Genomic DNA, 128,278 nt, shown 5'->3' with positions numbered 1-128,278 from the left:
ATAATAATAATAATATAAACCTCTACTTTAGTAAAGAAAACAATAATGACAGGTGTGTTGTAATAAAAACAAGTGTGTGTCCACTGACTAAATACAGTTTTTCTGGAAACCCCAGATATTCACAAAGTTTGTGATGAATGACAGGTTGTTTATTCATTCAAAATAGATTTGGACTTTATTGCTTTATTTGAGTGGTTCAGTGAATGCGGGTAATTTTTGACCCTTGGAACAAGGGAGGAAACAGAATGTTAAGAATACACAATGGTTAAGTCAGTATTTACAAGGTGTCTAGTCATTTCTTGTCATTAAGTCTAATTGACCACACATTAGTGCAAGAAGAAGTGCAGTCAATGCTACACAGGTGTGTGTAGTCTAGGTGCTCGTTATAAGTGCTGAAATCATAGATTGACTCCTTTGTGTTCTAGAGCATAAAGACTGTGATCGATCAAGGGTGAACTGTGAGTGAATTACTGAGCTACAAATAATATTAAGTAGTTATTTATAAATCAAGGTTAATCTAATCAGTCTCCATTTGCCTTAAAAATCATCTGCAATCTGGAACGTGACTCCAACAATTCATTGACACCGTTGGATGGTAAGATTTATTTGTTATAGCATTACATTTTACACATGACATGCCAAAAATCTGTAAATATAATTTTAACATACACATGCCACTAATTGAAGTGAAAGGATGTGACTTCCAATCTAAAATGTAAGACTTTTCTTCACATTTCAAAAGTATGTAATGAAAACCTTTCACCAAATTATATTCAGTGTCATTCCCTAATTTTGCAGTGTCATCCATGCTATATGAAATGATAGGGTGATGAACACCATATGGGTGGAGGTCATCTGGATTTTAGAATGATCAATGGGTCAACGGTCCAATTTCTTATCTTTAGGCCCAGAATGTAACACATGCAGGTGAAATACCCTTTAATTTACCAGAATGACTGAATGCTTTATCAGACAAACATGCATGAATTACCCTAATAATCTTTTGCTGTACAGTTATGGAAATGTACATTTTGGTGGTCTGCAGCACCACTAAGGACAATTCTCCTTTGATGTAGGATACCTATAGAAAACATAGTAATTTTTAGCTTTTATACAAAAAACAAACCTTTCTTTTCTCCTTTTTGTTGAAAGTGGCCCATTAGCTAACCACAACTTTCCTGTCCAAAGACATTGTCTTTGATGTGTGCATTTTGAAGTAGCCCTTAACAATTATTCTCTGTCTGTCTGGTAGAGTAGTGGTTATGGTGTTTGCTCCCCAAACCAGAGATTGAGAGTTCAAATCTGAGGAGAGCAATTTTTAGAGAGACATTTCTGATGTTGCCTTTTGTTGGCATGAAAGAGCTAACTTGAGGTGTGTAGGGGGGTAGGGGCTATTTCCCATCAAATAGAAGGACTGAAGTGACACCTTGTATAGAATGTCCTTTTAATAGAGTTGTGATAACATACTATGTCGTGGAGTTACAATGTCTGCAAAAAGCCAACTTTGACCTGGGGGCATGCTTTGTAGACCATTCAAAAGCGTTCCGATACCTTGTCCCCAAGAAAAAACCCACATGTCATGATAGCTTATAGACAGTAGTAGGCAAATGAAGTGACAAAGTTCCAATATTAAGATTTTTAAATAACATTTCTAGGGTTTATTTGCTGGTAATTGGAAACACGTCCCTTTTGAATTTCGTCCCCCGTTCCTAAACACATCCATCCTATAGTGTAGGTTTTGAAGATTCATAATCTATGTTTGGAGTCATCAGAAGAAGATTGAGGAACGGTTGGTGGACCCAAGAAGTACAAGCCCCCACGCCATTCTCCAACCTCTGAAATGTTGTCTTTGATGTGTGCATTTTGAAGTAGACCTTAACAATTATTCTCTGTCTGTCTGGTAGAGTAGTGGTTATGGTGTTTGCTCCCCATACCAGAGATTGAGAGTTCAAATCTGAGGAGAGCAATTTTTAGAGAGACATTTCTGATGTTGCCTTTTGTTGGCATGAAAGAGCTAACTTGAGGTGTGTAGGGGGGTAGGGGCTATTTCCCATCAAATAGAAGGACTGAAGTGACACCTTGTATAGAATGTCCTTTTAATAGAGTTGTGATAACATACTATGTCGTGGAGTAACAATGTCTGCAAAAAGCCAACTTTGACCTGGGGGCATGCTTTGTAGACCATTCAAAAGCGTTCCGATACCTTGTCCCCAAGAAAAAACCCACATGTCATGATAGCTTATAGACAGTAGTAGGCAAATGAAGTGACAAAGTTCCAATATTAAGATTTTTAAATAACATTTCTAGGGTTTATTTGCTGGTAATTGGAAACACGTCCCTTTTGAATTTCGTCCCCCGTTCCTAAACACATCCATCCTATAGTGTAGGTTTTGAAGATTCATAATCTATGTTTGTAATCATCAGAAGAAGATTGAGGAACGGTTGGTGGACCCAAGAAGTACAAGCCCCCACGCCATTCTCCAACCTCTGAAATGTTGTCTTTGATGTGTGCATTTTGAAGTAGCCCTTAACAATTATTCTCTGTCTGTCTGGTAGAGTAGTGGTTATGGTGTTTGCTCCCCAAACCAGAGATTGAGAGTTCAAATCTGAGGAGAGCAATTTTTAGAGAGACATTTCTGATGTTGCCTTTTGTTGGCATGAAAGAGCTAACTTGAGGTGTGTAGGGGGGTAGGGGCTATTTCCCATCAAATAGAAGGACTGAAGTGACACCTTGTATAGAATGTCCTTTTAATAGAGTTGTGATAACATACTATGTCGTGGAGTAACAATGTCTGCAAAAAGCCAACTTTGACCTGGGGGCATGCTTTGTAGACCATTCAAAAGCGTTCCGATACCTTGTCCCCAAGAAAAAACCCACATGTCATGATAGCTTATAGACAGTAGTAGGCAAATGAAGGGACAAAGTTCCAATATTAAGATTTTGGAATAACATTTCTAGGGTCTATTTGCTGGTAATTGGAAATACGTCCCTTTTGAATTTCGTCCCCCGTTCCTAAACACATCCATCCTATAGTGTAGGTTTTGAAGATTCGTAATCTATGTTTGTAATCATCAGAAGAAGATTGAGGAACGGTTGGTGGACCCAAGAAGTACAAGCCCCCACGCCATTCTCCAACCTCTGAAATGTTGTCTTTGATGTGTGCATTTTGAAGTAGCCCTTAACAATTATTCTCTGTCTGTCTGGTAGAGTAGTGGTTATGGTGTTTGCTCCCCAAACCAGAGATTGAGAGTTCAAATCTGAGGAGAGCAATTTTTAGAGAGACATTTCTGATGTTGCCTTTTGTTGGCATGAAAGAGCTAACTTGAGGTGTGTAGGGGGGTAGGGGCTATTTCCCATCAAATAGAAGGACTGAAGTGACACCTTGTATAGAATGTCCTTTTAATAGAGTTGTGATAACATACTATGTCGTGGAGTAACAATGTCTGCAAAAAGCCAACTTTGACCTGGGGGCATGCTTTGTAGACCATTCAAAAGCGTTCCGATACCTTGTCCCCAAGAAAAAACCCACATGTCATGATAGCTTATAGACAGTAGTAGGCAAATGAAGGGACAAAGTTCCAATATTAAGATTTTGGAATAACATTTCTAGGGTCTATTTGCTGGTAATTGGAAATACGTCCCTTTTGAATTTCGTCCCCCGTTCCTAAACACATCCATCCTATAGTGTAGGTTTTGAAGATTCGTAATCTATGTTTGTAATCATCAGAAGAAGATTGAGGAACGGTTGGTGGACCCAAGAAGTACAAGCCCCCACGCCATTCTCCAACCTCTGAAATGTTGTCTTTGATGTGTGCATTTTCATGTACCCCTTAATATTTAGTCTATGTCTGTCTGCTAGAGTAGTGGTTATGACGTCTGCTTCCCGAACCATGGTGGATGCTCCCCAAGCCAGAGTTTGAGAGTTCAAATCCCAGAGAAACAGTTAATGTAGCAACTTCTTTCGTGTTGCCTTTGTGGGCCTGAAAGAGCAAACAAGAGGTATGTAGGGGAAAAGGGGCTAGTTCCCATCAAATAGCAAGAATGAAGTGACACCTTGTTTCAAATGTAATTTCAATAGAGTTGTGATAACATACTATGCTGTGGAGTAACAATACAACCATACTCTGCAAAAGCCAACTTTTACCTGGGGCCATTCTTTGTAGACCATTCAAAGGTGTTCCTAGTCTTGGTCCCCCTGAAGAAAGCCACATGTTAAGATAGTTTAAAAATAGTTGTAGTAGTAGTTATGGTGGTGAATTCCCAAAGGAGAGGTTGTGAGTTAAATTCCTTTCAAGAGCATGCCAACTTGCTTTTGTTGCCTTGACAGAACAATGTTGAGGTGGGGTTCCGGAAGGACATAGACAGCAAGGGAAATTGGATTATAAAATGTTAGGGTACAGCAACTGGTGTTGAGTAGGAGTGCTGATCTATGATCAAACCCACCCCTGTCCATATAATCTCATTCCAGAGACAACTGAGTCAGAATGATCTAGGCAAAGCTGATTGTAAAAAAGTGCTCCTCTGTACGCATTTATGAAATGTCTCAGGCTAAGAGTGCTGAACTGGAATCACTACCCCCCTCCCCCCGTCAAAGTAATGTTATTCATTCTACTCACAAATGCTAAACAGATCCTAGTTCAGCACTCCTACTTCAAGCCACCAAGTGAATGTTGGATATTGGGTGCTAAACGTCTTGAACAGTGGTTGAAAAAGTACCCAATTGTCATACTTGAGTAAAAGTAAAGATATGTTAATAGAAAATGTCTCAAGTAAAAGTCACCCAGTAAAATACTAAGTAAATGTCATTGCTAAAAGATACTTAAGTATCAGTGGTAAAAGTATAAATGATTTGACCTTCCATATATTAAGCCAACCAGACAGCACAATTCTCTTGTATTTTTATTTAAGAAATAGCCATGGGAACACTCATAATTTACAAACGAAGCATGTGTTTAGTGAGTCTGCTAGATCAGAGGCAGTAGGGATGTTCTCTTGATAAGTGTGTGAATTGGACCATTTTCCTGTCCGGCTTAGCATTCAAAATGCAAAAAGTACTTTTGGGTGCCAGGGAAACTGTATGGAGTAAAAAAAATATTATTTTCTTTAGAAATGTGGTGAAGTAAAATATAATGTTCTAAAGAAACAGAAAGAGTAAAAGTACAGATACAAAAAAAAAAAGATATAAACGGAATGTAGTGGAGTAGTTTAAATACATTTTTGTTAAGTAATTTACACCACTGGACTTGAAAGGAACACCTCAATTACCTCGACTAACAGGTGCCCCGACACATTGACTCTGTACCGGTACCCCATGTATATAGGCTCGCTGTTTTTATTTTACTGCTGATCTTTAATTATTTGTTACTTTTATTTCTTATTTTTCTTACAACTAAATTGTTGGTTAAGGGCTTAATTTCAGCATTTCACTGCAAGGTCTACACATGTAGTATTCGGCGCATGTGACAAATACAATTTGATTTGTGACACATGAAAACATGTTGTGAACCTGGTGTGACATTATTGAAGCCGTGCTGACACCTAGTGGACATCAAGAGGACCTACACTACACACACATATACACACACACTATAACCTTAAAACAGATAGGATGTTTTACATACGTTGCTCTTTTTTATTAGACACTAATATATATGTCCAATAAACAGACGTTCAAAAGTCGCAATGTAAAGCAAAAACGACTGGAAAGTTCTTCAAAAGCAGCTGTAGTGAATCAAGCATCTTGGGGTTACCTGAAATAGGTCAAAGTATATATTTTAAATGTTCTAATTTATTTAATCTTTATTTAACTAGGCAAGATGAACTCAACAACATCGACAGACACAAGTTACCTGCTATATTTGGGAAACAGGATTAACACAGAGAGAACTTGGCAAAATGCATGTTTCTGTAGTAAGAGTAGGTATATACAGTATCATCGGTAACAATTGTGTACAAGCCACCTAGCTACAAAAATACTGGGACTAGCGGTCATTAGTTACATTTCAACCACAGCGATTCCCTAATTGAGGCGCAACAGAGTTCACCGGCAAATGCAGGAACACCGGAAATAATAACTAAACCAACGAACGAGAAATGGTGGAGGCTAGCAGAACGAAGAGACATTTTTCCGAATAAACGTGGTGAGTGAAAAACGTAATTACATAGCTCACTCCCTACCCGGTATGTCATTCTACTGTTATACGACTGTATGCGTTTTTTGTTGGCAACCTTGATATTTACGGAGTTTTTGGAACGGATTCCTGTTGGAACGTTCCACAAATTATACCCACCCTATGTGGCCCACTTGATTTGTTTTTTCCCTCCCCCCATTGCTGAACACGTTTTTCAAACGCAGACAATAGTCTTACTGTCAAGTGCGATACGCTTTTTTGATGCTTATAGTCAGATTTTTTGTGAGTGACATTAACAGAGGAGGAATTGATGACACATACCTGGACACCGCTGTTGTACTCCGAGGATATTGCACGGTACAAGCCAGGAGCACCACCAGAGTCACTGGAAATTCGACACAATTCAAGTGCAAGTTCAAGTTTTTGGTTGTTTCGCTCAAAATGTGGAGAGCTGTGTTGTAGGAGTGCCTCACGACAGAAAAAGAACAAGAAAGGGATATGAATCCGAGAAGGTGATGATGATGCTGGATACACAGGTAACAAAATAATTATAGTTTGCATTAAGTTATTGATGACAAAGGGGATTGTGTTTTCATCTGTAGATCTAGGCTACCTGGGCAGACATTAAAGAGAAAATAACATTTGTCACCAGAACACATAAATGTATGGTCCGATTTGCTATTTAATCACTATTCATTTACTTTATCACGGTGAATGCGAAAACAGCATTCGGAGTACAAACGAATATAAACAACATGGATGTAGTTGCTAGAATGTTTTGGAATAGATTATCATAATAATTCACTATTCAAATAACTGGCCCAGGCAGGGGGATGATCTTTGTATGGTCTTTACAAAAGAGATTAGGGCCTGTAACAAGGCAGATTATGGCCAGTCATGGCCAGTATGGGGGATATCACAAAACTATGATTCCTAAAAAGATGTGTCCAGAGATTTGGTAAACTCCGGCAGGGTCAGCTATACCATAAGGACCATCTGTTCATGTCCTTATTGCATGTAGTGCAACAAGACCAGGGGTTGGAACCAAAATATAATTTTCACTGGAAAGCAACTTTCACTGGAGACATTTCCCCCCCCACCCCCACACAAGTTTTATCATTGCAATATGATACAAAGAGCGGGTGTAGACCTTACAGTGAAATGCTTACTTACAAGCCCTTAACCAACAATGGTTTTAAGAAGTGTTAAGTAAAAAATTGAAAATAAAAGTAACAAATAATTCAACGGCAGCAGTAAAATAACAATAGCGAGGCTATATACAGGTGGTACCGGTACAGAGTCAATGTGCGGTAATTGAGGTAATATGTACATGTAGGTAGAGTTAAAGTGACTATGCATAGATAATAAACAGAGAGTAGCAGCAGCAAAAAAGAGGGGTCTGGGTAGGCCTTTGATTAGCTCTTCAGGAGTCTTATGGCTTGGGGGTAGAAGCTGTTAAGAAGCATTTTGGACCTAGACTTGACGCTCCGGTACCGCTTGCCGTGCGGTAGCAGAGAGAACATTCTATGACTAGGGTGGCTGGAGTCTTTGATAATTTTCAGGGTCTTCCTCTGACACCGCCTGGTATAGAAGTCCTGGATGGCAGGAAGCTTGGCCCCAGTGATGTACTGGGCCGTACGCACTACCCTCTGTAGCGCCTTCCGGTCAGTTGCCATACCAGTTAGTGATGCAACCAGTCAGGATGCTCTCGATGGTGCAGCTGTAGAACCTTTTGAGGATCTGAGGACCAATGCCAAATCTTTTCAGTCTCCTGAGGGGGAATAGGTTTTGTCGTGCCCTCTTCACGACTGTCTTGGTGTGCTTGGACCATGTTAGCTTGTTGGTGATGTGGACACCAAGGAACTTGAAGCTTTCAACCTGCTCCACTACAACCCTGTTGATAAGAATGGGGGCGTGCTCGGTCCTCCTTTTCCTGTAGTCCACAATCATCTGCTTTGTCTTGATCACGTTGAGGAAGAGGTTGTTGTCCTGGCACCACACGGCCAGGTCTCTGACCTCCTCTCTATATGCTGTCTCATCGTTGTCGGTGATCAGGCCTACCACTGTTGTGTCATCAGCAAACTTAATGATTGTGTTGGAGTCGTGCCTGGCCATGCAGTCATGAGTGAACAGGGAGTACAGGAGGGGACTGAGCACGCACTCCTGAGGGGCCCCCATGTTGAGGATCAGTGTGGTGGATGTGTTGTTGCCTACCCTTACCATCTGGGGGCGGCCCGTCAGGAGTCCAGGATCCAGTTGCAGAGGGAGGTGTTTAGTCCCAGGGTCCTTAGCTTAGTGATTAGCTTTGAGGGCACTATGGTGTTGAACGCTGAGCTGTCGTCAATGAATTACATTCTCACGTAGGTGTTTCTTTTGTCCAGGTGGGAAAGGGCAGTGTGGAGTGAGTGTGGAGTTGCATCATCTGTGGATCTGTTTGGGCGGTATGCAAATTGGAGTGGGTCTAGGGTTTCTTGGATAATGGTGTTGATGTGAGCCATGACCAGCCTTTCAAAGCATTTCATGGCTACAGACGTGAGTGCTACGGGTCAGTAGTCATTTACCTTAGTGTTCTTGGGCACAGGGACTATGGTGGTCTGCTTGAAACATGTTGGTATTAGTAAGTTAATATAAGTATTATAAGTTAACTGCCACTTGATTCTCCATCCATGTATGCAGCCTACTCTATTTCAATGAGACCACACATGCTAGGCAAGCCTGAACCCTCACGCCCAACTAGGAGAGGTAGGCTACTGAAGTTGAAGCAGCAAAGTGTGTGAATAATGCGAGAAATATGTGCTTTTAATACAGTAGGTAGGTTTACCCATACAAAGCAGAAAGAGGACCGTTTCCAAATAATCTGTGGGACAACAAAAATATTTTAATCCCAAAGTTGTCGGTCTGACCGTCCGCAGCATGAAAAATGCCGACCGAGCCGCAATGATCTCTGTCGGGACCCGCAGGTGTCCCGAAGGAATGCAGCCCTCTAGTGCAGTCAGTACACAACACTACGCTCATCATGTCTTAGCAAGATAAGATGGTGACAGGGGTCCCAGCAGGATCAGACAGCCAGCGAAGACCAGTCTACAGAGCTCAGGTGAATTTTGCTGTATATTAACAATACCAGTGAATGATACAAAGTTCCATCTTGACTTGATGAGTAGAGCTACAGTAGCTACAGGAAAGCAGCTTAAAGCTACAGTCTGGGATCTGGGAATGATGGTCATTTCAATTATTCAACCACTGCTTATATTTTTGGATAATATAATGTATTAATGTACACCAAGGTAATTCTTTGTCATGACTCATTTCAGGAGGATTAGGAGCTGTAAAACACAAAAGGAGACATATTTGCATATGTTATTGTCTTGTGAAGGCTGGCTGAATTCTGGTGAAGAGTATGTTTTTTTATCTCAGCATGTCTACAGATTCTCCCTTCTCCCTGTTTTTGTTTGCTTGGAAATGTTGATACTGGAGACTGTTATCTGAAGAAACTGTGTAACCAAGCATTTATAGTGGCTAAGAAATGCATTACCATTCATTGGAAGGTTGGTTATCCTCCCACAATGCCAAGTTATGTATCACTAGATTTGATTCATTACAAGGTTAAGGGTATACAGGGCGACTTTCATAAAGTCTGGATGCCTTACATGGAATACAGTACGACTAAAGGAGTCTGTATTGAAAACATGCCCACGTCAGGGGAGATACCTATTTAGGCTATCTCTAGCTGCTGAGCTGCTCAGTCCTGGCCCTGGGGGTCTGTCATCCTGTGGGTTGTCACTCTGGCCTTGGCCTAACACACCGAAAACCAATAATGAATGTTTCACTAAGATCCTAAAGCTGAGTGGGATGTGTTGGGTTGGGGCGCTGCAGGGTGGTGGACCACTAGGGAGAGGACAGGGTGACCCAGCTATATTGTGTGCAAGTTAAAAGAGCTCTACAGTACTATTAGGCCTATGAGATTAATTATATGGAGGATTTGCTGTTTCTGTGTATTAATGTATATTTGAGGTGTATGTCTTTCTTGTTGTTGTTTCCATACCTTTCCCTTGGAAAAAAATAATAATTAAAAGTGTGAACTGGGAAGGAAATTGTGTTGGGAGAGAGTTTAGTTATTGACTAGACTGGTGTGCGTCGGGCGTGCAGGCGGCTCGAGCTGACTGGTCGGTCTGGCTGAAATTTTTGATAGATGATGTCTTAATAAAGACAATCAAAAGTCTGTTTTCTTCTAAGAGTTGTTCATTTCTTAGGCTATTGATTAAAGGTGCAACTCAAATTGTATTATTTAAATCCCTTTATCTAGTTCAGTCTTATTAATCAAATCAAGTCAAATGTATTTATAAAGCCCTTCTTACATCAGCTGATATCTCAAAGTGCTGTACAGAAACCCAGCCTAAAACCCCAAACAGCAAGCAATGCAGGTGTAGAAGCACGGTGGCTAGGAAAAACTCCCTAGAAAGGCCAAAACCTAGGAAGAAACCTAGAGAGGAACCAGGCTATGAGGGGTGGCCAGTCCTCTTCTGGCTGTGCCGGGTGGAGATTATAACAGAACATGGCCAAGATGTTCAAATGTTCATAGATGACCAGCAGGGTCAAATAATAATAATCACTGTGGTTGTCGAGAGTGCATTCTAAAATGGATTTAAAATATATATATATTTCCTCATCAATCTACACACAATACCAAAGAGCAAAAAAGTGAAAACAGGTTTTTAGAATTTTTTGCAAATGTATAAAACATTTTCTTTTAAATGTTTAACTTAAGTATTCAGACCCTTTGAAATGAGACAAAAACTGAGCTCAGGTGCATCCTATTGTCATTGATCATCCTTGAGATGTTTCTACAACTTGATTAGAGTCCACCTGTGGTAAATTCAATTGATTGGACATGATTTGGAAAGGCACACACCTGTCTATATAAGGTCACACAGTTGACACTGCATGTCAGAGCAAAAACCAAGCCATGAGGTCAAAGGAATTGTCCGAGACAGGATTGTGTCGAGGCACAGATCTGGGGAAGGGTACCAAAAAGCATTGACGATCCCCAAGAACACAGTGGCCTCCATCATTCTTAAATGGAGCCTCCGTTTGTTGCATGTGTTTGAGGACCGAAGGGGTGAGCACTGGGGGGCCGTGGGGGACAGTCGTTGTTGATTTGTTGGTTTGTTTGTTCGACTCTGGTGGTTACAGAAGGAGTGGCTGGTTGTGCTGTTCCCCTGGGCCTTGCCTCTACTGCAGAGTTCTCCAACTCCAGTCCTGAAAGGCTATTGCCAGTCCTGGAGAGCTACTACCACACCAGTTTGACCAGCATGGTGATATGCAACTGTAACAACATGTACCTACAATGTAGTTGCACTACTAACCTATGTAATTACAGTATTATCAAGTAAATACAAGGTATTGGTCCATAATATAAAGTAAAATCCATATATCCATCTCTTCATAAGACATTTTGTTCCTGTGAGATTGTCAGCATATTCAACATTTTTTGTTACTGCTGGTAGAAGACTTTGGACTAATTGAACTCTCCCAGATCTCACTCACTCACTCGCTCCCTCTCTCTCTGTTTTGCCTAGTTACAGTGTATCCCTCCTTTGACTTATTTACTATTCTTAATGCATTAAACATTCGTCCGATTACTTTGGAGATCCTCAAATGCATTTTGCTCCGAGCTTCCTTTCACTTTTATCTGCAGGACTTGTAGTTTATAGCCACAAGACATTAGCGGGTGCAGCACTGTGACATTGCATATACTGAGGCCTCAGTCAGTATGGTCAAGTGCATGTGTCTCCATAGCTAGACCCTTCACTTTAGCTTGTGGTGCTAATGCTATGCTAAACTAGTGTGGGAACTGGGAAGTGATTTCAGTTTAGGTCTCTTTCTCTGGCAGTTTGAATCAGAGTGAATGGGCTGGAGAGAGTTTGCAGTTGTGAAGTTTTACTGGGCTTGACCCAGGTCAATAAATAATAGACAAGAGAGTAGAGAGACAGATGCCGGGTTGGAATGTATCCGGGAGAGATCGATAGACAGACACTTTATACATTTTTTAAAAACTTTATGTCCTCGATTAGCTACACTTCCAATCTCTGTTTCTCACTGTTCTTTTGGTCTTTAAAGCCACACTCTGCAAGTCTCTTGTGACAAGAAAAACATAAATGCAGTAATACTGTAGGTCCTTCGTTTTTTGAATTTGATACAATAAGACAGCTACACTACTCAGATTATTAAGGTATTTAGAAGTGATATTTTTCCAAATGAAGGGGTGTATTTCTTCAGATGAAATGAGTGGAAACCTTACAGACTTTAGCTCTTCTTGTTTATCTCCCCTTTAATATGATTTGTCTGATTGGAGATCAGTCTTATTGTGCGACCAAGCAGGCCCATCTGCCGAGGACAGATCAGTCTCTGTGCAGCCAAAGTATTGTTGTGTGTGTGTGTATGTGTGTGTGTGTGTGTGTGTTACGGGAAGCACAGCAGGACCACCACTTATAATGTGCTTCTAATTCGACACAAGAAGTGGAGATGACCTTGATGTTTGTGACCCTTTGTAAACTTTTGGTCATGAGAATTGTTCTCACAAATAGATACAGGTATGTATGTTTTGTATTTGCGAGTTTTTTTCTTTCTGATGATGTATATGTGGTTCTATTACTAAAAGAACGCGCAGCAACATTTCGGAATGGCAGCCTATATACCCTAGAGTGTGACCATAAACTTTAGAGTAGCCACAATGAAACGGATCATACTCGTCCGTCTGTCCTCTTTGGCCCCCTTTGCGAGAGCGTTGCTATGCTAATAGGTTCGAGACAGCCAAGCCTGTGGACCTAAGCCTCCATTGGCAAACAGCCCAGCTCGGACCACTGTGGGAAAATGGGGAGTCCTCCAATTCACTTAGCTAGAAGTCTACTCTCTGCCGCTGCACTGCCCATATTAGTGCTTTCAGGTCGGAGAAGACCTGAATTGAGAGCAAAAACCGTCCCCAACTGCTGTAGGGTGGCAGGTAGCCTCAAAAGGCTGTGCAGAGTTGCTGGATATTGGCGGGAACTGGAACACGCTGTCGTACACAATGATCCAGTGGATCCAAAACATGCTCAATGGGTGGCGTGTCTGGTGACTATGCAGGCCTTGGATGAACTGGGATATTTTTAGCTTCCAGGATTTGTGTACAGATCCTTGTGACACGGGGCTGTGCATTATCATGCTGAAACATGAGGTGATGGCGGTGGATGAATGGCACGACAACGGGCCTCAGGATCTCGTCACATTATCTCTGTGCATTCAAATGCCATCGATTAAAATACAATTGTGTTAGTTGTCCGTAGCTTATGCCTGCCCCATACCATAACCCCACCGCCACCATGGGGCACTCTGTTCACAACGTTGACATCAGCAAACTGGTCGCCCACACGACACCATACACGTGGTATGGGGTTGTGAGGCCGGTTAAGCGTACTGCCAAATTCTCTAAAACAATGTTGGAGGCGGCTTATGGTAGAGACATTAACATTAAATTATCTGGCAACAGCTCTGGTGGACATTCCTGCAGTCAGCATGCCGATTGCACACTCTCTCAACTTGAGCCATCTGTGGCATTGTGTTGTATGACAAAACTGCACATTTTAGAGTGGCCTTTTATTGTCCCCAGCACAAGGTGAACCTATGTAATGAGCATGCTGTTTAATCAGGTTCTTGATATGCCACACCTGTCAGGTGGATGGATTATCTTGGCAAAGGTGAAATTCTCACTAACAGGGATGTAAACACATTTGTGAACAAAAGAGAAAGAAGCTTTTTGTGCTTATGGAACATTTCTGTGATCTTTTATTTCAGCTCATGAAACATGGGACCAACACTTTACATGTTGAGTTTATATTTTTGTTCAGTATAACATATTGTGTTTTTATATAGCATTCTTATGCATTCTTAGGGTTTCACAAATGTCGTTTTTAGTTTGTAGTTTATAGATAGGTCCTAAGCATAATTTCTAGGAGTTAACCATCTCCATCATTTCTATTGTGTTGGTATACATGAGGAAGAAGATGCTTCAGGTTTTGGTGTGAGTTGGACAATGCATTGGAACCAGCTGTGATAGAGAGCTGTGTTACCCAACGTGTCCAGTAGGTGTCTCTGTCACTCCTGTGAATTGTTGGCCTGCCCAGCTGTTCACAGTGCAAGCTGGTCTTTCCCAGATGTTTTTGCTCTGCGCCGTGCCTTGTATTCAGGGAGTTCTGTTGAACGCACAGGAAAGGAAAGTTACAGATGTATGATCTTATTTGGATCACCCTGTTGCAGGAGAACTTTCGTGCAATGTAGGACATTTCAAACTTGTAGTGTATTTGAGGTTTGTAATTTCCATTTAGAAATTTCAGACTTGATTATCATTTACGAAAGATATATCAACCCCTACAAAAAATATCCATTAGTTATAATCCACATAATATTTCACATTTCCTTTTGCTGCGGGATAATTTTCCTGCTGTACCTGACTCAAATTAAGGTCCCACATCTGTACATAAAGGCTGAAAAAAAGTTGAATTCCTGTTTTTGTGCAAGGCCATGTGTTCACAGGCCATGACACCTTTGTGAAATAAAAGCAGAAATACATGACTAATTGTAAGATAATCATGAGGAATATGTTGAATGAACATCCGTGCTTTTCCCTGTATTGTGGTGGTTTAGTAAAAACAATGTTATAGTGATTCATTATAATTTGTACATTTTGTACATTTCTGCATTCCCTCTCAATGGCCACAGAGAACACACCACATTTTCAATTCTAACGCATAGAAAGCAGCTTATTTATCAATGTGCACCCAATTGTGATGAGCATCAATTAACCAAACAGTCCAAAGTGAACAGCCAATATGGCCGCCAAACCACCAGCCCACAAATCACATGACATGGATTTGAATTGGAATATCCTAGTCTTTACTCATTGTAATTCTATAGCGTCAGCTCCACTGGGAATAGTGCCTGACAATCAGCTGTGCTTTATGGGAAATCACATGACACACTGCCCTCATCAATCAGATCATCAACTCCCCCAACCAACCATTACAGGGGATGATGTCACAAAGAGCCAGTCACCCACCTTCCCATAATTCCCCTCGTCTCTCTCTCATAATAATGAACAACAATGTGAATATGATCTAATTACCAATGTAGCTGATGAGCAACCACAAATCACGAGCAACACTTGCAGTTCAATGGCCAATGGCCTCCCACAATGTTGTCATTCCGTCCGTTACAATCGGCTGTAAATGTGGTTTCTCGTAGCCACTCATGGTCAACTTGTTGAGACCTTTGCTCATGTTTTTTTTCCACCTCCATTACGCTCATCGGCAAACAAAGGAGTGTAATCACATAGAACGCGAGGGCAGGTAAATGCCACTTGCTTTGGCAAGGGGACAATACGAGGGGTTGAATGGAGTCTCTCTCTCTCAGTTTGGGTCTGGCCTCTGGTCACCAGCCTAAGGTCACTCTGTCATAATGTGAGGGCACACTAGGCTTTGTTTGTGCCTGGGTGTTGTGCCTGGTGTGTGAGGGGAAGAATGTGTTGTGTCATCACCGTATAGGCTTGAAGCGAGAGTGGCCTAAAGCTGAAATGGCTTCTTGTTTTGTAGCCCTCCATAGAGGTAAGGCTAGTTTTGGCCTAGTCAATAATGGGCTTAATGGGCTAATGAACAAATGCAAACAAATACACTATAGTACACAATGTCTCAGAGACTAAGAACATGTGCATCAAGTTCATTGAAACACGTCCAGCCATACAGATTCGTCCTGATAGATATATCAGAAAAATGCACCGGAGATCAGTGAGACTGTGCCAGACCTGGCAATAAGGCTCAAGTCTTTGAGCACGAACCAGAGTCAAGAATCAATCAATCAATCAAATGTATTTATAAAGCCCTTTTTACATCAGCCGATGTCACAAAGTGCTGTACAGAAACCCAGCCTAAAACCCCAAACAGCAAGTAATGTAGATGTAGAAGCACGGTGGCTAGGGAAAAAACCCTAGAAAGGCCAGAACCTAGGAAGAAACCTAGAGTGGAACCAGGCTATGAGGGGTGGCCAGTCCTCTTCTGGCTGTGCTGGGTGGAGATTGGCTGTGCTGGGTGGAGATTATAACAGTACATGTACAAGATGTTCAAACGTTCATAGATGACCAGCAGGGTCAGATGGTTGTAGAGGGTGCAACAGGTCAGCACCTCAGGAGGAAATGTCAGTTGGCTTTTCATAGCCGATCATTCAGAGTATCTCCACCTCTCCTGCTGTCTCTAGAGAGTTGAAAACAGCAGGTCTGGGACAAGGTAGCAAGTCCGGTGAACAGGTCAGGGTTCCATAGCCGCAGGCAGAACAGTTGAAACTGGAGCAGCAGCATGACCAGGTGGACTAGGGACATCAAGGAGTCATCAGGCCAGGTAGTCCTGAGGCATGGTCCTATGGCTCAGGTCCTCAGAGAGAGAGAAAGAGAGAGAGAAAGAGAGAGAGAGAGAGTGAGAGAGAGAGAGAATTAGAGGAAGCATACTTAAATTCACACAATACACCGGATAAGACAGGAGAAATACTCCAGATATAATAGACTGACCCTAGCCCCCCGACACATAAACTATTTCAGAATAAATACTGGAGGCTGAGACAGGAGGGGTTGGGAGACTGTGGCCCGGACAGGGCCAAACAGGCAGGATATAACCCCACCCACTTTGCCAAGGCACAGCCCCCACACCACTAGAGGGATATCTTCAACCATCAACCTACTACCCTGAGACAAGGCCGAGTATAGCCCACCAAGTTCTCCCCCACAGCACGAACCCGAGGGGGGCACCAACCCGGACAGGAAGATCACGTCAGTGACTCAACCCACTCAAGTGACGCACCTCTCCTAGGGACGGCATGGAAGAGCACCAGTAAGCCAGTGACTCAGCCCCCGTAATATGGTTAGAGGCAAAGAATCCCAGTGGAGAGAGGGGAACCAGACAGGCAGAGACAGCAAGGGCGTTTCGTCGCTCCAGTGCTTTTCCGTTCATCTTCACACCACTGGGCCAGACTACACTCAATCATAGGACCTACTAAAGAGATGAGTCTTCAATAAAGACTTAAAGGTCGAGACCGAGTCTGCGTCTCTCACATGGATAGGCAGACCAATCCATAAAAATGGAGCTCTATAGGAGAAAGCCCTGCTTCCAGCTGTTTGCTTAGAAATTCTAGGGACAGTAAGGAGGCCTGCGTCTTGTGACCGTAGCGTACGTGTAGGTATGTATGGCAGGACCAAATCGGAAAGATAGGTAGGAGGAAGCCCATGTAATGCTTTGTAGGTTAGCAGTAAAACCTTGAATCAGCCCTAGCCTTAACAGGAAGCAAGTGTAGAGAGGCTAGCACTGGAGTAATATGATCAAATTGTTGGGTTCTTGTCAAGGTTCTAGCAGCCGTGTTTAGCACTAACTGAAGTATATTTAGGGCTTCATCCGGGTAGCCGGAAAGTAGAGCATTGCAGTAGTCTAATCTAGTGACAAAAGCATGGATTAATTTTTCTGCATCATTTTTGGACAGAAAGTTTCTGATTTTTGCAATGTTATGAAGATGGAAAAAAGCTGTCCTTGAAATATTCTTGATATGTTCGTCAAAAGAGAGATCAGGGTCCAGAGTAACGTCGAGGTCCTTCACAGTTTTATTTGAGATGACTGTACAACCATCAAGATTAATTGTCAGATCCAACAGAAGATCTCTTTGTTTCTTGGGACCTAGAACTAGCATCTCTGTTTTGTCTGAGTTTAAAAGTAAAACATCTGCCGCCATCCGCTTCCTTATGTCTAAAACACAGGGTTCCAGGGAGGGCAATTGTGGGGCTTCACCATGTTTCATTGAAATGTACAGCTGTGTATCGTCTGCATAGCAGTGAAAGTTAACATTATGTTTCCGAATGACATCACCAAGAGGTAAAATATATAGTGAAAACAATAGTGGTCCTAAAACGGAACCTTGAGGAACACTGAAATTTACAGTTGATTTGTCAGAAGACAAACCATCCACAGAGATAAACTGATATCTTTCCGACAGATAGGATCTAAACCAGGCCAGAACTTGTCCATGTAGACCAATTTGGGTTTCCAATCTCTCCAAAAGAATGTGGTGATCGATGGTATCAAAAGCAGCACTAAGGTCTAGGAGCACGAGGATAGATGCAGAGCCTTGGTCTGACGCCATTAAAAGGTCATTTAGCACCTTCACGAGTGCAGTCTCAGTGCTATGGTGGGTTCTAAAACCAGACTGAAGCGTTTCGTATACATTGTTTGTCTTCAGGAAGGCAGTGAGTTGCGGTGCAACAGCTTTTTGAGTAGGCTGCATAGATTTCATGACTAGAAGCTCAATAGACGAAAACAGCCATTTTTTTTTGTAAATTGAAATTTGCTATCGTAAATGTTAGTATCAAGCTTTTGAAGATGAGTCAGAGTCAAGTCTGCTGCTCGTTATTGACGTACCGCTCGTTATTGTCGAAAGCCTCTCAACGGGGGTGAGATTTTGTGCTTAGGCGGCTGGTAGAATGGCCGAGTTGTCTTCCCTGAGACAAAACACATGAATGCGTGTAAAGTGTAAAGAGTTCAGTATAGCATCACGTCTAGTTTTTTTGACCAAGTGAAAGGGCACTTCCTTTTTTTTCCGGAGGGGAGACCTAATTGGTCACTGTGTTGCCATGGCATACTGTCCCTATGTAAACAAAGGAGGTCCTCCACACTTCCTGTCGCATGACATGGGAGCCCAAACACATTGGTCTTTCTGGCCCTTGGTACTCATGTTTTACTGTCGACTTACATTATATGCCAGAATGTTTGTTGTGCTACAGGTTATAGAGGCTAAAAAACTGTTCTCAACATTTGTTTTTGGTTCCCTTGACTCTCCAGGAGCATTTGCTTTTGGTCCAGTGAGCGTCCCCTCCTTGTCAGGCTCAAAATGTTCAAGACAAGAGGGGTGGCTACCTGCCTGAAAAGTTTTGGACTTTGACCAACATGTTTTAAATCATAATTAGACATTTACCGCTTTGAACGTGTCCTTCTTGGATGAGTGCCTTGGTGTCTTGACCAGCTGACAAAACTCACACGGGCAGGAGTGGTAGTGCGCAGGAGTGCTTGGTTGTCTCCATAGCAACAGAAGCTCCACAGCATCGGCTGAGTTTGGCTTCTGCAACTTAATATGGGTTCTTCTTGTACTTTTTCTTTTACATTGTAGAATAATAGTGAAGATATCAAAACTATGAAATAACACATATGGAATCATGTAGTAACCAAAAAAGTATATGTAATATATTGAGATTCTTCAAAGTAGCCAGCCTTTGCCTTGATGACAGCTTTGCAAAGTTTTGACTGGTACTGTACATCTCCCCTTCCTATCTCTCTTCTGTCCACCCATGACTATTTCTCCCCATAAACTCTCAATATACTGTATTCACTTAATTCTTTGACCTTTTCACCTTAACTATCAATTGAATTCATTCTCACCATCATAATTGCCGTCTGTCCCTTGACCCCATGCTCCTTGGCACCGACTCTCTGATGTAAAACCTTGTTTCGCTTCGTACTACCACCTCTGATGAAAGGTAATAAGCACAATCCTGACAACCAGCTTTTCCATTGGACTTGATAGTTATCATCCAGTGAGTGAATTTGACATTTGTTGCGTGACGAGAAAGCGCGTGTGGCCTCTGTGTGATACCGCAGACATCTTAATACTGTCATTTCCCCCAGAAGCGGGATAACAGACTGATAATTATTAGAAGTGTCTGGCAGAGGCACGTTTTCAAAAGAGCAAAGCGTTTAGACTGAGCTTCCTTTATTACAGTCATTTACCGGGTTCCGTGGTAAATCTGTGAGACATAGGTTGAATAGCACAATGTGGAGCTCGTTGCTCATATTATATTTTGTTCCGTCCTAGATGAGCCCCCATATTTGACAAAATCTCTCATTGTTGTGGCTGTGCTTTTGTACCACTAAAAATCATCAAAGCATATACACTTTTTTTTAATAGCTGGTGAAATGTGTATCCATGTACTTATTTGGGAATTTCCGAGGAATTTTGTCTTGTGTTATTATCTATATGACAGCGCCATTTTGATTGCAAACAGTGACTTCCAAATTCAGTAGGTGTGTGGTTTTATGGTTCAGGCATGCCATCGGGCAATTAAATTTGAACTTTAAACGTGAGAGAGATGCATGAGATCGGAAAAACAGCAAAAGAATTGTGTTCAGCCGTGTTAGAGTGTTAATTTTTGTGCTATGTGCATGAGCAGTGGAATGCATACATTGAGTAATCCAGTGCTCTTGAACTGGTCAGCCATGGCCCTCAGCACTGTAAATAGACACAAACACACAATTGCTGCCCTATGTACAAAGTCATGAAACACTGGTCACTTTAATAATGAAACACTGGTCACTTGAAATAATGTTTACATACTGTTTTACCCACTTCATATGTATATACTGTATTCTAGTCAAGGTCTAACCTATTTAACTATTGCTGTACATGTACTATTCTTCAGAAATACTACATACAGTATTTTATCCATATACTATCCATGTTGTCTATACATCCCATCACATACAGTGCCCTTGGAAAGTATTCAGACCCCTTGACTTTTTCCACATTTTGTTACGTTACAGCCTTATTCTAAAATAGATTTCCCCCCCTCATCAATCTACACACAACACAGAAACAGTTTTTTGAACATTTTTGCAAATGTAATTACAAATAAAAAACTGAAATACCACATCTACATAAGTATTCACACCCTTTACTCAGTACTTTGTTGAAGCACCTTTGGCAGCGATTACAGCCTTGAGTCTTCTTGGGTATTCTTGGGTCATTGATTTTGTTGGAAAGGGGAGAAATTGTGCTTGGGGGCGCTAAAATAAGGTAAATTGTACGGACCAGCACAATGTACAAAAGTGAGTTAGTTCACGTTAGCTAACACAAATAATATGCCTTGCTATTTGAGTCAGGTTGTTGAGTAGGCTAAATTAGCTGCATTAGCTAGCTAAGTAAGTGAAAGGTAAACTAAGAAGAAAAATAAATAAATGAAATATAGCTAGCTCCTCTCTTGCTTCTTCTAAATTTTTAAAGAAATTAATTTGTTCAAAACTGTTCAACTATTGTTTTTCTCTTTGAGTCAACTACTCACCTCTCTTTATGCACTGCAGTGCTAGCTAGCTGTAGCTTATGCTTTTAGTACTACATTAATTCTCTGATCCTTTGATTGGATGGACAACATGTCAGTTCATGCTGCAAGAGCTCTGATAGGTTGGAGGACATCCTCCGGAAGTCTAAATAATTGCTGTGTAAGTCTTCATAATTGCTGTGTAAGTCTTCATAATTGCTGTGTAAGTCTATGGAAGGGGGTGAGAACCATGTAGCCTCGTGGTTAGAGTGTTGGGCCAGTAACTGAAAGGTTGCTGGATCGAATCCCTGAGCTGATAAGGTAAAAATCTGTTGTTCTGAGCAAGACAGTTAACCCCCTGTTCCCCGGGTGCTGAAGACGTGGCTGTCGATTAAGGCAGCCCCCGGCACCTCTCTGATTCACAGGGGTTGGGTTAAATGCGGAAGACACATTTCAGTTGAAGGCATTCAGTTGTACAACTGACTAGGTATCCCCCTTTCCCTTTGTATTGAAGTCAATGTACACAGAGGAGGACGGAAAAAAGCACATAGAAGCTTGATCAGCCATATCTCTTTGGTACTCAATCATTAATAGTGCTCTCTCTCGCTCCTGGCTCATACATACAGTACATACCGACATATGTTCATACGTACACAAACACACATGCTAACCAGCCACACTCCATAGCCTTTTAGCAGCAGCTGTTCAAAGAGGAGAGAAGAGTGAGGGAGTAGTGAGTACCTGCTTGCTGATTCGGCTCCCACACCCCAGGATTCCTTATAGGTTTACAATGTGTGTGTGTCACAAAGTAGTAGACAACATGTAGCAGCATGCCATAAGGATCTTATAGCAACTTTGAGACTATTTAAAAAAAGGGGGGGAAACATAGAAGGAGAAAAGGAGAAGAAGAGAGACAGACAAAGAAGTGGAAAAATGGAGTCTCTAGGAAGAAGAGGTGACTTCTTAGTCTACTTATGATACTTATTTTCCCCTTTGTTCATTTTGGAAAGCAACAAGTGAGGAAGAGAGGAGGAAAAGAGATAAAGGAAAGCGCAGCAGAGGACTTGTGAAGAGAGATCCCTTTGGTTCAGCTTCAGCTCTCTCCACTGAGCTCTTGTCCAGCCGATGATGATGTGTATGCTGGATGTCCCTCTCATACTGGACCAGCTGGACCAGCTGGTTGATGTCTGAATGTGTGTGGAAAGGGGATCACAAAATGCAATACTAGGACAGTGGTAGTGTGGATATCAGTTGTGACTGTATATGCTCATGTAGTATGCTCCAGTTCACCTTTGAATCTTTCTGGATTGAACGCAGATTCAAACTGATATTTGTTCTTACAATAGGTACTTTACAGTGTGTATGTTACCTGGACACTGGCATGAAGATTTTTCGTTCATGTACTGAACTCAGCAAAAAAATCTACTTTCTTTCAAAGATAATTCGTAGAAATCCAAATAACTTCATAGATCTTCATTATAAAGGGTTTAAACACTGTTCCCCATGCTTGTTCAATGAACCATAAACAATTCATGAACATGCACCTGTGGAACGGTTGTTAAGACACTAACAGCTTACATACGGTATGCAATTAAGGTCACAGTTATGAAAACTTAGGACACTACAGAGGCCTTTCTACTGAACTATCAATTCAAACCCTAGTCCTACCTACAGGTTATGGAAAATTTGCTCTTTTAGTATTTCCCCAGTAGGTTTCCTCAAGGAGAAAGCCTCCACTTCAACTTAAACACTATAGTAAATACTACAGCAATGGCCGCAAAAACACTACAGTAAATACTACAGTATACCACAATCTGCAAAAACACTACATTAATTACTATAGTATATGCAACAGTTTTATTTTACTACAGTATTTATACTATAGTTAACTGTAAATACTACAGTATACTACAGTAAATACTAAATAATACTGTTGTCCGCTAAATAAATACTACAGAAAAGAGCAAAAACACTACAGAGAACCATTTATACCATAATATGCTATACTATTTTTTCATGTGGTTAGTGTCACTTTATATAATGAAGCACTACCACACTGAAAGTTATTGTCGCAACGTTTGAAGTACATTCAGAGGTGTCTGCAGTGTTTGGTAACTTCTGGTCGTGTGAATCTCTCACGGTCAACTTCAGACATGTTTTTTGTGTGCTGGCATGTCATGTGTCTCTGTTTTCATAGCACAGGTCAGGGGTCATGGTATGATTCATGTAAGGGAGTTCTAGACAGGGAAGGTGCTATCGGTTGATACGTTTATGTGCTTGAAAGTGTCATAACACTAAATAGGCAAATGAGAACAATTTCCCGTCTTTCCACAGACACCAGCCAACCAACTTTGATTGAATTTGTTTCTCCTTTTGCCGTGTAAGTGGACCTATCGCATTATAATCTCTATGGATGTACCCTGTGACCTCTTTAGCAAAATCATCGTTGGTGTATTTTAGAACATCCTTTGAATTGGTTTGGGTGCAATACAAAATGGTCTTGGTTGTTCTCTGATCTCCTGTGTTCATATTTAACCCAACCCCACCTGGACTGTCCCATTAATCTGGGAATGGCGTGTGGTCTGTGTGGGGGATACCTTTAGATGGTTCAGCCCATTTATTGACCCTCGGGGAACTGGAAGAAAGGAAATACTTTTTAAAGTTTTAATGTATTTTTTTTAGCAGCAGAGGTCAGAACACAGACGCATTTTGGCGGCAGCCGTCATCAGCTGGTCCACGTGTGTTTCTTGATCTTAAAGATGTCCATGGCCCTAGAAGGACTTCCTACAGGAAAGCAAACCAATTAAACTATCACATTTGAGGTAAGACCCAGATGCAGACAATGTCAAATTAACAACAGGTTATTAATCCAACAGGGGCAGGCAAAGACAGGTCAAGGGCAGGCAGGGGTCAATAATCTAGATAGGTGGGGCAAAGGTACAGGACAGCAGGCAGGGTCATGGGAGGCAGAGGCCAGTAATCCAGATAGGTGGGGCAAAGATACAGGACGGCAGGCAGGGTCATGGGAGGCAGAGGTCAGTAATCCAGATAGGTGGGGCAAAGATACAGGACAGCAGGCAGGCTCAGGGTCAGGGCAGGCAGAAAAGGTCAAACTGGGAAAACTAGAAAACAGGAACAATCGAGAGACAGGAACAGAGTGTAAAACGCTAATAGGCTTGACGAAACAAAGCAAACTGGCAACAAACAAACAGAGAACAAGGGTATAAATACACAGTGGATAATGGGGAAGATGGGCGACATCTGGAGGGGGGTGGAGACAATCACAAAGACGGGTGAAACAGATCAGGGTGTGACATAAACCCAGATCGTATCAGAAACACCTGGCTTATGTAAATGACTGACTTATAGTTGGGAGTGTCTCGCTCAGACTCCAGGTGTTTCAAGCTCCTTGGCTTCTTCTCTATTTATTACACCAAGACTGATTCCATGAGACAGCTGGTTCCCTGTAACATCTTGTTTCCCCCTTAGATCTGATCACCCATGGACAAGAAGTGGATTTGGATGGAGGAGGGTGCTTTTTTTATACAGCTGCCTTTGATTTGTTAAATTGTATTTGATGAGAGTGGTTTCTAAAACCCAATTTTAGCTCCATTACGATGAAGGACTGCTGAAAATAACACAGTCTGAAGGGGGTGCTTTCCCTCCCTCCCTCCACCATTGCATAAGAGAGGGGTAATGGGAAATGAAATTGGACTCAAATGAATTGGAGAGAGGGTTCAATTTGGGTTTGGGGACAAGGTGAGGGCTGTCGAGCATGCACACACACACAACCTAGAAATAGCAGCCTCGTGTGCAAGGCCCTCTGCATTTTTTGCACTGGTATCACAACAGTCAGGTAAGAGGGGCCGCTGGTGTATAGGGAATATGGTATAGTGTGGCATGTACAGTGCATTCGGAAAGTATTCAGACCCCTTGACTTTTTCCACATTTTGTTACGTTACAGCCTTATTCTAAAATTGATTTAAAAAATGTAAATCCTCATCGATCTACACACAAAAACCGATCAAGACGAAGCAAAAACAGGTTTTTAGATAGTTTTTCAAATTTATAAAACAGAAAAACAGAAAAAACGTATTTACATAAGTATTCAGACCCTTTGCTATGCGACTCGAAATTTGATCTCTGATGCATCCTGTTTCCATTGGTCATCCTTGAGATGTTTCTACAACTTCAATGGAGTCGACCTGTGGTAAATTCAAATGATTGGACATGATTTGAAAAAGCACACACCTGTCTATATAAGGTCCCACAGTTGACAGTGCATGTCAGAGCAAAAACCAAGCCATGAGGTTGAAGGAATTGTCCGTAGAGCTCCGAGACAGGATTGTGTCGAGGCACAGATCTGGGGAAGGGTACCAATTTTTCTTTGCAGCATTGAATGTCCCCAATTACACAGTGACCTCTATCATTCTTAAATGGAAGACGTTTTGAACCACCAAGACTCTTCCTAGATCTGTCCGCCCGGCCAAACTGAGCAATCGGGGGAGGTGACCAAGAACCTAATGGTCACTCTGACAGAGCTCTAGAGTTCCTCTGTGGAGAAGGGAGAACCTTTCAGAAGGACAACCATCTTTGCAGAACTCCACCAAGCATGCCTTTACGGTAGAGTGGCCAGACGGAAGCCATTCCTCAGTAAAATGAACATGATAGCCCACTTGGAGTTTTCCAAAAGGCTTCTAAAGGATGAAACCAAGATTGAACTCTTTGGCCTGAATGCCAAGTGTCATGTCTGTAGGAAACCTGGCACCATCCCTACGGTGAAGCATGGTGGTGGCAGCATTATGCTGTGGGGATGTTTTTCAGCAGCAGGGACTGGGAGACTTGTCAGGATCGAGGGAAAGATGAACGGAGCAAAGTACAGAGAGATTCATGATTAAAACCTACTCCAGATTACTCATGAACTCAGACTGGGGCGAAGGTTCTCCGTCCAACAGGACAATGACCCTAAGCATGAAGCCAAGCCAAATCAGGAGTGGCTTCGGGACAAGTCTGAGTGTCCCAGACAGAGTCCGGACTTGAACCCTGATTGAACATCTCTGGAGAGACCTGAAAATAGCTGTGCAGCGACCATCCGACCTGACAGAGCTTGAGAGGATCTTCAGAGAAGAATGGGAGAAACTACCCAAATACATGTGTGCCAAGCTTGTAGCGTCATACCCAAGAAGACTGGAGGCTGTAATCGCTGCCAAAGGTGTTTCAACAAAGTACTGAGTAAAGGGTCTGAATACTTATGTAAATGTGATATTTCCGTTTTGTTTATTTGTTTATTTATACATTTGCAAAAAAATAATAATCTTGTTTGTCATTATGGGGTATTAAAACAATTGAATCAATTTTAGAATAATTTTATAACGTAACAAAATGTGGAAAATGTGTGGTGAAGTCTGAATACTTTCATATATTCATATATTTATCATTATTGTATATTTTATTTTAGTCATTTTTATTAGAAGTACGAGGTGTCCTCATGTGTAGGTATTGGTAAGGGAGACATTTCTCTTTTGTATGTGTGTGCGTGACCCCGTATGGCTTTCTGTAATAGAACGTACCGTGTTATGGTCAGCCACCCCCTTCACACACACACACACTCATACACATACACTCACACACACTGCGCAGTGACCTGGTCTATCATAACATGACTAAGTCATCATTGGGTATCCTAGAAGTCACATGACTTTCTAGCAACGACTTCATATGCTCTTCCGCATATCATGGGATGTGTGTGTGCATGTGTGCCCAAGTCCTACTACTATGCTGGCATATACAGCAATAACCTGTATACCCCAGTGCTGTCAACATGGGTAATAACAGCGTGCGGGCCATCTTGTTCTATAATAGTATTCTTTATTAGCCCAGGACCTATGTTTTTAAGGATGTGCGTATGACCACAAACTTCTCTAATACAGCAATGTGTCAATGATTGAGTGTCTTTTTAGAGGCAGATCAAGAAATCTGTCCATCTTTTTCCACTTTCACGTTCACTCTTAACTTGGTATTTCTGATTTGACGCAACTATAACATTTTTGGGAAATCCCATCTTATTTTGGCATATTTTCCAGTAGTTACTTACACTTTCATTTTCTCAGAAAAAAAAACGATTTCCAGAATTCCTCTGCATTTCCTAGTCCAAAAGCCCATCTGGCTCAGCTATAGTACCAGCCATAGCTATAGTTCATGGATGTGGTGTCCCAGAGATAAGAGGAGGGAGTGGTGGTCTGGATTGTTGTCCTCCCGGTGTTGAGTCCTTATCAGCTTCAGTGTCATTACTCTGAAGTCTCTGTAGTCTATCTCCATCTCTATCTGTGTGTGTGTGTGTGTGTGTGAGAGAGAGAAATAGAGGGAAATAGAGGGAAATAGAGGGAAATAGAAAGAGTGGGATATCTGTATTGGATTCACCTTATTTTACAGTGTTGAACTTGAGTTCAAAAGATCATAAGTTTTTGTGTATGTGAATGAGGATGTTATAATGAATGTGTATGTGATCATGTGTGTGGGACTGAGAATGTATCTTTGTCCTCACATGGAGAGATATAACCTACATCATATATACTGTACTTTGGCATACAATTACGCTAAAAACAGAACTCTCAAGACACCCCAATAATTTAAGTCCAGAGTGCAGAGCCACATTTCTGTCATGACTGGCATTCGGCTAATTTCAATCCTATTACCTATTAGCAACTCCATTTTATGTTATACAACAGTGAAGAATGTTACTGTTCCTCTGTCCCTATGCTTCAAAGTGTAGCCTAGATATAATTTGATAATTACAGAGGCAATGCACCTGATTGTATCTAGAAAGGGACTGGTGAATATGAGGGTCGCCTGGTTAATTGGCTGTCCTGTATGACCTTGTTTGGTATTTATATGAGTTATTATCATTCATCCTATTAAGAGAGAGAGACAGAGAGAGAGAGAGATTGAGAGAGAGAGATAGATGGCAGTTAGACATGGGTGGTTTGGGTCACCTACATACTTAGAAAAAAGGGGTTATTTGGCTGTTTCAATAGGAGAACCCTTTTTAGTTCCAGGGAGAACCATTTTTGGATCCACCTGAAACCAAAAAGGGTTCTTCAAAGGGTTATCCTATTGGAACAGCCGAAGAACTCTTTGAGGTTGTAAATATCACCTTTTTTTTCTAAGAGTGTACAATAGTGGGTAAGGGAACAGTTTAGGCCAGGGCATGAAGCAGGATAGATGTGACTGTGTGTACTTTACACCACTGCTTTCCTCCCCTCATTTGCATCTCTCTGTCTGGCCTCTCTCTTCCTCTCCTAGTTTCCGGTCCGTTTGACCAAAAAACAAGTCATATACTGTACACTGCATTTCAAAGCTGGTGAGCTATGCCTGGATTCCATTCGATTTGAGTAGCTGTGTCGTAATTAGAAAAGAGAGGTGACACGGGGAGAAATGCTCTTCCATTGCCATTTCCTACACTGTACAACTATGTCTGTACTCTTTGGAAAGGTTTCCTGGATGAAAATTAAGAATCTCCATTGAAAGTGGTTTTTAGTCCAGGAATTAATCTGTCTTAATCTGCGTTTGGGAATCTGGCTTTTTGTGTATGCGTGCTATTTTCAAATACATTTCAAATACAATACAAGAGGAAATCTCTGCAGTGCTTCGTCCATCGGTGATGGCTAAGGTTGATAGCCACGGCCCACACTATTATGTAACGTGCTTGAGAATCTTTGGTTAAAAGCTACCCTCAAGTAGTACACAAGCTATTTCTGCTCCAATGATCATTTTATATTCTGGGATCACAAAAAAGCCAGACCAACTAAAAAAATGGCATCCCATAATTTGTTTCTGAACCTTACCTGCAGGTTACAGTCGAAAATGCCGAAGAGTCAAAATATAGGCAATAATAAGCCTCCACAGAGCAGTGGTGGAAAAAGTACCCAAATCTCATACTTGAGTAAAAGTAAAGATACCTTAATAATAGAAAACGACTCAAGTAAAAGTGAAAGTCACCCAGTAAAATACTACTTGAGTAAAAGTCTAAAAGTATTTGGTTTTAAATATACTTAAGTATCAAATGTGAAAGTATAAATCATTTCACATTCCTTAGATTAAGCAAACCAGATAGCACCATTTTCTTTATTTTCTTTTATTTACGGATAGCCAGGGGCACACTCCAACACTCACACATAATTTACAAACAAAGCATGTGTTCAGTGAATCCGCCAGATCAAGTTCTCTTGATAAGTGTGTGAATTTATTTATTTTCTGTCCTGCTAAGCATTCAAAATGTAACGAGTACTTTTGGGTGTCAGGTAAAATGTATGGAGTAAAAAGTACATCATTTTCTTTAGGAATGTAGTGAAGTAAAAGTTGTCAAAAAATATGAACAGTAAAGTACAGATACCCCAAAAATGTCTTAATAAGTAGTACTTTAAAGTATTTTTTACTTAAGATCGGATCCTTTTTTTACATTTTCATCGAAAATGACACCCATATCTAAGTACTTTAAACCACTGCTTCCCTCCCCTCATTTTCATCTCTCTGTCTGGCCTCTCTCTTCCTCTCCTAGTTTCCGGTCTGTTTGACCAAAAAACAAGGAAGTCATATACTGTACACTGGGTTGTCACTTAGTGCAGTGGCTGAGTTGACATGACTTGAGTGATCGCAAGGGCAGTGTGCCATCGTACCACTTATCTCTCATGTAAGGGTGCAGGGGGCTGTGGACTACTCACCCGTGATTTGATGTTATTGAAGTCATCCCCCTGCCAATAGTAAACTTAAATCTGCTGCAAAAATGTTCTACAGCGATTGCCTATTGGAACAAGCAGGGAAAGTCAAAAGGAGTATAAACGCTTTTTCTCAGGTGTGTGTGCGCACACACATACACACTCACAGACGCACAATAAATACATACAGTGCATCGGAAGTATTCAGACGCCTTGACTTTTCCCACATTTTGTTACGTTACACCAGGGGCGCAACTTTGTTTTAGAAGTGGGGGGGGGATTATTATAATTTTTTCATATTTTCTTTATTCAGTTGGATAAACACTCCATTAATCACATTCCAATGATAAAACGGGGGGGGACAAAAATGCAATTTTACAATTTAGGGGGTCATGTCCCCCACGTCCCCAGTGAAAGTTGTGCCCCTGCTTTACAGCCTTTTTATAAAATGGATGAAATAGTTTTTTTCTCCCCTCATCAATCTACATACAATACCCCATAATGACAAACCAAAAACAGGTTTTAGAAATTGTTGCAAAAAACGTAAATATCACATTTACGTAAGTATTCAGACCCTTTGCTATGAGACTTGAAATTGAGCTTATGTGTATCCTGTTTCCATTGATCATCCTTGAGATGTTTCTACAACTTGATTGGAGTCCACCTCTGCTAAATTCAATTGATTGAACATGATTTGGAAAGGCACACCTTTCTATAGAAGGTCCCACAGTTGACAGTGCATGTCAGAGCAAAAACCAAGCCATGAGGTCGAAGGAATTGTCCGTGGAGCTCCGAGACAGCGTTGTGTCTCTGAGTACTTTCTGAAAACACTGTCTATTACATGTTTCATTACAATAAGACATTCACATTTCTGCAAAAGTACAATCTCATACTCACTTACTCACCCAGGACCTCAGTTTTTCACTGTAGACAGCAGGACCCTAACGTCCTCCGTCACCAAACCCCCTTTCCCCCTCCTCTCCTCTCCCTTCTCTTTCGTCACATTCCTCAGCCTCTCTACATTTATTTTCAGCAGTGTTGGAAGCTACTCTGAAAAGATAGTTGACCAAGCTACGAATTTCTTCACACTGAAAGTAGCTCAACTTTAGCTACCCCTATGAAAAATATAGTTCACTTAACTTAAAGTTACTTTGAAAAAGTAGTTCACGACAAAATTGTCATAAGTCAATCTGAAATGTCATAGACAACAAATTGCAAGAACAGATCACTTTGGTGTAAAATTAACAGAATTTGTCATTTAGTCTATTAAACACAAAATATATTTAAAGTGAAATTAGGCAGATCTGATTCCGAAATAGAAAATAAATTATTACGTACTTCATCCATATTTTATTTTTGCAAAAACAAAGTAGTGTGTACTTCCAGTAATTATGCACACCGCTTACATGGCAAAAACAACTACTGAAAACACTGCCTAGATTTGAATTTAGTTCAATCACCACCAAGGTTCTGCAAAATGTTGTTAAATTACTAGTTGGAACTACATATAAATTCAGCAAAAAAAGAAACGTCCCTTTTTCAGGACCCTGTCTTTCAAAGATAATTCATAAAAATCCAAATAACTAAACAGATCTTTATTGTAAAGGGTTTAAACACTGTTTCCCATGCTTGTTCAATGAACCATAAACAATTCATGAACATGCACCTGTGGAACAGTCGTTAAGACACTAGCAGCTTACAGACGGTAGGCAATTAAGGTGTCAGTTATGAAAACTTAGGACTCTAAAGAGGCCTTTCTACTGACTCTGAAAAACACCAAAAGAAAGATGCCCAGGGTTCCTGCTCATCTGTGTAAACGTGCCTTAGGCATGCTGCAAGGAGACATGAGTACTGTAGATGTGGCCAAGGCAATAAATTGCAATGTCCGTACTGTGAGACGCCTAAGACAGCGCTACAGGGAGAAAGGACAGACAGCTGATCGTCCTCACAGTGGCAGACCACGTGTAACACCACCTGCACAGGATCGGTACATCCGAACATCACACCTGCGGGACAGGTACAGGATGGCAACAACAACTGCCCGAGTTACACCAGGAACGCACAATCCCTCCATCAGTGCTCAGACTGTCCGCAATAGGCTGAGAGAGGCTGGACTGAGGGCTTGTAGGCCTGTTGTAAGGCAGGTCCTCACCAGACATCACCAGACAACAACGCTGCCTATGGGCACAAACCCACCGTCTCTGGACCAGACAGGACTGGCAAAAAGTTCTCTACACTGACGAGTCACGGTTTTGTCTCACCAGGGGTGATGGTCGGATTCGCGTTTATCATCGAAGGAATGAGCGTTACACCGAGGCCTGTACTCTGAAGCTGGATTGAAGTGGAGGTGGAGAGTCCGTCATGGTCTGGGGCAGTGTGTCACAGCATCATCGGACTGAGCTTGTTGTCATTGCAGGCAATCTCAACGCTGTGCATTACAGGGAAGACACCCTCCTCCCTCATGTGGTACCCTTCCTGCAGGCTCATCCTGACATGACCCTTCAGCATAACAATGCCACCAGCCATACTGCTCGTTCTGTGCGTGATTTCCTGCAAGACAGGAATGTCAGTGTTCTGCCATGGCCAGTGAAGAGCACAGATCTCAATCCCATTGAGCACGCCTGGGACCTGTTGGATCGGAGGGTGAGGGCTTGGGCCATTTCCCCCAGAAATGTCCAGGAACTTGCAGGTGCCTTGGTGGAAGAGTGGGGTGACATTTCACAGTAAGAACTGGCAAATCAGGTGCAGTTCATGAGGAAGAGATGCACTGCAGTACTTAATGCAGCTGGTGGCCACACCAGTTACTGACTGTTACTTTTGATTGTGACCCCCCCTTTGTTCAGGGACACATTTTTCCATTTCTGTTAGTCACATGTCTGTGGAACTTGTTCAGTTTATGTCCCAGTTGTTGAATCTTGTTATGTTCATACAAATATTTACACATGTTAAGTTTGCTGAAAATAAACACAGTTGACAGTGAGAGGACGTTTCTTTTTTTGCTGAGTTTAGTTCACTACTACTCAACCCTGGTTTTCAGCCTGTGCTTACTGGCAGTGAGTCGGCCTGCTCAGTCCACGCATAGCGCAAAACAGATGTAGAAAGTGGAGCAGCCAAGATGTTGCTATGGATATGTGTGGGGGCATTTCAAGACACAAATGAGTTTGTTTCTTTCTCTGTTTTGTATTTCACTTTCACAGTGTAATTTTACACTGTGAAAGACGGTTTTTCAAACATTGCCTTTAAGCAGGCCCAGAGTAAATATGCTTCAATGCTATGCTTGCGCAACTGTGGGGCAAAACAGCCGGGGTTGGATTGTTTGTTGATAACGTGTAAACTATATTTGGTCTCCAATATTTATTGAAAACAAATAGTTGCACAATGAACACTTGTCTCAAATACATTGTTACAATTGTTGGTTAGCAAGTTCTCTTGCAAATATTTGTAATATTAGCATAGACGTGACATCAGTCAAAACAACTCAAAGCAAGACATGCTGTCAAGAACGAGCCGCTTACAATTCCACATGGCGGTTTCTTGTCATTGTTGCTAGCTATCTGGCCACCCAGAATCATAACAACAGACGGCTTTCTACCCCTTTGAAGCGTGCACATCGTGTTCGTGACGTTGTCAGCTAACCCGTCTATAGTGTAATACAATATTATGTCCATTTTTTTTATATCACTTTAAGGTGGTAGACAGTGAAAATGTAGGCTTGAATGTAGGCTTAATAGATTTGTTAGAAATGTTTAACAAATGGTTTTGGGAAGAGCACCACCCTTACATATCCCAATTTATGCTCCGGCATGCATACTGCACAGTAGAGCTATAGACACTATTATAAACTGGGTGGTTCGAGCCCTGAATGCTGATTGGCTGACAGCCGTGATATATCAGTCCATATACCACTGCTCTAATAACATTGGTAAACAGTTTATAATAGCAATAATGCACCTCAGGTGTTTATGGTAAATGGCCAATACACTGTACCTTGGCTACGGGCTGTATCCAGTTGCGTCATGACTAAGAACAGCCCTTAGCCGTGGTATATTGCCCATAGTGGCAAAAGAGCTTAATATTGCTCTCATGGAATGGATGTCATTTCTCGATAGAAGGATACAGATCTATCATAGAAATCAAGGGCTATTTGCAAGTGAAAACTGAAAAGGTCATGAGACATTTTGCCCAGTTGTTTAAATTTATTTTGGTGGCCACCTTATGCCTATGCCCTTATACTCCCGAGTGGCGCAGCGGTCTAAAGCACTGCATCTCAGTGCAAGAGGCATCACTACAGTCCCTGGTTCGAATCCAGGCTGTATCATATCCGGCCGTGATTGGGAGTCCCATAGGGCAGAGCACAATTGGCCCAGGTTTGGCCTGGGTAGGACAACATTGTAAATAAGAATTTGTTCTTAACAATTTTTTTTTTTTAAATCAAAGTTACATTTAGAAACGTTAACATGAGGGTGTGAAAGGTGGTAAGAGCAATAAAGTTTACTACCTATGTCCTACAAAACGACTTTCTACCCTCATCACTTTGCTGCGAAAATGACATCAGCTTCTCAAGAGGGGGCAGGCTTCCTGCGCCGGGGGAGGATCTGTGGAGGACCTTTCCAAGCTAACCCTGTCCTCGCTTCCCGCAGCAGACATACTGTACACACACACACAAATCGGTTTGTAGCCTACATTCACCCGGGTATTCTGCTTGCCTTTAACCGTATGACATGATGGAAGACTACCGCGGTGTGGGCTTCGTAACAATGTTGCCGTTGTAGCAATACAGACGGACGACACCAATGGTTTATCTAACGGTAGCTCAGTGCGAGGGGCGCATAATCAAGCTGGGTTCCCCTGATGTGATGTTCGATGCCAGCACCTGGAGGATTCGCAACATCTGGGACGGCGTGAAACTAGAGGTCTCCGGGAATGTGAGCCCGGTTGTCCTGCATAGCTTCACCCAATTGGACCCCGACCTTCCGCTGTTGGAGGTAAGGAAATCACCCGTAATTTGTTCACTGCGCGCTGGGCGCACTGTACATTTGTGTGGTTCATTCATGCGTCTAGTGACAGGTCTGCTGTCGAATCTGCGACATCTGATCGATAAGCAAGAATGGCCTTAGTGTCAATGACACAGTTACTCAAATTCAATACATTTAAGTGCTCATGTCCTTTTGATATTCCGAAACATCGTTTTAGTAGCCCATTTCTTTCCAAAATGTTTCAAGGCACGTTGTGAAATATACATGCTTTATTGATGAAGAATAAACATGAAACCAGTTTCATAATATAGGCAGTTTTTATAATTTGTATTTGACTTTTGCAAACAACATGCTGTACAAGTAATGTTTTAGTACAAGTCATGTGATGAAACTACAATAGTCTATAATGTATAGACACTCAACTAGAACTGTTATGATCTCTGCAAATTACCTAACATTACTAAAATAATGCTATGATTAATAAATTGCATTAATCAGTCATATTAATCATCCATGATTGGAGGACAAGGTGACATGCGTTTGAGCCATCATCAATTTGATTTGAATAAAACAATTATTTTTATATGGAACAAACACCAGTCACTAGTTATTTTCCCATCCAAATGGCACGAGGCAGCTTTTAAAACTGTGCCAGTGAACCAGTAGAAGTAATTGATTAAATTGGATTCCAATTGGTCACGTGTCGATTGCTGTCCAAGCAGTGTGTGTTCTACTTACCAAATAACACACTACCTCATTGGAGATGCCATAGGTTATAGGCTATGTCATAAGGTCTCTTTGGTCCTGAGATTCTGTCTGTCTCTGTTTGTGAAGGTGACAAGGGTTTATTCTGTCTCGTCTGGTACAGCTAGTAGACACAAGCTTTTTTTTCAGGTTGGCTTTTACATTTGGGTCAGTATCAACTCATCTTTATTTATATTTGTTGCTGCCATGTGTGGGCATAATCGTTTTAGTGTGTGACACATTTTGTGTGAGTTTAAGTGTGTTAGGCTTGTGTGTATTGTAGTGTGCATGTGAACGTTTGTGAATGCCATGGGTAACCACATTAAAAAATACTATAGTAAGCTATGGGCCAAGGCCATCAGACTGTTAAACAGCCATCACTAACATTGAGTGGCTGCTGCCATCATACTGACTAATCTCTAGCCACTTTAATAATTAAAATGTTGATGTAATAAATGTATCACTAGTCACTTCAAACAATGCCAATTTATATAATGTTTAGATACCCTACATTACTCATATTATATGTATATACTGTACTCTATACCATCTACTGCATCTTGCCTATGCCGTTCGGCCATCACTCATTCATATATTTTTATGTACATATTTGTATTCATTCCTTTACACTTGTGTGTATAAGGTAGTTGTCGTGAAATTGTTAGATTACTTGTTAGATATTACTGCACGGTCGGAACTAGAAGCACAAGCATTTTGCTACACTCGCATTAACATCTGCTAACCATGTGTATGTGACCAATAACATTTGATTTGATTTGATATGGTATGGTATAAATACTGTAGTATTACTATATTTCTATATTATAGTATTCACTGTAGTATTGTTGTGGTCATGACTGTAACATACTGTAGTATTTATTGTAGTGTTGTAGCGAACATTATTGTAGTATACTGTAGTATTTAGTGTAGTGTTGTAGCGAACATTATTGTAGTATACTGTAGTATTTATTGTAGTGTTATAGTGAACATTATTGTAGTATACTGTAGTATTTATTGTAGTGTTGTAGCGAACATTATTGTAGTATACTGTAGTATTTATCGTAGTGCTGTAGCGGACATTATTGTAGCATACTGTAGAATTTATTGTAGTGTTATGCCGCTCATTATTGTAGTATACTGTAGTATTTATTGTAGTGTTGTAGCGAACATTATTGTAGTATACTGTAGTATTTAGTGTAGTGTTGTAGCGAACATTATTATAGTATACTGTAGTATTTATTGTAGTGTTATAGTGAACATTATTGTAGTATACTGTAGTATTTATTGTAGTGTTGTAGCGAACATTATTGTAGTATACTGTAGTATTTATTGTAGTGTTGTAGCGAACATTATTGTAGTATACTGTAGTATTTATTGTAGTGTTATAGCGAACAGTATTGTAGTATACTGTAGTATTTTTTGTGGTGTTATAGTGAACATTATTGTAGTATGCTGTAGTGTTGTAGCGAACATTATTGTAGTATACTGTAGTATTTACTGTAGTGTTTTTTCAGAAATTACTGTAGCATTTACTATAGTGTTTTTGTTTTATTATCTTTGACATAGAAGTGGGGGTTTTCTCCTTCAGGAAACCTACTGAAGAAATATTAAAATAGCAAATGTTCTGTAAACTGTAAGTGGGTAGGACTGGGGTATGAACGGGTATCAGAGCTCCTCCCCTTTTCGATATACTGTAGTAAGTGAAGTAACAGAGATAACCTGTAGGGTACACAATACTTTATATGTTCTATACTTGTCATTTCTGCTTTTCACTCATGGGTGCCACCTCTGGTCTCTTGGCCCTCCCACCCCTACAGGAGGGCAGTTCCCACTCAGCCCAGTCAAAGCTCTTCTCTGTCCTGGCAACCCAATGGTGGAACCAGCTTCCCCCTGAACCCTGAAGCTAGGACAAAGAGTATCTTAAAATAATCTCACAGCACCCCACCTCACAGCCCCTGATGTATCATGGTGGAAAGTTTGAAATCATTCCATGATTAAGATCATTTTATATATGGAATAAATCAGGGGCAGGGCAGGCAGAGGTCAGTAATCCAGGGTGGTGTGACAAGGTACAGAACGACAGGCAGGCTCCGGGTCAGGGCAGGCAGAACGGTCAAAACCGGGAAAACTAGAAAACAGGAACTAGAGAAAGACAGAAGCACAGGAAAAACTCTGGTAGGCTTGACGAAACAAAAAGAACTGGCAACAAACAGAGAACAGGTATAAATACACTGGGGATAATGGGGAAGATGGGCGACACCTGGAGGGGGGTGGAGACAAGCACAAAGACAGGTGAAACAGATCAGGGTGTGACAGTGATAATATGGTCCCACCTAGCTATATTAAGATGAATGCACTAACTGTAAGTCGCTCTGGTTAAGAGTGTCGGCTAAATGACTCAAATGTAAATGTAATGATTTATTCCATATATAAAATGATCTTATTCATGGCATGTTTTCAAACTTTCCACCATGAAACATCAGATTTTTTCAATGGCTACATATTTACAGTACAACATATTAATTATGTACATGATTAAAAACATTTTTTTTAATAATTAAATTTTATTTCACCTTTATTTAACCAGGTAGGCTAGTTGAGAACAAGTTCTCATTTACAACTGCGAACTGGCCAAGAAAAAGCAAAGCAGTGCAACGCAAACAACAACAAAGAGTTAGACATGGAATAAACAAACATGCAGTCAATAATACAATAGAAAAGGTCAATATACAGTGTGTGCAAATGAGGTAGGATAAGGGAGGTAAGGCAATAAATAGGCCATAGTGGCGAGATAATTACAATATAGCAATTAAACACTGGATTGATAGATGTGCAGAAGATGAGTGTGCAAGTAGAGATACTGGGGTGCAAAGGAGCAAAATAAATAACAGTATGGGGGATGAGGTAGTTGGATGGGCTATTTACAGATGGGCTATGTACAGGTGCAGTGATCTGTGAGCTGCTCTGACAGCTGGTGCTTAAAGTTAGTGAGGGAGATATGAGTCTCCAGCTTCAGTGATTTTTGCAGTTTGTTCCAGTCATTGGCAGCAGAGAACTGGAAGGAAAGGCAGCCAAAGGAGGAATTGGCTTTGAGGGTGACCAGTGAGATATACCTGCTGGAGCGAGTGCTACGGGTGGGTGCTGCTATGGTGACCAGTGAGCTGAGATAAGGCGGGGCTTTACCTAGCAAAGACTTATAGATGACCTGGAGCCAGTTGGTTTGGCAACGAATATGAAGCGAGGGCCAGCCAACGAGAGCATACAGGTCACAGTGGTGGGTAGTATATGGGGCTTTGGTGACAAAACGGAGGGCACTGTGATAGACTGCATCCAATTTGCTGAGGAGAGTGTTGGAGGCTATTTTGTAAATTACATCACCGTCGAGGATCGGTAGGATAGTCAGTTTTACAAGGGTATGTTTGGCAGCATGAGTGAAGGATGCTTTGTTGCGAAATAGTAAGCCGATTCTAGATTTAATTTTGGATTGGAGAGGCTTAATGTGAGTCTGGAGGGAGAGTTTATAGTCTAACCAGACTTCTAGGTATTTGTAGTTGTCCACATATTCTAAGTCACGACCGCCCAGAGTAGTGATGCTAGACGGGCGGGCAGGTGTGGGCAGCGATCAGTTGAAGAGCATGCATTTAGTTTTACTTGCATTTAAGAGCAGTTGGAGGCCACGGAAGGAGAGTTGTAATGGCATTGAAGCTCGTCTGGAGGATTGTTAACACAGTGTCCAAAGAAGGGCCAGAAGTATACAAAATGGTGTCGTCTGCGTAGAGGTGGATCATTGATGTATACAGAGAAAAGAGTCGGCCCGAGAATTGAACCCTGTGGCACCCCCATAGAGACTGCCAGAGGTCCAGACCCTCCGATTTGACACACTGACCTCTGTCTGAGAAGTAGTTGGTGAACCAGGCGAGGCAGTCATTTGAGAATCCAAGGCTGTTGAGTCTACCTGTAATGGCTGTCAATGTCGTTCTCCTCCTCAGACGAGGAGGAGCATGGATCGGACCAAGATGCGGAGTAGTAGGAATTCATGTTTTAATGGCAAACCAACAAACACTACAAATTAACAAAAACAACAAACGTGACTAACCTGCAACAGTCCTGTGTGGCCCAAACGCTGACACAGGAACAAACACCCACAAACCACCAGTGAAACCCTGGCTGCCTTAGTATGACTCTCAATCAGAGACAAACGATACACACCTGTCTCTGATTGAGAATCATACCAGGCCGAACACAAAACCCCACATAGAAATAGAAACCTAGATCAACCCACCCAATTCACGCCCTGACCAACTAAAACAAATACATAACAAAGGAAAACAGGTCAGGAACGTGACACTACCGGTAAGAATGTGGTGATTGACAGAGTCGAAAGCCTTTGCCAGGTCGATGAATACAGCTGCACAGTATTGTCTCTTATCGATGGCGGTTATGATATCGATTAGGACCTTGAGCGTGGCTGAGGTGCACCCATGACCAGCTCAGAAACCAGATTGCATAGCGGAGAAGGTACGGTGGGATCGGAAATGGTCAGTGATATGTTTGTAACTTGGCTTTCGAAGACCTTAGAAAGGCGAGGCAGGATAGATATAGGCCTATAGCAGTTTGGGTCTAGAGTGTCTCCCCCTTTGAAGAGGTCTTTGGGGATCTCAGACGATACGAAAAAGAGGTTGAACAAGCTAGTAATACGGGTTGCAACAATTTCGGCAGATATTTTTAGAAAGAGAAGGTCCAGATTATCTAGCCCGGCTGATTTGTAGGGGTCCAGATTTTGCAGCTCTTTCAGAACATCAGCTCGGCAGGGCTGTTGACCAGAGTAGGGGTAGCCAGGTGGAAAGCAAGGCCAGCCGTAGAAAAATACTTATTGAAATGATCAATAATCAATTTTTTTCAATTTATCGGTGGTGACAGTGTTTCCTAGCCTCAGTGCAGTGGGCAGCTGGGAGGAGGTGCTCTTATTCTCCATGGACTTTACAGTGTCCCAGAGTTTGTGCTACAGGATGCAAATTTCTGTTTGAAAAAGCTAGCCTTTGCTTTCTTAAATGCCTGTGTATATTGGTTCCTAACTTCCCTGAAAAGTTGTATATCGCGGGGGCTATTCGATGCTAATGCAGTATGCCACAGGATGTTTTTGTGCTGGTCAAGGGCAGTCAGGTCTGGAGTGAACCAAGGGCTATATCTGTTCCTGGTTCAAAATTCTTTGAATGGGGCATGCTTATTTAAGATGGTGAGGAAATTACTTTTGAAGAATAACCAGGCATCCTCTACTGTCGGAATGAGGTCAATATCCTTTCAGGATACCCGGGCCGGGTCGATTAGAAAGGCCTGCTAGCTGAAGTGTTTTAGGGAGCGTTTGACAGTGATGAGGTGTGGTCGTTTGACCGCTGACCCATTACGGACGCAGGCAATGAGGCAGTGATCGCTGAGATCCTGGTTGAAGACAGCAGAGGTGTATTTGGAGGGCAGGTTGGTTAGGATGATATCTATGAGGGTGCCTGTGTTTACGGATTTGGGGTTGTACCTGGTAGGTTCATTGATAATTTGTGTGAGATTGAGGGCATCAAGCTTAGATTGTAGGATGGCCGGGGTGTTAAGCATGTCCCAGTTTAGGTCACCTAACAGCACAAGCTCTGAAGATGGATGGGGGGCAATTAATTCACATGTGGTGTCCAGGGCACAGCTGGGGGCAGAAGGTGGTCTATAGCAAGCGGCAACGGTGAGAGACTTGTTTCTGGAAAGGTGGATTTTTAAAAGTAGAACTCAAATTGTTTGGGCACAGACCTGGATAGTTTACATACACAAAGTTCACTGTGCCTTTAAACAGCTTGGAAAATTCCATAAAATGATTTCATGGCTTTAGAAGCTTTTGATAGGCTAATTGACATCATTTGAGTCAATTGGAGGTGTACCTGTGGATGTATTTCAAGGCTTACCTTCAAAACTCAGTGCTTCTTTACTTGACGTCATGGGAAAATAAAAATAAATCAGGCAAGACCTCAGAAAAAGAATTGTAGACCTCCACAAGTCTGGTTCATCCTTGGGAGCAGTTTCCAAACGCCCGAAGGTACCATGTTCATTTGTACAAACAATAGTACGCAAGTATAAACACCATGGGACCACGCAGCCGTCATACCGCTCAGCAAGGAGACGTGTTCTGTCTCCTAGAGATGAACGTACTTTGGTGCGAAAAGTGCAAATCAATCCCAGAACAACAGCAAAGGACCTTGTGAAGATGCTGGAGGAAACAGGTACAAAACTATCTATATCCAGAGTAAAAAGAGTCCTATGTCGACATAACCTGAAAGGCCGCTCAGCAAGGAAGAAGCCATTGCTCCAAAACCGCCATAAATAGCCAGACTACGGTTTGCAACTGCACATGGGGACAAAGATCGTACTTTTTGGCGAAATGTCCTCTGGTCTGATGAAACAAAAATAGAACTGTTTGGCCATAATGACCATCGTTATGTTTGGAGGAAAAAGGGGAGGCTTACAAGCCAAAGAACACCATCCCAACCGTGAAGCACGGGGGTGGCAGCATCATGTTGTGGGGGTGCTTTGCTGCAGGAGGAACTGTTGCACTTCACAAAATAGATAGCATCATGAGGATGGAAAATTATGTGGATATATTGAAGCAACATCTCAAGACGTCAGTCACGAAGTTAAAGTTTGGTCGCAAATGGGTCTTCCAAATGGACAATGACCCCAAGCATACTTCCAAAGTTGTGGCAAAATGGCTTAAGGACAACAAAGTCAAGGTATTGGAGTGGCCATCACACAGCCCTGACCTCAATCCTATAGAAAATGTATTGGCAGAACTGAATAAGCGTGTGCGAGCATGGAGGCCTACAAACCTGACTCAGTAACACCAGCTTTGTCAGGAGGAATGGGCCAAAATTCACCCAACTTATTGTGGGAAGCTTGTGGAAGGCTACTGGAAACATTTGACCCAAGTTAAACAATTTAAAGGCAATGCTACCAAATACTAATTGAGTGTATGTAAACTTCTGACCAACTGGGAATGTGATGAAAGAAATAAAAGCTGAAATAAATCATTCTCTCTACTGTTATTCTGACATTTCACATTCTTAAAATAAAGTGGTGATCTTAACTGACCTAAAACAGGGAATTTTTACAAGGATTATATGTCAGGAATTGTGAAACATTTAAACTCAGTTTATTTGGCTAAGGTGTATGTAAACTTCCGACTTCAACTGTACATTGTTTGCCACTGCCTATCAAGTACATTTTACTAGTGCATGGAAAAGAAAGTGTTGACGCACATCCAGTGTTGCACAAACAACAACATGCATGTCTGTCAGGTGCTAGCTGTATACCATTATAGGACTCAATATCCATTCAACACCAGTCAGTTGAAGACAGAAATCCAATTTGTCAGTTGAAGACTGTTCATTTTGCTATGAGGATTGGCTAGTAAATTGAATTGACTCCAACTCAACTTCCAACAGACTCAGCCAACCTGACACCAAGGCGGTAACATCTGACCAACACACAGTCCTCCCTTTGTGTATCTCGGGACAAGCTTGGGTCAACAATAGCTATTTATTGCCCATCCAATAAAGAGGGATTTGCAGAAAACCCTATTTAGCCCGGTTCTGAAGCATGGAAATCTGCTCTGATCAGGTGGATCCATACTGTGAAGGCTGCTTCCCGTTTTTTCCCAGCAGCATCATAGAAGATCGTCTGCCAATTTTTTTAGAAGTACATGGGAAGGATGGGGACTGAACTGCTCCTGCATTCGGCCCTTTGGCCAAAACAGGGGAGCGATTGATCTCCCCTGCGGATTATCAGATAGTTAAAGATGCATGTTGCCAGAATTTGACAAGATACCTCTTGTTGGCCATGTTCCTGTTACTCATTAATCAGTAGAGGCACCTCAGAGGAGGAAGGGGTGGACCATCCTCCTCAGTGATTATCAGAAAATAAATTGTAAAACATTTCAAAAGTTATCCTTTTTAGGTAAAACTATACTAAATATAATCACGTCACCAAATAATTGATTAAAACATACTATTTTGCAATGAAGGTCTACAGTAGCTTCAATAGCACTCTGTAGGGTAGCACCATGGTGTAGCCGGAGGCCAGCTAGCTTCCGTCCTCCTCTTGGTACATTGACTTCAATACAAAACCTAGGAGGCTCATGGTTCTCACCCCCTTCCATAGACTCATGCTGCAAGACTATCAGAGCTTGTGCAGCATGAACTGACATGCTGTGGTGAGTAGTTGACTCAGAGAACGCCAATAGTTGAACAATTAAAAAAATAAAAATTCTTCCAAATGAGGGAGAGGCAAGAGATAGATATCATATTTTTTCAGTTATACTTACTTAGCTAGCAAATGCAGCTAGCTTGTTTAGCCTTCTGAAACACCCTGCTCAAACAGAAGGATGCTATGTTAGCTAGCTGGCTATGACTTTCCAACACAACACTGGAACTCTTCCAAGTCAATGTAAGCTTTTGGTGATACTAATTTATTACCACCAGGGCCTGCCGGTCTGACTGCTTACTGACTATACACTGTAACTTTACTGCATGATTGTAGCGGGTTTACTAATGCATAAGGTCTATTAGCTATGTTGACTAGGACGTTACTTTAGCTAACATGGGGACAACGATGTCGACTGTGTGTAGCGGTTTGGCTTGGAAAGTTTTTTTTGCCTGGTCACATAGAGCTGATGTGGTTTGGATTGACGTCCACAAGCGAGGAAGGGAAATGCATAGATGCGTGAAAGACTACAACGTGGCTGTTATGAAAGTGAACTGTGTTTACATGTGAATGTAGTCATTCCGCTGCTTCTGTTGAAAAATGTTTCTTAAACATAACAAAACGAGGATAAACATACCTGAATGTGTCCAATAAAAAATAGTTTGCAACTGTTGGACTAATGATTACACCCTAATTCTTCTCTCGACCTGTGTGCACCTACATTGTAAACTTTTATTCATAGGCTAGGTTGTCGCAACCTCATGACGGATATAGGGAAAATTTGAGTATCATGTAGTAGCCTAAACCTATCGATGTTACATTGAACTGGGTGAATGGAATATGAATGACAGTCATCCAGTATGGTGTAATAGAAATAAGGCCACGCTTATGAAAAAAAAAATTGTCCTCATCTTAAACAACACTGACCGCCCCTGTCATTAACTGAGCACTGCTGCTGCAGGATGCTGGTTTCACTGGAGTCCTTGCATAAGACCATGTAACAGCTAATTATGTGTCATGTGGCAACTTGCCTGACTTGTTTTGAACACGCAAGTCATAATGTTCAAATTATTTGAGGGTCACTTCGTATAGGGACTGCCCATTGTCAACTGTATCACACATAGAAGAGGTCCTTGAGCCCTTGATGTCTCGATAACCATCAGTATTCAATAGGCCTACGTTATTTTGAGAATATATAATATAATTTTAGCCATCGCTTTGTTCCTGAAATACCCGCCTTACAGTAAACATACTGTGCCTTTGGGAAAGTATTCAGACCCCTTGACTTTTTTCACATTTTATTACGTTACATCCTTATTCTAAAATTGATTAAATAAAACAATTCCTCAGCAATCCACACACAATACCCCATTAATGACAAAGCGAAAACAGTTTTTCAATTTTTTTGCACATTTATTACAAATAAAAAAAAAGAAATACCTTATTAACTTAAGTATTCAGACCTTTTGCTATGAGACTCGAAATTGAGCTCAGGTGCATCCTGTTTCCATTGACCATCCTTGGGATGTTTTACAGCTTGATTGGAGTCGACCTGTGGTAAATTCAATTGATTGGACATGACTTGGAAAGACACACACCTGTTTATATAAGGTCCCACAGTTGACAGTGCATTTCAGAGCAAAAACCAAGCCATGAGGTCGAAGGAATTATCTGTAGTGCTCCGAGACAGGATTGTGTTGAGGCACAGGTCTGGGGAAGGGTACCAAAACATTTCTGCAGCATTGAAGGTCCCCAAGAACATAGTGACCTCCATCATTCTTAAATGGAAGAACTTTGGAACCACCAAGACCCTTCCTAGAGCTGTCCACCCAGCCAAACTGAGCAATTGGAGGAGAAGGGCCTTGGACATGGAGGTGACCAAGAACCCGATGGTCACTCTGACAGAGCTCCAGAGTTCCTTTGTGGAGATGTGAGAACCTTCCAGAAGGACAACCATTTCCGCAGCACTCCACCAATCTGACCATTTTGGTAGAGTGGCCAGACTGAAGCCACTCCTCAGTAAAGGTCACATGACAGCCTGCTTGGAGTTTGCCAAAAGGCCCCCTAAAGACTCTCAGACCATGAGAAACAAGATTCTCTGGTCTGATGAAACCAAGATTGAACTCTTTGGCCTGAATGCCAAGCATCACGTCTGGAGGAAACCCGGCACCATCCCTACGGTGAAGTATGGGGGTGGCAGCATCATGCTGTGGGGATGTTTTTCAGCGGCAGGGACTGGGAGACTAGTCAGGATCGATGCAAAGATGAACGGTGTAAAGTACAGAGAGATCCTTGATTAAAACCTGCTCCAGAGCGCTCAGGACATCAGACTGGGGGCGAAGGTTCACCTTCCAACAGGACAACGACCCTAAGCACACAGCCAAAACAACGCAGGAGTGGCTTCGGGACAAGTCTCTGAATGTCTTTGAGTGGGCCAGCTAGAGCCTGGACTTGAACCCAATAAAACATCTCTGGAGAGACCTGAAAATAGCTGTGAAGCAACGCTCCCCATCCAACCTGACAGAGCTTGAGAGGATTTGCAGAGAAGAATGTGAGAAACTCCCTAAATACATGTGTGCCAAGCTTGTAGCGTCATACCCAAGAAGACTCAAGGCTGTAATGGCTGCCAAAGGTGCTTCAACCAAGTAATGTGTGAAGGGTCTGAATATTTATGTAAATGTGATATTTCAGTTGTTTTATTTTAAATACATTTGGAAAAAATTCTAGTTTTTCCTTTGTCATTATGGGGTATTGTGTGTAGATTGATGAGGGGGGAAAACAATTTAATCAATTTTAGAATAAGGCTGTAACGTAACAACAAAAAAAAGTCAAGATGTCTGTATACTTTCTGAATACACTTTACATATTCATATAAATTCGCTGGATGCCACAAGGCTATTGAACAAGCATTGCTTTTGTCTCATGGTTCCAGTTGATCACAGCACGGAGTGGCATATTTTCCCCAAAAAGCTCAATTTTGTGAATCTACGTGTGTATCGCCAATGCTGCTCACGAGCATAGAGAGTGGCGGTTCTGTGTCTTCATCTAATCCTCACACTTAATCCTGTTAGTTGATTAGGCTAATCGGTCTTCTCACTCCAGGGCTCTCGCCGCATACACACACCCTTGCAAACCAACTCCATCAGTAACCATTAAGAGAGCCAGGTTCTTCTGGGTGGCATTTTGATGTTTGTATTTTATTACATTTTTTGGTCATGTGAATTGACTGTGAGCTTGAGGCCAGAATTGCAGGCAGTTTATCTAATTTCTGTAAAATAGAGCAGACATTTAAAAAAAAAAATGTTTTCCTTAACGCATGCCTGTTTTATGTTTCACTCTCTCTCTATGCCTATCCTGAGGCCATAGAAGCAGATGGTGTTTAAATTCGGACCCAGTTGTTCCCCTGGAGACGTATTGATCCTCGACTCTGTATCCAGTGTCTCCTGGAAACTCAATACCTGGCTTCTCCCATCTGATAGTGTGTGGGGGGGTTGTGTAATGGTTGGATATCGAGCTGGTCTGGCTTTGAAAGAGGCTCCCCCAACATCCTGTAAACACACTGTCTCCATGAGGCAGTTTTGTTCTTACAACATTCACCTTCTATCCCTGTTCTTTCTCTTCTTCCCTCTCTTTCCCCTTCTCCCTCCCTCTCTCTGCCCTTATTTAGCTTTCCACTATGAAATTTAATGAAATGCTTCCAGTGAAGGCTGTCATATCAATTCCACTTGTTTACAGTTGATGATGTCATGCATCCAGCACTACCTGTTAATATATCCTGCACTACCTCTTAATGCATCCAGCACTACCTGTTAATGTATCCTGCACTACCTCTTAATGCATCTAGCACTACCTGTTAATGTATCCTGCACTACCTCTTAATGCATCTAGCACTACCTTTTGTTTTCCTCTGGCCATAAACAGTAACGTCATCTTCTTCTAGGTCAAAGCTCTAAGAGAAACGTATTTACGCTATTAGACGCCAAAGAGTCCAGGTCGTTAACAGGCTCAGGGAATGCATTAGCCGAACTTAAAGGGATACTTTGTGATTTTGACAAGGGACACTTTTCACACCGCTTCGCCCGCTGGGCGAAGATTTCGGTGTGGAATCTATTTTCAACACACTGCCTAACTACAGTACGGGTGTTACTGTTTCATCAGGGAGTAACAAAGAGGAAGTGATGTCATCCCTGAACTCACATTATGTTTGCTATTTAATGCAGCCACAGAATAGAAAGAAGCTAAATAAATGATTTTGTATTCGAATTTCGCATTGATTAAGTTCAGAGATATCATTCACACAAAGTAATTAGACTGTAAGTATGCCTCCAGGATAATATGGTAAAGTTGGTCTCATGTATAGGCCCTCGAACAAATAAGTGAAGCTAGTTAAGGCTGACACTAAATTCATTTTTTGAAAGAAAAAAGTTACCACATTGGGAGAGCGAGAGAGAGCGCGAGAGAGATGCTCACACACATACAGCTTAATGTAGCTAGATTTTCTGTGAAACTGACACCGTATAATACACATCGTAGATTGCTTCAGCTGGATAAAAGTACGTCTTTGGTAGTTGAAGAAGTCTACATATTGTGAAGTATAGGGTTGGAAGAGAGATGCTCACACATACGGTTTATGCAGCTAGGTCTACTACTGTACAACACATCTCATGCATATCAATATATTTAGGCATGATCATTGATTATACTGATCGGAAGTATTTGTTAGCATTTTTTTTTGTTCTTCACAGCACTGTCACTGAAAAGACAGAGGGAAAGGGTAGGCTAGGCTGAGTTCATTTAATATTGTTCATCTATACCCTACGTGTCAAACTCATTCAAACTCATTCAAACTCATTCCAACGCGAGTGTCTGCGGGTTTCCGCGCCTCCCTTTTACTTGATTGGTCACTAATTAGTAAGGAACTCCCCTCACCTGGTTGTCTAGGGCTTCATTTAAAGGAAGAAACAAAAACCCGCAGACACTCTGTCGTCCGTGTAATGAGTTGGACACCCTTGATCTAAACGCAGATCATTCATCTCAGTGATAGGCAGTATACAGATATTATTGCATGTTGACTAACCAATCTCAGTGATAGGCAGTATACAGGTATTATTGCATGTTGACTAACCAATCTCAGTGAAATTTGATTCAACCTTGTCATGATCAGTTTCATATATTTCATTCAGGTAAGTTTCGTAGATTGGCTTAATAGCGGCATTGACGTTGTTGGTTGGCTAGCAAGCAAAAACTTGACATTACACATCGTTCACTTTTGGTGAAACTGGTTCAGCCACTTGGTAGCTAGCTGTAATTAGTTCAAATAAATAAAAATGATGTACTACTATGAAAATGCAATTGTAAACTATAAAGTATAAACCCACCATAGTGATGTTGATGAAGAAGTGGTGAATGAGGGTTCTCGGTTGAATGTGGATGCGCACCGGACAGCCATTGTACTCACGCCCGTCATGACGAATAGAAATAGCGTGAAACGAGCGTGTCCAATTTTGTCAATGAAACCCTGTATCTACTTCCCCAGAGTCAGATGAACTAATGGATATCATTTTTATGTTCTGCATCCAGTATGAAGGAAGTTAGAGGTAGTTTCGCAAGCCAATGCTAGGATTAGCACAATGACTGGAAGTCTATGGTAGCAGCAAAGCATTTGTGCTAACACTACTTAGCAACTTCCTTCAAACTGCACCCAGAGACATTAAAATGGTATCAACGAGTTCATCTGACTCTGGGGAAGTAGATAAAGGGCTTCATTGCCAAAATACCGAAGTATCCCCTTTAACTGTTCAAAATAAACACAGGTTGAGATTAGTCTGCTGTTGGGTTAGAACGGTTCAAAAAGGTTTTGAATACCTCAAAGTAGTTTAGGATAAGGCTTTAGCTTCAGAAATATTCAAATCGTTTTTGAATGGCTTTCAAGGTTCTGCTTTCGATTGACATAGCATTTTTTATGGTCAGGTCTGCTTGTTGTCACTTCTGTCTTGTTTTGGTCTTTTTAATTAGCTCTTGCAGATTTGTTAAATAACACTGTTGTTATCCTGTTCTAGTATGTTCTATAGGTCATGCTACAATATAAGAACCCAAACAGCTGAATGTAGTTGACACCTTATACTTATGCCTTAAATAGCCCATCACTGTAGGCTGTTATTGTAAATAAGAATTTGTTCTTAACTGACTTAGTTAAAAAAAAAAAAAAAAGTTAAATCAAAAATAAATAAATAACAAAATATGTTGACAGGATTACATCTTGTTCTAGGTCATATAAAGGAAGGAAAACAGAGAGGGATGTCTAATTTCTACCTAACATTTCTCCAAGGCTGACTTTTTATTTTTTTCTTCTTCCTATCTTTCTCCGTTACAAAATGGTGGGCTCATCTCTGGCTCAGTAATTTGTCTTTGTGTGTATTCATTGTTGAACTCTCCGGTCAGAAGCCAAGAGTTCAGCCATGCTAAACCAAAGCAAAGGCACAGAGGCAGATAGAGACAGAGCTCCTTTTGTTGTCCTCACATCCATTGTTGTTATTGTCGATTGAGAGAACACTGAACAGCAGAGGATGACAAAAGTGGGTGGACAATAGAAGGGACAATGATTTGGAGGTGAGGAGGGGGCGGATTGATCTAGGGCAGTGAAAAGGAGAGCTGTGGTAGAAGAGAAGAGATAAGAGAGAGGAGGCTTGAAAGAGGCATAGAATAGCCAAGCGGTGGATAGAGGCCATATTGTGGTGACATTCCTCTCTAATGGAAGACTGGGGCCTGAGCAGTACAGTACTACAGCTACACACCTGGACCCCATCAAGCCTAGCTCTTTATCTTCCCTATTTCAAACCTCTTCCCCGCAAAGCTCTGGCAGCCAGAGCTACGTATTGATATACGGCCACTGAGAGAAGATAATCATTTTAAAAACGAGTTTACCTTACGTTTGATCTGATTATCGGACGGCAAAAGATTACAGTTAAGTCCGGGGGGGGGGGGGGGAATTCACAGAACAGGGACGAGCAATTTGCTAGCAATATGAACATTCAAATAAAGATTGGTCTCTGAATTCACCCATGTGGTCAAATCAAATCAGTTGCTTCCCAGTCCTCATGTCTCTCCTCCATGTTTTCATAGCAAATCGCGAGGGTGTTATTCTTTCGGATTCCTGCACACAGGAGGCAGATTGAGAGAAACAGACCAGGAATTAACAAGTAAGAGAAGCATGAAAGCAGCCCCTCCCCTCTCCCCCTTGCTGTGTGTGACCCAAAACAACACTGACGCAGGCCAGTGTTGTCACCAGTGTTATCCTATTATCTTACACGTTCCGAGTCATAGCCACAGCAATGAAAGATCTTGACCTTCTTCACTACAACCAAACAATGGAGGGTGTAACACAAAGACCCAGCTTGCTCCGGTTAGATATTCTATGACCAATCCGTGTTGCTTCGTAGGGAGTTCACTACTGGTGATAGCATTACTGCTCTATGCTTACACGGGGTTAATAAACTGTCTTTCAGACAGACTCACTTCTTTGGTCAGCAACAGATTGTAACGTCAGGAGAATGATGGGTGTGGAGTCAGGCGCAGAGAGCAGAAGTTTCACGGGATAAAAACGCTTTAATGTCCACAGTAAACAGGAACAGGTACAAAAATGGGTGAAGCCAAAACACAGGCGCAAACACAACCCAAAGACCACTGTTACATAAACCGGACAGCGAAAACCCAAAATCAACAATACACCTCCTACGTCCAATAACAACAAGCCCGCACAAACACAAGCGGGCTAAACAAACTTAAATAGTACCCACCCCAAAAACCCAACAAGGAACAGGTGAAACCAATTAGACAAAAACAAACAAAAAGGAAAAAGGGATTGGTGGCAGCTAGTAGACCGGTGACGACGACCGCCGAGCGCCACCCGAACAGGAAGGGGAGCCACCTTCGGTGATATTCGTGACACAGATTGACAGTGTCGATCCTTTTAGTCCTAACTCCCACCTCTAGAAGACTGATACTGCCTTATGGCATGAAATAAATATCGAGAGGATATTTTCAGACAGCCCAACTTTTCATTGCTCTGTAAGCACATGGGCACCTAACACCCTCTTTCGTTTAGATAGCCAAAGTGTTGATTTGGAGTATTGGGCGCCAAATCATTTTAAGTAGCCTACACCTCCACCCAGCTGGACATAAATGAAGGCAACACAAGAGTTGTCATAATAACACTCAAACTGAAGAAGCCCAGGTCAGTCCCCCCCCCCCCCCACACACACACACACACAATCTTGGTTTGCGTAAGTGTCCGCCTGATGTTCCATGTGCTGACTCTCGCTACTCTGTTAAAACCAGCAGCACGGTGCCAGAACAGACAAGGCCAAATATCCTGCTCCAACCCAGACCAAAGCACACATTTATTTAATCAGAGGGTATTCATTTCTAAAGGAGATGAAGGGCTAGTGTGTGAGATGGAAAATGAAAAGAAAGTTCAACCTTGTGATCCTTTGTTTACCGTAACACAGGGGCTCAGTATGTTCTCTCACAAAATAACAATTTATAATTGTGTTAGGGGAAGTAGAAAGCTTACAGGACAGGAGGCTTGATATGGTATTGAAGGACAAAAGGAAATGGGATTTGGTGATCTTTCGTTTCAAAAGGATACACCAGGATGTGCATGTGTGTGTCTCATTTGGATGTATGTGTGTGTGTGTGCACGCGTGTGTGTATATTTGAAAGCTAAATCAATCCATAACACTCCATGGAACACTCCATTGTGAAACTGATCCAGCTGCTTAGCTGGGGGCACCAGGCGGCCTTCTTCTCTCTCCCCTCGGCCCCAGACTGTTATGCTTGTCCCTGGGGACAGCCCCGAGAGGGCAGTGGGACTTCTGTCAGCCAGTAGCAGCCTGCCTTGGTGGTTGTGGCACAGTGGGACCAGTGAGTATGCACACGGAGCCTGCCGGGGATCGATGACTGACTCACTTGCCCGCGAGGGAGTACAGGAGGGGGGCTATTAGAAAAGCTATTAGCCTAGCGTCCTCACAGCAGTTCAGACCACTTTAGAGAATATCACAGTAGACGTCACCAGCATTAGCCCTTTGCCAAAGAACTTCCCCTCCCTTTGTCTTTACTCTCTCTCTCTCTCTCTGGGCTTCTCCTCCAATTTCTCTGTATGTTTATCCTCTGTAGCTTACTCTAAAACCAATAATGTATTGGTTTTAGAGATTCTCTGATACTGTTGTATACTTTTTAGCCAGTAGTTCTGAAAGTAGTGCTCACGAGCCAAAAGTGGTCCCCAAAAATTGTGCACTATGTCACAGATGTGCAGATATTGGCACCATGTCATTGCTGTCTCTCTCGCTCTGCTGTGTGTGCATGAATTAACTACACATTTACACATTCAGCCCAAAACAGGAGGTCTTTAATGATACTTTGCGCACACAATACTGTACATGCTACACCTACCTGGATGGATAGTGCAAGGAGTTTCCTTATTATAGACACATATTATAGCAACCATCCGGCTGCCCTGCGGCGTTGTGAAAAAAATGCTTACTTACAATGCAGAGAGAAATAAAATAGAGAAATAATCAAAAAATAAAAGCAATAATAAATGCACAACAATAACTTGGCTATATACACGATGTACCAGTACCGAGTCGATGTACAGGGGTACAAGGCAACAGGATAAATAATAAAGAGTACCAGCAGCACATGTGATTAGTCAACAAAGTTAGAGCAAAAAAGGTCAGTGCAGATAGCCCGAGTAACTATTTAGCAGTCTTATGGCTTGGGGGTAGAAGCTGTTGAGAGTCCTGTTGGTTCCAGACTTGGTGCATTGGTACTGCTTGCCGTTAGCAGAGAGAACAGTCTATGACTTGGGTGGCTGGAGTCTTTGACAATTTTTAGGGCCTTTCTTTGACACCGCTTGGTATAGAGGTCCTGGATGGCAGGGAGCTTGGCACCAGTGATGTACTGGGCCATACGCACTACCCTCTAGCGTCTTGTGGTCGGATGCCAAGAAGTTGCCATACCAAGCGGTGATGCAGCCAGTCAAGATGCTCTCAATGGTGTAGCTGTAGACCTTTTTGAAGATCTGAGGGCCTATACCAAATCTTTTCAGCCTCTTAAGGGGGAAGAGCCATTGTCATGCCCTTGTCTACTTGAAACTGGGTCAGGGACTGGGTCAGGGAAAGGTTGAAAATATCAGTGAAGATACTTGTCGGCTGGTTAGCGAATGCTCTGAGTATGCGTCCCGGTAATCCGGCTGCTCTGCGGCCTTGTGCATTTGAACCTGTTTAAAGGTCTTACTCACGTCAGCTACGGAGAGCGTGATCACATAGTTGTCCGGAATAGCTGGTGCTTTCATGCATGGTTCAGTGTTGCTTGCCTCAAAGTGAGCATAGAAGGCATTTAGCTTGTCTGGTATGCTCGCGTCACTGGGAAGCTCGCAGCTGGTTTCTCTTTGTAATCCATGATAGTTAGCAAGCGAGAGAAGGAAGGCGTGAGAAAATGCCAAAGATGTTAAGAGCGAGAGAGGTGGAGAGAAGTTCACTAGTTCATTCTTAACTTCGCCACTGTCACTTGCTTGCCCTTGTAGAGTAGTGTGTCCAGTTATTACTATACATTGTTAAATCAGGGCACCAGTCCATATTGGACAAAACTGGTCTTATAAGAAGACCTGATTTATGAGTTATTATAACAATAACTACATTACAGACGGGTTAGCTGACAACGTCACGAAAATTATGAATGCGCTTCAAATGGGCAGTTGTTATGGTTTTGGATGGCCAGATAGCTAACAACAATGACAAGAAACTGCCATGTGGTGAATTGTAAGTGGCTGTTTTCAGCTCGTTTGATCTTGTTCTTGATGCCATGTCTTGTTTTCAGGCGTTTTGACATCAATGCTAATATAGCTCAAATTTGCTAGCTAGCTAGCTAACCAACAACTGTAACAATGTATTTTAGTGACAAGTACTTATTGTGCACGTTTATTTATGTTTTCAATAAACATTGGAGATGAAATATAGTTGACATGCTATCAACAATCTAAGCCAACCCTGTCTATTTTGCCCTATATTTGCGCATGCATCTGTTTTAATGCTAAACATCCAACCCGTCTATATGACAAAAATGAGAACAATAGTAATTGTTTTTTCTGAAGGTATGAATTCTTGAAGAATCAATTGGAGCTCTTTACCAGAATAACAAGACAACACAATTATTTTATACAATCAACATTTAATGACACTAATCAAAATATGTACAAACATAATGAGAATGATGGTGGACAAACGTAGGGAATAGAGTGAAAGATAAGAAGTAAAGACCTCGAGAAGAATATTAAAGATGTTATACTCAGTCTGTGAGCAAATTCTGTTGTGGCCTCTTTGTTGTTAAGGCCATCTGTTGTCTCTTTTCTTGAGTTGCAGAGCCTATGCTCTGAAGTGTTTTCTTCTTAGCTTAAGTGTACTGTTCAGGCTACACTAGCTAGTCTTTCATTTTCACGGAGACTGCTTGGAGTATGGGCTATCCAGTCCCAATTCCTTTACTAAGAAGGTACTCTTTCCCTAAAACGTACTTTCACCCCTGGGTACTATTCCCTATAAGGTAATTTCCCTAATTTATCACTTACCAGTTCATGCCATTAAAGGCAAAGGCCCCTTCGTAGGCCTGCTAAAATAGAGGTTATTTCACCCTTTGAGGAGCAGCTGAAGCTGCTGAGCCCAGAGCAGAAGGTCCAGAAGGAAGAGAGGCCCACCCTGGACTTGAACAATCTTTACGACCAGGTCCACCTCTACAAGGCAGCAATCCCAACTTTTGCCAAAACCCTGAAGGACGTCACCCTCAACCACAGCCCCAGCACCTCACACGAGACCCCTTCTTCAAAGGACTTGCATCGAGAGAACCCACACCAAGAGGACCTACACCTAGACCACAACATCACTAGCCACATCCCCACCCAACCAGCTGAGACCCCCCCAAACACCCTATATAGGCCTCCCCAGATCATACCTATGCCCTTTCTCCCCCCCATGCCCCCCCCCCCCCCTGCAGCAAAGACCTCAATATGCCCAGGTTGTGAGCAGAGCAACAGGCCTAACCCCCTCTAATACACCCGCCCAAGCCCCATCCTGCAACCTAAGAGGTATGTATCAGATGCTCAACATGCTCTGCTCACACCTACTGTAATAGTCCGAGCCTAAACCACACAAAAACAACACTAGACACTATGGAACACAAATTGAAAAAGAAATTGGAAATACAGACATTGTCATCCTACAAGAGATGGTATAGAGGAGACGGACCCACTGGTTGCTCTCTAGGTTACAGGGAGCTGGTAGTCCCATCCACCAACCTACCAGGTGGGAAACAGGGAAGAGACAGGGGGTATGCTAATTTGTTATAGAGCAGACCTAGCCCACTCTTTAAATGAGTCAAAACAGGAACATTTTACATCGGGCTAGAAATGAATAAGGAAATTATCTCAACAGATAAAAATGTCCTCATGTGTGCTACCTAGAGTGACAAGAAAAAGTATGTGTACCCTTTGTAATTATCTGGATTTCTTCATAAATTGGTCATACAATTAGATCTGATCTTCATCTAAGTCACAACAACAGACAAACACAGTCTGCTTAAACTAATAACACATCAATTATTGTATTTTTCTTGTCTATATTGAATACATAATTTAAACATTCACAGTGTAGGTTGGAAAAAGTATGTGAACCCCTAGGCTAATGACTTCTCCAAAAGCTAATTTGAGTCAGGAGTCAGCTAACCTGGAGTACAATCATTGAGACGAGATTGGAGATGTTGGTTATAGCTGCCCTGCCCTATTAAAAGCACTCACAAAATTTGAGTTCGCTATTCACAATAAGCATTGCCTGATGTGAACCATGCCTTGAAAAAAAGAGATCTCAGAAGACCCAAGATTAAGAATTGTTGACTTGCATAAAGCTGGAAAGGGTTAAAAAAGTATCTCTAAAAGCCTTGATGTTCATCAGTCCACGGTAAGACAAATTGTCTATAAATGGAGAAAGTTCAGCACTGTTGCTACTCTCCCTAGGAGTGGCCATCCTGCAAAGATGACTGCAAGTGCACAGCGCAGAATGCTCAATGAGGTTAAGAAGAATCCTAGAGTGTCAGCTAAAGACTTACAGAAATCTCTGGAACATGCAACAAACATCTCTGTTGACGAGTCTACTATAAGTTAAACACTAAACGAGAATGGTGTTCATTGGAAGACAACACGGAAGAAGCCACTGCTGTCCAAAAAAAACATTGTTGCACATCTGAAGTTCGCAAAAGAGCATTTGGTTGTTCCACAGCACTACTGGCAAAATATTCTGTGGACAGATGAAACTAAAGTTGAGTTGTTTGGAAGGAACACACACCAATATGTGTGGAGAGAGAAAGGCTCAGCACACCAACATCTAAACCTCATCCCAACTGTAAAGTATGGTGAAGGGAGCATCATGGTTTGGAGCTGCTTTGCTGCCTCAGGGCCTGGGCAGCTTGCTATCATCGATGGAAAAATGAACTCTCAAGTTTATCAAGATATTTTGCAGGAGAATGTTAGGCTATCTGTCTGCCAATTGAAGCTCAACAGAAGTTGGGTGATGCAACAGGACAACAACCCAAAACACAGAAGTAAATAAACAACCCGAATGTCTTCAACAGAAAAAAATACGCCTTCTGGAGTGGCCCAGTCAGAATCCCAACCTCAACCCGATTGAGATGTTGTGGCATGACCTCAAGAGAGCAGTTCACACCAGACATCCCAAGAATATGTATGAATTAAAACAGTTTTGTAAAGAGGAATGGTCCAAAATTCCTCCTGACTATTGTGCAGGTCTGATCCGCAACTACAGAAAAGATTTGGTTGAGATTATTAAATCCGTTTTAGTAACCAAATTTCTATCAGCATGTTAAATGTGCAACCAGAGGGGGGGGAAACTCCACACCACCTTTACTCCACACACAGAGACGCATATAAAGCTCTCCCTCGCCCTCCATTGTGAAAATCTGACCATAGTTCTGTCCTCCTGATTCCTGCTTACAAGCAAAAATTATAGCAGGAAGCACCAGTGACTAGATCAATAAAAAAGTGGTCAGATGAAGCAGATGCTAAGCTACAGGACTGTTTTTCTAGGACAAACTGGAATATGTTCCGGCATTCCTCCGATGGCATTGAGGAGTACACCACATCTTTCATTGGCTCCATCAATAAGTGCATCGATGACGTCGTCCCCACAGTGACTGTACGTACAGTTGAAGTCGGAAGTTTACATACACCTTAGCCAAATACATTTAAACTCCGTTTTTCACAATTCCTGACATTTAATCCTAGTAAAAATTTCCCTGTTTTAGGTCAGTTAGGATCACCACTTTATTTTAAGAATGTGAAATGTCAGAATAATAGTAGAGAGAATGAATTATTTCAGCTTTTTTTTCTGTCATCCCATTCCCAGTAGGTCAGAAGTTTACATACACTCAATTAGTATTTGGTAGCATTGCCTTTAAATTGTTTAACTTGGGTCAAACGTTTCGGGTAGCCTTCCACAAGCTTCCCACAATAAAGTGAAGTACACCAGTCCCTTCTGCAGCAAAGCAGCCCCACAAAATGATACTGCCACCCCTGTGCTTCACGGTTGGGATGGTGTTCTTTGGCTAGCAATCCTCCCTCTTTTTCCTCCAAACATAACGATGGTCATTATGGCCAAACAGTTCTATTTTTGTTTCATCAGACCAGAGGACATTTCTCCAAAAAGTACGATCAATCAAATTGAGATTCTGCATGCAGTCTTTGTTCAATAATACAGTTTAGGTAGCCGCCGAAGATGAGGCAGTGGGTGTCAAGATTAGGTAGAGAGGCTAGAAGAGATAAAATCTAGTGTCATAAATCTAGTGTCATCCCAGTTAGGGGCATAAACATTTGCAAGTACTACAGGGGTCTGGAAGAGGTTTCCACTAACTATTGTATAACGTCCTCCAGGATCTGAAATGATCTGTCAGGGTGAAAACCATACTAGTTTGTGAATCACTATTGATGTTCCGCTTTGCCGTTAAAATTAGAATGAAAAACCTGTCCAACCCATGCTTTACGCAATCTAGTATGGTCGTTAACACGTACAGTACCAGTCAAAAGTTTGAACACACCTACTCATTAAAGGGTTTTTCTTCATTTTACTATTTTCTACATTGTAGAATAACCCTTGAATGAGTAGGTGTGTACACACTTTTGACTGGTACTGTATGTATTATGTCATTTTTCATATGGTCCCCAGGAAGATTAGCTGATCCTTTTACAGTGGCTTATGGGGATCCTAATAAATACCAAATAGTATTCACATGGCCTATTAGGCCACCAGTGCAGTCACATTTGTTGCTCAATGTTTTATGTATACTTTGGGAAGTTTATGGGGGTTTTCTTTCCAGTGCATGCTGTTTGACAGACTGTTTCCCAATGTAGTCTTATCAAGAGTCGGATAAACGAACAGAGTGTTGAATGCTCTCGGTGTGTGCGTGGTGTGTGTGTGGGGGGGGGGGGGGGGGGGTCTGAGTGTGTGTGTGTGTGTGTGTGTGTGTGTGTGTGTGTGTGTGTGTGTGTGTGTGTGTGTGTGTGTGTGTGTGTGTGTGTGTGTGTGTGTGTGTGTGAATTTGTGCCACAGTGCCTGTGTGTAGAAAACTGGTACTTGAGCTGATACACACTCTTGAGAAACACACAAACATTTGCACACACACACATACACACAGATAGACACACACACACTTTTAGACTAATGAGGATTTCACTCAGTCTTTGTGTGTGTGTGTGTGTGTGTGTGTGTGTGTGTGTGTGTGTGTGTTATGTGTGCATACGTGTGTGTTCTGTTTGTGTTCATGTTACGTGCACGAGTCCCATTGTGGTTATGCTTCCAAATTACAATGAGGGAAAGGAACCAGGTCAAGCTTGGAGTGAATAGAAGACTTGAAAGAGAGGGAGGTAGAGAAAGAGAGAGAGAGGGGTAGAGAGAGACTATTTTAAAATGTGTCATGCAGAGGGAGAGAAGAAATTAGTAGGGAGGGGAAGAGAAGGGTAGGAGAAAAGAGAGAGGGAGGGAGGGAGTGTGCTTGGTGGTCAAAACACAGCAGTCTGGCCTTCTAGACTTACAGCAGGGGTGGGCAATTCCAGTCCTCCAGGGCTTGATTGGTGTCACAATTTTGCCCCAGCCCCAGCTAACACACCTGACTCCAATAATCACCTAATCATGATCTTCAGTTTAGAATGCAATTTGATTAATCAGCTGTGTTTGTTAGGGATGGAGAAAAAGTGTGACACCAATCAGGCCCTCGAGAACTGGAGTTGCCCACCCCTGAATTACAGGAACTGCAACAAGGCAAATCCTTATAGAAACACTTCCTTACAGGAACGGTGTGACAACAAAGCAAGTCCTTATACCATTCTTAATACAGTAATACTCCGACAGCATTTCCTTATTTACTTTCTGTGGATTGTATCGCAGTCTAAAACTCGACAAAACATACAGTCGTGGTTTGTATTGGCAGTTGAACAAAGTTTGCTTTATTTCAACATGGGCTGATTTCACCCAGTTGCATATGACCCCCATTCTAATCCCTATACCATGGCCTCAGGTCTGTGATCTATGTGTGTCACTCCTCTAAAACCGGATAACTAGCTAGCTAACAAACAGAGCGCAGATAATATCTTCAAATTCATTATTTTACACAATACCTTATCACAGCACTGGCAAACCATGGTTGACCAACTGCCTGACCAAAATGGGTGACCTTCATCCCATCATAAGGTTCATGGTTCATGTCCATTCTAGTATTCTAAAGGTCGTTATCAATAAAAGACCCCATAGAAAAAAACAAATGTCCAATTATTTCACATTCTATCATAAGAGTTTACACAGCAAGTAACTGCATGCTTTTGTAACATATATGCTGGGCGTCAGGTAGAGAAGGTGAGTTTAATAAAGAACTGATACAGCCACATACTGAACGTACAAGAAACCAATACATCCTAATGACTGATGTCAACTGAGGGCTAAATAAAGGGGAAGTAATCAAGGAGAAAATTATGACCATGTGTGCGTAATGATGGAACAGGTGTGCGTAATATAGTTGCCAGGGCCGGTGGTTAATATACTGTCAATGTCGAGTGCCAGAGGGAGTGAGCAGGAGTGACAGCTTTTCATGATCATGAAACATCAATTGATCATGTAATTTCAGATACTTGAGGGTACCCTATCCATTTGGCATGTATCTAGCTAGGTAAGAAAACAACTTGTAATTTAGCTTGCTTCATCAGAGATTAGCCTTTTGGAAAGAGCTTGACATTGGCAAGTCCTCGTCCTGGTAAAGTTGTCAGTCACCACTACTATAGATGGCCATATATTTGGATATAGCCATCTAGTTTATCCCCTGAAAGTTAGCTTACCATATTGAGGTGATCTATTATTAGCTAGCAAATTTGAAGTGGTCCATCAATCAATGTAGCCTGTCATATCTGTCAGCAGCAATCGGGATTAAACACTTCAAATCAATGTTTTAAAGGGGATGTTAGCTAAATTCGCTAGGCAGGCCTGCATTGGTTAAAGAAAAAAAGTACATTATGTCTACAAACCACTGTGCAAAATTTCTACCGTTAGCTTGCAAAGTAAATATTACCAGCTACTCTACATCGACAAATGCGCCCTTATGCTGCTTGAGGCAGAGCCCACAAAGGATAAGAAATGAACCTACACCACTCTTAATTGTCAGGTATAGTGCTGTTTTATTTTTATATCACTCCAGTGGTGATTTTAGGATGTAAATCTTGGTGGGGCAAAACAATATACACTACTGGTCAAAAGTTTGAGGTCACTTAGAAATGTCCTCGTTTTTGAAAGAAAAGCTATTTTTTTTGTCCATTAAAATATCAGTTAACATTTATTTAACAATGCCTTGAAAATGTCCTGGTTTCCATGTGTTTGATGCCATTCCATTCACTTCATTCCAGCCTTTTACGAGCCGTCCTCCCCTCAGCAGCCCCTACTGGGCTGCTCGGCCATGAAAACCCATTTCATGAAACTCCCGACAAAAACAGTGCTAATGTTGCTTCCATAGGCAGTTTGGAACTCGGTAGTGATTGTTGCAACCGAGGACAGATGATTTCAGCACTCGGCGGTCCCATTCTGTGAGCTTGTGTGGCCTACCACTTCGCAGCTGATCTGTTGTTGCTCCTAGACGTTTCCACTTCACAACAAGAGCACTTACAGTTGACCGGGGCAGCTTTAGCAGGACAGAAATTTAATGAACTGACTTGTTGAAAAGGTGGCATCCTATGACGGTGCCACATTGAAAGTCACTGAGCTTTTCAGTACGGGCCATTCTACTGCCAATGTTTGTCTATGGAGATTGCAAGGCTGTTTGATTTTATACACCTGTCAGCAACCGGTGTGGCTGAAATAGCCAAATCCACTAATTTGAAGGGGTGTCCACATACTTATGTATATATAATTTAGCTCACAGAGTACAAAGGTTTGCTTATGTGAGTGAGCTTGCTCATTCCGTAGCACATTGTGGCACTACTTAGCATCAACGTAATCACCTCTTTGTAAATAATAGTGCACACATAGATATGGGAAATTGGCTTAGACCGCAGGTCCATCAACCCATCCATGACCCCAGAGGAAGGATATCATTTCTCTTGTCCTAGTACAGGGGACACACCCACACAGAGTTGTCTAGGATGTGTCTGTCAGGATGTACTTTTCCCTTTAAAATCTTTTCCCCCCCAGGAAGAACTAGTAGTTAGTTCAATGTCCCCCACACACACGCACAAACCCACCACGTGTATGTCAGACAAAGTAGACAAATGCAGGCAAACATAAGTGCTCCTCATAACTAGAGCCAGGAGTGTATGTGTGAGGTCCCTTCTTGTCTTCCCACTCTCCACAGAGAGCAGAGAAGTGCCCAAACTTCAAGGCTCCCCTTGTAAACCCCCTCTGAAGTCTATGACTAGGCATCCGTGTGCTGTCTGTGTGAAACTTTCCCAGAATAGGCTGCCATGTTTTTTTATTTGACCTTTAACTAGGCAAGTCAGTTAAGAACAAATACTTATTTACAATGACAGCCGACCCCAGCTAAACCGGGACACCCCAAGACACTCTCTCTGAGCCACAACCAATACTTGACATACCCAGAAGCTCTCTCCACCTAACAAAGGAAGACTGGCTTTTAAAGCTGCAGAAGGAGTCGGTAATTGAAAACAGCTGTATCTCCTGGCGAGAGGGCGCGGTCAGAGCTCCAATCATCAATGTGGCCGACCAATCGGCTGCTTAGGACTTCAGGAAGCCATTTCCTGAAATACACACATAAACACATACAAACCCAACACAGAAACTGGGGAATGTAACAGACTCCCAATCACGGCCGGATGTAATACAGCCTGGAATCGAACCAGGGACTGTAGTGAAACCTCTTGCACTGAGATGCAGTGACCACTGCGCCACAATAACCCCTCTCACAGCAGCACAGCTCTGCCTTATTACCACACAAACACACACATGAACACACACACACACTGATTAAACACATGCACAAAAGTCCCTCTCCCTCTCACTTGCTTTCTCTCCTTTTCTCTCTCCCTTTCTGTCTTTTTGTCATCCCTCTTTCCGTTTCATCTTCTATGTCCGTTTCATCCCCCCCCCTCTCGATCGATGGCAGTAGGGTGAGAGTGCCGGTGAAGCGCCAGTGGAATGTCTGTAATAATTATAATATTGAGAGGAGCAACACAAAAGTGACAGAGGGAGAGATGGAGAAAGTAAGAGATGAGGGGAAGTCGAGGAATTCACACTAGTGGTAGTCATAGCGCCTGCCAGAAGGGGGGCAGGGAGGTGTGTGTGGTGTGTGACAGGATTTTAAGACCCTGAGTCACTTCGAGGGGAAACTGAACCAGACCTGTCTGGACTGACACTTTAAGATTGTCAAAGTAATCCAAAGGCTTTCAGTGCTCTCACTTTGTTGTATATACTAAGAAAAGTCAGTAGGTCCTTGTGAATGGTGCTGGGTTCTGTGTGCGCGAGTATGCGTGTGTGTAAGCCAATCCCAAGCCAACTGTGTGGTCCAAGCTATCTGGTGACTCACGAATTGGAGCCTGTTGATTGACAACCCCTTCCTAATGTGCCTTTCAGCACATCTAGTGTGTGTGTGTGTGTGTGTGTGATCTCCCTCCCGTTGTCATAGCAACACCATAAACAGACCATACATGTGTCTATTTTAGCGTAACTGTACCTAGCTGTAGGTATATCCTCACTACATACAGTAAATCCTACTATATTAAAAGCAGACATTTTGGAGAGTTCTATAGCAGTTGGCACACACACTCTCCAAATACTCACACACAGGGTCAGATCTGATGTACTGTACACACACTGCACGCACGTATGTGCACACACACACACACAGTACACACAGACAGTACAAACAAACTGGAACTGACATTGCTCTCTGTGGAGCCATGGTTATCTGGAGTGTGTTGGATGACATACCAGAACAGCCAGACAAGGCCAGGGCCAGAGCCATACTAAAGGGCGGATAGATTGATAGGCAGGCAGGCAGGCAGGCAGGCAAAACAACAACAATGTAGCATCTGTGTCCGCTCTCCTTGAGCGATTACATTCCCTAACCCTGCCAAACCCTTCTATGTTTTCCTCCCCCTTATATGGAAGAGGCTCTCTCTCTTTTACTTCCTCGAAGTTAGCTAAAACATATACTGTTCGTATACTGTATGCACGTTCTGGGTGTAGGTGCTTTCTGGGTGTAGGTGCAGGCTTTTGTTCCATCCAAGCACTGACACATCCGATTCTCCTAATGAAAGTCTTGAATAAAGACTACGATTAATTTATTAGTAGAATCCACCACGTTACTGGTTGGCCAGAACAAAATATTGCTGTAGCATGTACATTATATCCTGACCTAGAATAGCTCAATGAACGTATCAGTCATGAAACGGAGTGTTTATATAGTCGTAGACATCACAGCATAACTGTTCTCAGATTAGCCTTCTTGGCACAGACTAACACTGATGCTGAATACGCGACACTGCACATGCTCACGGTCAGTAAATATTTCTACCACATGTTTTATAATATCAAATATTTGCCCGGCGATTTTCAGTCCAGCTCAAAACTTCCTCAGCACGTCACAGAACGGCTGTCTGCCTTCAACGTCAGACTGTTGACCCATCTGATGCATGGGTGTCCCCTATCTACGGTTGAACTAAATTGGATAGTTGAATATTGAGTCTTGGGCGGTGGCATTCGCCATTGTGATCAAAACGTTGCATTGTGAATCATTCAATGCAATCCCAGATAGATACAGTGCAGTGCAGTGCTAAAAAGCCAAAAGCAATAGCAGCTACTTTAAAAACTGGGCTTTTCAAAAAATGTATTTTTTACCGTCAAAATATCCTCCAATGTGTCTGCGAGCAAACCCGCGCCCATAATGTCCATTCTCTACCACCACAGCTGTTCAGTCCTCACTCTGTTTTAGGACATTCGCTCCTGCTATCAACACTTATCCACATCCTGTATGCCAACCGATAAGAAGGCATGCCCTGTGCTGTGGCCTGTGCTGTGGCCTGTGCTGTGGCCTGTGCTGTACCCTGTTCTGTGCCATGTTCTGTGTCGTTCCCTGTGCTGTGTCGTCCTGGTGAACAGCTGGCTGGGGAACCAAAAACTACAGGGAACAGATTGTGGCACAACACTGAGTCGAGTGCCATAATTGGTTTTGGCCCGAGGCTAGGGGTTAGTTAAATTGTGAGGTATTGAGTTGGACTCTGATAGAAAAATAATCCATAAAAGAACAAATGGGTCACAGGATGGTGGAGTGAATATTGTTTGGCCAGATTGATATGGGTGTTAGCCCAACAAATCAACACAGGGAGAGAGGCCAAAAGCTTGTGATGTCTGTCACTGGATAATGGGACTACAGCCTAGACCAGAGGCAAATAAAATCACTTCCTTCTAAAATTGTCACACAATAATACAAATAATGTGTGAAGGGAAATATTCCAATACTGTATTTCACAGCACTACATGTAGTCTATTCATCAATGGTTATATGTAATGCATGGTTCGATGTGTAACTAAAGAGAAGCCAGCTCTTACCTTTTGGAGAAATACCAGAATTAGTATGGACCAGGCTTCATTTTGTTTTCACGTGTGTGGAAAAAAATAAGAAAGAATATCTAAACCTCTCTCTCTCTCACTTTTTTCCCTCTGTCTTTCAGAATGCGACCCAGGAGATTGGCGAGGAGGTGGAGGACGGGGTGGTATACACCATCACCCTGCGGAAGGTGCAGATGCTCCACCACCACCACCACCCTGGCCACCACGTTGGTGGCAGCGGGGCCATTAAGGGCCAACGCTGGCTCGGTGTGGAGACGGACGCAGCGCTCAGCCTGTATGAGACGTGCAAGGTGCGCACCATCAAGGCAGGCACGCTGGAGAAGCTGGTGGAGTACATGGTGGCTGCGTTCCGGGGCAACGACTCCACCTACGTTACCATCTTCCTCTGCACCTACCGCTCCTTCGCCTCCACCAAGCAGGTCCTGGACCTGCTGCTCAACAGGTGAGTAGAGGGGGAGAGAGGGAGGTAGGGATACATTGGTGCATAAATGGATGGATAGATGGAGGAATTTACGGATGTATGCATGGGTGGATCCATCAGTTGATTGGTGGAAGAATTATAGATGGATGGAAAAGGTGGGTGGATGGAGTGATGCATGAATGACATGATGAATGGAGGGTGTGGACGAGAGGGTGGAGGAATGAATGTCTTGATACAGGGATGGATATATGAATGGATGGATGGATAGATAGATGACTAACAAACTGATTTCCACTGGTCTAATGTCCATTGCTCGTGTTTCTTGGCCCAAGCAAGTCTCTTCTTCTTATTGGTGTCCTTTAGTAGTGGTTTCTTTGCAGAAATTCGACCATGAAGGCCTGATTCATGCAGTCTCCTCTGAACAGTTGACATTGAGATGTGTCTGTTACTTGAACTCTGTGAAGCATGTATTTGGGCTGCAATCTGAGGTGCAGTTAATTGCCGATTTCTGAGGCTGGTAACTCTAATGAACTTATCCTCTGCAGCAGAGGTAACTCTGAGTCTTCCTTTCCTGTGGCGGTCCTCATGAGAGCCAGTTTCATCATAGCGCTTGATGGTTTTTGCGACTGCACTTGAAAAAGCATTCAAAGTTCTTGAAATTTTCCTCATTGACTGACCTTCATGTCTTAAAGTAATGATGGACTGTCATTTCTCTTTGCTTATTTGAGCTGTTCTTGCCGTAATATGGACTTGGTCTTTTACCGAATAGGGCTATCTTCTGTATACCAACCCCACCTTGTTCAGGTATGCCAAGCTCCAGCACCTGCCTGGCTCAGAGGGCCACAGACTGACTCACGATGATCGCACAGATCTGAGGAAGTAAGTCTCTGTCTGACTCAGAAACACATTGTGGACAATACTTCTCTCAAATAGCCTCCTTTTCAACACATAATGTACAGTGACAGGAAACAGAGAAACTTACATCATTTTCACATTTTGTTGCCAGGAATGTGTAATATTTACACCTACAAGACATTATTCTAAGACATAAGAAAGGAAGCCACTTAATCTGTCCTACAAGCTAGTATAGTTGTAGGGTCTTAATTTGATCACTCTTTTGTTGCTGAGAATTTTATTTTGCTGCAGGAAATGCAGATGAGCTTCATGATTTACATAAATTCACAGAAAACCTGCACTAACACACTGTCATAGTAACAGTATTCCACTTTTAATGTAGCCTCATTTTGACCAGCTAACATCCTACCCACTGATCAAGAAACATTTTGGACTAAACACAGGTCAAATTGAAATCCTACATCTGTGTACCTCTTTTTTCTCCTGGCCACAGCACTACTCTGCTGACGTAAGCAGTTTTGCCATTATGGACATTGGATATGTTTCTATTCATATAGGTGTTGTACTGCATTACAAAGTGTGTCATCATTGTCCTATAGGTTGTGATCCATATCCTCAGGGCACTTTTTTATGTATATATCTTTCCTGTCCTTCTCTGACTTTAATGTAGCTATTCCCTTTATTTTTCCACTCTCCTTTATTTTCACTCTCCCATCCTTTTCCTGTACTTGATACACCCCTATCTTTATGTACTTTATCTTTCCTATCTCTCAACTCCATTTCCCTCTCTTTTTTATTATTATTTAAGGTAGAGAAATTTGCCATCCAAACACGTGTATTTAACTCTCTCCATCGCTCTCTCTCGCTCTCTCACTCTCTCGCTCTCCGCTCTCTCTCGCTCTCTCACTCTCTCGCTCTCCGCTCTCTCTCTCTCGCTCTCTCTCTCTCTCTTGCTCTCTCTCTCTCGCTCTCTCTTGCTCTCTCTCTCTCTCTCTCGCTCTCTCTCTCTCACTCTCTCTCTCACTCTCGCTCTCTCTCTCGCTCTCTCTCTCTCACTCTCTCGCTCTCTCGCTCTCTCGCTCTCTCTCTCTCACTCTCTCTCTCTCTCTCTCTCTCGCTCTCTCTCTCTCTCTCTCTCACTCTCTCTCTCTCTCGCTCTCTCTCTCTCTCTCTCTCTCTCTCTCTCTCTCTCTCTCTCTCTCTCCACAGCACGATATCCTCCATCTTGGGGGCATGGCTTGACCAGTACTCTGAGGACTACTGGAATCCTCCGGAGTACAGCTGCCTGCGACGTCTCATCTCCTACCTGCACCTCAACTTCCCGGGATCGGACCTGGAACGCCGCGCCTGCAACCTCCTGGCCCACTTCCACCGCCGGCAGCTCCAAGAGCCTGAGTGTGAGTGTAAGACACTCACCTAACCCCCAACTAAACTTATGCACTTTGAACCTTGACCCCAGCTCCTAAACATGGTCATGTAGAGTCCATATAATTTGTATTAGTGGAAGGCCAGAGATGTTTTGAGTGGTACTCCAAATAAGAGAACACTGCTGTTTCTGAATCCCTTTTTGTGTTACAGACAAAACTGTGTGACGTGTGTGTGTGACGTGTGTGTGTGACGTGTGTGTGACGTGTGTGTGACAGTGTGTGACAGTCAGATGCTCTATTAGTCTAAAACACACCTGTATTAGCTTACGACATTTCAATCTATATCTTCAACCAAAGAAATATCTGAGTGTGGTGGCCCTCACTTCACTACATTAAGGACTTTACAAACCCCAGCCGCTCATAAAAAGTGGTGAAAGTGTGTTTGACGTAATTAAGCTAATGAGTTGGGATGTCACCCCTCAGTGCTGGACCATGGCGGCTATCCTTTCAACTTATTGGAGGAGAATGGCTACGAGGATGACCGACTGGACTTTCTGAACTTTGACCCGGCGGTGGTGGCCGAGCAGTTCACCCTCATGGACGCGGTAAGATGCCAAAACATTACAAAAACTCAGATTCCCAACAGCACATGTCCTTGTACTAACAACATATCCTTATACAGTATTAACTCGGGTCTATTATTTTCCATTATAATTTTCCACCATTGCACTTTATAGTGTTTAGTTACTTTCTCATTGTTTTCAAAAAGTTTGTGTATTTTTCCACGCCAGATTTGAACCAAAATGAAAAATGAAACGCTGTAACTCTGTCCTCTTGTGAGCATTGGAGCCGAGATAGAGTCCTGCACGGGTCAGTTTTTTGGAGCACTGACCACATCAATTCCAAGCCCCACCGGATAATAAACATCAGGACAGATTTTTCTCCTCAACCCAACCAACCCCGCATGGAGTTGTTCAGAGAGCCGATCCGTGACCCGCCAAATAACATCAATTCATTTAATTGTTTTTATGACTCCAGAGTAGTAGGCTTTTAGGCTATTGCCATTCCCCACATTAATTAATTTGTCTGCATGTCTATTCAATATTTGGATACAAGGAAAACATACCATGAATTAAGAACAATAGGCCTGTCTCCTTATTTTCACAATGCGATGCAGCACATTGACAACTTAAAACCCTTTGGAGAAAAAGCCTTCTAATTAGCCTTCTTCTTACGTAATGAAAGCCTAATAGCCAACATAACAAAACAATGTGTTTGCATTCAATATTGTTCAGATCATCAAATAGTTTCATTGAAACTTAAATGAACAGTTCCAAGAATCAACTAGATTATATGATGAAAAAATTGCCATAGCTACATTTATTTAGTAGGCTATTTGCTACTCAAACTTCTACCAGCCTCACAGGTTTAAACTTTATATGGCCTGTGTATGGTCCAAATGAACTAAAGACTGAATTAACATACTAATTAACAAATAAATACCTGCTTTTTATCCATCTACCGGGTTGTTGTCCTCCTTGTCCACATTGACTCCAAAATTCTTCCAAACAGGGGTTTTCACTCGCGCAGCACGTTTCCATGATGGTGTAGCCTATTCCACCATCATAACTTTTATTTCTCCTGTTACGTTAGACATTTTCGCGTGAGCTAGGAGTCAGGGAAAATAAACTTAGCAACATATTGTCGCGTGGTGGAAGGGAATATATAAGCTCTGCAAGTGAACAAATTAGGAATGTTTCAGCACCACACAAATAATGGATAGTTCCCCGCTCCACTCTCTCGCTGCGTGGCTGTCTGCCTCACCGCTCACCTAGCCTAATGGACTTCGCAACACAATTCATCACAACAAGCTCCTGTGTTTGTAAAAAATATATTATCATGATTTAAAAAATGTTTTCGAGAATGTTTTCAATCCACCCACCAGTTTATTTTTTTGCGGGTCAACGGCTGGGAACCGTGGGTATGTGACCTGATGCAGGACTATAAGCCGTGTTAGTTATCTCAGGAAGTGAGGAGAGTCGGAAGAAGTGAGGACAGACAGAAGACACCGAGGGCTTTATGCCCACTCTGCTGTTGAGTTACCACTCATAAACACATGTCACTCCAAAGGCTTTCCTATGGACTTTTGTTAGGAGACTGGAGTGCAGCAGACACTTTCATCATCCCTCCTTGAAGCCTTCTAAAGTATCTGCCTGCCTCTCTTTTCTCTCTCTCCTGTCCGTGAGAGTGAAAACATGTTAAACTCATCTAAAATACATCACTGGTTGCGACAATAGACCATTTTGTTTTATAGTTCTTACTCCCCTTTTTCCTCATAGGAGCTCTTTAAGAAGGTGGTCCCCTACCACTGTCTGGGGAGTATCTGGTCGCAGCGGGACAAGAAGGGCAAGGAGCATCTGGCCCCCACCATCCGTGCCACTGTCACACAGTTCAACTGCGTCACCAACTGTGTCATCGCCACCTGCTTGAGCGAGCGTTTGCTCAAACCCACACAGCGGGCCAAACTGGTGGAGCGCTGGATCGAAGTGGCCAGGGTGAGGAGCTGTTGTTAGCAGGAGTTGTTGTTGTTGTGGTTGTTGTTGTTGTTGTTGGCATGAGATTCTGAGGTGTCCTTGGCTTCAGTTCCTGCAGAGGCACAGTGTGTGTTGTGTAGCATGATGACTACAGTACCCATAATGCTATGTTCAAAATATTTATTTGAGTAAAAAAAGTTCTGATGCTTCCCTTTCCTTAATAATACATTGGATTGATATGCCACCGGTGCTTAGTTGGGTTCATTGATTTCTCCTTGATATTCATCGTCTTTTTTCCCTTCAGGAGTGTCGAATCCTGAAGAACTTTTCTTCGCTGCGGGCCATCCTTTCTGCTCTGCAGTGCAACCCGGTCCACCGGCTGAAGAGGACATGGGATGAGGTGTCCAGGGAGAACTTCCGCATCTTCCACGAGTTGTCAGAAATCTTCTCGGACGAAAATAACCATTCGCTCAGCAGAGAGCTGCTCATCAAGGTAGGATGTGTGTGTGTGTGTACAGTACCAGTAAAAAGTTTGGACACACCTACTCATTCAAGGGTTTTTACTTTATTTTGACTATTTTCCACATTGTAGAATAATAGTGAAGACATCAAAACTATTAAATAACATATGGAATCATGTAGTAACCAAAGACGTGTTAAACAAATCTAGATATTTGAGATTCTTAGTAGCCACCCTTTGCCTTGATGACAGCTTTGCACACTCTTGGCATTCTCTCAACCAACTTCACCTTGAATGCTTTTCCAACCGTCTTGATGCAGTTCCCACATATGCTGAGCACGTGTTGGCTGCTTTTCCTTTACTCTGCGGTCCAACTCATCTCAAGCAATCTCAATTGGGTTGAGGTCGGTGATTGTGGAGGCCAGGTCATCTGATGCAGCACTCCATCACTCTTCTTCTTGGTCAAATAGCCCTTACACAGCCTGGTAGCCATTGTCCTGTTGAAAAATAAATGATAGTCCCACTAAACTCAAACCAGATGGGATGGCGTATCGCTGCAGAATGCTGTGGTAGCCATGCTGGTTAAGTGTGCCTTGAATTCTAAACAAATCACAGACAGTGTCACCAGCAAAGCACCATCAAACCACCTCCATCATTCACGGTGGGAACCACACATGCGGAGGTCATCTGTTCACCTACTCTGCGTCTCACAAAGACACGGCGGTTGGAACCAAAAATCTCAAATTTTGACAGATTTCCACCGGTCTAATGTCCATTGCTCATGTTTCTTGGCCCAAACAAGTCTCTTCTTATTATTGGTGTAATTTAGTAGTGGTTTCTTTGTAGCAATTCGACCATGAAGGCCTGATTCACACAGTCTCTTCTAAACAGTTTATGTTGAGATGTGTCTGTTACTTGAACTCTGTGAAGAATTTATTTGTGCTGCAATTTCTGAGGCTGGTAACTGTAATGAACTTATCCTCTGCAGCAGAGGTAACTCTGGGTCTTCCTTTCCTGTAGCGGTCCTCATGACAGCCAGGTTCTTCATAGCGCTTGATAGTTTTTACAACTGCACTTGAAGAAGCTTTCAAAGTATGTTCTGTATTGACTGATCTTCATGTCTTACAGTAATGATGGACTGTTGTTTCTCTTTGCTTATTTGAGCTGTTCTTGCCATAATATGGACTTGGTCTTTTACCAAATAGGGCTATATTCTGTTTACCACCCCTACCTTGTCACAACACAACTGATTGGTTCAGACGCATTAAGATGGAAAGAAATTCCACAAATGAACTTTTAACAAGGCACACCTGTTAATTGAAATGCATTCCAGGTGACTACCTCCTGAAGCTGGTTGAGAGAATGCCAAGAGTGTGCAAAGCTGTCAACCAGGCAAAGGGTGGCTACTTTGAAGAATCTTAAATATATAATCTATTTTGATTTGTTTAACACTTTTTTGGTTACTACATGATTCCATATGTTATTTCATAGTTTTGATGTCTTCACTATTATTCTACTATGTAGAAGAAAAACCCCTGAATGAGTAGGTATGTCCAAACTTTTGACTGGTATTGTATGTTGCTGGCTTTTGGGCAAAAAATATATTTGAAAAGTCCAAAAATAAACCTGTTGGAAAAAAATCCCATTGCAATTTAATGCTTTTTTTATTGATGGAATTACTAGTCGATGTAAATACGTTTGACCATCATTCTTATCGGTCTACAGGTTCATTTGCATAATATAGTGGAATTAAATTGGCCTGTGGGTGTTTTTGTTGAATACCCACACAACTATCACACGCGCACAGCATTTAAATGTGTATTTATTATGGATCCCCATTAGCTGCTAGCAGCTACTCTTCCTGGGGTCCAGAAAAATTAAGGCAATTATACATTATAATAGATTCACAACAGATTTCACAACATATTAAGTTTGTATCCTCAGTCCCCCTCTACTACTACATATCTACAATACAAAATCTATGCGCACGTGTGTATAGTGCGTATGTTATCGTGTGTTTGAATGCATGTGTCTGTGCCTATGTTTGTGTCCCCGCTGTTCCATTAGGTGTATTTTTATCTGTTTTTTTATCTAATTTTACTGCTTGTGTCAGTTACTTGATGTGGAATAGAGTTCCATGTAGTCATGGCTTTATGTAGTACTGTGCACCTCCCACAGTCTGTTCTGGACTTGGGGACTGTGAAGAGACCTCTGGTGGCATGTGTTGTGGGGTATGCATGGGTGTCCAAGCTGTGTGCCAATAGTTCAAACAGACAGCTCGGTGCATTCAACATATCAATACCTCTCCCAAATACAAGTAGTGATGAAGTCAATCTCTGCTCCACTTTGAGCCAGGAGAGATTTACATGCATATTATTAATGTTAGCTCTTTGTGTACATCCAAGGGCCAGCCTTGCTGCCCTGTTCTGAGACAATTGCAATTTTCCTGTCCCTCGTTGTGACACCTGACCACACGACTAAACAGTAGTCGAGGTGTGACAGAACTAGGGCCTGTAGGACCTGCCTCATTGATAGTGCTGTTTAGAATGCAGACTGGCTCTTTATTATGGACAGACTTCTCCCCATCCTAGCTACTGTTGTATCAATATGTTTTGACCATAACAGTTTACAATCCAGGGTTACTCCAAGCAGTTTAGTCTCCCCTTGCTCAATTACTGTCACGTGTGCTCCCTCTCCGGCTTCTAGGTCACCAGGCTGCTCGTTATGGCGCACACCTGTCACCATCGTTACGTGCACCTGCGCGTCATCAGACTCATCTGGACTCATCACTTCCCTGATTACCTTCCCCATATATGTCACTCCCTTTGGTTCCTTCCCCAGGCGTCATTGTTTCTGTTCCTGTGTCAGTTATGTGTGTTGTTCGTGTTTCTTATTATTGTATTATGTTGTGTTTTATTTATTAAAACACTCACTCCCTGAACTTGCTTCCCGACTCTCAGCGCACATCGTTACAATTACCATGTTATTCATTGCAAGATTTAGTTTAGGTTTAGGGTTTAGTGAATGATTTGTCCAAAATACAATGCTTTTCGTTTTTTAAATATTTAGGACTAACTTATTCCTTGCCACCCATTCGGTCACTAACTGCAGCTCTTTAAGTGTTGCAGTCATTTCAGTCACTATGGTAGCTGACGTGTATAGTGCTAACCCGGCATACATAGACACACTGGCTTTACTCAAAGCTAGTGGCATGTCATTAGTAAAGATTGAAAAAAGGGGCCTAGACAGCTGCCCTGGGGAATTCCTGATTCTACCTGGATTTTGTTGGAGAGGCTTCCATTAAAGAACACCCTCTGTGTTCTGTTAGACAGGTAACGCTTTATCCACAATATACCAGGGGGTGTAAAGCCATAACACATACGTTTTTCCAGCAACAGACTATGCTCGATAATGTCAAAACCCACACTGAAGTCTAACAAAACAGCCCCAACAATCTTTTTATCATCGATTTCTCTCAGCCAATCATCAGTAATTTGTGTCAGTGCTTGTTGAATGTCCTTCCCTATAAGCGTGCTGAAAGTCTGTTGTCAATTTGTTTACTGTAAAATAGCCTTACATGTGGTCCAACACATTTTTTTCCAAAAGTTTACAAAGCGTTTGTAACAGGCTGATTGGTCAGCTATTTGAGCCATTAAAGAGGGCTTTACTATTTTATTTATTTATTTAACCCTTATTTAACTAGGCAAGTCAGTTAAGAACAAATTCTTATTTACAATGAGGGCCTACTATCCTTAGGTAGGGGAATAACTTTTGCTTCCCTCCAGGCCTGAGGGCACACACTTTCTAGTAGGCTTAAATTGAATATATGGCAAATAGGTGTAGCAATATCGTCCACTATTATCCTCAGTAATTTTCCATCCAAGTTGTCAGACCCCGGTGCCTGTCATTGTTGACAGACAACTATCATTTTTTTAACCTCTTACAGTTCTTGTCTTTCATAATTTGGTCAGATATACTTGGATGTGTAGTGTCAGCATTTGTTGCTGGCATGTCATGCCTAAGTTTGCTAATCTTGCCAATTAAACAATAATTTAAATAGTTGGCAATATCAGTGGGTTTTGTGAGGAATGAGCCATCTGATTCAATGAATGATGGAGCGGAGTTTGCCTTTTTGCCACAAATTTCATTTAAGGTGCTCCAAAGCTTTTTACTATCATTCTTTATGTCCTTTATCTTTGTTTCATAGTGTAGTTTCTTCTTCTTTTTTTCAATGATTTCAGTGATATGATTTTTTCATTACGTTTTCAAATTGGTTGTACAGCCAGACCTATTTGCCATTGATTTTGCCTCATCCCTCTCAACCATACAATTGCTCAATTCCTCATCAATCCACAGGGATTTGACAGTTTACAGTCATTTTCTTAATGGGTGCATGCTTATTAGTAACTGGAATAAGCAATTTCATAAATGTGTAAAGTGAAGCGTCTGGTTGCTCCTCATTACACACCATGTACCAACAAATATTATTTACATCAACAACATAGGAATCACTACAAAACGTATTGTATGACCTCTTATACACTATATTAGGCCCAGCCTTTGGAACTTTGGTTTTCCTAGATATGGCTACTACATTGTAATCACTACCTACGATGGATTTGGATACTGCTTTCAAACAAATTTCTGCAGCATTAGTAAAGATGTGATCAATACATGTCGATGATTTCATTCCTGTGCTATTTATAACTACCCTGGTAGGTTGATTGATAACCTGAACCAGGTTGCAGGGACTAGTTACAGTTTGAAGCTGTCTCTTGAGTGAGCAACATGATGAAAGCCAGTCAATATTTAAATGCCTCTATATATATACCTCTATTGATATCACATACATTATCAAGCATTTCACACATGTTATCCAGATACTGACTGTTAGTACTTGGTGGTCTACAGAGACTATATTGAGCATACAGAGCCTATTTTGAGCCGGATTTCTCCTGCAGCTCCTCAGGTGGTTGATGCTGGAGTAAAACGTGCTTTTATAAGCCCATTCATTGCCCAACAATTTCAAATGCAATCGCCTGTTGAAAACTGTTTCTATACGTGCTCAGGCGCGCACTTCCTCAACATTATCATAACAGAGAAACCAGACACATGCTCATTGCCCACGTGGGGCGCTCCAAACAAAAGGCAAATGAACAAATTACAAATCTCGTAAATTATTGTTATGAAATCAACCAAAACTTCTCACAAGTGTAGCAGCTTGTGAACTCTCCCAAAAAACGTTTCCACTCCAAGAATGAGAATGGCAAATGACTGTAATTAATACATGCATTAACATAAATGAATGTAACCAAATGATCAGGATAAACGGTACATTTACTACTGGTGACATGTGTAATGGGGGATAGATTTTTTTTTAAATCAAAGGGCAAACAATTCACAAAATGAAACAATGAATGCGCAAGAATTGGAGGGAGACAGCTGAGCCCTTCTGGAGAACGACTCGCCTATATCGCCACACACCCCTCCCCCTCTTCTTGTCTCTCAAGACACATTATCTTCACACATATTTTAAAGATGCTTTTCACTGATAGCCGAAAGTCAATAATCAGCTAGGCCTATTGTTACGTGCGCTGCCCAAATTGTGGGCTTCCCAAATAGACATAGGCCTACGAGCTTGTGATTTGAAACAATCCACAGCAAATTTTTAAAAAGAAGCGATTGATCCTCTATTCTTCTGTGGCTAAGTAATGCTTTCTGGTGAAGTATTTTGAATGATTTTATTTATAGACACGATTCTATGTATAGTCAGGAGTAATTATATCATTTTGGCTAATTTATTTCCATTTACTTCCTTATTGGACACACCGCTATGACATTTCTCTCCTGTTCTATTGGTTTTCATATTTATTTTGTTGTCCAGAAGCCAAAGGAACAATCCCAGTCATATTACCTCTTTCTAAGTTTATAACAGAGATTTTTTTTATCTCTTTCACTTATGGAACCGCTATCAGGTGCGCTGTTTAGAATGGTGTTTTCCCAGGTGTTCTGTTCAGAATGGTGTTTTCCCAGGTGCGCTGTTTAGAATGGTGTTTTACCAGGTGTTCTGTTTAAAATGGTGTTTTCCCAGGTGAGCTGTTTAGAATGATGTTTTCCCAGGTGTTCTGTTTAGAATGGTATTTTCCCAGGTGTTCTGTTTAGAATGGTATTTTCCCAGGTGTTCTGTTTAGAATGGTATTTTCCCAGGTGTTCTGTTTAGAATGGTATTTTCCCAGGTGCGCTGTTTAGAATGGTATTTTCCGAGGTGCTCTGTTTAGAATGGTGTTTTCCCAGGTGAGCTGTTTAGAATGATGTTTTCCCAGGTGTTCTGTTTAGAATGGTATTTTCCCAGGTGTTCTGTTTAGAATGGTATTTTCCCAGGTGCGCTGTTTAGAATGGTATTTTCCCAGGTGCGCTGTTTAGAATGGTATTTTCCGAGGTGCGCTGTTTAGAATGGTGTTTTCCCAGGTGCGCTGTTTAGAATGGTGTTTTCCCAGGTGCGCTGTTTCGAATGGTGTTTTCCCAGGTGCGCTGTTTAGAATGGTGTTTTCCCAGGTGCGCTGTTTAGAATGGTGTTTTCCCAGGTGCGCTGTTTAGAATGGTGTTTTACCAGGTGCGCTGTTTAAAATGGTGTTTTCCCAGGTGAGCTGTTTAGAATGGTGTTTTCCCTGGTGCGCTGTTTAGAATGGTGTTTTCCCTGGTGCACTGTTTAGAATGGTGTTTTCCCTGGTGCACTGTTTAGAATGGTGTTTTCCCTGGTGCGCTGTTTAGAATGGTGTTTTCCCTGGTGCGCTGTTTAGAATGGTGTTTTCCCTGGTGCGCTGTTTAGAATGGTGTTTTCCCTGGTGCGCTGTTTAGAATGGTGTTTTCCCAGGTGTTCTGTTTAGAATGGTATTTTCCCAGGTGCGCTGTTTAGAATGGTGTTTTCCCAGGTGCGCTGTTTAGAATTGTGTTTTCCCAGGTGTTCTGTTTAGAATGGTGTTTTCCCAGGTGCTCTGTTTAGAATGGTGTTTTCCCAGGTGCTCTGTTTAGAATGGTGTTTTCCCAGGTGCGCTGTTTAGAATGGTGTTTTCCCAGGTGCGCTGTTTCGAATGGTGTTTTCCCAGGTGCTCTGTTTAGAATGGTATTTCCCCAGGTGCTCTGTTTAGAATGTTTTTTTCCCAGGTGCTCTGTTTAGAATGGTGTTTTCCCAGGTGTTCTGTTTAGAATGGTATTTTCCCAGGTGTTCTGTTTAGAATGGTGTTTTCCCAGGTGCGCTGTTTCGAATGGTGTTTTCCCAGGTGCTCTGTTTAGAATGGTATTTCCCCAGGTGCTCTGTTTAGAATGTTTTTTTCCCAGGTGCTCTGTTTAGAATGGTGTTTTCCCAGGTGCTCTGTTTACAATGGTGTTTTCCCAGGTGTTCTGTTTAGAATGGTGTTTTCCCAGGTGCGCTGTTTAGAATGGTGTTTTCCCAGGTGTTCTGTTTAGAATGGTATTTTCCCAGGTGTTCTGTTTAGAATGGTATTTTCCCAGGTGTTCTGTTTAGAATGGTGTTTTCCCAGGTGTTCTGTTTAGATTGGTGTTTTCCTGCGAATCGCCTTATGGCAAAGGTTTGAAAATGACCTTTTATTGGCTGCTTCATTACATGAGTTGTTGAGATGCATTACCTTAACATCCTGTTAAGATGCATTACCGTAATCTAAATGTGATCTCTGTCATTCTGAGCACCGTGGGTTATGCACCCAATGCATATGGGTCATTTTTTTTCATCTTTTTTTCAAATGGCCGGTAAATTAAAATCTTCCCGGTCACGTTGTCTGGTGCCACATTTTCCTAACAGAAACCCTGGCGCACCTGTATGTGTGTGCGTGCATGTGCATGCATTATGTATTTGGGGGGCAGAATCAATAAAGCATGAATAAATATGTTATACACACACACACACACACACACACACACACACACACACACACACACACACACACACACACACACACACACACACTGCTCTGATCACAGTAGGCTATGATGGAGTCAACTTTTAGGCAGTTGAGTGATATGATTTCCTTTGTGTGGGGTCACACCCCTCTAGGACTACACACACACTGATGGTGTCATCACTCACGATCAGATGACAGGGTGTGGCTGACACACTACCCTGCAGTAAGTAGCAGAATAGGGTAACTAATAGGCCGTGTGACGCGTTTGGTGCCCAAAAAAGGGCATTCTGAAATTAATTTGTGACGCATAAAAACAAGACTTTATTCAGGTAGTTGAATGGACAGCAATACAATTTCTCCACCATCAAATTAAAAAACAAAGTATGGAATTCTGTCGTCAGGAGTTTCCTATCTTAATACAATATCTTGGTGAAATGTCTGGTCATCGTCCCTATGAGAAGAGTTCTTACCTAACAATGTATAGCGCTTTGTGCACTTGGGAACATGATTCATTTAGCTAATCCATTATCAACTGTTATGTAACAGAACAGAATAGAACAGAACGATATAAAGGGCAGGTCATGGGTGGTTGGTCTTTACTTGGACGTGGGGGTGTGTTTGTTTGGATGGATAGTAACTTAGCCCGCTTACGTACACATAGATCTCAAACCCTAACATTCCCCAAATTCCAAAGCACACACACACACAGATGTCAGGGCATCTAGAGGTAGCCGTTATGTGTGTATTAAGGATGGGTAGGTGTGTTATTGAGGGGTGGGGAACCCCCCAGTGACATCATAGCATGGTGGTAGGCTGTGCCTGTTGGGGATATCCCTACTCTGCCTGTTCCTCTGAAGTAGAATGTGGGAGTCTGTATGTTTACCATTTCATAGCTTGATAAAGGACAGGACGCATTCCAGGAAAAAGTGTGTATTCTTCCATTTAATTAACCATGTTTAACCAAACAAAAACAGAGGCCGGTGTTATTTGATCGCTGAAATAGGGGCTTAGGCATTTGATCTCACTGTGTTTTTGTTGTCGGTTCTTCTCTCTGTCTAGGAGGGCACGTCCAAATTTGCCACCCTGGAAATAAACCCCAAACGAGCCCAGAAGAGACAGCAGCAACCCCGAGACCTGGTAAGGACATTAAGATAGAGGGAATGCAACAAAGGAGGGGGAGATGGACTGGACAGAGAGAGAGAGAGAGATAAAGGACTAAAAAGATTGATGAGGAAGATAGAAAAAGTGGCTTTAGGGAAATGGAGGATGACATGAAAAGCAGGGAGGGAGCGAAGAGAGAAATTAAATGACCTGGCAGACAGATTTAAAGAGAGAAGAGGGCAGGAGAAGAGAGTAAAGGTGAGCTCAGAAAATGAAAGTGAAAGCGTGACAGTCAGAGAGATGAAGAGAGAGAGGGAAAAGAGAGAGAAGACAGAGAGAAAGACAGGGAAAGAGAGAAGGGAGAGAGAGATAGAGATATACAGTTGAAGTCGGAAGTTTACATACACTTAGGTTGGAGTCATCCAAACTCGTTTTTCAACCACTCCACAAATTTCTTGTTAACAAACTATAGTTTTGGCAAGTCGGTTAGGACATCTACTTTGCATGACACAAGTAATTTTTCCAACAATTGTTTACAGACAGAATATTTCACTTATTATTTACTGTATCACAATTCCAGTGGGTCAGAAGTTTAGATACACTAAGTTGACTGTGCCTTTAAACAGCTTGGAAAATTCCAGAAAATGATGTCATGGCTTTAGAAGCTTCTGATAGGCTAATTGACATAATTTGAGTCAATTGGAGGTGTACCTGTGGATGTGTTTCAAGGCCTACCTTCAAACTCAGTGCCTCATTGCTTGACATCATGGGAAAATCAAAAGAAATCAGCCAAGACCTCAGAAAAAAGATTGTAGACCTCCACAAGTCTGGTTCATCCTTGGGAGTAATTTCCAAACGCCTGAAGGTACCACGTTCATCGGTAACAAACAATAGTACGCAAGTATAAACACCATGGGACCACGCAGCCGTCATACCGCCCAGGAAGGAGACGCGTTCTGTTTCCTGGAGATGAACATACTTTGGTGCAAATTAATCCCGGAACAACAGTAAAGGACCTCGTGAAGATGCTGGAGGAAACAGGTACAAAAGTATCTATATCCACAGTAAAACGAGTCCTATATCGACATAACCTGAAAGGCCACTCGGCAAGGAAGAAGCCACTGCTCCAAAACCGCCATAAAAAAGCCAGACTACGGTTTGCAACTGCACATGGGGACAAAGATCGTACTTTTTGGAGAAATGTACAAAAATAGAACTGTTTGGCCATAATGACCATCGTTATGTTTGGAGGATAAAGAGGGAGGCGTGCAAGCCGAAGAACACCATTCCAACCGTGAAGCACGGGGGTGGCAGAATCATGTTGTGGGGGTGCTTTGCTGCAGGAGGGACTGGTGCACTTCACAAAATAGATGGCATCATGAGGAAAGAAAATTATGTGGACATATTGAGCAACATCTCAAGACATCAGTCAGGATGTTAAAGCTTGGTCGCAAATGGGTCTTCCAAATGGACAATGACCCCAAGCATACTTCCAAAGTTGTGGCAAAATGGCTTTAGGACAACAAAGTCAAGGTATTGGAGTGGCCATTACAAAGCCCTGACCTCAATCCTATAGAAAATTTGTGGGCAGAACTGAAAAGCGTGTGCGAGCAAGGAGGCCTAGAAACCTGACTCGGATACACCAGCTCTGTCAGGAGGAATGGGCCAAAATTCAAGCTTGTGGAAGGCTACCCGAAACGTTTGACCCAAGTTACACTCATTTGGTAGCATTGCCTTTAAATTGTTTATGTAAACTTCTGACCCACTGGAAATGTGATGAAAGAAATAAAAGCTGAAATAAATCATTCTCTCTACTATTATTCTGACATTTCACATTCTTAAAATGAACTGGTGATCCTAACTGACCTAAGACAGGGAATTGTTACTTTAAATGTCAGGAATTGTGAAAAACTGAGTTTAAATGTATTTGGCTAAGGTGTATGTCAACTTCCGACTTCAACTGTCTGTTTCAAGAGACAGATAGGGAGAGAGAGAAGGAGGTGCCAGATGTAATGAAAGCACTCCCATCTTGGCCCTATAGATAAGACTGGCGGGGGTAATTGGGTTTTGTCAATTAGCGCTCCAGCGGGTAAGAGCCATCGAACAGAAAACAAGCAGCCCCTCTTTCTGTCCTCACTGAACTCTGCTGACGCATTCACTTTAACACAACACACACACACACACACACACACACACACACACACACACACACACACACACACACACACACACACACACACACACACACACACACACACACACACACACACACACACACACACAAACACACAGGTGTGCATAGTCATTCATAGACAAACACACATACACAAACAGAACGCTCTCCTCTTGCCCTTTCACTCTCACTTGTCTTCTCCACTTTAAAATCACTCTCTTTGAAATTGGCCCACTTTGTAGCAAATGACTGTCATGGATGCATCTAATGTAGATAGCTTAGAGGAGCAGTATTTTTCTTTTCAAAATGAAGGGGTTCATAGTTATTTGCTCTCTCTCTGTGGTGGATAGAAGGGAGACACACCTCTCTAGTGGTTATTTATGGAATCACTCTTACTCGCAAAAGGCTCACAGCTCAATCTACAGTCGTGGCCAAAAGTTTTGAGAATGACACAAATATTAATTTCCACAAAGTTTGCTGCTTCAGTGTCTTTAGATATTTTTGTCAGATGTTACTATGGAATACTGAAGCATAATTACAAGCATTTCATAAGTGCCAAAGGCTTTTATTGACAATTACTTGAAGTTGATGCAAAGAGTCAATATTTGCAGTGTTGACCCTTCTTTTTCAAGACCTCTGCAATCCGCCCTGGCATGCTGTCAATTAACTTCTGGGCCACATCCTGACTGATGGCAGCCCATTCTTGCATAATCAATGCTTGGAGTTTGTCAGAATTTGTGGGGTTTTGTTTGTCCACCCACCTCTTGAGGATTGATCACAAGTTCTCAATGGGATTAAGGTCTGGGGAGTTCGATGTTTTGTTCCCCGAGCCACTTAGCTATCACTTTTGCCTTATGGCAAGGTGCTCCATCATGCTGGAAAAGGCATTGTTCCTCACCAAACTGTTCCTGGATGGTTGGGAGAAGTTGCTCTCTGAGGATGTGTTGGTACCATTCTTTATTCATGGCTGTGTTCTTAGGCAAAATTGTGAGTGAGCCCACTCTCTTGGCTGAGAAGCAACCCCACACATGAATTGTCTCAGGATGCTTTACTGTTGGCATGACACAAGACTGATGGTAGCGCTCACCTTGTCTTCTCCGGACAAGCTTTTTTCCGGATGCCCCAAACAATCGGAAAGGGGATTCATCAGAGAAAATGACTTTACCCCAGTCCTCAGCAGTCCATTCCCTGTACCTTTTGCAGAATATCAGTCTGTCCCTGATGTTTTTCCTGGAGAGAAGTGGCTTCTTTGCTGCCCTTCTTGACAACAGGCCATCCTCCAAATGGCTTCGCCTCACTGTGCGTGCAGATGCACTCACACCTGCCTGCTGCCATTTCTGAGCAAGCGCTGTACTGGTGGTGCCCCGATCCCGCAGCCGAATCAACTTTAGGAGACGGTCCTGGCGCTTGCTGGACTTTCTTGGGCGCCTTCTTCAACAATTGAACCGCTCTCCTTGAAGTTCTTGATGATCCGATAAATGGTTGATTTAGGTACAATCTTACTGGCAGCAATATCCTTGCCTGTGAAGCCCTTTTTGTGCAAAGCAATGATGACGGCACGTGTTTCCTTGCAGGTAACCATGATTGACAGAGGAAGAACAATGATTCCAAGCACCACCCTCCTTTTGAAGCTTCCAGTCTGTTATTCGAACTCAATCAGCATGACAGAGTGATCTCCAGCCTTGTCCTCGTCAACACTCACACCTGTGTTAACGAGAGAATCACTGACATGATGTCAGCTGGTCCTTTTGCATGGCAAGAGGGACTTTGCAATTAATCTGATCACTCTTCATAACATTCTGGAGTATATGCAAATTGCCATCATACAAACTGAGGCAGCAGACTTTGTGAAAATGTATATTTGTGTCATTCTCAAAACTTTTGACCACGACTGTAGTAGTGATATGCTACTTTACAGTTTAATTTGACTGTAATTACAGTCTAGTCATATGATCAGTTGTGCAATTATTAAACTGGGAACAATAGCCAACTGGAGATAGTTCATTAACCTAATCATTGTACGCAGAGGGAGATGAAGAAATATTTGTATTTATTTTCATCTACATGCGTCCTCAGCGGGCAAAAAGTCTGTAATGCATTATTTCATCACTAGCAAAGTCATGCATACATATACACACACACACACACACACACACACTAACCCCAGTCTCTGTCTGCCTGTGTGTGTGTATTTCAGAGTGTGATGCAGGGGACCATTCCCTACCTGGGTACTTTCCTGACAGACCTAGTCATGATGGATACTGCCATGAAGGACTACCTGGACGTGAGAGTCGCACGCACGCACGCACGCACGCACGCACGCACGCACGCACGCACGCACGCACACACACACGCATGAACACACACCTTCTTCAACAATTTCTGTTCTAAAGAACATATTTTCTTGCTTACAGGGAGGGCTGATACATTTTGAGAAGAGGAGGAAGGTAAGAAATGCAACATGTATTTCATGTGCGATGATGATGAAGATGAACACTGCATACTTACCCTTATATTTCCTCTGGTCTTGTAGGAGTTTGAGGTGATCGCCCAGATCAAGCTTCTGCAGCTGGCCTGCAACAATTATAACTTCACCCGCAACAAGCGTTTCCGACATTGGTTCTCCGGTGTGGACAAACTCACTGAGGCCGAGAGGTAAGAGAAGGAACAGAGAGTATTCTGTTCGAAATACATGTAGTAGTATTTTCATAAACACCAGAAATAGATTATGGTGGGTGTGACAAACAGTATGTATTAGAATGGAAGGGTGGGAGAGAGGAGAGGATTATGAGACGGACAGTGGAAGAGAGGGAAGGGGAGGACTAGACACTTGAAAAGACAGGAACACACACATACTCTTCTCCGTGTGCTTTCCACAGCTACAGTCAGTCGTGTGAGATCGAGCCGCTGTCGGAGTCAGCCTCAAATACTCTGAAAAAGAAGAACACAGGAATCATCAAACGCTGGAGCGAGTGAGTCAAGAAATAAATCCTCCCAAAATTATTGCAGAAAGTATTTCTGTTCAATGGGTCCGATTCAGTCTTAGGAAATGTACACCTTTTAGACTTACCTTATTCATTCGCGTAACGTTGTCACGCCCTGGCCTTAGTTATCTTTGTTTTCTGTATTATTTTAGTTAGGTCAGGGTGTGACATGGGGGATGTTTTGTCTCCAGTCCCCATGTGTTTTGTCTCGTCTTGGGTGGTTGTATTGTATAGGGGGTTTTGTAGAGTTGTGTTATTAAACAACTGAAAACCCTCACACTTGTTGGCCAAAATATTTTCTCGTGGAGTTTTCATACAATAGGGTTTTCAGTATCTTAAGCCATCCCTTTAAATACAGTGTACCTTTTTAGTTCGAATTTTGTCAACAGAATCACTAGAATATATCGAGAGAACAGGTTCGGAATATTAGGGATCAATGAAAGAAAGCAATCTAAATATATGCAAATTCGACTCTGTTTCAGCACCAATTGGTAGATTTAAAAAGACTCTGATCTTGTAGATTATTTAGGTTTAGTAAAGTATTTATGAATCATAGAAAACAGATTTGGAGAGCCTTTACGCGCAAAAGAAAGATTAATTCTGAAAATTGCCACATTCATTTCTTCAACCCATTGTAATGTTGGAAGATTAGTGTACAAAGAATTATAACAGGGAGAATAGTGTACAATAGTAGGCTATTACCCCCGTCTATTGCCTGCACTAACCATGGAACTGTGTGATGACACAGCCAAGTATTGCGCAATGCGTCGGGTTCAAACTGTTACGGCTTGGTCTGAGCTCCATATTGATTTAATTAGCCTACATGTATTTTTAAAATTATTATCAACTGTTACTAATGATCCTCAGTAACAACCACACGGCCGTGATGGTGTTTACAGAGAAGGCCAAATGAAGGTAAAGGAAACAATGTAATTAAATGATAATGTAGGCTATACCAAATGAAGGGAACTAACAGTACATTTACAGTTGAATATGTGTGGTTATTAGGCCTAGTGACGTTCAATACTTATAGTGGCTAATATTTAACATGATAGAAATAGGGAACAGAGAATGTCGGGGTAGCCTATAATTAAGACATTCGAGAGTGCCCACTTTACTGTGGGAAAGTTGACATGTTGATATGCTTCATTTTGTTGCCATATGACTGCTTTCACATTTGTCTCCAGCGATCATAATAAGATAATATAGATCTAAAACAAGTGTCATTTATATTTACAATCCCCTTTTCCAAACGGTTTACTCATTTACTTACCTCTGATCAATAGCTCTTGTAAGTTATAAATTACAGTGCATGGACAATTGTGTTATTTCTATTGAAAAAATTAAGTAGATGCTTTTCCCACTTGGAACCAGTATGTTCTCTCGACCTTATTCATGGTTCCATCACGCGTAAAGATGGTGGAATTATTAGGGAATTAGTCAAGGTCAGAATATGGTGTATCTGTAGACATACCTCTGCCACACCTTCAAGTTTCCAAGTTTTAATGTCACATGCACAAGTACACTGAAATGCCTTTCTTGCAAACTCGAAACCCATCAATGCAATAATCAATAACAATGTATAGCTAGAAAAAAAAACACAAGAAATAAAAATAAGAAATATGAAAGTAAGTAAGTGTTAGGTTCTAATTTTCAGAGTAAATAACTCACGGACACTAGAGAAGCTTAACCAAGTTGAATTATTCCCAAAGAGTCGATACAGCTGTATTCAGACAAAAACATGTTTGTTTCCACCACCACAAGTATATATGCTCCACTTTAGGCCCTCCTCCTTCTCTCCAATCCTTACATCTTATGGTTCGACAGGAAGAGGGAAATAGGGTAATAAACCATAATTTCTACCTTCAGGGGATCTGACCTGACCTCAACCCCTCCTTCGCCTAATCCACATATGTCCATCCGCTTCCCCTATAGCAATCCTGTGACTTTCTCCCGTCCACCCAACACGTTCCAAAGCCATCTGTCTCCTACAGATAACCTTTAACTTCGGATATGAAAACCAGTCTCTTTCACTCCTTTATATGCTATGCTTCTGAGTATTAGATACAGGAAATATATTTAAGTCAGTTCCAATACCATATTTACAATGTGCAGGGATACTTGAGTGATGGAGGTAGATGAGTATAGCGGTAAGGGGACAAGGCAACAGGATATAAGATAAGCAGAGTAGAAGCAGCTTGTATGTGAGTGGGTGTGTGGGTGTGTAGAGTCAGTTTAAATGTGTGCGCATATTATGTGTAAGTGAGCAAATGATGGAGTGAGTGTTTGTGTGTGTGTTCATTTATTCCATCTCCACCTCAACCCAATGGCGGGTGAATAGCATGCCGTTCTCATGCTTAAGTTCAAGGTCAGAATAGGTGTATCGAGAAAAGTGCATAAAAAGGGAATTACATTCCAATTACGCGTGCTTAACTCGGGTCGGAATTCCCCCCTAATGATTTGCAGTCTATTTGTGTCAATGTTTCATTTCATTTACTCATTCTTCTTTCTCTTACTCTTCCTCTCATTCTGCATTTTCTTTCCCATCTCTCCCTTCTCCCTCTCCCTCCCATTCCTTCACTCCCTCTTTCAGTCGCCAGCCGGCCAGCTTGGAGCCGGGCTACTGCAGTGCGGGCAGCTCTCACTCCAAGTCCTTTGACCAGCTGCGCTACGCCCCCGGCCTGGGGGGCTCAAGTGGAGGTGGAGGGGGTGACGGAGCAGACTCCCTGAGCGTCACCTCAGCCGGCTCCAGCAGCTCCGACGTCGAGGAGATAAATATCAGCCTCATCTCCGACTCACCTGACGCCCACGAGCGAAAGGTGAGAGAGATGTTTTATTCACCAATTTAACCTTCATTTATACCGGAAGGTAAGTTAAGAACACACTCCTATTTACAATGGAGACATGTCAGAGGACAGTGTGCTATCGAATTCTGTCATTGTTGATGTCCGTAAGCAGGAAGTTGCTCCACTGTGTAAGATGATGATGTCATATCATTGAGTCTACCTTTAAAGACCATGATACCAGTATGATCACTATAGCGGTACTACTGTCATAGCATATTATAACTCTTCCAGCCCACAAGAAACAGCCCATGTGAAGCCCACTGGTGACTGTAGCTCTTAATTCCTTTTCTGTAGACCTCCACGCCTTCCGTAAAACATTCCAATTCCACGTTAGGGAAGTGCGGCCCCTTGCCTGACCTGGCACCCACGGTACTATTTACTACTTCCTGTACCATATTTCTGTTTCACCTACACTAGCTCGTGGCACAGCCATTTCACACTACCATCAAAGGAGTGTGCTGTTTGCACTGTTTCTATCTATCTGTGTGACGTCACCATCACATCATCCCTGTAGCCATTTTTGGGGGGGGGCGAGAATGGCGTGTGCATGTTGAGTCGTTTTCGAATGTGTGCAGGTGTCGAGTTGATTTATGCGTCTGCTCACTATGATCATGACCGCACTTTGACCTGTTTGTTTTGACTGGGTTTCATTTGTTGTGTCTTTAATTGGGGATGAAGAGTTCACCTTGTATCCATACTGCTCATAACAACTCAATAGAAGTAGCATTGTGGGTTTCGCCTGGTCGCACATTCATCACTCCAACATTTTTCATTGTGTTTTCTACATGCATGTCATGCTAGTGGCATGTTCAAGTCATGCAAACACCGTCCCATCACTCATCATGTAAAACAACACCAGTCTCAATTCCAGTGTTCCCAAATGTTTGTCAAAATACACTGGAATTCATTCAACAGTTTCCAAACATGGTAAATGTACCTGTTTAAGAAGCATTGCTCTCCTTGATTGCATTTCAATAGTCTAACCTGTGCTGCCCCCCTTCTCTCTTGGTCTCTCTCCAGTTCTGGGAGTCCACTTCTCTGTCCTCCTTGGACGCCTCTGGTGTGGGATCTGGCTCGGGCTCCAGCAGCGCCTCCTCCTCCTCCATGTCCTCCACGCCCGTGGTAGGGGCCGGCTCCCGCTCGCACAAGCGCTCCATGTCGGGTGTGTCCAACTACTCGTCGCTGTCACTGCCCCTCTACAACCAGCAGGTGGACGATTGCTGCATCATCCGGGTCAGCCTGGACGTGGACAACGGCAACATGTACAAGAGCATCTTGGTGAGCTGCTGCGTTGGTGATGATTATGGTAGATTAGAAAGAGAAATTCCCTGCCAATGTGTTTGGTGGTTGTGGGGTCTGGTTGAGCCAATGCCAATGTCTTATTGTGGTCTTAATGTGATCTCCAGGTGACCAGTCAGGACAAGACGCCGGCGGTGATCAGGAAGGCCATGGTGAAACACAACCTGGACCGGGAGAGAGCGGAGGACTACGAACTGCTGCAGAAGATCTCTGAGCAGAAAGGTCAGTCAGCTGTCTGTCATGCTCACCTCAAGACTTCGAGCGGAACCTGAAAGATACAAACCTCAGAGTTGATGCATTTTGAACTACATTCCAAAGTTACAAACATTTCAGTGTTCCTAACCCATTTCCAATGTGTTCCTATCTCTGGTCCTACTGTACTATTTTGAAATATCTGCACTCTGTAAGCCGTGTCTAACAATCTCTCCGTCCATCTTCTCAACCAGATTTTAACATTCCATCTTGCCTGTTGGTTCAATGTGTCTTTTAACCATACCTGTGTTTCTTTTGCACCCCCTTCCCTCCACAGAGCTGAAGATTCCAGACAATGCCAACGTTTTCTATGCCATGAACTCCTCGGCCAACTACGACTTTGTCCTGAAGAAACGTGGCTTCCCCAAGGTGGGCCGGACCAAGCACGTGACCAGCTCCACACTGCCGCGCATGAAGCAGAAAGGCCTGAAAATCGGCAAGGGCATCTTCTGAGGGGCTACACCATGTCCTCTCCCACCTCCCGCTTCCTGCTGGGCTCTCTGGGTTCCATCTTTTAGTACCACCCTTGCTGTGCCATGGTAGAGGGGCCAGCCGCCAGCTCGGTCTTGTGTTCGGCGTCTGAGCGTCAAAGCCTCAGAGGACTAATACAGCTGAGTGGGATGGAAAGACCTATAGGCCAATGAACTTGCACAAATCACTTCCTGTTAGCTTCAGCCCTCTGTGGATGTCCTAATCGAGAGTGAGCACTCAAGAGGGAAAACTGAGGGAAAATGGTAACTGTATTTCATCCAGGTGCGTCTAAAAATGCCTTCCCTCTTAAAGGAGTTATACTCCCTATCATTTCTACAGAACCCTCCCTCAGCTGGTGTGTGTGTGTGTGTGCGTGCGTGCGTAAAGTACTCAAGCACTCAGAGAAAGAGCGAGAGAGAGATGGACAGAGATGGAAACATGAATGTTGTATTGTGAAATGAACCGTGGTCTTTAAATGTCTAGTCTGTTTGTTCCATGTAGTGTAAAGAAAAAAAGAAGAATGAAAGGTCTGTCCTTCTTGTCCTTTATTTCTCTCTTTCATTAAGGCCTTTTTTCCTTGTGTACCAGTTAATTCAGGAGATAAAGGAAAGAGAGGAAAAGAAAGAACTCAAATTAAAACATACTGGTCCACTCCGCGTGTGCCAAAGAACAGATAAGAGTGGACTATGACATATGATCATAGACCGTTTTTGGGAGCATGGAGATTGCAGTGAGTTTGCTTGCTGTTGAGAGATTCCTTGCACCACAGATGTGTGATTCTTTGTCTATGACTCTGATAGAAGATCATCTGATATGACGAGTCCTTGGTTTGTAGTACCCCATGTCTATCCATTTCTTACAGTATTGCAGCACTTAGGATCAAACCTAACGTCCCTAACTATCAGCAGCCATGTCAGTGGTATTGTGGATTACAGTGTTAAAGCCTGTGTTCATGCTCAAAGGGTTTTCTGAAATGATTGACTTTTTGACTGTGACCGTGTCACACTGTGTCCTGTGCATGGCAATAAACATTCTAAAATGGACACAGGATTGGGTCTCTATCAGAGGGCAGGCTATATGTAGGCTGGCTATACTTTACTTCTATAGCCTTTTTACATATTGTGCCAACCTGAACCATAGTGTGCTGGCTGGCTCTGATATTTTATTTTAACATGGTCCTGTCCAGCACAGTTCCAGCAACTATGGTTGATGCATAACTAGGCCAGCGCAGTACAGCTTGGCTCAGCTCAGTACAGTAGTGTAAAAAGGGTATGTCAACTTCCACAACAGTTTTAAACATTGAATTTACATTTCACAACACATCCTTGATGTGCCTAATAGTAAAGCCATGGAAATGTTTTCAGGTGCTATAATGATAGTTTTTCATATGTCAATTATCATAAGGATGGGTGGTCATAGGGGAGTGGCTATGGACACTCCTGGTGCCAAAATTGATGACGTTTGTTGTGCAGTGAGAGTCGAGTGGTGACGAACGGATTCGGTTCAGTCATTTCAGACAGTCTTCCTGATGAGCCGTTCCCAGCAAGCTAGTTTAATGCTCGTGGCTAAAAACGTCAGCGAGAACTTGAAACTTGTCGGCCGAAGTTGGGACTTGGGAGTGTTAAGAATCCTTTAGTTTTTGTCTAATTAATAATTTTACAAAATGTAACGTTAGAGGTAGTACATTTTCGGTGAAAATCACTATTGGCTACACTATCTACTTCCCTATCCTTACTGCGTCAAGCGGGAGAGAAGGACACGGTGCCCTGTGTTGCGTTGGCTTGCAGTGCAAACTCTCCCCATTGAGCAGTGTAGACTGCATAACGGTGACATCCATCTAGATCACTACCAACATTAAATTGTTTTTCATGTAGGCTGCTATCCTACTCAAAATAAAATCAAGTGGGATGGAACAAATTGGAGATGGTGACCAAATCCAGATGACCAATACTACAAGTTGTTTCTCCCTCGCCCATCCCTTTCTTTTACAAGTTTTAACTAGCGCCACGCTGCTGCTGTTGCCAGCTAGCCAGCATAAACTAGCTGGGAAGGGCCTATCAGGACGACTGAACCAAATCCACACTCGACTCTCAGCTGCGCTACATATGTCTATCACGTTTTAAGGTAGGACCCAGATGGAGACAGAGACAGGCAAACGACAGGTCAAGGCAGGCAGAGGTCAATAATCCAGCGAGAGTGTAAGGCACCGGAACAGCAGGTGGGCTCATGGTTAGGTGAGGCAGAGGTCGGTAATCCAGAGTAGAGGCAAAGGTACAGGACGGCAGGCAGGCTCGGGGCAGGCAGGCAGAAAAGGTAAAAACTGTTTAACTAGAAAACAGGGACTATAGCGAAGACAGGAGCAAGGGAAACCGCTGGTAGGTTTGAACGAACAAAACGAACTGGCACAGACAGACAGAAAACACAGGTATAAGTACCCAGGGGATAACGGGGAAGATGGGCAACACCTGGAGGGAGGTGGAGACAAGCACAAGGATAGGTGAAACAGATCAGGGCATGACAATGTCATCCATTTGAGCACCAGGTGTGTCCGTATAGCCTCTCCCTAGTCACATTATATAAGTACTGCGTTATGAATGCATTCAACTGTGCTGGTTGGTGACAGTGATGGTTGCTGTATGTTTGTGAATATTGGGGTCCGGGAGTCTACTGCCCTTATGTCATTCGGTGGACTTCATATCGGTGGTGTTGATGGAAGTTGCCCCTAAGCCCTGATTCAAGGTCAGCTTATATTCCTACGTCCTATGACCAAGGTTAGGATTGAGGTTGGGAACGCTAAACCTAGATCTGTGGTTAAAGACAACTTCTGTAATGCGTCAATGAATGAGGGATGGATCCTTTGTGCACATCTCAAACTTTTGTGTAAGTTCCCAGTTAATGTGTGCGTGTAAGTGAGAGTTCATCCCGGAATGTGTGCTTATTGTTTCTCTTTTTTTGTGAATGTCTTTGTGTGCCTTCCCCAGGTACCCAGAATATCTATATATCAGAGAGAGGGTGGGGGGTGGGGGGGGGGTCTGTCATAAATATGTCGAACTTTTCAGGTTTCACAAATGTTAGTCTGTGTGTGTGTGTGAAAGAGACTCTCTTCTGTGTCTGTGTTGTTTTTGGTAAAAGTAAGGGCCGAAGACTGCACCGATCAAACTAAGTTAGTCCCTCTCAGAAACACTGCCTGATCAGGAACATGTCCCCATGCCTCAACCTCTCACAATGATCATCCTTAAAACCTTTGTGCCATCGCTCTCCATCACTGTCAAAGACTCAGAACTCTCTAACGATTACCTGTTCAATGTTTTTTCTATGTTATTTTTGTATTTTTTGTATTATAAAAGACTCAATGTCCTTTGTACTTTAGATTTTGTGTGTGTGTTTGCTTTATTTATTAACTTGTAAATACTTTTGTAGCATTCTACATTTTGTTTCTTTTCCCATGCAATTACAAATTAATATGTAAATATATATGCGATGGTTATACCACTGTATTTGCAGGTCCACTTGTCTCCATATCCCTTTGACTTTGGTTGCTTTACGTCAATCCTGTCTTTTGTATAATGGTCAGTTTTGATATTGCTTTCCCCCTTATTGCGCTGTTTGTAATGGAGAAAAACCCACCTAATAAACACTTACCATGTGTCAAATCATCTGCATTTGTCTCTGCTGTACTACACTGTATATAAGAATACCCCACTGAAAAACACTTTAATGGTTATACATAGGCAGTCATAACACCTTTGAGGTTTCCTCAGGTCATGACACCATTGAGAGTTGCAGTATGGTTCATAAAATCTTTTACTTTATTTAATCTTTATAAAATCTTTATTTATTAACATCCATGGAGTGCTTTCAAAATAAGTTGCTTTCAATACAATGGAACAAAATAGTACAAAAACTGGGATATCAAAAGATGTGAAATATCATTCAATTCTACATCAAATCAAACGCAAGCTCTGTGTACAGATACAACACATCAGTTCAAATGTCCTGTTGAACAAATTAGCAGTGACTACTGTTGCTCAGAAACTCACTTACTGCTCTCTGTTAGGGGTCGATTCAATCGGTATCGCAGAAGATCCGTGGTATAGTGCAATTGAAATGTAACGGTCAATTACGATTGAGCGTTTACCGTGAATGCAGTCACGCGAACCCTAGAATATTGCCTTTAAATGTAAATTCCGTGATACAGATTGAATCAAGCCGGTGGCGACGTCATACGCCAGAGGGGAGGAGCAGGAGCAGACATGACACCCTCTCCCCACACAAGGCACTTAGGCATTTCCCTTTGATTTGCGCCTCTTTTAAATACAATACACCTGTTGTAAAGTTCTGTTTTTGTCTCTGCTATTTCTTGTTTCATTGGATGACCATGGTGATGTGGTAATATGTTTTTTTTATGTGCACCTAATGCACTTGAGGAAATAAAGCCTTTTCTACATACAGGACACGTATTCACTCAGTTGCCAGTTTATTAGGTACATCCATCTATTACCGGGTCGGAACCCCCTGTAGCCATGAAGGGATGCATCAGGTCAGCAACAATGTTCAGGTACACTGTGGCGTTCAAAACATTCCCCACACCATTACACCACCACCAGCCTGTACCGTCGACACCAGATAGGATGGGGCCATGAAGTCATGTTGCCTACGCCTAATCCTGATTCCGCCATCAGCATGACGCAACAGGAACCGGAATTCGTCAGATGTTTTTCCACTCCTCAATAATTGTGTTCTGCTGTTGGTGATCGTGTGCCCACTGCAGCCTCTTCTTCTTGTTTTTAGATATCGGGGGTGGTCATCTGTTGCAATAGCACATCCGTGACAAGGACAGACAAGTTGTGCTTTCTCAAATTCCGTTCTACACATCGTTGTTGTACTGCACTGTTATTTGCCTATTTGTGGCCCGTCTCTTAGCTTGCCTGATTCCTGCCATTCTCCTTCGACCTCCCTCATCAACGAGCTGTTTTCGCCCACAGGATTGCCGCTGACTGATGTTCTTTGTTTGTGGCACCATTCTCGGTAAACCTTAGACACTGTCATGCATGAAAAGGCCAGGAGGCTGGCCGTTTCTGAGATACAGGAACCGGCGCGCCTGGCACCAACAATCATACCACACTCGAAGTCGCTTAGGTCACTCGTTTTTCCCATTTTAACGTTCAATCAAACAGCAACTGAATGTCTCAATACCTGTCGGCCTTATATAGCATGCCATGGCCACATGACTCAATGTCTGTAGGAGCGAACCATTTTTGTGAACGGGGAGGTGTACCTAATAAATTGGCTACTGATTGTATGATCTCTCCCCTGTATGAATCCTCATGTAAATTGTCAGAGAAATGTGAGCGGCGAAACACAAACTGCAATTAAGGGATTTCTCCAGTGTCGATTTCTCTCCTGTGTGTCTCGTCATGTGCACTTTCATATCTGTGCCAAAGCGGAAACATTTCCACACAAAAACTACTAATATGTAGTATGAGGTTTCTCGCATGTGTGAATCCTTATATGCAACATGTTTGCTTTCTGAATGAATCCTTTGCCACAAAAGTAAAAGTGATACGATTTCTCCCTTGTGTGGCTCCTGATGTAAACTTTCAGATTAGAGCTGTCGCTGAAACCTTTGCCACAATGAGGACATTGATAGGTTTTCTCCCCTGAGTGGCTCCTAATGTGTCTGATCATATTAAAGCTGTTGCTGAAACATTTCCCAAAATGTGGCCATTTTAATAATTTCTCCCCTTTGTGAATCCCCATATGCATTATTAACTTAGTACTCATAGTGAAGTCCTATGAGTCACTTTCACTATGAGTTTGGAGATGAACTTACATACTCTCTGTGGAATCAAAGCTTTCTCCACACACGCCACAAAAAAGGTCTTCATCCATTGTATGCATTGTCATGTGACTAACTAAAGAAACCATGGAGATGAAATACTTTCCACACACCTTACACCAATGAAGAGGCGGCGCAGCAGGACTTTGACGTACACTACTAGGTGATTTCAAATGGGACAACTCCATGGATTTCCTACCCTTATTACCACTGATGTCCTTTTATAGTCTGTATTCTCTTTGATCCTAGTCACCAAGATCCTCCTCTCTCCATCCGATCATCCCTATTTTCACTGAGCTGCAGAACAGTGTGGATTTACTGGTTGGTTCTGATATGCTGTGGCCCTCTTTATCAGGTTCTGTTTTCATCTGTTCAGGTGAGGTGCCTCTGTCAGTTTTTCTCACGTTAGGTTTGGTAAAACAGAAAGACTCAAAATACCATCATTGTGTAGTAAAACCGTGAAAAGTAGTGCACCTAAGCTGAGATCTGGTGTTTGGAGGGTGTTTACATGTAAATCCAACAATGTTGAAATGGTGCTGGAATAGTGGAGGCAGCTCCTGCTTTCTTTTTGACTTGCTGTAACTCTCCATGGTTCTAAATCAATAGTTATTTAGTAGTCCAAAAATGTCGGAAACGTTAACTTGCTTGAGCATGCTGTAGGTCATGTAACTGTTTGTCACATGCAATATGCTTCGTGGACTTCACCAGACAGATGTCGTTTTCCAGTTTTGTGAGGAAACAAATGTTTGGTTGAATTTATTCTGCTACTGTGTCTTCTTATTTTCTCGGCCTTAGGCCTGTATATGACGGTGGCATGGCATATCAATTAACAGGATTTATAGAGCAAACAATGCAAATTATCATAACACATAGGTTGTAATCGGGCTTTTTTTCCCTAGCTTAGTTTCCCCAGTTACTTTACGCACGCACGGCAACTGCAAACATCACTGTAGCTCCGCCACCTTCCACCAAGGTTGACATTGACAGATGTGGTGGATTGAGATGCAGCCAATGCAAAAAACAGATAGGAAAAAAAGATGGCATAGATCAAATAAAATAAAAACACTGTCATGAGACGGTCTACAACTCAGCCAGGTCACCTGTGACACAAGTCAATATTCGGCGTCCATCCATGTCTGAGGACGTCGGGAGATGACGTGAAAACCGGCCACTTGGGACAACACTGAGCACTGTTACCTTCAAGTAGGTTTTGGTTTTGCGGATGGGCATAAGCATCTGCCTCTGGTGCCGAAGGTTGCGTGTTCGATTCCAGAGATAGAAATTTGTTTTTGAGATTTTTGTTTAAGCCTATCCCAACCTTAATGCCTAAACTTAACCTTAAACACTTCTACAACAGCATGAACAACCATTACTTTATGCAGCAACAACAAAAAAACTTTACCCAGCTGCTATTTCTTAGGAGAAAAGTGATTATTCTCGGGATGGAACATTTGTAAAATACCAGGAAAATGTTCAACCCTAGTCTGTAGCTTATTCTTTGGAGCTTCTGGTGAAGCTCATGTTTGGAGCTTCTGGTGAACCATGATGTGCAGGCATAATCAAAGTGACACTCGACTAGCGCACTTGTCAGGGTCTTAGGGTGTCTATAGGTTTCCATCCAATTGGCAACAGATTTTCATGCGAATATTCTAAAATCTGCATAAAAACAATATGCACATTTCAGGGTTTCCTTCAGGAAAATGTGGCGACGGACAACGTGACCGGATTTTAATTTACCGGACATTTGAGAAATGTACCCGACATCCATATGCATTCAGATCCGACCTGTTTTCGCTTTGTCATTATGGGGCATTGTGTGTCGATTGATCAATTTTAGAATAAGGCTGTAACGTAACAAAATGTGGAAAAAGGGAAGGGGTCTGAATACTTTCCGAATGCACTGTATATATCCTATATAAAAGGAAGAGAAGCTTAGGCCTAGCTCCAGAGATAGAGGTATGCCAGCGGCATTCTATGAAATGACATGCATTTCTTTGTCAGATGACTACTGGGTCTGCTATACAGATATAGATAGAAGGAGGGTCATTTGTACATTTTTTATCCGAATATTTTGTATAAAGATACGCATTATATTGTTCGATTATAGGAGTAACTCTGGTAGGAATGAAACATTCTTCCTCACCTCAAGTTCAGCTGTCGGAGTCAGTTGGAGTGCCTGTGCACACTGCCTTCATATCATAGGCGTGCAGTAGCTATAGCTTAATAGTAGCCACACCAAACCTTCCCAAAAGTTTCTAAATTGTATTTAGGTAATATCAAAAGTAAGTCAAGCCATTGTTTATAGGGAAAATAAGAGCAGGCTATTATATTGTGGCAAACACAGCATTAGAGTTGGAACTTAATTTCTAACAGTCCTACACAATTAAAACAACAGACATAACTAAACCAAACAGGTTTTGCATATTTAAAGAACTGGTATGGATTAATAAAGAGGCTTACAACAATAGCAATGCTATACAATAATAATAACACATTTCATTCAAGTTCCAAAATTGTATCCTACCAGAATACGGAGTTGCACAGTAGCCTGCATTCTTCTCATCTTAGACCACTACAATATTAAAACTTATATTAAATTCCAGTTGTAGACTTTTCACTATAGGCATATTCTTTTTCCTATAACTTTTGTTTTATTTCAATGAAAAATGACTCCATCTTCGCAATCAACGCTAGCCTAGGTTAGGTTTTCGGAAACAGCAGAGTGAGTACCCCCCTATCCACATCGATGGGACTGCAGTGGAGAAGGTGGAAAGCATCAAGTTCCTCGGCGTACACATCACTGACAAACTGTCTGACACAAACTGTCTGACACAGACAGTGTGGTGAAGAAGAAATGTGTCTTTGGACTTAAAACCCTCAAACTTTTACAGATGCACAATTGAGAGCATCCTGTCGGGCTGTATCACCGCCTGGTACGGCAACTGCACCGCCCGCAACTGCAGGGCTTTCCAGAGGGTGGTGCGGTCTGCCCAACGCATCACTGGGGGCAGACTACCTGCCCTCCAGGACCCCTACAGCACCTGATGTCACAGGAAGGCCAAAAAGATAATAAAGGACAACAACCACCCGAGGCACTGCCTGTTCACCCCGCTGTCATCCAGAAGGCGAGGTCAGTACAGGTGAATCAAAGCTGGGACCGAGAGACTGAAAAATAGCTTCTATCTCAAGGCCATCAGACTGTTAAATAGCCATCAGTAGCACATTAGAGGCTGCTGCCTATATACACAGACTTTAAATCACTGGCCACTTTAATAAATGGAACACTAGTCACTTTAATAATGTTTACATATTTTGCATTACTCATCTCATATGTATATACTGTATTCTATACTCTTGTATCTTAGTCTATGCTGCTCTGACATTGTTCATCCATATATTTATAAATTCTTAATTACATTCCTTTACTTAGATGTGTGTGTATTGTGTGTTTGTGAAATTGTTAGATATTACTTGTTCGATAGTAATGCACTCTTGGAGCTAGAAACACACGCATTTCACTACACCCGCAATAACATCTGCATGTGACCAATAAAATTTTATTTTATTTGAGTCTAGTCAATAACTCAACTTTCTCCCAACACAATTTCCTTCCCAGTTCACATCTTTATTTTTTTTATTCCCAAGGGAAAGGTAAAAATAATTTTAAAAACACATACACCTCAAATATACATTAACACACAGAAACAGCAAATCCTCCATATAATTAATCTCATAGGCCTAATAGTACTGTAGAGCTCTTTTAACTTGCACACAATATAGCTGGGTCGCCCTGTCCTGTCCCTAGTGGTCCACCACCCTGCAGCGCCCCAACCCAACACATCCCACTCAGCTTTAGGATCTTAGTGAAACATTCATTATTGGTTTGGGGTGTGTTAGGCCAAGGCCAGAGTGACAACCCACAGGACAGCAGACCACCAGGGCCAGGACTAAGCAGCCCAGCAGCTAGGGATTGCCTACAGCTCAGTGTTCAACACCATAGTACCCTCAAAGCTAATCACTAAGCTAAGGACCCTGGGACTAAACACCTCCCTCTGCAACTGGATCCTGGACTTCCTGACGGGCCGCCCCCAGATGGTGGGTAGGTAACAATACATCCGCCACACTGATCCTAAACACTGGGGCCCCTCAGGGGTGTGTGCTCAGTCCCCTCCTGTACTCCCTGTTCACTCATGACTGCATGGCCAGGCACGACTCCAACACCATCATCAAGTTTGCTGATGACACAACAATGGTAGGCCTGATCACCGACAACGATGAGACAGCATATAGGGAGGAGGTCAGAGACCTGGCCGTGTGGTGCCAGGACAACAACCTCTCCCTCAACGTGACCAAGACAAAGGAGTTGATTGTGGACTACAGGAAAAGGAGGACTGAGCACGCCCCCATTATTATCGACAGGGCTGTAGTGGAGCAGGTTGAGAGCTTCAAGTTCCTTGGTGCCCACATCACCAACAAACTAACATGGTCCAAACACACCAAGACAGTCGTGAAGAGGGCACGACAAAACCTATTCCTCCTCAGGGGACTGAAAAGATTTGGCATGGGTCCTCAGATACTCACAAGGTTCTACAGCTGCACCATCGAGAGCATCCTGACTGGTTGCATCACTGCCTGGTATGGCAACTGACCGGAAGACGCTACAGAGGGTAGTGCGTACGGCCCAGTACATCACTGGGGCCAAGCTTCCTGCCATCCAGGACCTCTATACCAGGCGGTGTCAGAGGAAGGCCCTGAAAATTGTCAAAGACTCCAGCCACCCTAGTCATAGACTGTTCTCTCTGCTACCGCATAGCAAGCGGTACCGGTGCACCCCTCCTCCTATGTACATAATTACCTCAATTACCTTGACACTGGTGCCCTTGCACATTGACTCTGTACGCTACCCCCTGTATATAGCCCCACTGTTGTTATTTACTGTGTTGTCTAATTATTTGTTATGCTTATCTCTTACTTTTTTGTAGGTATTTTCTTAAAACTGCATTGTTGGTTAAGGGCTTGTAAGTAAGCATTTCACTGTTGTATTCGGCGCATGTGACTAATACAATTTTATTTGATCTCCCATGTCCCCCTCCTGCCCCTCACCCTGCCTCCATCCAAATGGACATGTATCACTGTTCTTTTTACTACGTATATATTTTATTTATATTATTTAGTACATGTATTGTTTTTATTTCACATTGACCTGCATTGTTGGAGCTCGGAATGTAAGATTTACACCTTCAATCCTGTACATGTGACTATTAAACTTCTAAGCCAAAATCTTTGAATTTGTTCAGGAGAATTTTACCTGACCTACCTTTTCCCAAGAGTACAGTAGACAGGGAAGAAGTGGAAGGGGTGGGGTAGTTTATGAACGGGAAATATGAGTAACATTGATTCAAATAAATTAAATTATGATGATACAGTAAGAAACCCTTTGTCTGAAATTGTATTACACTGTTGTGCGCGCAGAAGTGACGCTTTTGAACACGGCGGGTTAAGCACGCGTTCTGTAGCTTTGTTACTGTTAGCTACTTAGCTAGTTATTGTAAAAATGGCGTTAAGCAAAACCTTTGGCCAGAAGCCGATTAAATTGCAGCTAGAGCAAGATGGAGACTTCTACATGGTTGGATCAGAGGTGTGTATGAGCAATATTTATCTAGCAATACAGCGCAGATAGCATTTTGTCCATCAGCCTGCGCCATTGTTGTCTGTCGTGAAAGCTAGCTACATCTCATAGCTAGCAAAACATCGCGCTATGCAGAATGAATAATGTCTGGCTAGTTCTCTAGCACCGTCAAGCTCGCACGCAATTATAGTGTAGTCTACGCTGTCTGTTGTAGTAATAAGCACAAAATCAAGTGAGCGTACTATTGGCCCATGCAATGTCAATGTGGACAAACTGCTTGCTAGCTAACGCTAGCCAAGTCAGGTATTGTTGTGACAGTGTGGTCTGGAGTTGGGTGGTTCTAACAAAAACACACGACAAATATGAAAGGGACGAACACGAGAAAGTAAGTAAGCTATACAGAGTCAGTGCCAATAGCATATTTACATTGTGCAGGGATACTGGCGTGGCAGAGGTAGGCATGTGCAGAGGTAAGGTGACTAGGCATCAGGCTATATGATTAGACAGCAGCGTATATTATGTTTGTGTGTGTCAGTGTGAATGTGTGTGAGCAAATTAAGTGTACATGAGTCCTTTGGGTGTGCGTAGTCAGTGCTAAAATAAAAGGTCCTGATGGCAGGGAGCTCGACTCCAGTGATTTACTAGGCTGTCCACACCACCCCCTGTAGTGCCATGCGATTGAGGGCGGTGCAGTTTCCATTACCAAGCAATGATGCAGCCAGTCAATTATGCTCTCAATGGTGCAGCTGTAGAACTCTTTGAGGGCCCATGCCAAATACTTTCAACCTCCTGAGGGGGAAGAGGTGCGGTCTCGCCTTCTTCATGACTGTGTGTGGACCATTTTAATAAGTACCTAAGTGATTTGGGCACCGCGGAACTTGAAGCTCTCAACCCGGTGTGGATGGAGGCGTGCTCGCCCCCTGTTTCCTGTAGTCCATGATATGCTCCTTGGCCTTTCTGAGGTTGAAGGAGAGGTTGTTGACCTGGTCACTTCCTCCCTGTAGGCCAAGTGTTCCCAAACGTTTTGGGCCTGCGACCCCGTTTTGATATCATTTTGTTTGGGTGACCCCCCCACCCATGTGAAAAAATGTATGTAATCAATGGCCAATGTTTAGTTTTGTAATTTGGGCTATGACAGACAGTCTGACAGTATTTTTTACAGTATTTCAATCTGAAGACAGTATGGTTTGAAGTGACTAACATGCATCGGAAAGGTATTTAGAAGTTCAGAAGATCATCAGGCAAATATGTTTTATGATCGTTGATGATATTCTTGTCCACCAGTCTGATTTAGTGCCTGGTCTTGTCCATTCGGTTCTAATGGCTTGTGGGCAGAGTAGAGGGAAACAGTATGTACATAGATGTTCCTGAGAGTCGTATCTTTCAGTGATGGGGTCATAATACTTTGTAGCTTAAACCTTTGAAAAGATGGAGCCACATTTGTAGGAAGAAAACAGAAACCGGTCTGTTTATTACAACCACATCTAACGGCTATCGGAGGTTTCTGACCTAACCCCGGTTCTATGAACCAAGTGCAAAAATTATCTCCTCACCACGTTTTCAAGTCAGGTGACCCCCTCATGGGGTTGCGACTCCTAGTTTGGGAAACCCTGCTGTAGGCTGTCTCATCATCACCGGTGATCAGGCCTACCACCGTCGTGTCGTCAGCAAACGTGATGATGGTTTTGGAGTCGTGCACGGCCACGCAGTGGTAGGTGAACAGGGAGCTACATGAAGTGTAGGGTCTTGGGGTTGTTTCTGGACTGTCTGGGCCCTATACCCTGTTAACGCAAAACAAATACTCTCTTCCTTGCTCTCAGGTTGGAAACTACCTCCGTATGTTCAGGGGCTCTCTGTATAAAAGGTACCCATCACTCTGGAGGAGGTTAGCCTCAGTAGAGGAAAGGAAGAAGATTGTAGCATCATCACACGGTGAGTGATACACTCTTGTCAGCCACATTATCTTATGAAAACTGTCTTTTATTGTTTTTCACACAGCCACTTAGCCTATAAGTCCAGACAGCAAGTAGAACTCTAGGATATTATTAACACAACTTTTAGCCACAAGTGTGACTCTGCTGAAGGCGTCCGAATGTGAAGAGATCTTTGAGGGGAATGATGAGAAGTACAAAGCGGTTTCCATAAGCACAGAGCTACCAGCGTACCTCAGGTAATGCCTCCCTCTTATCTCACCATATAGTATTTTGCGTTAGGAAAGAACCGAGTGCTGCTAGTGCATGACAATATGATTCATACCAAATTACGGGAGTATGCATGCCAAAACAGAAATTCCACTTAAACTGTATTTTGGTATTTGTTTCATTCGTCCACTGTTGATACAGTCCCAAAATGTTTTGAATATCAGCATCATTTTTTCAAGATATAGAACTTTCAAAGTACAGAAAGTGTCACCGTATGATATGCTGTATTTGAGTCTTTTTAGAGAGTGAACTAAGCCAAATGGGTTTTGTTCGTCATATGTCGTCATGTCAAAAGTCCCAAATACTTCTCTGTCCATCCCAGGGAGCAGAAGGCGAAGAGGAGCAGCCAGTGGGTACCCACGCTGCCCAATAGCTCCCACCACCTGGACGCTGTGCCCTGCTCCACCACCATCAACCGCAACCGCATGGGCCGCGACAAGAAGAGGACCTTCCCCCTGTGGTGAGGAAAGCAAACCCACATTGGCCAGTGGCTGTGTCTGTATTGATGCACACACACTGAGTGCGTGTGTGCCATTTTATATAGATAGACCTGTGCTGTTTCGTCATGGAGCAATACACATACATCTTTCTATAAACTAGGGTACAAGTGAGGATTTCCTATGCTGGACAACTTTTTACAGTTGTTGATAAGTCATCGATAATAATCTGCCAATTTGTTTCATGTCATGACCTTAAGATATAAGGGGGAACATAGATGTATTCCATAAAATTCACAAGTTGATTTAAAACCTAATGTTTAACTTTCTCATGGTTGGTGTTTTGACGGATTTGTCCAAAATCGCGTGACTTTTCTGTCCTTGCATTTACCGTAATTGCTGGACTATTAAGCGCACCTGAATATAAGCCGTACCCACTGAATTTTTTACAAATATGTATTTTGTACATAAATAAACCGCACGTCTATAAGCCGCAAGTGCCTACCGGTACATTGAAACAAATGAACTTTACACAGCCTTTAAACGAAACACGGCTTGTAACAAAAATAAATAGGCTTTTAAATGAAACACGGCTTGTAACAAAAATAAATAGGCTTTAACGAAACACGGCTTGTAACAAAAATAAATAGCAGTAAACAGTAGCCTACCAAGAAAGTCAAACTTCATTGCGGTGGCGATTGTTTTGGCTTTCAGTCGGATCTGCACAGTTGAAACACCTCGGCCGTCTGCTCTCTGTGTGTTGACCCAGTCTTCAAGCTCATTTTCTAGTTCGGGCCATCTGCTTTTCTTCTCTGAAAGCTTTTGTTGTCTTTTTGCACTGAGTCAGTTCCTCACGCTGCTGTTTCCAACGTCTTATCGACGACTCATTAAGGCCAAGCTCCTGTGCAGCAGCTCTATTTCCTTTTCCAACAGCCAGATCGATCGCCTTCAACTTGAAAGCTGCATCATATGCATTTCTCCGTGTCTTTGCCATGATGAGGGTGACAAAATGACTACCGTAATCAGAATGATGGGAAGTTGGAGCGCGCTCGATTTACGTCACATTATGTGACGGTGCTCAGTTTTTTGGCGGCGTGAATCTTGTGAAAAAAAATAAAATAACATAAATTAGCCGCGTCATTGTATTAACCGCGAGGTTCATAGCGTGGGAAAAAAGTAGCGGCTTATAGTCTGGAAATTACGGTATGGTAAAGCATGTTGTCGTTTTATCATATATAAACCATTAATCAGTTAAATTAGACATTGAACATGAATCCTGGATCAAGCTATCAGACTTTTTATTTTTTTTGTAACTATACTGAACAAAAATATAAACGCAACATGTAATGTGTTGGTTTCATGAGCTGAAATAAAAGATCCCAGAAATGTTCCATATGCACAATCTTATTTCTCTCAAATTTTGTTCACAGATTTGTTTACATCCCTGTTAGTTAGCATTTCTCCTTTGCCAAGTTAATCCATCCAGCTGACAGGGGTGGCATATCAAGAAGCTGATTGAACAGAATGATTATTACACATGTGTACCTTGTGCTGGGGACAATAAAAAGCCATTCTGGAACGTGCAGTTTTGTCACACAACACAATGTCACAGCTGTTTTGAGGGAGCTGGCATGTTGACTGCAGGAATGTCCACCAGGGCTGTGGTCACGTGTAACCACGCCAGACCTCCACACCCGGCTTCTTCACCTGCGGGATCATCTGAGACCAGCCACCTGGAAAGCTGATGAAACTGTGGGTTTGCACAACCAAAGAATTTCTGCACAAACTGTCAGAAACCTTCTCAGAGAAGCGTGGGTTATGGTATGGGCAGGCATAAGCTACGGACAATTTTTATCGATGGCAATTTGAATGCACAGAGATACCGTGATAAGATCCTGAGGCCCATTGTTGTGGAATTCATCCGCCTCCATGTTTGAGCATGATAATGCACAGCCTCGTGTTGCAAGGATCTGCACAATCGTGGCCAAAAGTTTTGAATGACACAAATATACATTTTCACAAAGTCTGCTGCCTCAGTTTGTATGATGGCAATTTGCATATACTCCAGAATGTTATGAAGAATGATCAGATGAAGTCCCTCTTTGCCATGCAAATGAACTGAATACCAAAAAAAAACATTTCCACTGCATTTCAGCCCTGCCACAAAAGGACCAGCTGACATGTTAGTGATTCTCTCGTTAACACCGGTGTGAGTGTTGACGAGGACAAGGCTGGAGATCACTTTGTCATGCTTATTGAAGAAGAGCGGTTCAATTGTTGTGAAGAAGGCCTCAGGGCGCCCAAGAAAGTCCAGCAAGCGCCAGGACCGTCTCCTAAAGTTGATTGGGCAGCGGGATCGGTGCACCACCAGTACAGAGCTTGCTCAGGAATGGCAGCAGGCAGGTGTGAGTGCATCTGCATGCACAGTGAGGCGAAGACTTTGGAGAATGGCCTGGTGTCAAGAAGGGCAGCAAAGAACCACTTCTCTCCAGGAAAAACACCAGGGACAGACTGATATTCTGCAAAAGGTACAGGGAATGGACTGCTGAGGACTGGGGTAAAGTCATTTTCTTTGATGTTCGATTGTTTGGGGCATCCGGAAAAACGCTTGTCCGGAGAAGACAAGGTGAGCGCTACTATCGGTCCTGTGTCATGCCAACAGTAAAGCTTCCTGAGACCATTCATGTGTGGGGTTGCTTCTCAGCCAAGGGAGTGGGCTCACTCACAATTTTGTCTAAGAACACAGCCATGAATAAAGAATGGTACCAACACATCCTCAGAGAGCAACTTCCCCCAACCATCCAGGAACAGTTTGGTGACGAACAATGCCTTTTCCAGCATGATGGAGCCCCTTGCCATAAGGCAAAATTGATAACTAAGTGGCTCGAGGAACAAAACATCGATATTTTGGGTCCATGGCCAGGAAACTCCCCAGACCTTAATCCCATTGAGAACTTGTGGTCAATCCTCAAGAGGCGGGTGGACAAACAAAAACCCACAAATTCTGACAAACTCCAAGCATTGATTATGCAAGAATGGGCTGCCATCAGTCAGGATGTGGCTCAGAAGTTAATTGACAGCATGCCAGGGCGGATTGCAGAGGTCTTGAAAAAGAAGGGTCAACACGGTAAATATTGACTCTTTGCATCAACTTCATGTAATTGTCAATAAAAGCCTTTGACACTTATGAAATGCTTGTAATTATACTTCAGTATTCCATAGTAACATCTGACAAAAATATCTAAAGACACTGAGGCAGCAGACTGTGAAAATTAATATTTGTGTCATTCTCAAAACTTTTGGCCACGACTGTACACAATTCCTGGATGTTGAAAATGTCTGCATATTGGCCTGCATATTCACCAGACACGTCACCCATTAAGCATGTTTGAGATGCTCTGGATCAACGTTTACGACAGTGTGTTCCAGTTCCCACCAAAATATCCAGCACAGGTATTGAAGAGTGGGTTAACAGGCCACAATCGACAGTCTGATCAACTCTATGCAAAGGAGATGTCATGCTGCATGAGGCAAATGGTGGTCACACACTGGTTTTCTGATCCCTGCCCCTACCTTTTTTTGCGGGATCTGTGGCCAACAGATGCATATCTGTATTCCCAGTTGTGAAATCCATAGATTAGGACCTAATTAATTTATTTCTATTGACTGATTTCCTTATACTAACTCAGTCAAATCTTAGAAATGGTTGCGTGTTGCGTTTACATTTTTGTTTAGTGTCGATCTCAGAAATGCAGTGTAACTACGTAACATTTCGTGTTACGTGGTGAAAACGGTTTTCATGGGCACACAAATCCGCCCAAAATGTTGCAATTGCAAAATGGAATGCGTCTAACCGAAAGTTACTTAACCTACAGTACCAGTCAAAAGCTTGGACACCTACTCATTCCAGGGTTTTTCTTTATTTTAACTATTTTCTACATAGTGAAGACATCAAAACTATAAAATAACACATATGGAATCATGTAGTACACAAAGTGTTAAACAAATCTAAATATATTTGAGATTCTTCAAAGTAGCCACCCTTTGCCTTGATGACAGCTTTGCACACTCTTGGTATTCTCTCAACCAGCTTACATTAGGTAGTCACCTGTAATGCATTTCAATTAACAGGTGTTTCTTGTTAATTTGTGGAATTTCTTTAATGCATTTGAGGCAATCTGTTGTGTTGTGACAAGGTAGGGGTGGTATACAGAAGACTTGGTAAAACACCAAGTTCATTTAATGGCAAGAACAGCTCAAATTAGCAAAGAGAAACGACAGTTCATCATTACTTTAAAACATGAAGGTCAGTCAATCTGGAAAATTTCAAGAATTTTGGAAATTTCTTCAAGTGCAGTTGCAAACACCATCAAGCGCTATGATGAAACTGGCTCTCATGAGGACCACCACAGGAAAGGAAGACCCAGAGTTACCTCTGCTGCAGAGGATAAATTCATTCGAGTTACCAGCCTCAGAAATTGCAGCCCAAATAAATGCTTCACAGAGTTCAAGTAACAGACACATCTCAACATCAACTGTTCAGAGGAGACTGTGAATTACACCTTCATGGTCGAATTGCTGCAAGGAAAACACTACTAAAGGACACCAATAATAAGAAGAGACTTGCTTGGGCCAAGAAACATGATCAATGGGCATTACACCGGTGGAAATCTGTCCTTTGGTCTGATGAGTCCAAATTTGAGATGTTTGGTTACAACTGCCGTGTCTTTGTGAGACACCTCCAGGCTGTGTAAGGGCTATTTGACCAAGAAGGAGAGTGATGGAGTGCTCCATCAAATTACTTGGCCTCCACAATCACCCAACCTCAACCCAATGGAGATGGTTTGGAATGAGTTGAGGACCGCAGAGTGAAGGAAAAGCAGCCAACAAGTGCTCAGCATATGTGGTAACTCCTTCAAGACTGTTGGAAAAGCATTCCAGTTGAAGCTGGTTGAGAGAATGCCAAGAGTGTGCAAAGCTGTCATCAAGGCAAAGGGTGGCTACTTTGAAGAATTTCAAATATGAAATATATTTTGATTTGTTTGGCACTTTTTTTTTACATCATGATTACATATGTGTTGTTTTGATGTCTTCACTATTATTCTACAATGTAGAAAATAGTAAATTTAAAGAAAAACCCTTGAATGAATAGGTGTGTCCAAACTTTTGACTGGTACTGTAAATAGATACTTCGTTAACGTGGTTCTTCAATAAGGTTGTAATACTTGTTGGATGCACGTTTGGTGTCGAGCTGTTTAATTACACTGTGATAATTTCACACATCATCTGATCCAGGAAGGACTTTTCTGAATGACAGTCAAGTGAGAAACAGCTCTTGTGATGGCACATCACAGCTCATTTACCTTTTTTAAATTTTTAAATCATGGAATATGTTTGTATTCATGCTGGTCTTATCAAGGGAATATGTTTGTACTTTGTATCTGGGTCCTAAAGGGAAGTGTTTGTTGTGGTCGTTTATTCCCAGACAAATCGCTGTAGAAACTGCCTAGATGTCATTGGATGACGGTAGGAATGGAATGGGATTTTATTTAGTGGTTTTTACTTTCTGTATTGGACATAATTGTTTTATGACATTTGACTAGATTTCATAAAACAAGTGCTGAAAAAAAGTGGTTGTTGAGGATTGTCCAGAATATGTTGGTGTTTCATTTGTTACAGTACGTCGGTGAAGACAGTTGTGACTGGATCCACATGGGATCTAATAACCCTGGCGAATTGATGTTGATCATCTGTTTTAGTCTGCTTGATTTACAGCAGGGTATTCTTAGATTTAACAGAGAAAGCATCAAGGTAATGAGTTCATGTTTTCATATGTTTTTTGGTCGCTTTCTCATTATTAAAACCGATGTTGAGGTTAATGATACTTTTATTCATGGCTTTATTATGTGTGCCTATGTTTGCCACATAGGCTACAGAGAAATCACCATGCATGCATCCAATTTATTTAGTCAGGCAAGTCCATATTATGCTCACATTTTTAATATAATAATAATTTGAAAAACAGTGCATTGGCAAAGCCTAAAAAAATCATTATTCTTAGTGGTAATTGCCTTTTTTAAATTTTATTTACACTTTGCATATTTTTGGGGTGGAGGGATTCTGTATTAAGCCTTATATTTTAGTCATTCAGCAGATGCTCTTATCCAGAGCGACTTACGGGAACAATTAGGTTGAAGTGCCTTGTTCAAGGGCACATCAACAGATTTTTCACCTAGTCGGCCCCGGGATTCTGACCAGCAACCTTTCGGTTACTGGCCCAATGCTCTTAACCGCTGGGCTACCTGCCGCACAATTGTATAACATTGAGGTCCTTCAAAATTACAATTAAGTACTTGAAAAAGTCCCTGAAAGTCCTTAAATTTGACTTGTCAATGTTTGTATCAACCCTGCTTAAAGGATGTATAGTCCTAGGCTTATGATGTTGTAAGTGGACTTATGGGCCAATTTGCATATATTCCTCTAAGTACACATTTGGAACTGCATAAAAATATATATATTTTTTGTTTCAAACCATTTAGAAATGTTGATCCCAATGTGACACATTGGCCCCATTATTTATAGAAAGACCTACATTGAGAATAATTTCTGCACTTTTCAGGCTGGGTTAGAAGGGCCCTTTTGATGACTTGTGCAAAAGTGGCTTTGTACTCTTTTTTTTCTCATTGACCGCTTCGAGGTACTTGCTACATTTCTCTTGTGAAAATGAGCCTTTGGAAAAGTCCTGAGGTGTCCACCTTAGCGGATGAATCTCAGCTCTGCTCGTCATAACGGCTCTCATCAGTGACTGCATGACGGCGATCCTTAGTGTGGGGAAAATGAAGGAATTGTTCAGTCGCAGTCTGTTTCACCCTCTCAAGCTATTTGAGGGTCAGGAGATACAACTTGAGACAGAGGTCGTCCAGGGTCACTGGGACTCCCTCTGGTTTTTAAATTAGGTAGAGTTGCTCATTCATCAAGTGTTTTTCTTGTGGTCTTCCAGAAAGCAAGCACTGTCCCCTGACCTGACCGTCTATGAGAACATCCTTCCCTCTCTCCCCCTTCCCACAGCCCACTTGTCTAGATAACAAAAGCATTTAATTGTGTCGCTGGAACATATCAAAACAGATCCGCCTACTCGGGCACTTTATGCTGACCTTGAAAGATGGAGGCTTTTAAGCACCGTTGCCATGTTCTCAACAGTCACGGTCTCTGACCATATCTCTTGTTTTCATGGCCTCTTTGTTTAGTTGCCGATTGTGTTTGTAACTAAGCTCTCTAGATGGTGTATGGTTGAGATAATAAAGTAAAGTACATACTAAATGATGTTAGGATCTTGTTTATCTATCCAATGGTGGAAAAGTTAGTTTAGGAATAAGACACCCTTGACTTGTGAAAAATGTAGGCCTAAATAACTTAATTATTTGAAGGAACAAAGAGCGACGCAAACTGTGGGCGAATGCACCGTGATGCCTTTTCACCTTGTATAGCCTATGATGCTATCATGCTAGGAAGGATGATTGAATGATAGCGAACACAGGTTGTTGGAAACAGCATTAGGGTAGTGTTCCCGAGATGCTGGTTTTGTTAGGGCTTGGATGGAATGCACCAGGGTGGGATAATAAAAAACACTTGTTTACCCCTGTGGTCTACTACTGTTCTGTTTGTTGGAATCTTCCTCACCAGGTGTTACTCTATCATTTTCCCAGCTAGGCAGTCAACAGTTGTGATGCAATTGTCTCCAAAAGGCCCACCCAATTCTAGAAATCACATCTCTTTTTTCCCCTTTTTTTTAAAGCTTGAAAACACATAAGTCAGCATGTCTGGCTCAAGGCATCGCTCCTTTTGCTGTGGTTTTAGCAGAGGATCCATTGTGTGGCCTCGCTAGTGAACATCTCTCCTTTTTCTGGCGCAGATGTGATCTGTTGAACAGTGCATGTTGCGTATGCTGCTCTCTGAATGCGAGTGTTGATGGACATTTAGTCCAGAAAATATCCTATAGAGTGACAGATGACTGAATCTTTCACTGTGCACCCAATTTTGCAGGACAATAGAATTTACCATTGTTGAATTTGAATTCTATTAGGATGCCCATTAGCTGAGGTCATGCCGTCAGCTAATCTTCCTGGGGTCTAACACAGAACTACAAATACTTTACTAAGAATGTGTAGGATACCAACCTAGTCCCATTCTGTATGTGCGGCGCCAACTCTTCTATCGTTGTCATGCCAAACACATGTTGACATAACAAATTAATGAACACGGAAAGCAGTTGGCCAAAGTAAAAACAGCCGGGACCACCAGGCTAGTAGAATGATGAGAGAGAGAGACACAGAATTCCCATGTGATAAACATCAATTCATCATACATTCCGAATGGTGGCCACCGGTGTACAATAACGCTTATTGGGTTCATCTTTTATTAGCAACGACCAGCTGAAGACAGGTAGAAGCTAAATTAGGGGTAGATGTTACAGCCTGGTATTCACGATAAGTGTCTTTTAAATGTCTCCAATAATGATGGGAAGACAAACAAATGATTTACTACTTTTCGTAGGTTGTAGCGTGATCTAATACCTTGTCTTCTCCCCCTTTTCCCTCTCTGAAGCTTTGACGACCACGACCCGGCGGTGATCCACGAGAATGCGTCTCAGGCCGAGGTGTTGGTTCCCATTCGTCTGGACATGGAGATTGACGGGCAGAAGCTTCGAGATGCCTTCACCTGGAACATGAATGGTACGGCTCCACTATCCATTCCCCTTGGCTGGAAGACTGCTTTGGAGTTACAAACTCTAGTTTGGGATGTTATTCTGAAAATGACTTAAGGTTTTAGAATCGCTGCCCAGCTACAGTCGCACTTTGAGGCACATCTCAATAGTCTAAAGTGGCTTCCTTCCTATCCTAGTCTCATCTGCTTCATCTGCACTGATCTTAAAACACACTGGTTAGATGGAAGCAAAGTGATGGATGCCTACTGAGGAAAAATCCTGCTCGCATCAGCCGTGTTCTTTCACATCAGGGTGATTATAGGAAGCCACTCCAACTATTGACATTCACCCCTGTTCATTCTCTCTTTGCCTCCACTCACCGTCCTATCCTGTCCCTCCAGAGAAGCTGATGACTCCGGAGATGTTTGCTGAGATCCTGTGTGACGACCTGGACCTGAACCCCCTGGCCTTTGTCCCAGCCATCGCCTCAGCTATCCGTCAGCAGATAGAGTCCTACCCCACAGACAGCATCCTGGATGAACAGACCGACCAGAGGGTCATCATCAAGGTGGGCACATACACAGTCACACACAAACAATTCACTGTTGCAATGGGAGCACAGGCCCAGGGCTGCATCTCAATAATAAAATCAAGGGTTTGTCATAACATCACTCCTATGCATACTGTATTTCTTAAACGTGTGTGTGTGTGTGTGTGTCTCAGCTGAACATCCACGTTGGGAACATCTCCCTGGTGGACCAGTTTGAGTGGGACATGTCGGAGAGGGAGAACTCTCCGGAGACGTTTGCCCTGATGCTGTGCTCCGAGCTGGGCCTGGGAGGAGAGTTTGTTACTACCATTGCCTACAGCATCCGCGGCCAGCTCAGCTGGCACCAGAGGACGTACGCCTTCAGGTAACACAGATGCTCAAAATATGCATAGAAATGCAATATATGCATTTGCACAAACATAGACACACCAAACAAACAAAAACAACACTAAATACACATGTATGGACACACAGAGTACACCTAATGACACTGATGGATCCAGACAGAACCTTCCCAGTTCACACACACACACATGCTCGGTCAGACATTTTAACATCCTATGCATTGCCCAGTGTAATGACAAAATGGAGAGGTAGAAATACCCGCACACATATTTTGCTACTCTTTGATCGGAAGGTCTTTGTCACGACACATTTCAGCCTAAATGCAGCATTCCCCCCACTGTTTTGTAGAATAGATATTTTAAATACTCAAGATGTAAGGTTGCCAGTATCATGGATATTTGCTGGAATAAGGCCAGAACTCATTTAGTTCCCCCAATGTGATGTATTTTAATATGCCCCTTGACTTATTCCACATTTTGTTGTTACAGCCTGAATTCAAAATGGATTAAATCTATTTTTTTCTCACTCATCTACACACAATACCCCATAATGACAAAGTGAAAACATGTTTTTAGAAATAGATCCACAGGTACACCTCCAATTGACTCAAATGATGTCAATTAGCCTATCAGAAGCTTTTAAAGCCATGACAATTTTCTGAAATTTCCAAGCTCTTTAATTAAAGGCACAGTCAACTTAGTGTATGTAAACTTCTGACCCACTGGAATTGTGATACAGTGAATGATAAGTGAATTAATCTCTGTAAACAATTGTTGGAAAAATGACTTGTGTCATGCACAAAGTAATGTCCTAACCGACTTGCCAAAACTATAGTTTGTTAACAAGAAATGTGTGGAGTGGTTGAAAAACAAGTTTTAATGACACCAACTAGTGTCAAGTGTATGTAAACTTCCGACTTCAACTGTATGTGTTCTGTAAGATTAACTATATCTCACAGTGACATGAACATGAGGTCAGGTTGAGGCATTTGCATGTGTTGTGTGGTGTCTTAAGAGTGTGTGGGGAGGGGTTTAAAAGTTGGCTGCCTGCCTATGACTCACAAATTGGGGTCTGCTAAGGATTTTAATTTCAAACACACAGACAGCCTGCATCTTGTATACACCACAGAGTGTACACACACACCCTTTAGCCTTCATCCATTATTCACAAGCACGGGTACCATGTGTTTTTCCACCAAAACAAAAGCTTCATCCATAGGGAGTATCCAGCCAACTAAACACTAAAACGGTCCCTTTAGCGTCTAATGGCGATCGTTTTACTTATTGAAATGCCTTAACGTTGTACAGATTTTCTCCCAGCCAGTGACACAGACAGACATACAGTGGTTCCTCCTTTAAAAGTTGCGAGCTTACACAGCGGGGCTTAGAGGTACCCAGCGTCACGGGTTCATTGCTCCAGAGCACCACAAGGGGGAGTTAGAGCACTCATTATGCATTTGGGTCCCACGGTGTTTATATGACCAATCCTATTGAGTGGTTCCAATGACGAATTTGACGCGAGCCTCCTGTCCCTGGTGACTTTCTTCAGCAAAGATGGCTGACAAAACATTACGGGGGAAGCAAATGTAAGTAGTTATAACGTCATAACGAGTCAAGCTAAAAACGTACAATTGAGAGGAATATGTTAGTTAATGTAGAGACAAACGATTGTGCATATTTTTTTGTCATGAAGTTAATTTACGAAAATCACGATTTCTCTTTTCAATCATCCAATACCAGGTGTATCAAACTCCATTATTTGAAAGATGCTGTGTCTGCATGTATGTAATGATTACACATTGTAACTATGCAATAGACTAGAAACATGATTTTGTAATTCATAAAAACATAATAAAAAACAGTACATCCTACCAGCACGCCCACAAGCGTCCTGAATGACGCGTGGAAGAGAGGGAGGAACGAGATGGGAGTAACAATCCAGGCTATTTGCTCTGAGACCGGCATAATAATGTAATGAAACGAGCAGGGAGCAGGTTTCGAACCCTCAACATTCTAGCCCGAAGTCCAGCACGCGATCGACAGTGCCGCAGTATGACGCAACTTTTAAAGGAGGAACCACCGTACAGTACAGCCTGTTTGTTTGTGTGTTGTTCCTCCCCCACTCTGCCCTGCATGGTTTCTCATCGCATTAGCTTGGCTCTGTTAATTTGAGATGTTTTGTTCACATGGGCTGTTCCATTGTGTGTCACCTGCTTATCAAACAGTGGTGGCCGATTCCATTTCACCAATGGACATTTCATGAAATGAACTGAAATAGCAAATGGAGAAATTACTAATCGATTGCCAACCCTAATGCCAATGCTTTTGAGTCATTTCAAGTCATTGATTGTGTGTAAATGAGGACTGGAGAGTTTTCCTAACATGGCTTTTTGTTTTGCATTGCAAATGAATGATCTTTTCTACTCTCTTCCCCCACTTGTCTGTCTTTTTATAGGGCTGATTTCAGGTCAATATTCTTTTGAATTACTCGGAACTACTACCCCTCTCCCCCCAAGCTAAACCCTCACCACCCACGTTCTCTTGACATGATCTGCCTTGGGAAGCTGAGTACATTTACACTTTATCTCTCTCTCTCTCATCTGTTGACTTGACTTTGCAGGGCTTGTCCACCCGAAGGAAACCATTTTTACTTGTATCATGAGTCAAAAAGCCTATGAAGTTGTATGATATTCTGTTTCTGCCAAGTCAGGGAAAACTATGTAGTTATTTACATTATAACGAAATGCTTACTTGCAGGTTCTTCCTCGACAATGCAACACCAAGAAGAAATAATAAAAGTAGAACACAGAAAACTGTGTGGCTTATTGTTGTAACTATGTTTAGAGAGGATCAGAAATCCAGAAGGTATCAGACAAAACGGTTCCCCTGATGCCTTTATCTATTCTCCCAGTTCTTCATTTGTCAAACTGAAAAGGCATGTGTTAGTTTAGAATCCCTTATACCATGGGGATAATAAAAAAGAAAGAAATGGAGGCATTTTGACTACAGGTATGTGAAATGCCGTAGTGGGCTGAGCAGGGTTTGATTGATGGATGCTGTATGACTGTTTTCATTGCTTTGGCTGAGTGTGCTAGTGGTGAATCTCTGCTTTACTTATCAAGATGGCATCTTCGTTAAAAAAAAACATGATCGTCACACAATTTGAATACGAAATTTCCCAAAACCATTTTTAAAAGGTTGAATAAGTCATGTTTTTGATCAAGGGTATGTCTATTCCTCATCAAAATGGCACTAACACAAGAGTGACCATGTTGTTTTTCTCTTCCAAGATGCCTCTTATTTGCTCTCCCACTTCTTCAACACACCATGACTGCAGCATGTCCCATCCTGGGCGCTCTCTTCCTAGTTTTGCGTCTCATTTCCTGTCGCTCTGATGTCATTTTCTGCAGTGAGAACCCCCTGCCAACGGTGGAGATTGCCATCCGCCACACAGGCGACGCTGACACATGGTGCCCTCTGCTGGAGACCCTGACAGATGCAGAGATGGAGAAGAAGATCAGGGACCAGGACAGGAACACCAGGTGAGAGAGAGACAGCCTGGCATTCAAAACCTAGTTCTTTCTCAATTCATCATTCCATTTTTCCTCCATCCTTCCCTCAACCTTCTCCCCCAATACGTGTGAGGGGATGCGAGGAATCACAGAAAGACAAATTGAGATAGACTTACTTTCCTGACTAGCGCCCTCGTCTCTTCGACATCTATGTCCACTGTTGTAGAAAAGGAATACTACACTCAAACTGTTTTAGTATTTTGTTCATTATTCCGCTGTTAATACAATCCCAAATAATTGTGCATGTCATCCGTCAGATTTTAAGATTGAACATACGTCATCATGACAGTTTTTTGCTCTGGACAGAAAGTACTTTGCTCTGTATTGTTCTCTAACTTGAACACTTGACTGCTGTCATGCACCATTTTTGGGGGGATTGTAGTATTAACAGTGGACTAATTAAATGTTCAGGAAGAGACAACAAGATGCAGGTTTTTCCTCAAAATCAGACACATTTATTTTGGTCTGCACCACTCAGACAATTGAAAACTGATCCGTGCAAAACCAGTTATAAATTTGGAATAGGGTATTTGGTCAGAAAAGTATGAAAACCACTGTCCTACATCAGATTTCCCATCTAAGAATGTTTTTTGTTGTATTTATGCCAGCCCATCTGCCACATGAGGGGTTGGGTTAAATGCGGAAGACACATTTCAGTTGAATGCATTCAGTTGCACAACTAACTAGGTATCCCCCTTTCCGATAGTAACCTATTTAATGTGTTTTACTTTCAGGCGAATGAGACGACTTGCCAACACTGCCCCCGCCTGGTAGAGAGAAGCACCAATAAGCTACTACAGAGCCTCTAGTCCAGTGGTTCCCAACCTTTTTGAACCGTGGCACACCTTGATGGGATATACAATTCTGCGGCACACCAAAAATATCCCTATTAATTTATTTCGTGGTAATGACCTCCATCTGATCTATATTGCATATCATCTATTTTCTGTGACAAATGTTTATTAAATAGGGTTTGTTTTAAGTATTTTCATAGTTCCTTACTCATGATGGTTCACTTGTGTATACCCCTTTAAGAGCATCCCGTAAATCTGAGCCAGAAATAATAAAATGTAGGTATTGGGTAAATAGGTATTTAGTTTTGAACGGTCTGTGCTAGAGGTGCAACCACGGACACAAAGCCAAGTTCCGTTTGTTTTTATGGCAAGAGGCTGTGGTATAGCTAAGCCCAGAGCCATATATTAAGAAATAAATTACTCTCGCTAAGCCTAATTAATCAAATTTACAAGCGCTAATGGTTATCACAGACTCAGTAAAATAATAAAAATGACTTTGCTCGTGATGCGAGCCCCTCAAATGATACAAAAGTAACAGCCTGAGCGCACTGGACTTGGAACAACGATACAGATGTAACAATGTACCATTTAATGTATTATCTGACTTGCACAGGTGCTCCCTGCTTCTAGTCAGCCAACAGTCAACTCCTATGGGCCCTCTGTGGAGACACACACAAACAAACGTGACAATAGACATTCAACTGGTCCCTTCTTACAGCCCCCATAATATTAAACTAACTCTATGCTTGATTGTCATGCTAATCCAGTACCAATGTCACATCTCTACTCCCATTAATTAGAAAAATGACATCTGATCCCAGATCAGGGACTGTTCAAGGAGCCTTATCCATTTCTAGCCCCTCTAGTGGTTCAACCGCTACTCCTTTCTGATGAGATGAGGCGACGTGGTATATAAAAGGTGCCATGGGTAAGAGTGTATTTGTCCGTATGAAATGTAGCCTTTGTCGATTCTACGGACTCACCATCTAAGTGAGCTCTACCTATAATACTGCTTTGATGCACTCATATCTCTCATGATAGACAATGCTGACTTGATCTGTCTGTTAATAGAAACACTCTTTTAGTACATTTTTTTGTTTTTAGTTTCCTTTTTTAATAAAATAACATAAACCAGATATTTGAAATGAATATTATATGTTGCTCTACAAATTCTTGTTGAGTCAGCAAGTTGCACAATCAAGTGGGCTATTATTATTTTTCACTGAGGCACAGTGCATTCGGAAAGTATTCAGACCCCTTGACTTTTTCCACATTTTGTTAGTTACAGCCTTATTCTAAAATGGATGAAATTGTTTTTTTTCACTCAATCATCACACAATACCCCATGATGACAAAATGAAAAACAGGTTTTTAGAAATGTTTGCAAATGAATACAAAAAAAAACAGATACCTTATTTACATAAGTATTCAGACCCTTTGCTATGAGACTTGAAATTGAGCTCAAGTGCATCCTGTTTCCATTGATCAGCCTTGAGATGTTTCTAGGACTTGGAGTCCACCTGTGGTAAATCAGTTGATTGGACATGATTTGGAAACGCACACACCTGTCAAATCAGATTGTATTAGTCACATGCGCCGAATACAACATGTATAGACCTTACAGTGAAATGTTTACTTAGCCTGGTCGCAAATTAGTCTTCCAAATGGACAATGACCCTAAGCATACGTCCAAAGTTGTGGCAAAGTGGCTTAAAAAGGACAACAAAGTCAAGGTATTGGAGTGGCCATCACAAAGCCCTGACCTCAATCCTATAGAGAATTTGTGGGCAGAACTGAAAAAGTGTGTGTGCACAAGGAGGCCTACAAACCTGACTCAGTTACACCAGCTCTGTCAGGAGGAATGGGACAAAATTCACCCAACTTATTGTGGGAAGCTTGTGGAAGGCTACCCGAAACATTTGACCCAAGTTAAACAATTTAAAGGCAATGCTACCAAATACTAATTGAGTGTATGTAAACTTCTGACCCACTGGGAATGTGATGAAAGAAATAAAAGCTGAAATAAATCATTCTCTCTACTATTATTCTGACATTTCACAGTCTTAAAATAAAGTGGTGACCTAAGACAGGGTCTTTTTACTAGGATTAAATGTCAGGAATTGTGAACAACTGAGTTTAAATGTATTTGGCTAAGGTGTATGTAAACTTCCGACTTCAATTGTATGTCATTTTGGAGTCCCTTTTATTGTAAATAACAATATAATACAGTGCCTTCAGAAAGTATTTATACTCCTTGACTTATTCCACGTTTTTCTGTTACAGCCTGAATTCAAAATGGATTTTTAAAAACTCACCCATCTACACACAATACCCCATAATGACAAAGTGAAAACATGTTTTTAGAAATGTTTGCACATTTATTGAAAATAAAATGCAGAAATATCAAATTTACATAGGGTGTGAATACCTAAGTCAATACTTTGTAGAAGCACCTTTGGCAGCGATTACAGCTGTGAGTCTTTTGCGGTAAGTCTCTAAGAGCTTTGCACACCTGGATAGTACAATATTTGCCCACTACTATTTTTTAAATTCTTCAAGCTCTCAAGTTGATTGTTGATCATTGCTAGACAGCCAATTTCAAGTCTTGCCATAGGTCGTCAAGCCTATTTAACGATTACAAGTATACCAATTGAATGATGCAGCCACCACCATGCTTGAAAATATGAAGAGTGGTACTCAGCGGTGTTGTGTTGGATTTGCCCCAGACATAACGCATAAAAAGAATTTATTTTTCACATATTTTGCAGAGGGAGTGGTTACAAAACACCTAGGTGTGTCCAATAAATTTTGTAACCACTCCCTCTTCAAATTAGGGCTAATTGGAAAAGCTGTTCAAAAGAGGACATTGTATTATTTCTTTGTACTCCGTGGCAAAGGATATGCAGCCGAAACGCGTCAGATTTTTAAAACTTTGTTTCTATTGAACATGCCATACAAATAAAGGCATTTTAATTAATTATATGAAGAGTGCCTTGGTCCTCCTTTCTTTTTGATGACCAATTTACCCCTTTTACCAAAGAGCACCTTCTGTCTACCAAAATGTACTATTGTGTACCTTAGTAGCGCTTCACTTCCTCCTCTTTCACAATAGAACCTGGGTTCCATTTCAACACAATTGGACCTCAGTGAGGAGGATAGATTGGTACCAGATCTGCTTTGGGCCCTCAGCTCATGAACAAAAACATGAGCACAGTCCACATTGGCCCGGAACAATCCTTACAATAATGCCTGCACTTCAATAGGATGCAGTTGATGCAATCCAAATGTATTGTGTTGCAATGATTAATAACATTACTGATACAGCACTGTGATAACAGTTTTAGATGTTTGCAATTTGTGGCATGGTATTCATGCTATATGGCATGTTATAAACAGCCCCCATATGCAGTCTTTCTGCTAATAATCATTCCACAACTTTGAGAGATTCAATGTTAGTGAAGGCAGATGTAACGCCTCCGGGTCTGTCCCCTAATGTTAGTCAGAATATTTCAATAGACGTAATTCCTTATCGTGTGTCAGATATGCGATTTTGTTTTTACTAATGATCTTCCACTGACCTGGAATAAATCCTGTGTGTCTATGTACGCTGACGACTAACCAGTATACATGTCGGCTACGACGGTAAAATAAATAACTGACACCCTTAACATAGAGCTCAAGCCAGTTTAGAATGGCTAACTAGCAACAGGCTGGTGCTAAATAGGGCAAAAACCAAAAGCATCGTTTTTGGGACAAATCACCCACTCAATTCTAAATAAACCTAATTTAGATCTATTATTGAATAATGTGGTGATTGAGCAAGTTGAGAAGATTAAACTGCTAGGTATAACCCTAGGTAACAAGCTGTCATGGTCCAAACATATATTCAATGGTTGCTAAAATGGGAAGAGGTCTGTCCATGATTAGGCATTGCTCTGCTTTCTTAACATCTCAGTCGAACAGTTGTCACACCTGGACTACTGCCCAGTTGTGTGGTCATTTGTGGCAAAGAGGGACATAGGAAAATTGCAGTTGGTCCAGAACAGAGCAGCACATACTGCACTTAGATGCACACGGAGGGCGAATGTCAGTAACATGCATGTCAATCTCTCCTGGCTCAAAGTTGAGGAGAGATCGACTGCATCACTATCACTATTTTTGTGCGTGGTGTTGAAGGTACTGAACTGTCTGTTCAAGCAGTTGGCACACAGTTCGGACACTCATCAGTACAACACAAGACATGGAATCAGAGGTCTCTTCACAGTCCCCAGGTCCAGAACAGAGGCTGGCAAACAAAGTATTTTAAAAAAGCCATGACTACATGGAACTCTGCCACCCCAGGTAACTGAAGCTAGCAATAAAACTATATTTAAAATAACAGAAAATGACCTTAAGGCACAATGTGGACTGTGAAGAGTCATCTCCTGTTTATAAAGCATGAGGCAGAGGCCGGAGATTATGTAATATTATGTACAATGAGTACACAAAACATTAGGAACACCTACCTAATATTGAGTTGCACCCCCTTTTGCCCTCAGAACAGCCTCAATTCGTCGGGGCATGGACTTTACAAGGTGTCAAAAGCGTTCCACAGGGACGCTGGCCCATGTTGACTCCAAAGCTTCCCACAGTTGTATCAAGTTGGCTGGATGTCCTTTGGGTGGTGGACCATTCCTGATACACATGGGAAACTGTTGAGCATGAAAACCCCATCAGCATTGCAGTTCTTGACACACTCAAACCGGTGCGCCTGGCACCTACAAACATAACCCATTCAAAGGCACTTAAATATTTTGGCTTGCCCATTCACCCTCTGAGTGGCACACATACACAATCCATTTCTCAATTCTCTCAAGGGTTAAAAATAATTCTTTAACCTGTCTCCTGCCCTTCTTCTACACTGATTGGATTTAACAGGTGACATCAATAAGGGATCATAGTTTTCACCTGGTCAGTTTATGTCATGGAAAGATCAGGTGTTCCTAATGTTTTGTACATTCAGTGTATATTATGCATTTTATTTGTTGTATTGTTTCCGGTTTGGACCCCAGGAAGAGCAGCGGCTAATTGGGGGTCCCAATAAAATACTAAATACTAAGTGAATTTAGTGAAACACTTCATTTGCAAAACAAAATGTAATTTTATTCAAACCAATATATTTTTTATTGGTATCAAAGTATTATACAGCATTTATACAAAATTATTTACATAGTAAAAATATATTCAAGTAAAAAAAGGAAAGGTGGATGGTTAGATTGATATCTGGGATACTTACATACACATGGTTAAAATACTGTGTTTGGGGGACATTTCAACAGACAATGCTCTGCAGCCAAAAACAAAGTGCAAGTGAGGGCTCTTTCACCTCAGCTATGTGAAATAGTTATCTTGCAATCAATGACAAATCCGGTCACAGCTTGTAGACTTGTTTACGTGCTGCTGTGCGGTTTGTTGCTACCTGCCAACTTTACGGTTTTTACTTTTTAACTACCGTTTTATAGTTACATTTTTTCCCTCGCCCTACTTTTTTCTTTCAACTTTTTCACCACGGACGATTTATCTGGACGTGGTTCGTCAGGACCTCCACCAGCCGAAGCTAAGTAGTAACATTAACATTATGCCTATTAATTGCAGTCAGTGTACTCATAATATACAAGAGAACGATCGCCTTACGGCGAGGATAGCTGTGCTGCAAGCCCAGCTTCAGACGCAATCATTAGGCAAGGGTAATTAAAGTGTAGGAAAGGATGAAACAGCGTCTGTGCCACCAATAAGTACAGATAGTAGTATAAATCCCCTTGCACAGTCCCCGCAGCCGGACAATTTGCTCATGGCTTCTGGAGGGAAATGCTGTAGGAATGGTCAACCGGTGTCGCTTATTCAGCCGGCAGGAACTTCAAGCGGTTCTCCCCATTAAGCAGCGAGTCGGAGTCAGAGGCCGAGCCTTCTCTGGTCACTCCTCCCGTTACGGGGTCTGAGACGCCGAAGCCTTCCACCATTAGCTCTAACAAATTGAAAACCCTCGTCATTGGCGACTCCATTACCCGCAGTATTAGACTTGAAACGAATCATCCAGTTTACCAGGTGGCAGGGCTACCGACGTTAAGGCTAATCTGAAGATAGTGCTGTCTAAGGCTAAAACTGGCGAGTGTAGAGAGTATAGGGATATTGTTATCCACGTCGGAACCAACGATGTTAGGATGAAATAGTCAGAGGTCACCAAGCGCAACATAGCTTCAGCCTGTAAATCAGATAGAAAGATGTCGGCATCGAGTAATTGTCTCTGGCCCCCTCCCAGTTAGGGGGAGTGATGAGCTCTACAGCAGAGTATCACAACTCAATCGCTGGTTGAAAACTGTTTTCTGCCCCTCCCAAAAGAATTTGTAGATAATTGGCCCTCTTTCTGGGACTCACCCACAAACAGGACCAAGCCTGGCCTGTTGAGGAGTGACGGGTTCCATCCTAGCTTGAGGGGTGGTCTCATCGTATTTACGAACATAGACAGGGCTCTAACTCCCCTAGCTCCACAATGAGATAGGTTGCAGGCCAGGCAGCAGGCTGTTAGCCAGCCTGCCAGTTTAGTGGAGTCTGCCACTAGCACAGTCAGTGTAATCAGCTCAGCTATCCCCATTGAGACCGTGACTGTGCCTCGATCTAGGTTGGGCAAAACAAAACATGGCGGTGTTTGCCTTAGCAATCTCACTGGAATAAAGACCTCCTCCATTCCTGTCATTATTGAAAGAGATTGTGATATCTCAAAACAGGGCTACTTAATGTTAGATCCCTCACTTCCAAGGCAGTTATAGTCAATGAACTAATCACTGATCATAATATTGATGTGATTGGCCTGACAAACATGGCTTAAGCCTAATGAATTTACTGTGTTAAATGAGGCCTCACCTCCTGGTTACACTAGTGACCATATCCCCCGCGCATTCCGCAAAGGCGGAGGTGTTGCAAACATTCACAATAGCAAATTTCAATTTACCCCCCAAAAAACGACAGCGTTTTTGTCTTTTGAGCTTCTATTCATGAAATCTATGCAGCCTACTCAATCACTTTTTTATAGCTACTGTTTATAGGCCTCCTGGGCCATATAACCATGTTCCTGAGTTCCCTGAATTCCTGGTAGTCATGGCAGATAATATTCTATTTTTTGGTGACTTTAATATTCACATGGAAAAGTCCACAGACCCACTCCAAAAGGCTTTCGGAGCCATCATCGACTCAGTGGGTTTTGTCCAACATGTCTCCGGACCTACTCACTGCCACAGTCATACTCTGGACCTAGTTTTGTCCCATGGAATAAATGTTGTCGATCTTAATGTTTTTCCTCATATTCCTGGACTATCGACCACCATTTTATTAAGTTTGCAATCGCAACAAATAATCTGCTCAGACCCCAACCAAGGATCATCAAAAGCCGTGCTATAAAATCTCGGACAACCCAAAGATTCCTAGATGCCCTTCCAGAACTCTCTCCACCTACCCAAGGACGTCAGAGTACAACAATCAGTTAACCACCTAACTGAGAAACTCAATTTAAGCATGCGTAATACCGTAGATGCAGTTGCACCCCTAAAAACATTTGTAATAAGAAACTAGCTCCCTGGTATACAGAAAATACCTGAGCTCTGAAGCAAGCTTCCAGAAAATTGGAATGGAAATGGTGCTCCACCAAACTGGAAGTCTTCCGACTAGCTTGGAAAGACAGTCCCGCGCAGTGTCGAAGAGCCCTCACTGCTGCTCGACCATCCTATTTTTCCAACTTAATTGAGGAAAATAAGAACATTCCAAAGTTTATATTTGATACTGTCGCAAGGTTAACTAAAAAGCAGCATTCCCCAAGAGAGGATTGCTTTCACTTCAGCAGTGATAAACTCATGAACTTATTTGACAAAAAGATCATGATCATTAGAAAGCAAATTACGGACTCCTCTTTAAATCAGCATATTCTTCCAAAGCTCAGTTGTCCTGAGTCTGCACAACACTACCAGGACCTAGGATCAAGGGAGACACTCAAGTGTTTTAGTACTATATCTCCTGACACATTGAAAATAATCATGGCCTCTAAACCTTCAAGCGGCATACTGGACCTTATTCCAACTAAACTACTGAAAGAGCTGCTTCCTGTGCTTGGCCCTCCTATGTTGAACATAATAAATGGCTCTCTATCCACCGGATGTGTACCAAACTCACTAAAAGTGGCAATAATAAAGCCTCTCTTGAAAAAGCCAAACCGTGACCCAGAAAATATGAAAACTAAATCAACCTGTATTGAATCTCCCATTCCTCTCAAAATTTTCCTGTCTGGTTTACGACCCCATCATTGCATTGAGACTGCACTTGTGAAGGTGGTAAATTACCTTTTAATGGTGTCAGACCGAGGCTTTGCATCTGTCCTCGTGCTCCTAGACCTTAGTGCTGCTTTTGATACCATCGATCACCACATTCTTTTGCAGAGATTGGAAACCCAAATTGGTCTACACGAACAAGTTCTGGCCTGGTTTAGATTTTATCTGTCGGAAAGATATTTGTCTCTGTGGATGGTTTGTTCTCTGACAAATCAACTGTAAATGTCGGTGTTCCTCAAGGCTCCGTTTTAGGACCACTATAGTTTTCACTATATATTTTACCTCTTGGTGATGTCATTCGGAAACATAATGTTAATTTTCACTGCTACGAGGACGACACACAGCTGTACATTTCGATGAAACATGGTGATGCCCCAAAATTGCCCTCCCTGGAAGCCTATGTTTCAGACATAAAGAAGTGGATGGCGGCAAATGTTCTACTTTTAAACTCGGACAAAACAGAGATGCTAGTTCTAGGTCCCAAGAAACAAAGAGATATTCTGTTGAATCTGACAATTAATCTTGATGGTTGTACAGTCGTCTCAATTAAAACTCTGAAGGACCTTGGCGTTACTCTAGACCCTGATCTCTCTTTTGACGAACATATCAAGACTGTTTCAAGGACAGCTTTTTTCCATCTACGTAACATTGAAAAAATATGAAACTTTCAGTCAAAAATGATGCAGAAAAATGAATCCATGCTGTTGTCACTTCTAGGTTAGACTACTGCAATGCTCTACTTTCCGGCTACCCGGATAAAGAACTAAATAAACTTCTGTTAGTGCTAAGCAGAATCTTGACTAGAACCAAAGAATTATCATATTACTCCCATGCTAGCCTCTCTACACTGGCTTCCTGTTAAGCCTAGAGCTGATTTCAAGGTTTCACTGCTAACCTACAAAGATCAACATGGGCTTGCGCCTACCTATCTTTCCGATTTGGTCCTGCCATACGATCACAAAACGCAGGCCTCCCTACTGTCCCTATAATTTCAAAGCAAACAGCTGGAGGCAGGGCTTTCTCCTATAGAGCTCCATTTTTATGGAATGGTCTG

General features: G+C 42.2%; 2 protein-coding genes and 1 non-coding gene across 7 annotated transcripts; all 3 read left to right on the top strand.

The window, feature by feature from the left end:
- The first annotated feature begins 22,957 nt into the window (after nucleotides 1-22,957).
- On the top strand, nucleotides 22,958-23,012 carry LOC120021919. Its single transcript, XR_005472555.1, has one exon. It is a non-coding gene; the product is annotated as a U7 small nuclear RNA (small nuclear RNA).
- An 11,610-nt stretch (nucleotides 23,013-34,622) lies between these two features.
- LOC120021291 (ral guanine nucleotide dissociation stimulator-like) lies at nucleotides 34,623-93,132 on the top strand. 3 transcript variants are annotated; one of them, XM_038964985.1, is made up of 17 exons: nucleotides 34,623-34,976; nucleotides 66,220-66,560; nucleotides 67,344-67,418; nucleotides 68,604-68,791; nucleotides 69,245-69,366; nucleotides 71,101-71,316; nucleotides 71,600-71,788; nucleotides 80,734-80,811; nucleotides 85,146-85,232; nucleotides 85,363-85,395; nucleotides 85,482-85,603; nucleotides 85,828-85,920; nucleotides 88,526-88,751; nucleotides 89,073-89,147; nucleotides 89,799-90,056; nucleotides 90,185-90,299; nucleotides 90,607-93,132. In XM_038964985.1, exons 1-17 carry the CDS (start codon nucleotides 34,785-34,787, stop codon nucleotides 90,780-90,782), a joined length of 2,586 nt encoding a protein of 861 aa, XP_038820913.1. In that variant the 5' UTR covers nucleotides 34,623-34,784; the 3' UTR covers nucleotides 90,783-93,132. The 3 variants fall into 3 exon arrangements, with proteins under 3 accessions (XP_038820913.1, XP_038820916.1, XP_038820915.1); XM_038964988.1 differs by lacking the exon at nucleotides 67,344-67,418; XM_038964987.1 differs by lacking the exon at nucleotides 89,073-89,147 and having other exon boundaries at nucleotides 90,607-90,782.
- Nucleotides 93,133-102,026: 8,894 nt separating this feature from the next.
- Nucleotides 102,027-119,058, top strand: LOC120021578 (SWI/SNF-related matrix-associated actin-dependent regulator of chromatin subfamily B member 1-like). Of its 3 annotated transcripts, none has more exons than XM_038965375.1 (10): nucleotides 102,027-102,277; nucleotides 104,089-104,200; nucleotides 104,330-104,438; nucleotides 104,792-104,929; nucleotides 113,511-113,638; nucleotides 114,012-114,178; nucleotides 114,334-114,524; nucleotides 116,960-116,971; nucleotides 117,915-118,046; nucleotides 118,811-119,058. In XM_038965375.1, the coding sequence occupies exons 1-10, from the start codon at nucleotides 102,194-102,196 to the stop codon at nucleotides 118,848-118,850; spliced, it is 1,113 nt and encodes a 370-aa protein (XP_038821303.1). In that variant the 5' UTR covers nucleotides 102,027-102,193; the 3' UTR covers nucleotides 118,851-119,058. The 3 variants fall into 3 exon arrangements, with proteins under 3 accessions (XP_038821303.1, XP_038821304.1, XP_038821305.1); XM_038965377.1 differs by lacking the exon at nucleotides 102,027-102,277 and adding an exon at nucleotides 103,682-103,979; XM_038965376.1 differs by lacking the exon at nucleotides 116,960-116,971 and having other exon boundaries at nucleotides 102,028-102,277.
- The last annotated feature ends 9,220 nt before the right edge of the window (nucleotides 119,059-128,278 follow it).

Source organism: Salvelinus namaycush, chromosome 26 (genome assembly GCF_016432855.1).
Source record: "Salvelinus namaycush isolate Seneca chromosome 26, SaNama_1.0, whole genome shotgun sequence".
NCBI classification, from domain to species: domain Eukaryota; kingdom Metazoa; phylum Chordata; class Actinopteri; order Salmoniformes; family Salmonidae; genus Salvelinus; species Salvelinus namaycush.
The sequence above is the reverse complement of the archived record's forward strand: the minus strand, read 5'-3'. Positions and strand labels throughout refer to the sequence as shown.

Excerpts from the sequence above, each read along its gene's own strand:
- LOC120021291 (XM_038964985.1), top strand. The coding sequence starts at position 34,785 with ATGGTTTATCTAACGGTAGCTCAGTGCGAGGGGCGCATAATCAAGCTG. Across the intron at positions 68,792-69,244 it reads GCAGCTCCAAGAGCCTGAGT|TGCTGGACCATGGCGGCTAT; the intron begins GTGAGTGTAAGA and ends GTCACCCCTCAG. Across the intron at positions 69,367-71,100 it reads AGTTCACCCTCATGGACGCG|GAGCTCTTTAAGAAGGTGGT; the intron begins GTAAGATGCCAA and ends TTTTCCTCATAG.
- LOC120021578 (XM_038965375.1), top strand. The coding sequence starts at position 102,194 with ATGGCGTTAAGCAAAACCTTTGGCCAGAAGCCGATTAAATTGCAGCTA. Across the intron at positions 104,930-113,510 it reads AAGAGGACCTTCCCCCTGTG|CTTTGACGACCACGACCCGG; the intron begins GTGAGGAAAGCA and ends CCCTCTCTGAAG. Across the intron at positions 118,047-118,810 it reads GACCAGGACAGGAACACCAG|GCGAATGAGACGACTTGCCA; the intron begins GTGAGAGAGAGA and ends TTTTACTTTCAG.